This window comes from Rhopalosiphum padi, chromosome 1 (genome assembly GCF_020882245.1).
Source record: "Rhopalosiphum padi isolate XX-2018 chromosome 1, ASM2088224v1, whole genome shotgun sequence".
In the NCBI taxonomy this organism is placed as follows: Eukaryota; Metazoa; Arthropoda; class Insecta; order Hemiptera; family Aphididae; genus Rhopalosiphum; species Rhopalosiphum padi.
The window spans coordinates 27,938,620-28,082,798 of NC_083597.1; the positions used below are offsets into that span (position 1 = coordinate 27,938,620).

General features: G+C 31.7%; 2 protein-coding genes and 1 long non-coding RNA gene across 7 annotated transcripts; 1 reads left to right on the top strand and 2 right to left on the bottom strand.

Annotated features, from left to right (window-relative positions):
- Positions 1-265: 265 nt before the first annotated feature.
- Positions 266-33,941, bottom strand: LOC132921627 (uncharacterized). The gene is made up of 3 exons (XR_009660920.1): positions 33,554-33,941; positions 8,447-8,549; positions 266-619 (listed from the first exon to the last, which is right to left on the bottom strand). It is a non-coding gene; the product is annotated as an uncharacterized LOC132921627 (long non-coding RNA).
- On the top strand, positions 19,321-33,417 carry LOC132921614 (soluble guanylate cyclase 88E-like). Of its 2 annotated transcripts, none has more exons than XM_060984741.1 (14): positions 19,321-19,648; positions 22,912-23,086; positions 23,185-23,311; positions 25,214-25,392; positions 25,461-25,642; positions 25,834-25,957; positions 26,049-26,184; positions 26,329-26,455; positions 26,606-26,810; positions 26,869-27,015; positions 27,110-27,242; positions 27,430-27,657; positions 27,724-27,978; positions 30,679-33,417. In XM_060984741.1, exons 2-14 carry the CDS (start codon positions 22,919-22,921, stop codon positions 31,548-31,550), a joined length of 2,883 nt encoding a protein of 960 aa, XP_060840724.1. In that variant the 5' UTR covers positions 19,321-19,648; positions 22,912-22,918; the 3' UTR covers positions 31,551-33,417. The 2 variants fall into 2 exon arrangements, with proteins under 2 accessions (XP_060840724.1, XP_060840731.1); XM_060984748.1 differs by having other exon boundaries at positions 27,430-27,633.
- Positions 33,942-35,472: 1,531 nt separating the features above from the next.
- Positions 35,473-104,288, bottom strand: LOC132921594 (teneurin-m). 4 transcript variants are annotated; one of them, XM_060984702.1, is made up of 32 exons: positions 103,962-104,288; positions 70,073-70,348; positions 54,346-54,567; positions 53,834-53,918; positions 52,451-52,653; positions 51,319-52,245; positions 50,012-50,289; positions 48,926-49,142; positions 48,341-48,535; positions 48,055-48,264; positions 47,562-47,897; positions 47,057-47,264; positions 46,364-46,390; positions 45,297-45,513; positions 45,042-45,218; positions 44,259-44,920; positions 43,949-44,184; positions 43,428-43,871; positions 41,874-42,054; positions 41,203-41,786; positions 40,877-41,122; positions 40,615-40,783; positions 40,355-40,532; positions 40,011-40,293; positions 39,777-39,948; positions 39,433-39,690; positions 39,128-39,356; positions 38,684-39,003; positions 38,278-38,621; positions 38,031-38,191; positions 37,682-37,957; positions 35,473-37,586 (listed from the first exon to the last, which is right to left on the bottom strand). In XM_060984702.1, the coding sequence occupies exons 1-32, from the start codon at positions 103,993-103,995 to the stop codon at positions 37,131-37,133; spliced, it is 8,811 nt and encodes a 2,936-aa protein (XP_060840685.1). In that variant the 5' UTR covers positions 103,996-104,288; the 3' UTR covers positions 35,473-37,130. The 4 variants fall into 4 exon arrangements, with proteins under 4 accessions (XP_060840685.1, XP_060840694.1, XP_060840705.1 ...); XM_060984711.1 differs by having other exon boundaries at positions 52,111-52,245; positions 103,962-104,285; XM_060984722.1 differs by lacking the exon at positions 46,364-46,390 and having other exon boundaries at positions 52,111-52,245; positions 103,962-104,285.
- Positions 104,289-144,179: the final 39,891 nt, after the last annotated feature.

The following is a 144,179-nucleotide window of genomic DNA, read 5'->3' on the forward strand; positions in this document are numbered from 1 at the left end:
AATACCCATAATTTATTTAATTACCTTTCTTTAATAAAAACTCTGATCCACTTTCGGTGTTACTGAGATTTTACTATCCAACATGATATTGCGTATACAGTTACTAATAAATTTGGTGATATTTCTCACTGCACACGATTGCACGTCTACGAAAAGAAACGACATTTTATACATCGATCCATGAATACGATATATTGCTCACTTCGCATATAACGATTTTCATTTACTTCTTTCGATTACAGAAATACAGAACGATTAACGATTATAATATTTTATTAATCATACTACAGGTTACAATCTGGGTCGGCCTGAGTACCTGAGGGCCCAGGCAGGAATTATTTTCTGGGGTCCAAAAATTTTATACTGTATTTTGGGGTAACACAGACTCGTCCGTCTGCAGTCTTCATGAGTGCCGAAAAGCACGCGTGTTCGACGATCAGCGTTCACGTCATTATTCTCAGTAGTAGTTAATTCGTGCGCACTGTGCAGTATCATGTGCACATTATGACGTGTAGTATAGATAATCATCATATTTCGGTGCACTGCGACAATAGTGCTTTAAAATTGATGTCCGACTTAATCCGACGCAGGTAAAAGGGCGTGTTACAGTGGTATTAACCTATACAAATGAATAATAATATTATTTTTATATATGCGCATATTATTTACTACGAATATATCGAAACTACGTTATCCGAATACATTTTCATGTAAAAATTATTACCTATTATGATAAAGGAACAAATATTATTACATTTGCTATTTGCGTTGTATTACTTAATGCTGCATTTGACTAAACTTATATATATAATAACAATTTGAAATAAACCAAATAGTATAAAAAATGTACATCAGCCGACAGACACCTATTTTTAATTAATGTATCTTAAAATTCAAACAATGTTTTAATAATGACACAATGGATATTATGTACGATAAAGCTGTAGACTTTTGAAATATAATTTTATACATTTTGTTAATATTTTAATTCTACACATTTTAGTATTATAAGTATGTTATTAAACTATACCTAATTTTATTATTTTATTACTTTATTTTTTATATTATTATTGTTATAATTATTACATAGCATTGTTAATTATTGAAGTTATATTATAATCCCTATATGTATTATTTACTACGCTTTATTGTTGGAAATGAAAATGTCTTAAAAGGCCAGCGGATTTAAATGATTAATAATATAATTTTACATTTTACATTTTAAATAATTTAAAATTTTAATTAGATGGCAAAGATTATCCTCAGAGAGAATACCCCATCCTATTCATTTTTAATCAAATTAAAAAAAAAAACATAAGATCAACTTTTGATAAATGCACATATTAATATAATATGTCTATTTTCGTTATATTCATTTTATCTTAGTGATTCTTGTGGAAGGAAAAATATGAATTTCGTTAAAACTATAACAACTTTTAATTTAAATATTAATTATTGAAAAACAAGTGTTGATTTATTATTCTGCCAGATTTAACACTATTTATCTTCTATGATACAAAAACAAAAGTATTGTAAGCTTCGAACTGAGATATGATTAAGCTGATATCCTGACCACTTAAAAAACCATTACTACGAAAAATACTATAAGTCGAGAAAATTCATTTTTTTTTTTAAATATCCTGTATGACTGTTTTCACGCAGAGTTTGTATATCGCCTATATTGAGCAAAAAACAATGTGTGTTAAAAAAAAAATATACATATCAAAAAAGATACAGGAATATAATACAGGTGCGTTATGCGTTCTTCAAGTCGGAGTTGCAGGATAGTGGTATTGTAATACATTTGAAAGTTATTTGTTACAAACGACTCTGAATGGTTGAATGGTATGCGGTTTACTATACCATTAAATGACCAAAATCGATTATGGTTAAAACCGGTATGTCGTAAAATTTTCTATTTGTTTCAATGTGTACCTAGGTAATATTTACATGCACTCAAGAAAAACTATTTCAAAATTTAAAAACTACCCATTTTTACTTTATGTACTATAACGAGATAAAATTTCCAATCTAAAAAGTTGCTACATGAAGCACTTCTGGAATATTTCTACTATCGTAAGCACCGATCTTTAGTAGGTAGGTACAGAGTATAAATAATTTTCAAATATTAATTTCTTTTGTCATTTTAAAACTGTAAGCTATAACATATTTGTTAAATACCTATATCCATATATTACCACTAATAACAGTTTTACCTAATACCTAACCAAGAAAGAAGTATAAATAAATCATGTTTTTAAATTTAAAGTTATAATTTCATAATATAAAATATGGTTATGTGCACACATAAAATTAAATGTAGGCATACGCCTCGAAAACTTCCCTGTGTTAAACACATGTGATACTACAAACTATATTTTATTAAATACTGGATTAAAATAATCATTATCAATTTGCCCATTCAACTACATTCTGCCCTTGACGATCTATGAAATAATAATAGTATTAATATTATGTATATATTTAATGATAATAAATAACTGCAATTTCTATTAAAACATGTAACTATTATTTTATTTTGTCTAGATACTGTAATTTTGTATTACGTGTGTACCCTAATATGTTACCCTAACCACGTTAATTATTGGTCATATTGAGAAATTATTTTCTTAAAAATTGGTGAATAAATTAAAAACCATTACTCGAAATCCTATACTTCGATATTATGTTATTTATACAATATTATATTTTGTAAATTTTTATTACTATTTTATATATATTTATGGAAATACCACCTAGATAAAATTTCATGGGAAACATTTTAAACTACTCTGGTAAATCTACTACCAGAATAATAATAAATAAAAATAATTTGCTATATTATTTTAGATAGATATATATATATAAAATACTCATACATAATAAAGGTGTATACATTATCATGTCAAAACAGTTAAAGAAAATCTCCTAAGTACAATTGTATTGATACATATAAATATTAGTTCCTAGATTTCGATAAAATTGTTAAAAAATTAATTATAGTTTTACAAATAGATTGCGCTACGAGTTTCTTTCATAAATATCATATTCATATTAATGTCCTCTACCAAATACATACATTGAACTTGAAGTGTCTTATTTTAAGTAGTGAAACAGACATCGGTGCCAATAGAATATTTATCAAAGGAAAAATATTTTTTTTTTAAATACACGTCCGTTCGATAAGTTATACATTATGTGAATGGAATTGTTTTTACTTGACATCATATTATTTTATTTAACACCATTTCACATTTTTTTCAAATGTATAAATTTCCTTTTTTCTTGTGATTATTTTTTCGTAACAATTAAATTGAATCATGTTATTATATTAGTATTTTAAATATTTAAAAAATTTAATGTAAAAATAAACATTATAATATAATAATATAATATTGGAAAATAATAATTATTTTTTTCATTTTTTACAAATCGATATGAATATTTAATATAACTATAACTATAATATACCTAATAAACGTATTTTTTTAACAATTTCATTGTTTTGAAATATTATAATATACACATAATTTATTACATTTACGAAAATAATCAGTCTACATCGAATATACTGAACATGGATAACGTTAACAACAGCTTAGTCTGCTTTAGCACGTTATTGTACTTAACCCACGCTGTTGAACTATTCAACCGATTTTGAATGTCATTAGTAATGCATGCGTTAAATTTGGTCAAACTAGCAAAGGCTTTCCGGAGTAACAGTGTTTATGAATGATACCATGAACTGCAAGCGTAGGTAATAACGTTATTAGTCTGCGTAAGGCAACGTAACAGTCTATATCCACTTACAAATACCTAAGAAGAATCCATATGTTATGAATATGAGTTCTCTGATGCACATAATCATAATGTGTGATAGAGTATAAAAAAAAAAAGGTATAGAATATGTAATGTATTATTATACGGCGTATATTATTATTATTATTATTGCGTTAATATTATTGATATGTGATAATTAATTGTCCGTTCATAAAATACGATTCTGAACACAAAAATCAACACTATATCTACTTCTAAACCGTCATTAGTATTTTTTCTAGCAATTATAATAAATATCCAAAAATAAAATTATTTATTTTTTTTTAAGTATTTGTTTATCTAACTTAGTGTAAAGCGTTAATATCAATTACAGACAATTGTAGCGTTAAAATCGAGCATATTAATAATTTATATTATTCAAATATTATTATTTTAATTTAATGATACAACAATATACTATGTTACACATTTCTGAAGTTACCAGTAGCTACTTGTCAAACAAATATTATCTAAATAATATTATTATGCACATGAAAACTTTTAAATTTTGGGGTAATTCGATTTTATAAACAGGAGAAAAAATTTACCTAGTTAAAAAAAAATTCGTTGTATGAAAATTATAATTTATGTAACTTTCAAAAATGTCATGTCCTTTTACGGTTAATCATTTCAGAATTACAGAAAAATTACTACAATCGTTATATATATAATGATATAATCGTAATAAATTGTTATTTTACATTTAATATCCATTTTCATCAATATTTATTTTAAATACTCATACCTACATAAATGCTAATGAGGTACTGTTACAAACTTATTTTTTTTAATTCTTGTAATTCCTGTGTTTACAAGAAACATTGAATTAATTGTTCAAGTATTGGAAATTAAAATTAAAAAATGTATGATGAAAAATGATGTACCTATGTAATTTATATATTGTTTTAATTTTTGTAAGAGCAACATTGAATAACATTGTAATATATTTTTAAGTTAATCTTTTACAAAAAAAATACAAAATATATTTTGTTAAAAACTAATGTCTGTTTAAATATTCTCGTTTTTCATTGTTTTATTATTTTTCTTTGATTATTATGATAAGTATTAGAAATTTTCTACTTTTGACTTCTTAAAGTACTAACTTGATGCGATTTACCACTAGAAATTCTCGAATTTAAAAATTGTTTACTGCTTAAAAATGTTATAATAGACAAAAAAAAACACCCATGATTCTAAAACCAATTCATTCATCGCTCCGTTCAGATATATATTCAATAGCTTTTTATATGCTAATTTAATAACTGATTTATTCGTAGAAAATTCTAAATAATAAAAAAATGTCTTTTATAGAAATGCCCTATGGTGAGTTAAATAATATTAAACCTAAGATAATTTAAAAAAGAACGGAAAATATATTTTACTATTTATTATTGCCTTGTTACAAATAATTTTTATTTTGATACAATGTCATTTGCTGACAATAAAATAAATAAAGTGAACAACCAATAAATTATTATCAAATTTAATAAGCAATACCACAGATGTATTGTTAAACTGTTACACAACATCTTATAATTTACTTTAGCATGAAACCAAGATTTTTGTATTTTAATATTTGATTTCATCAGTGTAATAAAATGTGAATACATTTTATCAAGAAGACATCACACAATGATTTATTATTTTCCTGTGCCACACATGTGACATATCAAAACAACGTATGTTGTTTATGTAGATCGTTCATGAATATAAAATGATTTTAGATCAAAAACATCAAGTATGGGAGTAGTAATAAAATAATGGTTTAATACATTTTATAACCTTTTTTTTCAATATATGTCTGTAAGAAAACCATTAAATATCAGATTCTCAAAATTTAATTTAATGTGTAATATTATTTTCTACGGAAAACATATTATATTGTTTTCTATAATTTTTGTTATACGTGTTGTTATTCCTAAAACTACAATCGTATTTTGTAAGGACATGCATGTGAGAGACAAATATAGCAAAACAGTAAGTACCGTGACCCCATAGAATGTTCGTTTGAGAAATACGGAATCAGAAAATAAAAGGCCACGGAGATTAAATATCTCAAACTTTTGTTTTTGTACAGATTAACGCTAAGCACTTTAATGAAAACTCAAAACTTCATATACTATTCCAAATCAATGCCTTGTCTTATAACAAAAAATAAAAGAAAAAAATTAACATGCTTTGAGATTAGTAAGTTGAACAAGTCTTACTGGAATGACTGTACAAAAAGAGTGATAACCCGTTCCAGTTTATGTATTGTTAAAAAAAAAACAGTTACGTTTTCGGAAAACGTTTTTAATGATTATCCATCATGTTATTTTGAAATGTAATAACTTTTAAACGTCTATTTAATTTAATATAATTTTTAAGACATGTAATTTTATAGTACTAATTGTTAATTGACATTTATTACACCAAACATTTAAAAATTAAAACTTAAGTAAAGTAGTAGATGCCTCACGCTAAACCCCGTTCAACAATATTATCCAATAAAACTTACTGTTATAATCTATCTTGAACAAAATAATTTACAAAAACGTCCATCAATTCAATTTATCATTTATTTCTCAGTAGGATAACAGATTTGTTATTATTATTTATTTATTATTATTATTAATTATTATTTTTTTTTTTTTTTTGATATAAAATAATTAATGGTACATTAGTACACAATTATTTTTAAAGTGTTAATTAGTTTCATTGTGTTGATATATATATATTAAATGTTGAACATTTAATTATCAAACGAAAGCCAATATTAACTAGAAGTCTAGAAATATAATTTCATTTTTATTTGAGGCAATGCGTAAATACTATAATAATTATATTTTTAACGCTTCTCAAATAAAATGATTTGTGAGTGCATATTTTTATTTCAATCTTTAATTTATAAGATGTTTACAATATTATTTAGTTATTAATGTATTATTATGTATTATGAGTCCATCAATCCATCAACTTTTATCAATAATTATAGGACCAGGATTAAAATAAAAAATGATTTTTTTTTTTTTAGAACTTATAATATAACAATGCGCTCCATGCATAATTTAGTTTACTTAACAAATATTTCATAAGTGAAACTGTTGTTTTTCAATATTATTTTTTTAATTTTTCATTGTCTTAGGTATTCTTTTAAGGAACTTATTTCGGTCATAGAGCATATATTTCGTTTTATTTTTTTGTTAAGAATATTTTTCGATACTTTTTAGATAATATAAATTCGGGACCTAGCTATTAATAAATATTCATATAAAGTTACCGAACATATGAGTATTATATTATAAATACACAAATAAATATTATCAAATTTTTGATAATATAATAACTGTTTAATAGGTGTACTTATATCTTGTCAAATTTTGTTTTTTTAATGAGCAATTTTTTTTTGTATAAACCAAAATTAGATAATATAAATCTAGTTTTTAACATAATTTTTAATTCGATTTTTAAGTTAGTATAAATTAAGTAATAAGGAGTAATTGAAAAACTTAAACGTGAATATATATTATCGTTGCTTGTTATACATAAAGGTATACTAACTGGATCTTAAGACTTTCCTAAACTTTACCTTTTAATATGCATATGATCAAAATAATGTTTTATTATCTAGCCCAAGTCACTTAATACAATATTTTACGATAATTAATTCGTGTAGTTCACCAAGTTTTAATTGATTTAATTTATGATTATATTGAAACACATACTTGGATTGTACACTGGTTTTGACATACTTATGTAAAATAACTATGCAATTATACCAATTATTATTTTTTGAATGCACATTATAATAAAAAAGAATTTAACTCGCTTTTGAATTCAAGAATACCAAAAAATAGTCAATATTATTTAATTTTTTTGAATAAAACACATGCAAGAGATTATATAAGGTTAGAATAGTTAAAATACTCTAAGACCTACACCTATGTAGTATGTCTATTCAATCGGAAATTGAACATAAATTGAATTTCTGGTAACATTTCAAAGTCGCAAAAAACTGCAAAAACAGTTTAACTCCAAATAGTTTTCAGAATAATATAATGACTTTCAAATATAATGTAGTAACATACCTACAATACAACCATCTAAGGATTAAATTAATGTTAATAAATTCCTCACAACTTATGAACAGTAGTTAAAATATTATAACATATTTAAGTTTCAGCTATTATAATGCTGATTTTACATTATATGTTGTATGTTTTTTTGTTTTTATGGGGGTGGTTTTAGATATGAAATTAGATCTAGTTTGTACTTGAGATCAAACTTAAACATTCCCAGTAATTAATTTCATAATTCGGAAAAAACAAAAAAAACATTAGAGAAATATGAGAATTTTTAGGCAAATCCAATTTTGTTTTTATTTTACGTTACTCATAAACAAATAACCATAAATACTTGAAATTATCACCAAATATTTATATTATCGTTTTCTATTTATAATAACATTTTTAATTAATATTTTTTTTTAATGCCAATTTTAAACTATTCACGTGGTAAAATTTTTTGAAAATTTAACACAAAGCTACTTATAAGTTAGCAATTTTTAAATTAAAAAAAAGCTAAAGCCACAATTTTTATTTTAAATGTTTAAAGTTAGATTATGATTAAATTGCAAAAAATTACAAACCTTTTTGTAGTTAAAAATGTATAAAATCTTTTCTTTTTGTATGTAAGTTTTGAAAATTGAATACAAAATTCCTCATAGGTGTTTCATATTGGAACCATGAAATCTAAAAAATATATAACGACAATTGTTTTGTATTTTATATTTATATTTTAAGTCCCAATTTGAACGAAATTACTTATTTAAATAATAAATAACGATATATTAATTATTTTGCCATCATTTAAAAAACATTATTCTTGAGAACTTTAATTTTTATGTACTTTATATTATTATGAATTTTACTATACGAAATAAAATGTTTGATTTATTTTAAAATATTATTTATTTATAGGTACTATAAATCTATTTTTACTGTTTTACGTTATTTACAGAACGATTTTATTAAATGTTGTGTTATATAAGTTTATATAATATGGTATATATAGATTATAGGTACATTAATATAATAATTAAATGCTAATAATATTATAATAAATGTAATACTTTTGAAAAAAAATTATAGTGACAAAGGCTGATAGACCGGTTCCGCTCAGAATCGTTTTTCGTATACAATAATATATCATTTAATTCAAATTTAACAGACCTATAACTCACTATAAGTCACTTACCTACAAGGGCGCCCATTTGTCAAAACCTAGGGGGTGAAAATCATAAAATAAAAAAAAACTTTTTTCATAGCACATAAATATGTTTATTTATATAGTATATAATATGTGTGTGTGTGTGTGTGTGTGTGTGTGTAGCTGATTGATCGACATAATATTACGACATACGACCGTAATCGATTAACAAAATACAAATATGAATATGTACATCATGTATGGTATTATCTTTAGAGAAATTAATTTATTATTCATAGCAATAATAATAACAATAATTTTTCTAGGTGGGTGATATGTCCGGCCTCCTTGTACCCCCTAACGGGCGCCCTTAATTATTTACTTTTTTTATTTATATTGTTATTACATTATAATTTAAAATAATAGTAAATCCAAAACAATGTTTGTTATAGATTCTAGTTGTATGTGTTTTGTGTACCTATTTGTTTTATGATGAATTTCTGCTCAGCAAATAATATATTTTTTACTACCACAATAATTATAAATTATAATTGTACCTACCTAGTTTTATAATTATATTCTGACCTTTTAGTAGCATACATAAAAATAATAGATAAATAATAGGATGTTTTTCTTTTAAAAATATACTGTTTACTTTAAATGTATATTTATTTACATTTATACCCGATTGAAATACTGGATAAAGATAATTTTTTGTTACTTTGGTTTGCTAAATTATAACATCGTTACCTAAACCACCAGAATAAAAAAGTATATTTCAAAAGATAAAAGGTGTTCACTTAAAAAGGTACTTTACAAAAGTTATCCAATTCTTTGAGTTTCTGAGAATAATGTTTTTTTACACCTGAACAATCTATATATTTTTTTTATATTATACTTAACACACTTGTTATGTTATTTATAAAGTTATTTAAAATCTTACTCTTGGGATATTCAAGCTGAGTTATAATGTTCTGAAGTCGATAGTGGTAACGAGAAGTATACATATTATATTTATTTTTAAAATGAAAATAACACAAAAGCTGTAACTTAAATGTTTTCAAACGACATCTACAGAAGTGCGAATAATAGAATAGAGTTTAACGGAAAAAATCAACAAGTATGACCATTTATTACGATTCAACGTGAAAACTATATAGACCATTTTTATCACGTAAAAGGTATCTATAGTTATAAAATATTGCAGTTGACGTTGGAAAGGAATTGTACGGCTGTAAAATCGAAATAAATATGATTGGAAATACTCGTTTTAACACTAATTGCGTTCTTTAAGTCTAAAAAAGTATAAAAAATAATATAAGTAATGGATTTACAGGAAAACGAATCATAGAAAAAAAAAAGTAATGGAAACAAAAATCGTATACTAGCGAGATTCCTAAATGTTAAAGTTAGTTATTATTATTTTTATTTTTTTAATAATAATTAACGCAAAGCAAAATTAATTTTTTTAAAACGTGTTAACTTTTAAGTTTAAATTTTGACGAAATTCGATATTTAAACGAATTCTCTCAAATTATGTTTATTACAATTCAATATTTATAAATTATTCATTGTATTGTTCAGTTATTTGATAATATATTTTTTTTTCTTTACAGTTTTTAAGTTAGAAAATAAAAGCACTATTACATTATTCTATATTAAGCTATTACATTTTTTTTTATTATGGAATACTTATAATAGTCATACAATGTATCATAATACAATTAATATTTTAATAATTAAAAATGTGTTTTGAAACATAAATATTATGATAAATGAGGTTTTATATAAATGAATTATTCTTAAATATAATATTAGTACGTATCATATTTAATTTATTTTTTAAATTTATTTTACACACAAAATTTGCGCGTACAGGTATAAATAAGTTGAAGTGCTAATTTAAATGATTGTACATACACGATTGCTTAGCTAAAGAAACCTCTCGATGATGGCACGTGTTATTTATTTATTTACTAGTCTAAAAATTAATGTCATATTAAATTACGATTTTAACTATTATTTTCTATACTAAATTAAAAAAAAAGTTTATTATTCTTTTTATTTTTTTTAATATTTATTGATTTATATTACTTAATTATAACATATATATTTCTGTATTGTCTTTATAGATACACCAATCACGGATAATCATATAAGATTACGAGTTACTCATTTAAATAATCTTCATATATTCTAAAGTTATAATGCGTATCATTTTTAAATTGTTTATACTTATTTTTATATAGGTAATGCAAAAACATTATCATGATTAAATATTTGAAAGCATTTAACTAAAATGTGTATTAATTACATAAGTGATTTACTGATAATTGTGTAATACAAAGACAATAAGACAAGAGTTTAAATCTTATAACAGATCAATTTAAAAGTTTGTATTCTTGGGTCCTAAATATTTTAAATATGAAATAAAGTTTTAAAAGTACCGAAGTATAGTAATTTACAAAGAAAAAAATTAAATTAAAATTTCAAATAAAAAACCTTTTTTACAATAAATAAGTTAGTACTACTCTTTATAGTGGTATTCATACGAATAATAACTTGATTATAAAAATTATATTTTTTTCTCAAACTATTAATTTGTATAGATTACACAGTTAATTATATTGAGTGGTTTTTTTTTTCATACAATTTAAATGGTGAGTAACAAAACAGAATTTTTAATAGTAGTTTTATAAATAAATATTTTTGTTTTATTACTTATCAATAAGGTAATAACTCCATTAGGCACGTATATGCAATTACAATTATATAAGTCGATTCTATAAAATGTTTTCAATTTTAGAGTTAAAAGAATTATTAGACTCAAGAAAAGGAATTTTTTGTTGAAATATAAATTTAATGAGAAAGTGCTTTTACATTCATAATAAATAATAATATCATACTTTTTACATTAAACTCAACACTGACATTATTTAAAAAATTTTTTTGATATACCAGCTACGTCCTACATATTATATATTTCTCATAAACGTAACGAATTAACTCAATATTGTATTCTATACATATTTAATATTTATGTAGTGCGTTAGGGTCCTCGGCTAATATATTATTATGTGATACATGAACTACCGAGGCCGATCATTCGCTAAACGCTGTAAAGGACGTTTAACGTCGATCAACCCCCGGTTGCAATATGTTACAACGTGTGCACATTTGTTTAATCAAATATGAATTATTTCAAATCGATCATTCGCGCTAACCAAAAACAAATGATTTGGTTACGGTACATAGCTTTTTATGCGAGTAACAAGGCTGGTGGTTTTACGAATAAAAAAATGGACGTGTCGTTTAAAACGTGGTGTAACTATATTATCAATAAAAAAAGTACTATCTTTATTTGACGAACCAATCACAGACGATGCCAATGGTGTCAAGCGTAGTATATATATATATGTAGATGGCTCGGAGTAGTGTTTGCTTGCCGATATCGACGAAATAATCAAGACGTATACAAGTATTATAATATACAAGTACTTATAAGCGGACCAAAATTGATAATTTAATCATTTTTAGAAAAATAAATTCTATTCTAATTGTTACCATTTAAAAAAAAATAATTGATTTCGCTGTTGGTAAGATTGCATGGTGATTTTTTTTTTAAATTCCATAAAATCGAACCAGAACCATTAAAAAAACCACCCGAATGACTGCAATATGAGATACACTCGGTATATTAATCTATACAATTAGATTAAACGTAAAAATAAATACATAATATACCTATATCAATTATTATGTATGCACTTTTTCATAATAATGTCTTTAAATAACAATAAAATAAAAAAATCATTATAGTAATTTCCTGATTTTTAACTGGCGATAATGCAGTTTGAGTGTTTGACTGGTTTGAGGTTACTGCGGTATGCGTATTCGACATTGTATGCGCAGTGAGTATTGTCTAGGGATGCCATGCTTGCCGGTTTAGAAATCGTTTTTGAATTTAGCGTTACGGTATACTGATAAAGTGTTTTGCACGGCTAATTGTTACAAAATTAAAATTCAATAATTGGTGTTAACATTATGTTTTTCACTAAACATTTCAAGTAGAATAACAAAATATTGTTAAAATGAGTAATAAAATAATCAAGTTGATTACATGACTGATTGACGAAACATATACTTAAAAATGCTTTTCATAGCTTGGTGACGACATTTATTGACGGTATTCGTTCATTGTTTTCTCGTTCAGTCACGGACATTTTTGATATCATTTATTCTAATAGTCTATAGTTCATACTTCATATCGTTTATTGAGAATTATGTCGGTTATTCATTACGGTTTTTAAAATTGAATTATTTTATACATCATGAACGCGATACGTCGTAAAGTACAACTTTATTGCGTGTGGTATAACAGTTACGAAAAAATAAGATCAGGATTAGCAGAATAATTGTAATAAGTGTAATAAGTATATAAGTGTATCATTTGAAAACACTTAAAAGTGTATTGGCAAGTGTTGTTTAGCAACACCGAAAATATTTAAGTTTGAAAGTTTGTTAGATTCTGAGCGAAGCAATGAATGTATTGATTTTAGAATGATGTGTTTTTTTTTTGTGTCAAAAAAATTGTTTACCAGGAATCCAAATTAATTTTTTATGAGCATTTCAAGTTCAAATTTTTACGACATTTGATATTTACCCGTAAAATAAGTAATAACTTATATTTCTTCACAAACAATTATTGATATTTTGTTGTATATCAAAAAAAAGAATAAATAACAGCAAATACTTGAAATTTTCACCAAATGTTAATTCTATAATGTTTATAACAAGGTACTGCAGAGTGCAGGGTCCAAATTCTTGAAAATGTAATACGATATTCCATCACACAAGCTGTTCTTGTATCAGTATAAATATATTAAAAATACACAAGTACAATTTTGTTCATATACATTTTAAGTTTATATTCATATAGTTATATTCGTTATGATGATTTTGATATATTTTATGATATTATTTACATTACTATATACACCTATTTTCACTGTTTTATGGTTTTTACAGAAAAATATGTTATTACATTTTGAGTTGATATAATACGGTTAAAATATATATTAGGTAGGCACTTATAATAATACTAATAATATAATGAATGCAATATTTTCGGAAAATATTATATCAACATAGGCAGATATTTGATTGAATTTGTAGGGGGCTATAATAATCCAATGTAAGTGACCCGCACACCCTTTTTATACAAAAATATAACATATTACCTTCGATTTTTGGGGGTTTATCTATTGAAATACTTGGGTAGCTAAGCTCCTCTAAGTCTCCCAAACTAAAATATACAATTTTTATAGCTAAGATTTAAAAATTGAATACAACATTTCTCATAACTAATTCATAATATACTATAACCTAATAATATACTATATATATATATTTTTTTTAATGATATTTTAAATTTAAAATTGGACAAAACTAGATATTTAAACAAAGAATAATGAATTTAGTTTTATTTTGTTTTAATTTAAAAATATTATCCATGGCAATTTTAACCTCTTAACTTGTATTATGACATTTTATTTATACATTACAAAATGACACAATAAAGTGCAATGTTATTGGAAAAAAATAATTCAGCCTACTGTATTATAAATGATAAAATAAATTATTTTGATAGCATTATAAATACATCACAACATATAATTATTAGTATTTAGTAATATAGGCTGACAAACCATTATCACTCAGAATTGTTTTCATAATATATGCAATGATACATCTTTGAATTTAAATTTAACGTGTGCGTTAAAGTGACTTACTCTTCAATGACGTGGTTCACTCTACACCATCTGTACAGCAGAAGTGCAAAGCGGATTACCTACTTACGTTTTGCATTTAATAATTTATTTACTGCAATCTATACTCTATCCGTGTATAATAAGAACATTTTGATCTAATACCAAATTCGGTTTATTAAATTTTTCCTCTAAAGATTTTGGTTATTTTGTTATATTTGATACCTTTGGACACTTTTTTCCTTCGCGGAAATTCAATTAATCAATGTGTATACCTACTATATAGTGTATTAGTGTATATGTTAGATAAACACTGGTGTGGAAACGCAATGATGGTGTTTACTTTTAGTGGATGATGATGGATTTACTGAGTTGAGTCATAAAGTTTCGGAAGCCTATCGTTTACTTTGGATGGTTCAAAGAGATTTTTGAATGAAAACAAAGTTAAAAAATACACGTGGCATCGACGAATTCCATTGGGCGATTGCCAAAATATAATTTTTATAATTATTTTTTCTTATATTTCGTCTTCGATGTAACGCTATGCAATTAGGTATTTTTCTTAGGTATCTAAGGCAGCAGTAGTGTAATAATATGAATTCTTTAACACGTGTATAATTGTGGTACCTATACAGTGCCGCCGTCACCGTTCTGCGCGAATTACGTCCACCGAACGCGTTCAATGTTTCCGGTTGACAAACTTTGGTTATGACCACCATAGATTTCGGTAACGAACAAAGTTTTGCTATACGATTCACCAACGACTGCACTGCAGTAAACTTGGTCGATACTTGACTAAGCGAATTAAAAAAAAAAAACATTACTTCCACCAGACAATTTTTGACAGAAACAGTGATTAAAAAGAAACGAATCTATTTTTTTTATTCAATACACGAGATGCAAAAATTAAAAAAGTTAATTTAATTTAACATTAAATAAAATGTTTTAATTTTATATTTTTAGAGTTACCTGTGGATTATATATAAAATAAACCATTGACTAGTGAGTTATTAAAAAAAAATTAAATTATTCATATATGATTTTAATTTTAGTTTAACGATTATTATAATATTATTCATATATATTAATATTATTTAAAATTTAAATTATTCTATCTTACCAAAAAATTAGATTAACTTGAATCATAAATTATGTTCGACTAAATAAATAGGTTTTTTTTTAGTTGTATTTTGTTCTTTCTTGTAATGTATATAGTTTTAATTTCTTTGGTTACTATTGAACTTTTATTTTTAAACAAAAAAAAAAAAATTAATAAACTCGATAATCAAATCAACGGAAATTGAAATAATACATTATTATTAAACATTACAATTAAAAGATAAAATATAAATAACGGTATATGAATAATAGAAAAATATCAACTTTAATCAAAAGCAAAACACATCTATAATTTAATAATAATTTGCCTACTCTTTTATTAGTATAGTTACAACATGTAATTTTTTTTTCAATATTCTTCTAGTACATGGTATTATGGACACAATTGTTTTCACTTCGATGGTTATTTCATTTTTTTTTTTTAAACAAGAGTTCCCTCGAGTCTTTAATACAAGACAAACCACGATGTTATTAAAAAGAGTTATAACAAGAAGTCAATGATTTCATCTGAAATTATTGAAGTGTGAACAATAAATTCATTTTATAGGTACTTTTTCTCAAAAATGTCTACTTGTAGATCAAAGTGAAATAAAAATAGTAAAAAAATCAATGTAGAAATGTTTTGTCTCTTCGAAAGTTATGTTGGAGCATTGCACCCTTTGCACTACATTTAATCCAGATTATTTTCTCTCGAATGCTCGCTATACCACGAACCCTCTATTAATGTTTTCGTAGTCCGTTGACTCTCATCTTATAATTTAGCATGGGTCTTTATAATAGGTGACATAAAAACGATTTTATTTCTGGTACTGTATTCGCATCAAAATCGATTACATACATGCTAAACAAGTTTATTACTTTCGTGGGTCATCCCAAGCGGTCTGCATGCAATATTTCTGTTCGCGGTCCAGCGCGATTCTCCCGCCCCTATTTCTATACCCAACTTTTTTATTATGGCCACTTACGACTAACTCTAATGTATTTAAATGTATAGGTACGTTGTTTCGTATTTATATATTTATTTTATTAGATTAGCTTTAGAAATGTTTAACTTAAAGTTAAGCATATTATATATTAAACATGACTTCCATTTTAACTTGTATTTTCATACACCTATTTTAGTGGTATAATATTATTATACATTGATATAGTATATTTTTATATTGAACTTAAGTGGACGTCTAAAGTTAAATATTTAATATTTCGGTTAACATATAGTACATCTCATGTACTACTTGGTATGCAACTGTTTTATTTTTTGTTTGTAAATTGAATTCTTTTTTAAAAATATTTCAAATTCTCATTGTAAAAGTTGTGTTAAAATTCAAATATTTATGTTACGTAACACATTTTAATACGATTATGGTGATACATGTATTTAATAGTGTAATTCAAAGTGTTTAATGTGTACTATCTTTTTTTAAATATATGTATAAATATGAAAAAATGATAGGTAATGTAAAAGTTCTATAATATGTACACTGCTTACAGTCATAAAATCAATTAATTCACGTAAAAATGATGTTGGCCATCACGAATTTTGAAATTTAGGACATATGTATTTTATATTATTGGAAATATCCGATTTTATTTCGCAGCATAAAATCTACAGCTTTAGAACCAATTTATAGCTTTAGGACCAATCGCTGCTTAGGTTATGTCCATAAATATTCTATTGTTTATGTGTATCAGTAGTAGAATCCTCAAACATTTTCACCGCGATTTACCAGCTTTTGGATAAATCTGCGCTCGTTTACCGTATGCCCTCTATAGCCGAACACTGCGAATAGTTGTGCGTATAACACTATTTTTATGAGATTTAAGGATGTCACTCGGTATCTTTTCTTTTCTATAAATAAAAATGGTCGTTTTAGTGAACCATCGACGATACAAACCCGCTAGTACCCTATACCCCCGCGGACATAGATCTCGGTTGCCATTGTTTCTTTAAGTATTTTCTGCAGGTGCTACATGCTTACCACACGTTTTAGTGTTTTATCAGTAGTAACACGCGTACCGGAATAACGTGGTAAACGAATGTTTTGCATTGTTATTGTTTTTAAAATATCTTTTAATAAAAGTATGATATTATATTATATAACAATACGTATAGATAATATAATGACAATATTAATCATTTGAAAATTAACAGAGTGTACCTACGTGATGTTACTATATTATAAGTATAAGATTATTGAATTATGTGTATGTTAGGCATTACAATATTATATTATTTTCTATCAATATAATGAATTGAAAGCCTAACACGATAGGCCACACATCATGTTTTTTCATACCACGTTGATTTAAATACCGCAGTATTTGCATATAACTTTGAAATAAAAACCGTCATGAGTATATACTTGAGTCTTACGAATATCCGATTCGACAAATTGCGTACCTAGTTATACGATAAAATAAATATTTAACGTTCAACCCATTCTGTCCGAAAACGAATGCGATGACGATCTGAAACAAATGTACAGTTCGTCCTTGTTTCAGATATTGTAGTCACGCGTTCGAGAATAGTAATAATAATAATTGAACGTCTCAAAATTTGGTTTGCAATTTCTTAAAGTAACATAACAAAAAACACACACACACACGCACTAGAAAAACATTCTATGATGGCTTTTAAAACGTTCGAAACGTAACTGTGGGTGGCACGTTTTGACATGGTTCGCCGAATGGGTTGTTTTTCGCACACGCCTTGACAGGCACACACACACAGACACACACACACACAGACACACACACACACACACACACACACACACACACACACACACACACACACACACACACACACACTGCAGAGCAATGCCGATAAACCGCCGTCCGCCAATACCACCGGGACCGAGCGCCCCATCGAACTGGTCTTGTCATAAAACGTATCGCGAAACGATTTCGTACGCCGCGCAAAATTAATTCAACCGCCGCCGCCGCCGCCGTCGTTACATTACCATATTATTAATACGGCGACGTAGCCATATTATACTCATACCCATATTGTCGTTATTGTTATTATTGTCATTATTTCATCGACGCATAACAATAATATCGTAATATTAATATATTATCATTATTATTTATTATATCTCTTCATTATGCGCCGGCCGCGACGTTCCGTGCACAGGGACAATCGAAAACCAGAAACGCGTAACGCACGTTAATTCGCCGTCGAGTGTTTGGCGCTCGCGGTGCTGCAGTGCCGCCGCAGTGGTAGGACGGCGGCGCGTGGCAGGGCCATCGGGAGACGACGAGAGAGCTGAGAATAATAATAATATCATAACGATAAAATAATAATGGAAAAAAACGGCATCGGAGAGGGCGAGGGCCGAGGACACGTCGTCGTTTGGGGCCTATCTGGCCGCCGCCGCCGCCCCCTGCCGCCGCCGACGTTGCCGACTCCCGAGTGCCAGCCGTCGTCGTCGGCCAGCTATATCGCCGCACGCACTGGTTGATTCACACATTTCGACGACGGTCTGCCCGTGCCGCACTATGATTCTGGTGGAGATTTCACGTGCCGTCCGCTGAGGAGCCGCCGCGACGTTTTATTCTTTTTTTCACGAAAAACCGACGACCACAAACGGCTTTGTATATAATCGATACTAATCAGTAATAAAACGACGATCCGCCCAACACGCGATACTATTACACTGATATAATATAATATACGCACATATAATATCGTTGTTGTTATTATTATTATTGTTATCATTATAATATTATAATCGCGGTGCGCAACAAAACACGTGAGTACAGAGAATTCGATATTAATGATATTCTCGTATTATTGTCATTATTAATATTATTAGGGTGTGTGTGTGTGTGTGTGTGTGTGTACCTACTTACTTTTGCGCGTGCGACATTATTATATCGTTTCGAGTTTCGACGTCGCGGTATTTATTTATTTTTACTGCGCCCTCGCATACCCGAGGTGCCATCAATTTCCCCAAAAATAAACTATTGTTTTTACGAGGTTTTTCATTTTTTACAGCTTTCTGTTTTTATTTTTTTTTAAGCTCAAAACTTTTTTTTTACGACCGCGCAAAAGACAATAATTTCGAAACCGTATGCAGGTCGACCGTCGACCGACAACGTTCCCGCGCAAACGGTTGCACATCAAAATCATTCTTTTCGAGATCCATTAGTGCGCGAATCCACTGGGTGTACTTAATTACAGTCTTGTTCGTAACTTTTAATAATTTAATATTTTATTTGCGATTTTATAGCTCAAATGCTGTTTGAACAATTTAAGATATCATTATAATGTCACCGTTCGTTTTTCAAATTACTTTCTGTACAATAGTTGTATTCTTCCGAGTAATGAATTGTATAAAATACTACAGCTTCAGAGCTTAAAAAATGTTTTTTTTTTTATTTGGCGCAAAAACGCTTTTTACGCCGAATACGTTTTACACTTAGGTATATATTGTCAGATTTTTCAATTACGCGTACTTATATGAATAAGGTGTAATAGGTTCCTATAAATTCATTGCAAAACGTCATTGAGTATACTAGTAAACTGTCGCGTCGGTTCTGTGGGCCTGTAGAAGGTCATACAGAGACGAATTGTGAACAGCAAACATGACGTGATCGGAATGGATCACGGCACATTCGAATACCTACTTGCTGTTGTGATGTTTGCTTACCCACACACGATTCCATCTAAAAATTATATATACACAACTCATAATTTCATGGTTCAAAATGGCATGATATATTATTATTAAATTGAAATGCGATTCAAATAAACATAATGTGAACCAATCGACGTTAAATTAAGCTTACAATTTTTTTTTAAATTTAGTGATTTTTAAACCATAGGATAAATATTGTAAATTTGTAACAAATATCGCAATTTCCGTCTAACCAATAAAATATATTGCGTATTGTATAAGATGAAATTAAATGGAAACTTGATTTAATATTTATTTCTTGAGAATATAATAAAAACAAACAAATAATAATACATTATTGATAAATTATTAAAATATTTTCGAGAATCTAAAAAAATTGAAAATTAAAATGATCATTATCGTCAATAAGTACCTAAATCCTTTATCAATAAAAAATAAAATAAAGATACTTATTAATTATTATATTTTATTTAAATATAACTATTCATAAATAATTTTAAACTTGACAATTTATTATGTTTATACACTTAAAACAATTTTAATATTACGTTTATGAAAAAAAAAAAAAAATTCATTGCATTAAAAATAAAATACACACATAAAAATAAAATAAATTTATTCTATCATTTGAAAATTTACAGCTGTAAAGTACGAACAATAATTCTAAGCTTTGAAATTAAAGTTGGGACTATAGAAATCATTTTTTCATGCTAATAACTTTTTTTATTGTCTGAGTATAATGTTTTATTCAGAATGTAGCATAGCATGAATTTTTTATAACGAAATAAAAATCTATAGATTTTTTTATTTTTGTTTGCTATTTTATATTTTTAAAAGTGCACTCACAATTATGTGTCTACATATATACTAGTCAAAGATCAAAACGTTTAAAAGATTAATAATTGGCAAAGTTATTTTAAAACGTAGTTTCTATATATTCTTATGTTATAAATTATAATCAAATTTAAATAAGGATTATATTAGTTGTAAGCAAACAATCCAATTTTTCTCTTTCAAAGTATTTTCATCTAATTTGACAAAATAATAGCATCTCGTTAGAATTAATAGTTAGATTAAATGTCTCAATTTTAATTAATTATTTTCTTAAATTATTTTAAGATTTGGTTTCATCAAAAGTTTATAAATTTGTATATTATTTTATAATGTGACATAAAAAAATATATGATGTCTGAAAATGACATTCCGTAACCGTACTCTTATAGTTGAAAGGAAATTTACGACATCTTGGATATTGGACTTGTGAGCTTATGCAATGACCAGATGTTTCTATGGCGACGACATTTAGAGTAATTTATAGCTCGAAATCATTGCACCTGTGTGAAAAGTACGTTAAAAAGAAACACCCTATCCTACTGCGTAATTGGCACACCAATAGTGTCCCGTTTACATCGAGCCAAACGTTTCAAATTAATAAATACTTGTCACTAACAAAACACAGGTATAAAATTAAACGTCTAATGGGATGTTAGTAATTTCAGAACTCACTCGCAACGGTACCGCTAAATATTTGTTAGTATCAAACACGGGCATAGAATTAAATGGCAAACGGTTAAAATTGTGATTTCAGAACATGCGATTGTGTCGTTGAATATATTGGAATTGAATTAAGCATGAGTATTTTTCAAGGAATAAAAACGCAATGGCTGTGTCACGTATTTTTTTACTCAATAATTTAAAATGGGATAATAAAGAATGCTAAACAGATCTATATATATTATAAAAGAAATATAATATAACCCATATTATAACCATACTATATAACAAAATAAATGACAAAAGGAAAATCGTGATTGAAATATGATCAGATTCGATGGTTTTTTTTTTACTTAGCTTTGAAAAATTTGTCGTGCATGGATTAATAATTAACACAAAAGTCTTTTATGCTTAAAGTTATCAATACACTGGTAGGGTTTTGCTTATAAATCGTATCAAAAAAGATTTTAGAATTGATGGTAATGTGTGATTTGTGATTCGTAACTCATCGGGGAAACTAAAAAAATAAAAATAAAAGCTGCAAGCTGCGTGTCACTGATAAACAAGAATTGAGTACAGTAAATAATATATTATCAAACGAGGGGGACCTTTTTTTTATACAATTTACGTTTGATATCATATTACTACTTTGTGTTTGGTAAATTAATTGATATATATATATAAAAATTATTATTTCTTAAGTTCTTTTTAGATTTTTTTATTATCTAAGAACACATTTTACGGTAGGGGCCATTGGTTTGAAACGTTTTATCTAGTCTTTTTTAAACCAATTTCACAGACAGTTTGGTCCAATATCTCCAACACGAGACTCCGGTCAAAACACGTCGATATCAATTCATAAAGCGACTATTCTATTTCAGATCAAAAATGTACGGGCTTTTATTGGAAAACCTCTCGGAGTATATAAAAAAAATGTACGGCGAAGACAGATGGGAAGAGATTCGGCGAATGGCCAATGTGGACCAACCTAGTTTTAGTGTACACCAAGTGTATTGTGAAACGCTTATTCCACGACTAGCGAAAAAATCCCAACAAGTATTATGCACATTTAACCACATTCATAAAAATTATTCACACAAGTGTATTTATAACAACATTAATTCGTTTAAACTCGTGTTTGATATGTTTTTAAGGTGCTTGGAATTACGGAAAAAGAATTTTTTGAACAAATGGGAGTTCATTTCGTCAGTTTTGTCGGCCAATATGGTTATGATAGGGTACTATCGGTATTGGGACGACACATGAGAGACTTTCTAAACGGTATGCGATCAATTAAAATCACAAATTTAATTATTGTTTAATCTATTTTAAAATGACTTTGATAGGTACATAGAAGTTTCGCTTTTTAATCTAACGTTGAAATCAATAACTCTCTGTAATTATTTTATAGCATGAATGTATAATCCAAATTTCACGATAACGGTTATTTATAGAACAAGTAGTAACGATTCACAAGTTTCATTCATGCGCTTATTCGTGACTTGAATCAATAATGCACGTTTGACCTTAAAATATATGCGTTCGTATTATGTACACATGTATGAAACCCTACCTTCTCCATTACAATATGCACTTCAAATTAAACTATCATTGTGCATAGAATAATATTGATTATTAATGAAAAAAAAAAAAATAAGGTTTCGTACCAATCATTTGATAATCTGTGCACAACGATATTATTATACGGACGGTATTATATTATCGTAATAAAGATAGTTCACAAACTCAACTGATATAAATACCTAGAATATTAGCGACGTACAGGCATTAATTTGGTAAAATAAATGTTTCAAAATATTAATTATAATATTATGTTAGTACCTATACTCTTGTTTTATTTAACAATAATGAAATGGACATTGGCTCCTGAATTTTTATATATTTTATAGAAATCATATTATATATTGCTCATATAAATTTATAATTTTTATATAATATGTATATAGTATATAATTCGCCAATCGTTATTCACTACCTTTCCACTTAAATGTTATGAATACGTCATACTAGTACAGTAGTACTTACTACCTAACTATTTGTTATTTTTTATAATATTTAAGTATCATTTTTATAAAAAAAAAAGTTGTTCCGACTAATATCTTTATACTTGAATTTCTAAAAATTTAACTGTATTATTTTTTTATTTTTTCTACGTTTTTTCTTATTTATTATGCGTATGCGTATTTTTTCATTTTCTTTTTCTTCTAGTCTTAACTTATTTATTTTTCATATTTTTATCTGATTCTATTTCTCTAAATTATCTTAATACTATAAGCTAGGTGCATTTATATATTTATAATATATTTGTATATTAAAACAGCGGGTGCTTTTCTTCCGGTAATGCTTACAAAGAACCAATAGTGTCGCATACTACCCATTAATGTTCGTAATTGTTACACAGTTATGAAACAACAAAATGAGCAAACACAAATAAAAACACGAGATGATAATATTATGAACATACATTAAAACAATGTCTTATATTTTCTTACAGTTTTAACCTATAAAATATTATAACTCTTATGAAAGTATTTAATTTAATTCGTTTAATTAACATTGTTATTATTTCTTATTATACTTGGATACTATATAATTATATTATAAATAATGTATTTTGTTAAATTGTATTATAAACCTAAATGTTTAATATAATAAAAGTATGTTAATTTAATTTAAAAACATTGTTATGTTTATTTTTAGTAAATTTTAAATAAGAAATTTTATTCAATTTAATATTTGTTATGTTTCATATAATTAAGAACATGGGTTGTTACACTTTTTTATTTCTCTGTTATTTATTAAAGTTTTTAATCAATACAGATAAAAATGGCAGGGGCACTAGATTAATTGTTTTTTTTATTGTTATATATTAGTAGTAAATTGATTGGATTGGTTATAACAACTAATAAAACATGTTGTAGCATGTTGTGAAAAAATGATCCATTGGCATTTAGCAGTGTTATACAGTATATATATTGTATATACATATATTACAGTTAAAAAAATTGTGGGAATACATTTTTTGTTGTTTTCTAAAATATTATATATTTTAAATAATTAGTTCTAAAATGTATTTAAATTTGGTTTTACTAATATCCATACCCAATACCAATTATAAAAGCACTTGACAATATTTTAGAGATTGTATAAATTGGATTATAGGTTTGGACAATTTACATGAATATCTTAAGTTTTCATACCCAAGAATGCAGGCGCCTTCGTTCATTTGTGAAAACGAATCTAGACAAGGATTGACATTGCATTACCGTAGTAAACGCCGCGGTTTCGTGTACTATACTATGGGCCAAATAAAGGAAGTGGCTAGGCATTTTTATCACAAGGTCGATAACACGAACCAATAGTAAAGTTCCGAGTCAACCTTTTTTCAACGAGTGTGTAATAATTTTAGGAAATGCGCATTGAACTAGTTCGTGAAGAGATTTTAATGGATACAGTGCACGTGACGTTTCAATTGAAATTTGATAATAGAGCGTTCACATTAGCATCGATGACAATGACAAGGGAGGAAAAACATCTTCCAATAAGTGCATCGGTGCTGTTCGAAATATTTCCGTTTTGCATTGTGTTCAGGTCGATGACAAAAAACAGACGTAAAATTAATATTATTTCGCTTCATTAATTATTTTTTTTAGCTATTTTTTTATTATTTTTTTTTTTTTTTTATAAAGATTTTTTATACACGTAATTAATTTTAAATCTGCAGAGGAAATAATAGCTGTACACAAAATACATGTATTGAACTGATATTATTTCTCATACAGCTCCAATATGATTGTTCAAAGCATTGGCAACTCATTGATGGTCATTTTACCAGATCTAGTTGGAAAACGGATTACTAATTGGTTTGACCTTGTTAGACCTTTGATAGCTTTTAAATTTCAAACGGTAAATATTTATATATATATATATATATATATATATATCTTAAATAAACAATTTAAACATTTCAAAAAATAACTAAACGTTTGTGAAATAGATTTTGAATCGAACGAACAATATTTTTGAGCTAGTTACTGTTCAACCAGTGCTTTCTAATCGACCAACAGACAGACACGTCATTCTAAGCGATGAATCTTATTTTTCCCCAGAAGAAAACAAACTTCGATTAAAAGGTATAAAAAAAATGTATTAATAAGGTATAAATCTATAAATCGTATACTAAAAATTAAATTCTGAATCGTTTTGTTGTATACCCAAAACATTTTATTTGAATTACAAAACTATTACTAAATAAAGACAATCCTCGATTAATTTAGGACAAATGATTTATATGGACAATTGGCAAATGATGATGTACTTGGGTACGCCCGTGATGCCTGATCTCAATGCATTAGTTACTACCGGCCTATACATAAATGATCTCTCCATGCACGACTTCAGCAGGTTGGTAGTCAGTGAAATAATTCATTGGAAATACTTCGTTTATCTGTTTAATTGTTGTCAATAAAACTGTACACGATGGTTGATTACTGAAATACACGTGTATAACTATACAAATTGATGGGTGCTCGTTTTGTTTCTGTTATACCCCAGGGACCTAATGTTGGCAGGGACACAACAGTCGGTTGAATTAAAGCTGGCACTAGACCAAGAGCAGTTAAAGTCAAAAAAACTGGAAGAGTCGATGCGGAAACTAGATGAAGAAATGAAGCGTACTGATGAGCTGCTATATCAGATGATACCCAAACAAGTGGCCGATCGACTGAGGTCGGGCGAAAACCCCATTGACACATGCCAAGTAATAAGACGTATTAAAATGTGAATTGATTATTAATAGTACATAAATCATTTTTCAGATGTTTGACAGCGTGTCCATATTGTTTTCGGACATTGTCACGTTTACCGAAATATGTAGCAGAATCACCCCGATGGAAGTGGTTTCAATGCTTAACGCCATGTATTCTATATTCGACACACTAACTGAACGGAACAAAGTCTATAAGGTTACACATCTGTTAACGGATACATCATATAATTTATGTCGTGACAATATATTGCTAATTACAATAATTACACGAATTAAAAATACAATTTCAGGTGGAAACTATTGGTGATGCATATATGGTTGTTTCGGGTGCACCGATGACTGAAGACAATCACGCAGAGAAGGTGTGTGATATGGCATTGGATATGGTTGACGCCATTACAGATCTAAAAGATCCGTCGACGGGTAATTTTTTTAATTTATAATTTTTCAGATACATTCATGACGTATAAAGTTTCCGTTGATGTCTCTGCGATTTATTTTGAAAATTGAAAACAAATTTAATTATAAATCACATATTCACATTTTATCCGCATAACGAATTCGCTTGTATATTATACGCACATATTATTATATTTTATTTTGGCCATAGGGTCTCATTTGCAAATCCGCGTCGGCGTACATTCCGGAGCAGTGGTAGCTGGTATTGTCGGCTTAAAAATGCCGAGATACTGTTTGTTCGGTGACTCGGTCAACACCGCATCTCGAATGGAATCTACGAGCGAAGCAATGAAAATTCATATATCACAAACCACCAGAGATCTGATTTCAGCATCGTACATGGTCAAAGAGCGTGGTGAGATTTATGTGAAAGGAAAAGGTAAGGGCCGCCGCCATTGCTGTGGTCCTGGCGTGGTCTGTTTTGATTCCAAAATTTGTTTTTCAGGCGCCATGAAAACGTATTGGTTGGAACACCGGGAAAGCCGACCACCATTAAGCCGGGTGCTGCCGCTGGCCAATTCCGATTTACCAGAATTGGAGTGGGAGCGTAGTGCCGATACGGTATTTGACATTGTGGAACGCAACACTGACATGACCATGCAGTTGGCCGAAGACAGGATCAGGACATACTCGCCGGTAACATTTCAAGAAGTGGCAAGACACTCGATATCGCGTTCACCAGTTAGAGAATATTATCGAGGTTTGTACACAGCACCGAAACATAAACTAATATAATATATATATGCGATGTCTTAACAATACTATTGTGTAATATATGATAAATATTGTATGTTTAATACTAAAATCGTTCATTATACAGATTTATGCACCCTCAAAATATATTTTATTGTAGATTTCTTCAACAGTAAACAGTGAGCAATGAGTGGTCTATTAATCTATTATAATTTAAAAAGTTCTAAAATCTATCTTATTTGTGTGCAATCCAAAATGCTTAAATAATATAATACATTATGCGTATATTATATAAATAAAATCGGAATATTTAAATAAAAAGTTCAACATTGTATGGTTAAATACAATATATTTTTAAGAACATATTATTCAAATATAAATAAATCTCAAAATGGTATGTATATTATTTTCTCAAATTAAATGTCATTTTTTTCCCTTTTTTCGTCAAATTTTCTTATTATATTATTATATAGTATAGATATATAAATGAAATGTAATTTCTAACGTTAAAAGTGATAAATTTCACCATAATATATATTAAATACGTGAAATATTTATTGTTATTATTTTCCGACTATTCATCTATTAAGGTTTCAATTTTTAAAAAAAAACCATATTCTATATAAAAAAATACAAGTAGTTCTTAAACAAAAGATAGAAATGAATAAACTGATTCTAATTAGATAAGAATAAATGAAAATCATAAAAGGAAAACTAAATCAGATAATAAAAATATTTTCGAATAAAACAATGGTAGATGAAAAACCCTTTAATGCGCATTATTTAATGCAATATATTAAAGAAAATAATAATCTAATAATCTTAAATTCTGAAGTATAAAAAAAAAAAATGTCTAATTTTTACAATTTCCAAAACAACGCTGTAATTTCTCTGTAATTAAAATAACAAAATTGAATACTTTTTATGATAGCAATGAAGATTGAAAAATAAAATGTAAAAGATAATATTATAATCCTTTTTTTCTTTACGATCGTAAAGGTTTAGCGGCTAAGGTCACAAACTTACGAGCATTTGAATGTTATAGTTTACGATGGTATAATCTTTACTGTTCTTTGATCACTCGTAAATCATTAGAATGTTTTAAAGTTTTTTGTGTCTTATTCATATAGATTGAATTACTTTTATTATTGCAATAAAAATATTTCAAAAATAAAACGAGATTTCATTGACAACAATTAGGATCCATTTTTATATTTTTTTTTTATTCAATAGTTACATTATAGTTGTAAGGACTATTATTCTTTCGAATAGTGTACGTATTATCAATGTTTTACTTTTTGATTTTAATAGAATATTAATAATACTTACTATAATACAAATGTATTGTCTATTAGCTTATGAGGTTTACATGTATTATCTAAACTATCTGAAGCACTAATCTAACAGTTATTAAATTGAATTATTTTGAAGATATTATATATATCGTACCCCCTTTTTAGCAATACCAAATCATCTTTTAATATCAATAATGTATGACTCGAATCACGTGATAAAATATAGAATTCATTGCAAAAACATAATACTGGTACGATATATATGTATAATGTATTGTTTTACATATTATTGAGATTATTTTAAGCACCTACTTTATTTTATTTAATGCACCTATGCTGTACTTTAGAAGAAGAATAATAAAAATAAAACATGATTTAAAGTTCGTGTTTTATATTATCATAAAAATAACATAAAATATGTTTGCACACGACTTGAAAAATGAAAATGTACCATAAGCTTTTTAAACGAACTCTTAAATAATATTATTATGATAGTGCTTGCATTAAGTAATTTATTTTAAGAAAAACACAACGTTAAATATTATGCTACTTGTCTCTTATAAAATTAAATCTATTATACGACGCATTACGACTAAGTAATATATTGTCAATCATTATAATAGTTCTAAATAACAATTTAATTATTATGGTAAATTGGTAGCTATTATAAATTAGATCATGTTTTGATATACAATTTGTTAGTTTCAAGAATAATACACACAAATATTAACTTAGTATAGTTACTTAAATATAATTTATATTTTATAACGAACAATAAATTCATTAATAAAAATATATTTTATTATAACTAATAACTAATATTCAGGGCACATATTTTCATAAAAATAATTAAAAGTATTATTATACTAACTAACAAATTTTAGTTGCCTAATTATTATAATTAAAGATTTTATTTAGTCAACAAGTAAGTCGAAACCTATTATACTTTAGATGTGTTATTTGAATTTTGTATACATATTTTAAATATCTTTACAAATCCTGAAATCCATAAAACCGTAAAAATTAACTAAGACAATAATTTGCTGAATAAACGTGTGTTATTAAAAACAATCTTTATAGAATGTGCATAGAACATTATTAACGAATGGCACAGTGTAAATATAAATATCAATAATTTAAGCAATATTCGTCGTTGTTTTTGTTTATTTGTATGCGTTTAGAGTTTCTACTAAAACTAAAAACGTAATTTCTGCAATACTCTCCCTTTTCAGATCTATTCCATTAAATAAATTATGTACAATTCTACAACAACAACAACAACAACGATATAATAAAAACAGTTAATATTTAACTTGTTTTTCCTTTGAAATGAGAATAATGAGATAGCCGATTTATGTAACTGCCCGAGTGACGTAGAGAAAATAATAAATTGCGCGTCGTGAATGTTACAGAGTCCCGATCGAATTCAATAAGTTGCACGCCCATCGTGTCGCAGAAAGAGCTGCAACGGTTGACGTGTCTGAACAGGAGCTCGTCACCGCTGTCGCGGTTTGCGAGGAAAATCGAACAGCTACCGAAGCCGCCGGACTGCACTTCCACTGCAGCTGTCGCGGTCGCCGTCCAGAGACACAGATACGTGAGAAACGCGGTGGGCGGCCGTGGCGGCACGCAGACGGCTCCGTCGTCGCCGGAGACGCACAAGGAAGAGGACGTCACGGCCGATTCGTCACCGCTACTTCCGGTAGCGTTTCCGGAACCACCCGCGGAGTCGGCGGCGATTTCGCAGTCGCCACCGCCGCCGCCGCCGCCACCACCACCACCGCCACCGCCGCCACCGCCGCCGACCATCAAGTCCAATCCCGTACTGGTGCACGTGGCCGATTACGTCTCGTCCGATTGCGTGGACAGCGTCGATTCAGACGATCAGCGGTCGCTGCAGACCCGAGACGCGGACGACCTGGGTGGATCGGACGTCGGAGCGGAGGACCACCCGCACCCTTTCCCCGAGTCATCCGACGACGATCTACCGCCGGACAACGACGACGACGACGATTTGGACCTGTCTTCGGCCGGTCCCACCACTCCGCCGCCCAGATCGTCGCCTTCGTCAGCGTCGCCGACCGACGCCGCCCGAGCTGTAGTGACCACGTCCAAGTCGGACGGGCAGATATACGGCCGGCGGCGGCGGTGTGCAGACGACGAACCCGACGACGACGCGAGCACGTCCAGTCTTAACCGGCAGACTCAGTGCTGCATGAGATTCAAAACGCACCCGAAGTCGTCCAGAAAGCGATCGCAGTCCCACTCCTGCAAATTGATCTAATATGTCGTCGTGCATCGCATCACCCCAAAAATTCGCTCGTGTATATATAATATATATTATATTCCGCTTTTATCACGCGCTGTTGTCCGCGAGTCGTAAAGTTATACTATATAGGTACTATATATGTATTCTGTATATATGTGTGTGTGTGTGTGTAAATTGTTTTTATTAAAAATGTAGACTATAGACTTGTCGTGGTAACCGACATGCGGATCGATTGAAATAAAATCATCATAGTATGTAATAGATTCATTACCATATGCGAACACTGCCCAATGTAGTCGAAATCATATCGCATTCAATATTCATACAATCATAATTAAATTATATGCGCTTAAATCGATGGTAACGATGTTTTGGGTTGTTTATAAAAACCCGTTAAAGTTTATTACCACCAATACCTAGTCCAAACAATTGAATCGATATAAAAAAAAAATTCGACAAAGTTTAAAATTTCATTGTACAAATATCATACCACAAATCAGCCCCCTCTCCCGGTTAGGTTAAAAAGTGTGCAACAACCGTGTATATGTTTAAATTTCTCCAAAATTATCAATAAATTCATCCTCCTTTAAATTTAGTAAAATAAACTGCAGAAAAGTATGTGGCATGAGTTTTTGAGAGTTTCTGCATATTTAAAGCTTCCGGTTTATTTTTCTGAAGCCTCATACTAAACTGTTGTCATTTTAGATAGCATATCATAATCACATGTATACCTATAGATAATAAAGTGGTGGATTTTGTGTGTGTGTGTGTGTGTGTGTGTGTGTGTGTGTGAGTGATACGAGTAAAATGTTTACAATCAAAATATCAAATTAAAGATATTAGTACATTTTATTTACATGAGAATAGTATAATATTTCAATAACCTATTTTAAATATAAAACACAAGTATGAAAGACCAAAAAATAAAAAAAAATATAGGTATTCATGTATTGAATTGTAATTTTTTTTTTTACTAATATTCGTTCTTGACCGATTATGTATATGTTTTGCATATTATCTTCTTATTATATTATACAACAATAGGTTTAGTTCCTAATTATTACTTGAATTTCTTTAATATTAATAATATTATGTATAGTAATTTTTTCAATATTAAGTTAGATAATTTTAAATCTATACCTTATAAGATTTACGTTTTCCGTGAAAAATTGACAGGCCTCTAACATTTTTTTAACGATCCCACATGGGACGAATACATAGCTGAAATGAGAAACATTCCAGGAATAATATAATCAGAACTGAGTTTATTTTCAATCTCTCCCAATAGACTATCTTTTTTTTAAATTAATTTTATCATACGCAGTGGTTTAGGTATCATATAAAATATGTATTCATAACTATTTATTTTCTAAGGATTTATAAATAATTCAATAAATATGTTATTCTGATATCATTTATTAAATTAAATAGATTTTTGCAACGACTTATTTAGATAAGTATTATCTAATCAATTAATTTAAGTTTCCCATTTCAAAAATAAAATGTCCCGTTAAAACATTTGTGTAATATTGTAATAAACCTCAGATTTTCAGATTTTATAAATTATATATTATTATGTTTTGTACTCTTGGTTTCAATAATTATTTTAACTAGATTTAGATGAATAGATAAATCACAAAGTTGGCATGTTCGATTGAATCGGCCAAAATAATTTAGCTGGTAATTTTCGAACTTTTAATTTGTACATTAATTTACTTATCTTTGATACTTTTAACTATGAGTGGTTTGAATTTGTTTTAAAATTATATACATTGTTTAAGTTCTCTTACAATTGAATAATTTACTTTTGTATACATTATAAGTCATATAAATACTATACTTTGTTTTATATTATAATATATCGCCATTTATATTATCCACATTACTTCGAATGAAATTTGTATTTATTTATATAATTTGTTTTTACTTCAACATTATACAATTCAAATAGACATAGGTACTTACTTAAAATATTTAAAGGCTTAAACGTTTCTATAACGTACTTAGTATATACTTACCTATATATTTCAATTAAGCTTTGACAAGAACTTTTGACTGCATTGTATAACTACACATGTTGGGAATCTTCATATTTCACGTGAATAGTATGACGTGCATACTTAACTGTATTATGTACAATTTTGTATTTACCGTACATAGTTTATGAACACGTATTGACATAATATTATCATAGGAACTATTAAAATGAAAAATTCTTCGTTGTTTATTTTTCTGTCCATGTGGAAATTGAAAACCGTTCAACATCACTTGTCACAGTTATTGTATTTTGAATGAATTATGACCAAGCGTGTGAACCATTAATGTTATTATGATTTCAAACTACACGTCGTGCTAACAGCGGCGTGCTAATTGATCGTTAATAATTATTTTGTAAATGTTATACAAACAAATTTACACCGACAAAAGAATTACAAATGCAATTATGTTTTACCAATAATAACAACAACTGTATTTATATATTATTTTCCCATATTTTCATAAAAATATTTTATGAACCGTAACGAATAGAACACAGGTAGGTACATGATACGACGGAACAAAGATAAATGTTATTATTATTATCTAATTATCATAAATATTATCCGAAGTTTCAATTAACTCTTTTTATAAATCATAAAAACGTAGTCTAACCTAAAAGTCAGCAATCTAAGTCTGGAAACTTTATAATTGAATAATTACAAACTTCATAAACTTTATATTTAATGACCACGTAAGTAACTTTAAATTTTATTATTAAATAGGTAGGTCGTAGGTACCTATGTATCTTAGTGTTATTAATTGATCATACGGGCATATAAAATAATTATCCTATTTTATATTTAGGTATTCAATTTAACATGCGTCTAAACTATAAACTAGTCATTTTCAGACTACATACGTATAGATAAATTTAAGACCCATAGAGAATTTAGGTAATCACTTTTCAAAACACATTTAGAAAATTAATCAAACTACTTTTAACTTCTTAATTTATCTTATTTAATAGTTATATTATTTAAATTGCATTATTAGATTTATAAGTATCATGTTTATATTAAGTATAATAATTTAATATTATAAGATTAGAAAAAATTAGTCTAACATTTTAACAGTCAAATTTAATAATAGATTATTGAAGGAAATAGCTCTTAAAAAATAACAAGTAAAAAAATAAAGATTTTTTTTCTCAATATATGAAAAAAATAACTTGCACATACAATATTACCTGTGATTTGAAATTAATCTCAAATAAAATTTATTCAAAGTAGTATATTATAACACATTTTGTTATAATATTTTAACATGGTAGACCATGAGTACATGGACCAACATGATTACATGATGAATATAATGTTAATTTTGAATAAAGATAAAAATTAATAAAATGTAGGTAATACTTTAAGTAGGTAGTCTAGAAAAAAAATAATTTTCTATTGTATAATTCCAATATTTATAACCATTATAATTTGTAGAATAAAGACATTCAAATGCATTATATGTAAAAAAATGATTTTAGAAAATGTATTTATTAAATTTTAGAGTATATACATAGTAAGGTATTGTTATTTTTATATTTGTTGAATTTAATATAAATCATATTATACATTAAAATTTCATTAAAGAATGCAGAGTACCCATAGATAATTTCCTTATTATTATATACCTATATGTATACAGACTAACTTAATATTAATGTATTTTTTGTTACCTAAATATTTCAACAAGTTTTATATTATGTAATGCATACTTACCTGTTTAAATAATTTATATTTTAATACCAACGTAACTTTAATATATTATGCAATACATTTATACAAATTCATTAATAAATTATTTTTTATTATCATTCTTTTTTTCTCTAATAGTAAATGCATTAAAAATTTAATAATATTTCTTTGTTTCAATTTCAATTGGTGTGGAAATAAAAAATCCATAATATAACTAATTCAATTTTTATTTCAATAATAAATATCATGTATTACTCCAAACTAATTCATGTATCGTCTTAAAGTATACATATTTATAAATATATATATATAATTTATGTACATAATAAGTCTGCATGAAAAAAAAAGTATATTTACAAGTCATCTATAGGCTAAGGCTAAGAAAGAACATGAAACATTTCCATGTTTAATCAAAGTCAGTTCTGTATAAAACACATAACTATTTCTACATGTATTTTGTATATATTACATGTTTTTCAGTTAATTAATATAAGGCCCTATAGTACTGTATAGTTATTAGTGTGATCATATTTTTTTTTTTTAATTGTAAAGCAAATTACACAAATTAAAAAAAAAAATATATTTATATAAATATAATATACCTATCTTAATAGTATTTTTTTCAGTTACTAAATTTAATCATTTGTTATATGCTGTTATTATAGAGTTAACCATGTAGGTTGCTATATATTATTATAATAAAGCCTAACGCACCATATACGAATAACTGTATAAACTACTTCTTTTTTTTTTAATTGTCATGCAAGCAATTAATTAACATAGTCTAATAATCATAATAGACATATGTTATTGATTATGGTAACATTACATTATCATTAAGTTATATAAATATCATTTAATTGTAATGTAATACGTAAAAATAATAAGAAAAACAAAAATAATAAACAATTGCACAAAAAAAAAAAAAAAAATTAACAATCTATATTTACAATTCAGTTGATTTTTATTTACAAAAAAGTTTCTGTTTGAATGGATATACAAATCATCTGTTTCAATGACGTGTGTAAATATAATTACATACACTTGTGAAAAAGAAAAGTTTTAACAAGATCACAATAGAACAAACTATTCCTGAATAACACAAATTATATTTCGTATTACATAATATTACGAAGGGTCAAAAAAAAAAAATAATAAAATAATGATTAATATGGATATTTATTCTCAGGTGAAATATGGTACCAATTTTTGGTTCCCTGAGTGTACCAATACAAAAATATATGTATTTTTCGTTATATATATTTTTTTAAATATATAAATCAAGACGTAAGAAGAACTATGAGTATTTAAAATTAAATTATTGTGTTATTTACTCGCTCAGATGACTAGATACTATTGATTATTATTATTTTTTTTTTTCAATTAAAAACTAATCACGGCCTGGAAGGTGTATATGATCAGACGTGTATCGAATGGACGGAAATTGAGCATTTGATAAAAATTAAAATACGTGAAAATGGATTAAAATCTTAAATTTTTTGACAAGGACGACGAATGGAATAATGATTTAAAAACAATACGCAAAATGTCTAAAATCGAAACGTCGTTGGCCTGGTAGGTAATTTACGAGACAGAGTGGTTATGGTCATGGAGTAGGGCGGAACGGATATTGAACATATTATTGATCGTAGACCGGTGAATAAGTTAAGCGAGTAATAAATAAATAAATTAATAATAATAATAGTAGATAATAATAGTAATAATAATAATAATAATAATAATAACATGTTGAAGTATATATTATAAATATAATAATAATAATAATAATAATAATAATGATAATCGTAAATAAATAATAAGTAAACGTTGGCACTATACATCCGATTGGGCCCTAGTTAAGTACCGTTCATTCGTCCTTGGTGGTCTTTTTATAATGCGTTCGTCTGTTTCTTTTCTTCCGGTTTGGCGTTTTCTGGAACCTTATGTTTCCGGGGTCGTCGGCTAGCTGCGGTCTGTGGCCACTGACGTCGTGTATGACCTGTCCCTCGTAACCGTCCACTCGGCCGCGATTCACCAGCTCCTCTCGCTCTTCGGTATTCCACTCTGCCCTGGCACCCCTCGACCCGGCTGCCACCAGCGAACGCTCAGACTCCCATGCGCGCTCCACCGCTCGCTTGTGCGCATGCTTCAGCAACCGGTGACGCTCCTGTTGCGGGTCTGTACCGTACCGAATCGATATCAGTGCCTCGGCACTCAGGAGCCTCAGCTCCTTACCGTCTGCTGTCTCGTGGGTGGTCACGTTGAACATGCCACCCAGTCGTTTCAACTCTTCCATGTCATCGCTCTGCTTCAACGCGTTGTCCTGTAAAAATACACATTTTCCATTATCGTCTCGGGTCTAACTGTTTTCGTTGATGTTATCATATGATACTACTTTGAACGATCGAAAAACTGTACCTTGACAAAATAGAATAGATCCTTGTCGTGTTGTTCAAAATGCAAGTCCAAGAAATACGACCCGTTGAACACGGACATGACAACATCTTGTACGACGCTGTTATCACCGTCCACCACGGATATCAACGCAAGACCTTCATTGCTACGCGATACCAGCACACCTTCACCGAATATGGATCTCTGGAATGCCACTCTCGGCAACAGGTTTCTCGTCTGTGTTTCCATCTTCAATAGTGGCTCAGGAATGAATCCAAATTCACCAAATAATGACATTTCCTTCAGGAGAAGAAAATAATAGAAACGTTAGTTACCATCGTGTTTATAACATTCATAGCTATTTTTCAAATACCTTTTCTACAATACACTGAAGTCCAGACACGACATTAAATTGAGGCGTAAGTTGCGGGGAAGACACCTTTGCGCTTGGCTGATGTAGTTGAGTTCTCGTGTAAGACGATCCGATCATGTTTCCAATATCATAACCGTAAAGTTTCAACCAACTATTCAAGTCTATAAAACACAGTAAATTAATAATATAATACAGCACGTATTTATTGCTGTTTCATAAAATATTTGTAAATAGTTTTATTTCGTACCTGTCATGTAATTAATATTTTGTGCTCTACTCGAACTGATTGGGTCATTATTTTGGAATCTATAGATAAATATGTCCGTGGGATAGCTAAGTCTTGACGATAATCGTTCCCAGTCAGGAGTGATCCATTGACCAATAGAAGGTTCATACCACTTTTTATCAAGATAAATAAGTCTAGTATGCGGATCCAAAATTCCGCCGTGGAAGTCGATTGGAATGTATAAGTCTGGATTGCTATCTTTTCTTAACGCACCAAATGGAGTTCTTGTAATTTCTTTAATTATGTTTCCAGCAACATCGAAAACAGCCAATGGTGATCCGTTTTGATCAGTAGCAACAAAGAACCTAACATAAACACAAATAAATTAATTACAATATGCAATATTATTTTATTTTATGTAACTTACCTTTGTTCAGGTGAATCAATTGCAATCAAAGTGTTACGATCATCGTACAGGTAATGGAAAGTTCTTCCTGTACTTGGGTAGTGTATAGCCATTACTAAATTAGGCCGCTGAGGATCAGTATAAAGGAATTGAGTTACGTTTTCACCTGCGTTTCTGATACCTAACAAGCGATTTTTGTGATCATAATAATAAGAAACACTAAAACGGTCACTTTCGGTAGCATCACTGAGTAATCCCATATCGTTATAGTTAAAGTGTGTTTCTCCTCGTTTAGATACAAAACCTCGTGTATCATAACTTAATAGTTGAACGTCAGCTACCTACAAATTAACGTTTTTTTTTTTTTTTAGTTAATAAGTATATTACATATTTTTATCGTTCTAATACATATATCTATGAATTTTAAATAATAGTAATAAATTAGAAATCTAGACCCTTTCTCACCTGAACCACTCTATCACCGACATCGTAACCATATGTCAATTTTTGACCATAATCCATGACGCCAATAACGTTGCCATTTTCATCGTAGATATACTTCCAGTCGCTACTACCAGCCACTTCAAACAAATGACCATCGGCACTATAAGTCATTGTATTTTGGATTTTTGTTCTGCCCAGAGTTATCTTTTGAGATGAAATTTTATTTCTGACATCATATTCTAATTCCATTCTATATATAAAAAAAAAAAATCAACAATTAATTATTTACATTGAATGCTCACCAAAATATTTACACAAAATCTTACCTATACACATCCATAGACTTTATGTTAGTCATTATAGATTTCAGACGACCGTGATTGTCATACTCAGATATAGAGAAAAATTGTTTAGCAGTATCATGTATGACAGTCTTATTAAAAGTATTTTTGTAAATTCTTAAGTCACTTATGCTTTCTAGTGTCCCAATATTTTGATTATATTTCAGTTTTAATTGTGAGAGTTCTTTGTTACCGATAGTGACATCAATGGAAGTTACTCGTGCATTACCATCTACTTGGTATCTAAAAAATAATAATTATAAAATTAAATAATGAGGAAAATAGTAATTGTGTAGTTATACATATTAGGCATCATGTATTTAACTTACTTCAAATGCGTATTATGTAATCCACATTTTGCACTGAACAAATAACGTTCGTCTTTAATCATGCCCAGATGATAACGAATTTCGTGTTTTAACTCAAAACCAGGTTCAACAACATTTATATTTTTTACCAAATTTGTATTAGCTTGATAAGTATAATGTATAGATAACATACCTTAAAAAATATATTATTATTAAAATGTGTGATTAACTCAAAAAATTAATAGTTATACGTACCAGCTAATATTATTTCAATGTTTCCATGTTGGTCATATAAGTAAGATACACGGCCAGATTGATGTGGATAAATTTTGGCCAAAATATTTGTGTTGTCATCGTATCTTAATTCATATGGATGTGGGCTTACTGGTGAATGATATTGATACTTATAGAAACCTAATGAGGTTTGTATTGAAAACGCGTGTATGTGTCCTCTGGGAGTTGTTAGTGACTGAAGAGCACCAGATTCGTCGTATTGTAATAGGTAATCACTACCTCTTGGGGTAGTCACTTTCAATGGCTGTAAAATAAATGTTTATTAAATATTTTTAACGTAAGTTTATTAAAATTTACAAACTTACCAAGCTACTAAACATATCTTTGAAAACGTAAAGCGTAGATTTGCCATCTGCATAACGAATTTCAGCTAATCGACCAGCCCTATCATAGCCGTACATTTCTTTAAGGTCACCCCAACGCCATACACTAAGTCGACTAAAACGATCATATGTCAACTCCACTTCTGAATATATTTTGTTCCTATTAAAAAAGTAAATAGATACAGTTTAATGAAGTTAAATAATATATGAATAATACATAAAATAATTTGATATTAATTTACCTAGGTCCCCATCTAAACGGTCTTCCAGCGATATCGTAGGTTATATTTAATAATTCAATGTGTTCGTCAATAAATGCTGCCACGGTCCCGCTATCTCTGTCAAACTCGAAAGATACGATGTTTTCACCGTTTATTCGTAATTTTTTACCAACTTGGGCAACAGATTTAGCTGTAAATTAAATGTTTTAATTTTAAAATTATATTATATATAATATATTGATATATATAATAATATTATTTATTCTTATATAGATATTATTACCTTCACCAGGTTTCAATTTGCCTCCCGATTGTCCTCTTAGATAGTATCTCCATTCAAACCTATTTGCCAATTCAGATCCTATTTCGGTTTTTAATTTTCCCGGTACGGGGTAACTTTCTACTAATACTGAGTTAGCTTCCATCAGTACTGCATAAGGAACTGACTCAATTGTCACTCGGTTTCCCCAAGATGTTTCCGATACAATATCACCTTCACTGGTTATTGAAGTATGTTCCTCTGAACCACCTAATAAGAAAACCAATAGTATAAGTATTTACATAATTTATTTAAATTATAATAGATCAAATTTAAAATGAAAAATATACCTAATTTTGTTTCTACAGACGTTCCCTTGATTAACATTGTTGTTGGTTGACTATCATCGTTATATACCATTACAGTTGCTCCTTTTACGCTCAAGTCAAATGCCAATCTAATGAGTTTTCCAGTAGGCGTAACAGCGCCAATTAATCGTCCGAAATCATCGTAAGTGTACACATAACCTCTACCAGCTGAATCTAACTTTGATCGTAATAAGCCAGACGCCCCGTAATAATCAAAAGTTATATTATAATTATCTGGAGTGTTAACCTCCGTTAATAGTTTCATACGAGACATGCGTAATCTACATTTCTGACCCTTAGTATTTTCGATTGAATTGACTTGCTGTGCATGATCTCTTAATAAGAACACTTTATTTCCAGCTGCATCGGTAACAGAACTTAGTTTTCCACTACTGGTGAACTGATTGTAAGTGAATTGATAACTAGTCTCTCCAGTTAGAATATTACGAGTTGTGATATGTTGGCCAAAACGGTTGAAAACATAAAGTTCTTGAGTGGTCGGTGAGTAAACTTCATATTCACGTGTAGCTGTAGCTTCAGGGGACCTCGACATAATAGATCTTATTCTGAAATATTTATTAGATTTTATAAATAAATAATAAATAATAAAAATACAGCTAAAATGCTAAAATACATATATTTTTGAAACATACCTATAATTTGCTTGATCTGCGACATGAACTACACCATCGGGAGATATAGTGATTGACGAAATTGTATTAAACTTAGCCGTTGCTGCTAAATAATGATCTTCTTCATAACAGTCACACCCACGGTCCAAACAATTACATTTTGACTCTGTACCAGCAAAACGAGAAATCTTACCTTCAGTGCCTAAAATATAAAAATTATTAAAATTTAAGTCCAAGGTATTATTTAAGTTTGTTATTTAGGTAATATGATTTATGGTTAAATTCAAAATAAATGAATAAAAAAAATATTACATAAGCACTTCAAATTTTAAACTTTGAAAACTATAATAATATAATATTTCAAATAATTATAAGTAATAATATATATAGTAATATATTAAATTAGTCTAAATTATATTAAAAATAAATAAATATGAACATAAAATATGTGTAATATGCATTCATAGTTATATAACCCTCATTGTGTAATAGATTTAAAAAATAATTTTCTGAATTGAATCATGTTTAATGTACCTAAATCATGCACATCCTAAATAGATTAGAAAATGACCTTCTACTCTTTCGAAGGTATGTAACTATAATATTTAAACAAAATTAATAAATGATCTACGTTCTGTTTTAGATTCTGAGCAAGTCAATGAGTTGGTTTTAAAATAATGTAAATTTTTTTATGTATCTGAAAATACTTTTAGAGCAGAAAAAATGCTTCTATCTTTAAAATTGAAAATTTATGCAATTTCAATCAATACATTTTATGAAATGTTATTTTTTTTTTTAATCCATGTAGTTTTATAACAAACTATTTACCATATAAATTTGAAACATTTCACTATTACTCATAATTTTATAAATTATCATTTTTTATGCAATTTTCAATTTATAATATTAAATTATTTATATCATGTATTGATTTACACCGTTCTACGGTACGTTGGTAATGACTCATGAGTTCATAATTATAATAATAACAAAAAGTATTATTATGTAAAATAATAGAAATATAAAATTAAATTAAAAAAATATTTTGTGCTGCCCGCAGCATAGTATTCTATTAAATATTTTTGGCTCTATTGATTATTATTTTTGAAATGCCTGTATTACAGTGACTTACTGAAAAACGAAGTTAATAAGATACCTAGGTACTATAAAATAAAATTACTACTCAGAATTATCATTTAACGTCCTTTTGAAAGAAATAATTTTCACTATAATATATATCAGGGGCGGCCAATCGGTCGATCGCAAACAATTTTAAAGTCAATCATGTTAAAATTTATTTTAGTAATTAGTAATTAGATTAGAACACTTGTTGTATGTTTATATACATTTTATGCAGGTATCTTTCTTAATAATTATAGTTATTCAATAATAAGAAACATTTTTATGGAAGTCGATCCTCAAAGGTGAAATATATTTTTAGTAGATCACGACCAAAAAGTTTGGTCACCCCTGGTAATCGGTTTTATACGACTAAAGAAATAAAAATAAATCATTCGTTTTATAAATCAAAATACATGTATTAAACTAATATTTTTAACAAATACCGAAACTTACTTATAACTCTAATCCTATTTGTTCTCTGTGAATCCGATTCAGCGACATACATATTTCCATTAGGTGCAAATGCAATACTCTGAGGCATAACTAACGCAGTTTGTATAGCTAGTTCTTGGTCTGTATTTAAACCAATACGTCCAACGGGTGGACAGTGCATTGGACGGCCGGCAATAACTTTTAATCGGTTGTCTGTGGTCAATTTCAGTACCATATGGTCATCGATAATGTGTAAAGTGTTATCCAAGGGGTTGATACTAAGATCAGTTGGCCACCTTAGATGCACTTCGCCCGTATTTAAAGTCCCTTCACATGGTATAGGTTTCCAGTGTGATTTATGCATATGGTTACCAATCAAAGTAGATACTAAACCATCTTTGTCCACCATTCGAATGTTTGTTCCATCGGCAAAGTATAAAATATTATCTGAAGATATAGCAACACCTAAAATAAAAAAAAATTATATTTTTATACATTACTTTTATTTAATATTAAAACTATTGATTGGTATATATATATACCTTTAGGGTAGGCTAGTTTCGCATCTCTAGCTAATGCACCATCTCCACAATGTGCTTCATCTCCCGGTAGACAACGTTCACCCGAACCAACTGCTGGTTCCCAATTATGATCAGGGTCAGAAAAGTTATTTGGGTTTTTAACTTTTAGAATTTGATGACTCTCCGGATCAGAAATAAACAATGATCCATCTAAAGGACTAACAGCGATATGATACCGATATGACACCCTTGTAACACTATGAAATACAATAATATAAAATTAATATTTTGTTTTACTACAACTAAAATTAATAATAAATTGTATTCTCACTTTAATCTGACAACGGTTTTAACTGTACCGTCTGTCATGATACGTCGAATCAGATTAAAATCACCAACATATATCGAGCCATCAGGGGCAGAAGCTAATGCGACTGGAGCCAAAAGTCTCTGTTTTAATCCATTATCACCATCACAATCTACACAATCTAATGGTCTTTGATGTCCATCACCCATAGTAGTCAGTATAATTCTAGGCTTTTGTTTCAAATAAATATTCGACCCATCACCCTTTTGCAGTATCCCTTCATGAAAATTGTAGCGATGGTGAATATCTAGATTCCAAGAGCCTACTTCTGAAATACTCATATCATTTCCACTTAGTTTGGTTGTCTGAACATCCCACACAATATTACGGCAATCGGTATACTCATATCCGACCTTAACCAAGGCTGTTGTAACTCCATATACGTTTTGGCGATAAACATTAAGTCTATTCCAAGCGTATGTATATTTTATAACAGGATCAGCCTCGAATATTTTTTCAAAAAGTATTCCTTCAATGGTTATTCTTAAGTGAATCAATTTCAAAGTTGGCGGAATTGTCTCGGGTGTAAGTTGTAATTGTATTGTAGATAAATATCCAGCTGATCTAGAGCTATGATAAACCAAATTTAATCCTGTTCCTGGAATCTGGAAGGTTTCTTGGACAACCTAATTTAAATTATATATTTATATATTTTAGTTAAAATATTAATGTATATTATAGTACATTTAAATATAAAAGTTGAAAAATGCATACTATTAAATAAATAATACAAAATAAACTATTAACCTGTGATTCCGCTAAAACTGCACTTTTATCGGACCAAGATCCTTGAAAACCATGTTTCCAAGACGCTAATACGACGGGTTTCATAAGATCATAATCATGAGCTTTACAAGCTTGTCCGCTAAGTTGAATACCTTTATCATCAGTCAATGACATCACTATTGTCTCAATAATAACGATCTACCAATTTATAATTTAAACGCAAAAATTAGTTTAATTATATAATTTTAAATTTCCAATCGTCCAAATAAACATTACCTCATTCCAAGGTACGTTTACAATTTGAGTTTGTGCTTTAAATGGACTTCTACCAAACTGCAAAGTTACAGCTCCTCCTCCATTTACTAATAAATCAAACCAACCATCTTCACGAGTTAATGTGAATCCTTCGGGTGCAATGTTCGTGCTAACCCGAACACCCATTAATCCCATTCCAGTTGACGTAACAACTCGACCACGAATAACAGCTGATCGGCTAAATAAAATAAATATTTTGTTTAATTCTAATGTTTTCTTGAGTTTGAATTAAAAACCAAAAAAATCTAATTTACTGTATTTAACGTGCTATGCATAAAAATGTTAAACCAATAATAATAAAAAAAAAATAAAACAATATTCAACTAAGTAAAAGGAAATTATTTAGGGATGTTATTACGTCAATTTTTTATTTTTAAACTGTAAAACAATTTTAATTTAATTTATTTATTTTATATATTCTCCCCCAGCGAGTGTATGTATTTTTGAATTTGATTAGGTACACAAAATTACATTGTTAAAATACATTTCACTTGAATGATTATTTATAAACCATACGACAAAGCATCAAGTGATAGAATTTGTGTTACGTATCTAATTATTTCCAGTTAACGGAACCAAACACAAACGTCACAATTTATTAAAACAACACAAACATATACAACTACAAATGAAGAATAAAGCTTTGACGAGTACACAATACAAAGGGTTTTTTGGATAAAAGCGTATAGGTCATGCAAGCGAAAGCTCATTTTATTCCTAATCAAATGGTGAAATATATTTAATTAAACATATCGTATAGTAATGATGAAAGGTCTATCAATATTTTATTACTAATACGCATTGAAAGTTAATTCATTCGAAAATTAATGTGAATTTTATTTTATAATTTTTTTATTTTTTATTAAAATATAATTGTGTGAAAAATGCTAATTTTTGCTAAGCGAAATATATAGGAGAAGACGTAAGAGAATAAAAAACACCCGTAAAAAAATAAAAGGAGTTAAATTTCCCTTCAAAAATAATACAAAAACAAAATCCATTCTGGGCAAACTATGGCCATTTCTTACCTCGTGTTGAAGTGACTCCAGAAAATGCTGGAAACAAGATAATATTCGAAAGAAAGCGTTAGGCTTTAGTTAAGTAATAAAAAAAAAAGTATATAGATATTTTTATTTAATTGTTTTTTTTTACGCAATTGTTAATGAAAAATATGAATCCCTATTAGTACACATTAAGCATAGGTACACATTAAGCTGCTTGGTAGTTATTAATTGTAATGTTAAATGCAAGCACTACCTTTCAACATTTGCATATTATAAAAATTGAATGAAAAAAAAAAATGGGTAAATAGATAACATTTTTAAATTTATTTAATCTGATATTGTTTATATGCATATGTCAAGAAGTGATGCTAACGACATTTAATCAATGGAGATTGGAAAATTGAGGAAAGGATATTTTCACATGGGCACAACGCAGTTTCAATAGAAAGATTCAAGACAGAAAACATTGAAGGTAACACCATACACAATAAACACAGTCACTTAAGAATTTCAACTTATATAATACATCGATATGTGTTTATCATTTTCTGGCTTTCCGATGTTCTCTCAATAATGCAATATTATAACATTTTGGAGAACTACGGAATTTCTAGTCATTTACTAGTCCTATTCGTTCCCCGAGTACAACAAAGTATGAGTTATAGTCATTACAAAAAATAAAAAATAAAAAATAATAATAATACACTTAAAAATTACCTTTCATTGAATGTATCAGGTCTAACATAATTTTGTAGACTGCCTTCTTCGATTAAAAACTTTGTTCGTTCAAAAAATGATGCAGTTATTGCCGGAGGCTGTTTCCGCAACAGTATGTCAATGGGCTTTGGCGATGACACGCAGTGCTGACTACTACGACACAAATGGTTTAAACAACATTCTGGATCTTCGCAATCCATAAGACCATCTGCACAAACACAATATTATTATTAGTTATATATTTTACATAAAAATACAACATTTGGATACATTTTGACATTGTCCATAATAAAGTTGTCCCACTCCCTAATTAATATTTTACATGATCATGGGTTCAAAAATATAAGACATTTTTGGAGGTTTAAATTAATTTAAGTCCAATTGTTGTATGCCTATACCTATCTCGGTGGGATAATATTGTGAGGCTAATTACATATTTACACATTTTACGAGTATTTTATATGGATCCTTAAGGTTTTACTCTCTTACTGTTTTTTATAATCACCTTTGTCATTATCAATATTATCGTTACATTCCCGTTCTAATTGAGTATTGCAATCTAGGCCATCCCATCCATCGGTACATTTACACTGCCATACGTTATCACCGTTTACCCGACACTGCCCGTGTCCAGAACAACTGTTTGGACATCCTTCGAGCGTACAATGCTTTCCATTCCAACCAGTGACACACAAACAAGTGCCATTTTTGCACTGTCCGTGTTCATTGCATCGGCTATCGCATAGTTTTGAATTACAATATTGGCCAGACCAACCAGAGTGGCAGGCACAAGTGTCACCTACACAATGACCATGTGTGCCACAGTCCAAGTCACACAGTTCTAAAAAATAATATATTTTCCACATTAAAAATTAAAATAATCATCGGACGAAAAATGTATTAATAAAAAATCCATGATGCGTTTATAATTACTTAAACATTTTTTTTTTTTCATGCTTTATTTGCGTGAAACTTAGAATGAAGAAAATATATTTTACCTTTGGAACAATCTTCGCCAGACCACATGGGTTCACACTGACATGTCTGTGCTTCCAAATCAAATGTCCCGTGTCCCGAACAATCGGGTAAACATTGTAGGGCATCTTTATCCATTTCGTCACAGTTGACGCCTTTCCAACCTTTTTTGCAAATACAAGTTCCTTCAACGCATACCCCGTGGCCACTACAATTTGGATTTGGGCAGTCCACTATATACAGTTAAATGAAATAATTATAAATTACTATGCTTTGAATTTGTTGATAGTTGATTTTTCAAAACATTACCTTCAGAACAAAATTTCCCTTTGAAACCAAGTGCACAAATACATTTACCATTTGTGCAGTAACCATGGCCATTACAATCCGGTACTTCACATTCGTCGTGCCTTAGATTACACTCTTTGCCTTTCCATCCAGGGTTGCACTGACATTCGCCATTGATATACTCGCCTCTTTGGCTACATAATACTGGGCACACGCCTTTAATGGAAAAATAAAAATTACTATTTGAACATTCCATTGCGAACAGCTTGTTATAAAATTGTAGCAATACAAATGTTTACATGCTTTAAAAGCACACCTCAAATATTATGCGTTGAAATAAAAATATATTAGTAACATATGGTACTAGATATTATCATCATTCTTAACACGAAAATCGATTATTTTCAAACAATAATGTTATGCATAGTGAAAAAATAATAATGATAAAGCAATATAATATGAAACATATATGTTAAAAAATTGTTAGTAAACAATTTTAAATAAAACGTGAATGAATCTAAAAATGGCCGAAGTGTTTGAATTCAGAGATACGCCTGTAGAAAAAAAAAAATAATAAAAATCAGAGTATAGTGTTAGTCTACTTACTGTCACTGCAGTCGTCTCCGCTAAATCCAGGGTTACACTGACAATGGCCTACCATGCATTCCCCTTTACCACTACATCCATTAGGACAGCTCAAAGTCATATCTTGCGATACTGATGCCGAAAACGTCACCGTAGTTAAATCTCCATCGTCATTATACATCGATACAAACCAGTGGCCTGGCTCCAGATAATGTGTAACTTCCTTTTTAATAATTGACTGTAAAATCAATACCATTATTTATATTAATATATGTATTTAATCAATTAATATTGTACTAAAATATAATCAACAGACATTTTAATTGGTCCCTCAAAATAATATTTTAAACATTTGACCTTATTTCCAATAATATTATCAAAGTAAAATTAAATTATGCTATGGTATTTATCTAATTATGTAATTATTAATATGTACTCTACAAAGATAACTCGATTACCAACCAAATGCCAATAATTGTAATTTTTACATTGAATCGTCATGTTTATTTATAATGATGGAAATCACTAATCATTGTCAATTAATGATTTTACGTGACATTAAATTTGATACACAAGTATACTTGTTTTAAAAAAATAAATGATACTACAATAAATTAAAACAAAATACATTTTGTAATAAAATAAATATATATTTTATTTTAAAAGTTTATTTAAAAACTTATTACATTACGAGTATACCTATTAATTAATGTTATTTAAATCTTAACTAAAAAAATGCAAGGTGTTATTTTATTAAACATTATACTTTTACAATAATATTAATTACTAACATTATAATTTATTTCAACGAAATGTATACAAATATATTTTTTATTTATTTATTTTTTTTTTTTTTTGAGGTATTTTATATTTGTAAAAAGTTGCCAAATTGTTTTTGAATTTTTATTTTAAATTTATTATTGTATAAAGAGCAATGTATAATCCAATTGTTTTTATTATAGTTTTAATATTGAAAATTTTTATTCCAATTAACTTGTGTAATAAATAATAGTATTATTATACATACATATAGTATATTGTTACTAAGTTACTAAATTACTAAAACTGGCAAACGGAAAGACGTATTAAAATGTTAGAAAAACTTACGTGTGTAGACCGGGTCTGTCGTGATTGAAAGCCATTGAGCAACTCCAATATCTCGTATTGGGTGTGCGTGGGCAGTGCGTTCCTTCGCCCGTACACGGCAATGCTGGCGCCTCTCGGAAAGTCATAGTTAAACCGAACGTAGGCAGCCCGCGGATGATAAAACTGGACATTCCAGTAGCCGAACGCCGGTATTTCTCCATCAATTTTATCGCCTAGTGTTATCTGCGCAAAAGTAGTACCGTCGGGTGGTGCAGTCCTTACTGGGAATAGCTTTGACCCTATACGTCAAACGAAATAATAAGTAAAAATCCACTAATGGTTATTCACATTAAACATTGCAATATGCTACCAGGTCAATAATTTTATATGCAACTACAATTTATCAAACTATGAAAAAATAAATAGTTTTATTTTATTTTTTTTTATCAAATGAAAAACGTAATTAAATCCTACAGAATAAAATATAAGTTAATTATTATATTTTTTTTTCTTGTACCAGAGGATTTATGAATAAATTAATAAATAAATATGTGAAACGTTTTTTATAATATTGACCAATAAACGACCAAGTTAACAAAGTAATTTTGTAGCACATTGCAACATCAATAAATTGCCTACCAGTATAACTACGTGCGTTTAATTTTAATTGTATTTCCTTATGGAAATTATTTAAACCTACTTCATATTCAATTTACACAAATTATCAAATATTTATTAAAAATAAAATGTCATTATTCGTTTAAATTATTTGTTTATTGATAAATCGAATACATTTATTATAGTTAGTTTAAATTGTAAGTTAATATGTTTATGGAGTATACGAGTATAATGGGAACTATTAAAGTTTATCGTGCAAATTATACTCATGATATTATTAAACTCAGAAAAATATTTATACAACAGCAAATAATATGTAAACTACAGTTTTCGTATTTCTACGAAACACAATAATGATTATTGCTGTTGGTAAATACGTAAGACAACAATAACCAATTATATTAATACTATAAATAAAATCAACTAAACTACTAAAAAATTAAAGAAGTTGTAAGCACCACTACCAAAACCAACTACAGAATCCAATACAACGCAAATAAAATATTTAATATACTATATTTTCAATCACCGTGTACTAATCAAATTACTAAATTATTAAAAAATATATTTAAGAAAAAACCTGCAAATTCATTAGAGGTATTAAACTTCAAATTGTATGAAGTTACTTTTAGGTCCGGCTTAAGTTGTTGGTGGTCGTCGCCATTATTTTCGTCGCTTTATTATTTTTAAATGAGAGATTGGCGACTTACCTGTGTCACAAAACAGCAAAACGGGAGGAGGACACGAAACTGCGTCCACAGTTCGTTCGGGATATTCGGTCGTGGAAAACTCAGTCGTCCAAATCGTATCGGACGTCATGTTATCGAACTGCGATAATGTCGAAGGGTTTGTAGGTATGATATTAGTCGTGGTCATTCGATCGCCGTCGTCGTCGTCCTGATCGAGACACGGACAAAAACAATCGCACTCTGCGCCGGACGATTGCAACGGTGGCATAGAGTTCAGCGGATTTGCGACGGGAGCGACGGGAGCGACTCTTACGGGTTCAACAACCTGGTCGGCTCTTGGCAATGACAGGGACAAGGCGTACATCGGACTTCCAGCTGAACCGTCGTCAGACGCTATCGTCAAATTTACCCGGATACGGTGTTCGGGATCTAACGGCACGATGTCCACGTTCCCATTCATGATGTTATCGTCTTCGTCGTCATTGGAATCCTTCCGATACACAATCATGTCAGACGCCTGTCGTTTTCGATTTCTACGCGTCAATGGTGACTGTTTGGACGACGAAGACTTTACTTCCACCACGGCGTCGTACATTTGTCGGGGTAAAGCTCTGTTAGTACGTGCATAAAGCGTGCGAGAGAATAAACTATTTTTTACCGTGTTATCATGCTGCACTACCGTACCATCACCGTTAGCTCCAACGTCATTATCACCGCCGTCAAGCAAGTCCAATGGTCGGTGATTTTGACGTTGTCGTTCCAAACTACGTTTACTACGTGCTCGGGTTTCTGGGTCTCGGGGACGCCACCTACCTGTGTTTTCCGAAGTTGATTTCGAGTGGTTCAGCGATTTCGGCATGGCCAGTGAGTCGCCATTTCCACCGTTCTCGTCGACCAGCACCGAACACGATGCCGGACCTTGGTACGATAACCGCAAGAGATTGGATGCTGTAAATCAAATGAATAATTTTCATATTATTTATTTAGGTAATGCTATTATATTTTGATTGAAATTTAAAAAAATATTTTAATTAAATAAATAAAATGCATTTTTTCGTTTTTTTTTTTAAATAAATTATTATTAATGTATTTGTTGTTTTTTTAATTAATTAATATTTAATACGGTAAAAATAAACGTATTTTGTAAACTTACACGTGATATAAGTTAACGCAACAGCCATCAGTAAACACACAATTATTAATACAATTGACGAGCACTTCCATGAACACCGGGAAGCGAAACCTTTTTGGAACTGGAATCGAGACGCGGATGAAAAATGATGAGAAGACGTTGGTCGTCTCAGGTTGTTCCTGACTGGTAGTACCGGCATGCCTACACCGTAACCTAAAGAGCACCTGTAATCACACCATATTTTTAAATAAAATACTAGAATAATTCTTAATTGAGCAGAAAATAATACGATTTAAATTAAAAATATCTATTTATTTTATTAATATATTCGAAAGTACGTAAATATAAATTATACCTATATGTAATATATAAATATAAAATTTTAATAATATAATCAATATAATCAATATGTGATCTGCAGTGGGATGTAAAATATATTATTAAATTTCAAAAGCTCAGTTTGACATCACATTATGTAATTAATACGTGTTATAATAAAATGTAATAAAAAATGTTTTCAATTATTATTCATTTTTTATCACTTTTAATTGGTAAGTTTTTTTTTTATTATTATTGTTATAATATCTCATTATATTATCTAACATGTATTACTTTATTATTATTCATTTTTTTTAAGTCGAAGTATTGAATAATATGTATTATACTCGAAAAAAAATATAAAAAATAAAAAATACACCACTCGATGCATGGACATCACTCAACAAATTCCTATTCGAGCGCAGTAAAAAAATGTCTAATACTGATGCAATAAATACTGTCCTATACTATTATATTGATTATTATGTTGATGATGAAACGGAGCCTATAGTAAATACAAGTATTATAGTTCTTCTACCCGGTACTCAGTAGCTACTGGTATCCCAATTCAATGCTGAATTATTCACCAGAAATATCAATAAGTTATATATATATATATGTATATTGGAGAGATTTTTATCACAAAAATATCATTGTACAGATACGATGAGGGGTGAAATCGTGTGGTCAGCAGAACCCTCTTTGTTTTTAATAGCAATTTGCGGGCGTTTCCATTTGCTAGTTAGAATTCGTTTTTCAAAACAGTTCTCAGAACGAACCCCATTAAATAATTCCAACAATACCATACGTAATGGCTCCTTTCATTATGACTGATTTATGTTTTCGAACCCTCTCCAAAACAAAACAAAAAAGTATGACACTGGGACACCCGATTCTTGTTTCCGACACGTGTTTAGGTATAGGTAAAAACTGAACATATCAATCATGATCAAGATATCAAAATAAATGATTGTAAATAATAATAAATAATGAATATAGCCATAAGTCAATTTTTCCAGCTAAACTGATAACGTTAATAATATAATGTTTTGTGTAACCACCAGTTATTGAATATTTTAAGCATACCTTTCCGATGATTTGTGAATATCAGTCTTAGAAGGACTACTGCACGATGACGTATTCTTGTAGTCCAACACACTTTTCGTCATGTCTGTAAAAGCATAAAAATATAAATTATATTTATAATAAAAATATATTCTACGGTTTACTTAAAAAAAGACTAAAATTTAATATTGCACAATGTTTTTTTTTTCAAGGCGCTATATAATATTATAATCAGTTCAAAATATTGTCCCTCCCCCTCCACTTAAGAAAGTGTTAACTCAACTGTATGATTTTTAAAAGGAGAATTTCTAGATGCATTATTAACGGCTCGGCGTTCTCTCCGACGACAGTGTTCGGAATAATAATTGAGAGCCCTCCAACTTTTCTCGAAACCGTCTTTTATCGTTATTGTTTGCTAATGGCGTTTTTTTTTTTTTTTTTTTTTTATTTCAGAGGATATCGTTAAATATTTTCAGTTAAGTGGAACAGAAATAAAGATGAAGGAAAAATCTTATTATTACAATGATTCATACCCGGCTGTATGTAGACGGACCCGGAAGCAGTTCTTATGACACAATTGGATGGTTCAAAGTCTAAGTCCATCGGGTGTTGATGATCTCCTGCAAGATGTACCATCGTGCCGGCATTGGATCCCTGACCGGAACCCTTTAGCCGACCGTTCAATCTACTCATCGTGCCGGGATTCCTCGGTGGCACATCTGGTGGATTTCTCAAAGAATCGTTTAACAAACAACCTGGAAATAAAATACCAAAAATTAAAATCAGAATTAAATTTATTTTATTATAAAACTAGTTATGTTATCAAAAATAACAACGAAAAAAAATGTTTGTAAATCCAAATACGTTTTATAGACAATGGATATTACTAAAGTGTTAAACTGTAATTTATAATATATTATATATATATAACACAATATAGAACTGCAATTTCAACGACACTGTTATTTGACATGGGTAAATTAATATATTTATGTGTAACAAAGTATTTTTTTTATGAAAAATCATTATTTTTGTTAGTTTGAAAAACTTATAAAACTGAAAATAGAATAGTAACAAAATAATAAACGGTTTTTTTTTCATAAAAATTCGGAATTTCTGTAGATTAATAATGTATGCACAACGCACACCATTAATATTAAAACATTATAAATCATATTATACAATTCAACAAAACTGAGTTGGAACTATAGAAAAAAGAGAACAAGGGGAGCGAACGAAAACCTAGAGATATAACTTTTCATAAAGCAAAATAACAACGAGTAGTCGAATTCCGTTTGACACCTTCAACCACCACTCTTCTCCACCACAAAATGGCAATTGATTTTGAGCGTAATACTGCGAGCTCGCGGCAGGATTAAAACCGTGGGGACGAAGACGACAAGAGTGAAGTCTGTAATCGGAATAAGGGACATTATCCCAGGCAGTATTAAATAGTACGCTATAATATGTATTATATGAAGGGAGTGGCGGGCGTTGTGTCGTCTCGGCGTGTCGTATCAGATTAGGACCTTACTGGAATAATATACAAGATTACTATGTACATGAGGAAGGAACGTACGTGGTATTAAGTGATCCGTCAAATAGAAATCGAGAGAAAGAGAGGAGTTCGGTGACGTGTGAGTCACATGCACAGAGAAACACATTTAGATTATCGTTTCCAACAGGACGGGGAAGTTTTCCTACGATAATGTATACGATAAATGTGGGGTGGCTTAAACAATCGGATTTAAAAAAAAAATATATATAAATAAATTGAAGCTTGCTAATAAAATACGGTTTTTGTTTAACGCAGAAGGGTGATAAAAACCAAAAGAGAAACAATAACAATGCTCAGTACCGAATAGAAAGAAGAAAAAGGGACGACAATATTAGGTACTATACTATATTGTAAATATGACGCTGCTTTGATCAGTAATTATAGAACACCATCAATCGCTAAAATTCTGAAGTTCAGTATTAGTGCAACTTATTACGATTCATCCAAAGTTTTTGCGAAAGAAACTTTTTACGTTTTTTGAACCCACTAGAATATATTATTAAACTATAGTTATTAACGGGGTAAATTACAATTAACGAAAACAATATAAAACCGGTCGTTAAAAAGTTTTTCATAAAAAGCTCGACAAGACAGAATGAATTTTCTGATTTTCAATTTTCAGTTTTTCAATAAATCTGTTTCGTTATAAGCATTAATAATAAATAAGAGCATAATATAGACGCTCAAAATAGAAACACTTTATCGACTTTTAAATGAAATATACGTCTTTATATTTTTATAGTAAATTAACATATTTTTTAAAATCTAAATAGGTGCATGTAATTATTTGTAATACAACTTCCACTGTAAAATGTATAGGTACAATTTATTTCAGTAGGTATAAAATAAGATTATAAGTTTGTCATGTCCAATTTTTTGTCTCCAAATTTCAGTTGACGAATTTAAACGAATTAAAAAAGTTTTCAGCCTTCTTTTGTCATACTTTGTACACGATGGATAAAAGTTTTCCAATTTATTTCCGATTTAAACAATGTGCTGGACAAAGGACAAGAATACATAGTATGTATCGTTCAAGCCGGTTGAACTTAGGCTTTTCGGGGCCTCAACATTTGGTCGAAAACTTTATGGTTGGTTGTTTTTTAAGTTGCATTTATTCAATCTGGGTACGTCACGTTCCGCTTTCGTTTGTTAATCCCGTATAATGCACATCACGTCTCTATGATAACCCTCGAGCGTTAGGTGCTTAAGAAGAAAACGCCCGGTTACTTTCTCAAAGTATTTGCATATACACAATCTGGTTTTGTATTAAATGAAAAGAAAGCACAGGAAGATAAACTTTGTTTCGACCAGTGCATGAACACATGGTTCACTATAAAAATATTATGATTAAAATATATTACTCGATTTAGTAATTACTTTCATCTGTATTCTCCTAAATAGTAAATGACAAATATAATATGTAAGCAACGAAAACAGTTCATTTTTTATAACAAAACTATTCTAATTTATTATGAATTAAAGATATAATACTATTAATAATAATTATGCATAGTCGTATCTTTAAAAGTTACTTGTTGATAATTTTACCTCATTACGGAAATAATCTTATGTCCATTATTTTCATCGTTAAAATAATGATGAAATTTGTTAATACAGATTTTATAAAAGTTCAATAAAGAGCAGAAAAGAGAAGAAATATTTAAAAAAAGAAAAAAATTGCTTTGTTGTTGCATAATGAACCAACTGTCCAATGAGTCGTGTCGGTTTATTCTTTTTAATGTATACGTAGCTCACGCGCGCGCGCGCGTATGTGTATATGTATTCTTACAAAGGGAATTTCGTTCTTGTCGTCCAGTTGCCGGTTCGTTAGGCCAGCTGGTTATAAAAGGATATATAAAGGCGTACGGATAGAAAACAGGAAGTAGAAAAGGACGGTGTGGATAGGGGTGGAACTCAGTCACCGTCTTAACGACTTGACCGAAAACCGTTGACAACTCGATCACGTCCTAGCCACGGCCTTTGCTCTCTAATGACGCACCTTCTCTTAAACCCCTCCCCTTCCTCCTGCCGTTACGTACACTCACAAATGTCACCCTCTCAAAATGCCATCCGAGTTACTCGTGCTATGTTTGACCTTTCGGTATTTACCTATTCCGCACTGCCGTGGTTTGAAATTTTGACACCGGGCCAATAATAACGACCCACGGGGTCTGTCGTCAGCGTTTATTCTTCCCCCGCTGGTGACGTGTGTCGGATATTAAAAGCGCTTCTCACGACTTTCGTGTCGAAAAAAAATCACCACTCATTGACTACACCCATACATTTCCAAATAGTTTGCTCATAACGATGATAAAAATATGAAACAAAATCCAAAATGTTATCAACCTATCTCTTAATACTGATAAAAACAAACTTTTATTAGTAAAAATAGTTATATATGTACTTCGAAATTCGCGTACGGAAAGAGCGAGATGGGTAATAAATATTGAACTGATTATCGACAACGCCTAACACGAAAGAAGCAAACATAATGCAGTATAAATCAGTGCGTATACCATCGATAAACGTCGAAAGTTTATGGCTCAATTAGTTCTAATAACGAGAATTTGTAAAACCATTTTAAGATAAATAAAAGTTTAAAAATTCTTACAATGATACGTTATGTGGCAAGTCTTAAAATGTATTTTATTTTATGATATCTAGAAAAGTTTATTTTCATCGACTGCACAAGTACCGAAATGTTTTTATAGTCTCGTTTTGGCTGTTACAACTTACGAGACACTTTATATTGTCTTTAAAATTCGTGTGGTATTCGATATAATAATACCCTTGTTGTTTACGCGCGTAATGTATCACCGTGTGTACACGGAGGGATATACGTGCGTGATGATGATCTGCAGTTGTTGCGGGGTGGGATGATAGCGGCGAATACACGTCATGCAGTGCCAACGCAAACAGTGTGTTTTGGAGTGTCTAAATATCAGCAGATATGGAGGGAAAATTAAGAGCACTATATCCATTAACAAATTGCTGTGCGTATATATGCTACACGAGCTGATAGAGAGTTAGAGATACAGAGTGAGCAAATGTGTACACACGAATATATATATATATATATATATAAACACAAATTGTGGAAATATACATAGTAACAACCCTTTATAAAATTCACAAGGGGTTGCCGAACGGAGGACTCTTCTACACGCTCCGGTTTTGAATTTGTCTCGGTTGACGTATATTGTTAATCATCTGCAGACTGCGTAACCAAGACACATATACACACACACCCACACACACATGTACACACAAATATATATATATATATATATATATATATATATATGTATATATTTTATTATATATAGTCGAGAGCAGGAGGGAATAACGAAAAATAAAAAATAATAGCATTGGAAAATCGAACCACCATCCTCGTATACGCACATTATACCGCGTTAGAGCTTCGAATCGAAACCCTGGAGTATACGACCGGAATCGATTAGACGTTTCATAAATCACGGCGACCCTTCGAAGACACACATACCATATATATATATATATATATATATATACACACACACACATAAATGCGTGGGATAGGTTCCCGGTACACGCATGTACATGAGATATTCATACACTGCACGAAACGCTTTTTATGAACACGTTATACGGTAACGGCAGCGGTCCTTTGAGAGGGACTGGGGAGGACCACAGAGGGTTGGTTTTTTTCGTACAAATTAATTTTTTCCAGCTATTTTATTTAAATACAAGTGGGAATTCGGTCAACCTATATCGTAGATTTTTACACGAAATAATAATAGGTCAAACCACTGTTTTTACTATTTTATATTTGAAATTATGTTAATTATGTTTGATTTAAAAACAACAGATACAAACATAACGTTACACGCGTAATAATAAACTTAACTGACAATCCCTCGCTATTATTCCTGTCAATGCGATACATCATAATCAGTTAATAAACACTGTATTCTCTCGGTATTTGGCGAGTACCACACACACACACACAAACACACACACACACACACACATTAAAATACATACAACTAACGTTATAATGATTTTATCATTTTAATAGATACATATCGTTATTATATGTAATAGTATCAGATACGTATGGCACACTGGTCATGAATATGAACGCTCGCCGTTAATTCGCACGTCATTTGTTTATGTAGACAGGTATTCCGCCGGAGCAATTAACGCGGGGACACGCCACACAGATACGAAACGTACAATATATTATTATTATCGCGGGCGGTGAAACTCGGAAACGTGACAAAACAATTTCAAATGGACAGGAGCAGTGACGCGATACCGTCGCGACCGATGTTTTTGGGGTGACAGTAAAAAAAACAAAAAAACTCTGTACACTTCCGAGGCTTACGTTGATTGTGTCGGCGGAGGAAGTGGCGGCTGCCAACCGGAGATAACGACCAACCACCGACGAAACAACAACACACAAAGGCACCCCTGGTGGAATAGGGTACGATATCGGTTAAGGGGGGTGTGTTTGGGAGGAGTAGCTTAAAGAAGAAAAACACATCTCATCCCTCTGCACAAACTGCAGTGACTCGCAGTCCAGAGCATCGAATCATATTATTAGACGAATCTGACGGATGAGTAAACAAGACATTATTTTTAACGCCAGCGATAGAAGCTCCGCATCCCAAAACGAGGTCGTGTTCATAATATAGCAATAATAATATAACAGCCCCCTGAAATAATAATAATAATAATAAATATTAATATCATAATAGTATTACCCTCCTACAGATGTGTTTCCGCAGTTAAACGTCGATATATGGCGGATTAAAGTATTTTAATGCGCGGCGGCCAGGGCGTTACTGTTTACGACGCGGGGGACCGCCGGTCATGTGTACATAGAATTATAATTCCAAATAAATTTATAGTGATCAAAACACAAATTCAGTGAGCGTCCTAGGATTAGGTCTGGGAAAAACTACCGGAAGCGTACACCGGCCGTATTATATCTCATACGCCGCAGTACTGCGCGTGTATAACCGCGATGGCGAATTAACGTTATTTTATTTTTCCATAATATATAATATTATAATCCCGGAGACCTGTGGAAGCGATGTAAACGGGATAAAATATCGGCGCGAAAAAAAGCGTATATACCGCGAGATAGGCGGGCGGCGGGAAGAACGACGACGACGACGACGACGACGACGACGATTCGTATAACATAATATATAATATATCGTAATATAGGTGGTGCGCATGCAAGTACCTCTCCTATACATATATACACGCGTATCGTTAACGAAAAAAAAACAGTAAATTAGTACGTATATAATATATGGCGAGCGCGCGCGCGGGAACATAAAATATATAATAATACATACGTATATATATATACGCACACGCGTGTATAATAATACAGTGTACGTATTATTATATACACTCTGCGGTATACACGCGACGTATACGGTTTTAAACGTACATTATATCATTGCAAATTTACAGGCGCCCCCGTACAGTGTGAGTGCGCGTGCAATATAACGATGCGTATAAATAACGATCCCCGATTCACCGGACCGTGACACACACACACACACACACACACCGGTGCAGTGCTGAACTTGCACACTCCCACCGACTCGGGATCAGTGTCAGCATTTCCACTAGCGAGCGCCCGTGTGCGCGTGTGTGTGTGTGTCTGAGCGCGCGCATTTGTACATCGGTGCGGGGTGGAGAGTGATTAGGGCTTTTGAATAATCGGCTGACCGAGCTTTACGATATATATTTGAGCGTCCTATACACGGGTTCCGGGACGTATATATATATATATATAGTTAGGTAATACGTAATGATATAATATGTATATATATTATTTTGTAATAATATGTACTCGCACAGTGCACGAGAATATGCCAATTAAATGACAATCGGCCCGAGAGTGCATATATTGGCCGCCGTCGACCGAATTTCGAGTATTTTACATTATATAGAGCCGTGCGGCTAGACCGAAAGCGAACGTGTGCGAGACACGGGTAACATTTTTTATCTGATTTTTTAGTTGGTTTTTTCTCTCCCCTCCCCCCATCTGTCGTCTGCTGTTTTGAGCAGATCACCGGTTTGAGGACTCGTCTGTCTAATCCAATTTAGTGCTAATCGCCGCCGCTGCTGCATCGTCGACTGTGCTTTTTAAAACGATTAACTATATCCTATTCCTTTTAAACCAGTTGATCGAGTACCATAAATCTATACACGGCGGTGTAATTCAAAATTGTTATTGCACATGAGTCATCATAATATCATAATACAATAAAACACTATTTCGATAAACACGACGTCGTTAGAAAATTGTGAGTTTGCATTAACTGTTACAACTTTAATAGCAACTATTTGCATTGTTTTGTATCGAGAATTAAAACTACATTGAATAATATTATAAAATGTTTTAACTCTTCATAACGGCATGTGAATATCGACTAATAGATATTTATAATAAACATATATTACATATATATATACATGATCAATGTGCAGAAATACTACTTTTGGTATTATAATGTCAGCACAAAATTAAAAATGCATTGTTTATTTTTAATCAATTAGGTCAGTATAAAAGCTATACATATAAGTTACTAAAATCGTTACAGTAAATCGCGAATTTATATGCTTCTAAGGTGTTTAGTTGGTCTTTTTAATTATAATATTGTTAATATTGTGTGTTTTTTAATAGAATTTCAATTTAAAAATAATAATGTGAAATTTTAAGATAATCAATGGTATTTCAACAAAACCATATCGTCCACAGAAAACCCACTCCCCGGTGGTGTATATAATTAGTAACAACATTGTTTGAACCAAATGGCCTACCTGTCTTGCACCCTCTCCTCCACTCATATACACACGCACATACATACACACCATTTCAGGCGCCCTCTGTTATTAAGAGGCCAATAAGGTTTAGTGACCGGATTAATGAGCCACGGCGTTTAATTAGGGACCCTTGGGCTTTGAAAACCCCGAATCCTAAATATAAACACACATATTGTATGTATATTGCGTGAGTTAACGTTTTCTGACGTAAGGACTCGAGTGGGTTATAGAAGAAAAAGAAAATTAAAACTTTGGATAGCAACATCAAATATCTAGCAAATGCTTCTTCCATGTCAAGCCCGTGAGTAAGAACCATCTGCCAAAAACTTTTCATTTTTCCCACATGTAACTTTAAAGTCGTCAACATTTTACAGTTTTATTTTTTAACTTTTACGAAACAATGTGAATGTGAGTGTATATATATATATATGCGTATATAAAACATATAGATGAAATAAAAATGTAAATTATTGTAGACACTAAGACAGCATAAGACGTAAATTCGTTAAAGTCCAAAATAAAAACGCCCACTATTCACACCAGGATTCTATAAACAAATTATCTCTAATCAAAATTTATGTCACAAGTTATAACACTCATAACATATTAATTTTATTTACATTTTTTTTTTCTAAACAGTTCATATGAGTATGTCCCACATTTTTACGAACATGACCACATTATGGTTTCCATAAATTATTGTCATTCAACTATAGCGATATAATAAAGACGAGTACGTACCATACATTTGTACAATTATTATTCTACGAAATAATAAAAAAATATTTAATAAAAAAAATAACGATTTTGAACAAAAATGGGATGATTTACCATAAAATACTTCATAATTTTCAATGCACATCAAAATAGTAAAAATGTAAGTTAGACTTAGTTATTATATTTAACTCTTGTCTACAAAGCAAATCACTAAAAGTGGAACTATATTATTTATACCATACACTTATATATTCTATGTAATGGATACACGAGAATATCTAACGTTCATGGATGCAATATTTTTGCTTTGCTAATATACTTACGAAAGAGATGCACAGAAGCAATTTACTAAACTTTAAAAATATATTAACCCCAATATTGGTTGTGGTTTACGATTAAGCTCGTTTTTATGAATGATTTGGTGTATTGAGTAGCTATGTTTTAGGAGGTATTATAGGCTCCCCTTCTGGTCTAAACTCTAAAATGATAAACCCTCAACTATTCACTCGTGTGGTATAAATCCAAATAATTCATAAAAAATATAAAACCCCCTTTTTTCATATTTAACATAATACGTCACTATATATGTAATAGAATAAATGGAATATCCAACATTTTAAATGTTTAGCGAAATATATATGTGTGACCATACTATATATAAAAATATAAGTACTTACGTATTATTTTTAAAAATCACCTCGATATAAATAAAAACGGAAATATCGATTTACCAAGTACTTTAACATGCATAAACCACTAATTTGGCTTATATTTAGCACAAATAATAAACAATGACAACCCCAGAGAGCCATATCAAGGACTTAGATAACACAAAATACACCCCTCTATACCAGGTAAACTAGCAATTAAATTCCCCAGCACCCTTATTAACAGCTGGTCAAACTGAACTATGTTTGCACCAACCTCACCGGCAATGATCGTGACTTTTAAGAATTATGACGTTTAACGCACGTGACACGCAATACCAGTAGTCACGCACAAGTGTACAACAATAGTAACAAAGTCACTACAGCTACACCACGCATACCGGTCAAGTTAACGTAAGAACTTAGTTCGGTACGTGAGGATGATGTTACGGCTGTAAGCTCATACTATGCGGGAAAATGGACGCTATGAAAACCAGCTTGTATAATTTTGACAAAGTATTAATTGGTTTTCTAATTGTATTATATTTATATTACGAACTATAGAATATAATCATCGATAAAGGATTTTCATTAATCTAAGTCTTTGACGAAAGCTCTGCATTATCGTGTACCAAAATACGTTCACGACTGTCTGCGCTCGCCCGTTATGGTCTACTATGTTTACAGTGTTTATATAATTTAGACATGATAATATTATTAGGTGACAGACAACAATTATATTAGAAGTTATAGATAATTAATAATATTAGAAATTAGAAATAAATAATAATATTAGAAATTGGAAATAAATAATAATAAATATTATGAATCCTGTACTGTCACGATACGGATAGAGCTTTGTTAAGACGTGCGCTCGTCTTTAGAGAACATCAAGACATAATGTAAATGCGTATGTGTGTGAGTGTGTGCGGGCTTGTGTGAAATGAAATAAACTCGGCGCATTAATCCCAGCGATAAAATCTTCGAGTAATGAATCTTTTTGAAAGGATCGAGCAAGGGGTTGCGCACAATAATGGACGAGCCGCCGGTCCAATTAATAGGGGACGCGCTGTGAAATTGATAGGGCGAGAGAGTTCCGGAGCTTTGAACTCGCGAGATAAGCTCGTAGCTCAAAGTGACAGACGCCCACCGACTTCTATTCCCCCTCCCCAATCCCTCGCATGGTGTATAACGCAATAATCTACGTAAAAGCCCATATGAAGGGAATAATATCGAAGCCGGGCTAATAAAATAAATATTCACGGTTCAATGGCTCATTTGTCGGTGGTTGCGTGCATTCCAATTTTGAAATTGGATTTTAGTTTTAAATAGAAGATGATGTAAGACCTTATGATTTTTTTCTCCTAACGTAAATCCCAGAATATCGGCTGACAAAATATCATTATTTTTTTTAATTTCGCTAACTTTTTATCATCCTTTATATACCAATATGAAAAAAAAAATCAAGATTTATACCAAAATAGGCTAAAGCATTTTTCTTTAAAAACCTAAAGTAAATTATAAAATCAAGTAACAGGATCAGATTAAACTTAATGTTGTTTGACTTTTCATAAAAATTAAGTGGTATAAATTCAATCCAATACTTATCAAATATTAAATTCAGTTTTAATACAGTTATATTTTTTTCTAAATTAATTGAATAAATAAAAATGTTAGGTTGGAAAATGTAATGGTTTATTCCTATTATTCCTCAATTTTATTTCATCATACATATTTCAGAAATATTTAGGCTCATGTCAGTGTATCACTCGATTATCAACGTCCGCAATAGATTCACAGCCATTAAGCCGTATACTGTTTTTTTCCTCATAATATAACGTTTTGGATTTTTCCATATACATCACTTGTGCTTACCGCAAACCGTGTTCATGAAAAATAGTATTCCATTTTGTATATTTATTTATATTGTATGTGTATATAGACACTACTATCAGGAAAAACCTCTTTTACCCGTCGCTGTTTACAGAAAAGATAGACATAATGCTTGTGCGGGCTAAAACCGAGAAAAAGATTGATTACTATCTTCATGTGCATCAGTCCAAACACTTCGTGGTACTCTTTCGAAATTTTAGGTCGCGTGTCGGCCGTGCCATTAAAATTTGTGAAACACGAATGACTTTAAATACCGTAAAACAAACGTGTGTTAAATCCCCCGAATTGTCGTTTTTGAGCTGGTTGACTGAACCGGAAATGAACAAAATATTTATTGTTCCATTCCAGTTTACCCCTCTGATATTTACCATTTATTACAATATTATCATATGTCTCATTATATTGTATGCAAACAGTAATATCGAACAAAAGTGAGGATAATATTTCATAACGAAATGTAGACATTTAAATATTTGTTTTAGTATGTTTGATAATTTTATACTCCAACTTGACCCATTATATTTTGGAAATAAATATTATGAACTGTATTCCAGTTTACCTCTCCAAAAGTATACTTCATTTCTTTCCAACCTTATGGTAATATCGAAATGTCTATATTATGGGCATTCGTCCTGGCTGTTTTTATTAAATGTATAAATAAACAAATTGAATTGAAAAAAGTACATCGTGTATTACGTCTTAAAAAAAACGTTTGAATAATCATACATTTTATTATGACCAACAGTATCAACCTTTAATAATTGATTTTGAATTATATCTATATTATTTCCCTCGTTTTAACTTACTGTCCAATAACATAAAACTACTGGTGTAGCATAAAAGCTTTTGAATCAATTTTAACAGGGAACTCCTTTTAAGTAATTTGCTATACAATCTATATAATTTTAGCGGTTTTCAATTTACCTCTCAATTATTTGCGTTAATACAATATTATTATAAATGCAATTTATGACAATTTATATATATAGTAGGTATATATAAAATATATATTGTAATATATTCGTATAGGCGTTAATATTACATGGTTTTCAAACAAATGTGCCCTTGTCTTATATACCTAAAGTAAATTTAATTATATTTAATTACAAAACTATAAAACCTAATATACAGACTATATTAACTATTTTCTGCTTTTGTATTTAATTTGTATTCTGTTTACGTGTATATTAAATATTAATTATATACTCTACCCTTCAGAATGTAATTTCATCAATTAAAATAAGAAAAATACTTTTATTTTACTGCGCTGCCCATAGTCAACGATGTGACATTAAATTATTAGTACTGACTACTAAGCCGATTGAAGTAATTGAAATAATTGGTTATCAAATTTTTATTATCTTATTTTACATGGATTTATTTTATTATATAATAAATTTAGACACATCATATTTTTACATTTTAAACTATTACGCCATGTAGTCCGAATAATATTTTTTGGCGAGTTTAATTTAGAATTAAAGATGTTTAGTATTAAAAGTAAAGATAACTACTACGTTATATAAACAACAGCTAAACTTTTACAGAACTTTTCACACCGACCGAGTACTTGTAAAACTCCATTCAATTCGTATATATACCGTATTCAGTCAATATTATTATACATATCCTAATTGTCCAGCGTATTTCCTCATTATATTTCATTGAAAAATTATTATGATAAGGTGGAGGGAATTCAATGAGAAATAAAAACATACGACGAATGTTGTGTATATCGAATGAGTTTAAGCGGAAAACATTAAATTATAATGATATTTAATATCAACGGGAAGAATAACAGAATAGAAGAACAGGATTTACTCGCCTGTGAAAAAATTATCAAGAAAAGGGGATAAAACTTTCCCAAAGAAAAACAAACAACAAGAGATTACGCAATAAAAATGTCCGAATGGACAGCCGCTATTTGTTAGCCATGAACTTTAAAAGTTAATCATTATAATATCCATGTAAAAAAAATAAGCTTTACAAACAAATTTTCTAGTGAAAATCAAAATACTATGAATATGTATTGTATATGTGAGTGCCTACTGCCTATAGGTTTATTATATCTTTATTAGTGTACTAATATTACAATAAAACAAATTTATAAAAAATTGGATTTTACGTATTATATTAGGATTAATTAAATTAATATTAAACCTATTCGTGATAATTAATTTCTATGAATATTATTAAAGACTAATTTAAAACTTGATTTAGATTACCTACTCTATTTATTTTGAAAATTATATTATTAAAGATACATTAAAATTGTAATATTAAATTATTAGTATTTCTTAGTTATACCTATACAATTATATAGTACTTACATTTTACAATTTAGTATTTACGAAGAGAATAATTTAATTAAAAATTATAATATTTAGGTATAAATATTAAATATATGTTGAATAATAATAATAACAATATTAAAGTAACTTTTTAAACGATCATTAAAAGGAATAAAGGGGATTCATTAAGTAATTGTACGTTGAGTGAAATACAATGTTTTTATCTACACAATAATTTTATTTTCCTGTGAAAGTATAAAATGTAAAATTTTTATGGTTTATTATAAAATTAAATCTTTAATTAAAATGATAAACTGTGTTTTAAAGTGCTAGTAAGTTTCATGGTTTTATCATTTAATCTACTTATCGATGGAAGCGGAAAATGTCTTGTCAAAAATAAATTATGAAATAATATATTAAACCTCGCTATAAGCTTCAAACATATTATTACATTCTCGAGGAATAAATAATATAAGCGCTAGAATTGTATCATTTTCGACAATCAAGTACTTTTTATTAGGTTAAACTTTAAGCATTTTTAATTAACTTTTCAGATGCTGATGTACTGAGTGTACGCAGTACCGTTCCATATATATACATATTATTATTATTATTATTATTAAATCGTATACTCGTGTTTGCTGACTAGAGGCTTTTTAACGATATTATATTAATATTTCATACAACAATTTAATTTACCTGATTTACTACATTGGTTGGTCGACCGTTCTCTTTTTCCCACCCCCTACCGCTAGTCCTCACACCAACACACAATACCGATCGGCATCGGATATTTCCAGTTATCATATCTAATGTATTATACCATAGTGAATATGTACACGGTGCCCAGTGGAATAATACGGACGGCGCGAGCGCTTACATCAATTTCCCCTAATTGATGGACGCCGGTCAAACACAATATTCTACCCCGCCACCGCTGCTGGTAGCGGCATGTTGTATATTATTATATTATAATATAGTTGTATTTCGTATTAGCATTATGCATTTTCTTACCACCCCTTCCGCAAAGCATGTTATAATAATATCCCGGTCTGATCGTTAATCACGTTAAAAGCGTATTGGATATTTTACATCGAAGGCTCTGCGTATAAACGTTCTAAAAGCACCGCAGAATAATTATAATTACCTAATGAACAACACGCATACATACGCACACGTGTATAACGTGTATATTAATATAGAATATTGAATTGATTGATGGTTTACTTTGTCCACTTATTTCAATTTGCACTACATAGTAATATAGTTATTACTGTTATTAGATACAAAATGAACGGAACCATTTAAAAATTACTAATCAAAATAAAAATATTTGCACATCCGACGACATTGTATTATAATAATATAATATTATTTTATAACTTTAGTAATGGTAATAATAGCGTTCTCTGGACTATACTGCAATGACGAACAGGCACAACAGAACAAAAATTAACTGTGAGCGTATCGTAATAAATGTCGTATTATTCGTAGCCATAATGGAGGAACAATTTGTTTTGATAACAAGTGTGTTTGGATATTCTCGAGGTTGGGTTTTTTCTATGTTTCTTTTACCATTTCGGAGTAGTCCCAAGAGGGACACCCTCCGCTCGTCCACGGTTTTCGTCACGACTCTTAAACGCACATAAATCTTATTGGCTCGTTGTTTGGCGGGGACGACAGTAGTCGCTAATTTTGAAAAACGACCATTATTCGTTAGAAAAAAAATAAGAAAAATCCGACAACACGACGAAAATACTAGCTGTACACAGTACACATAGTATAGTTATAGAAACGAAAAAGTATGCAGTGTTCACTGGATATTATTCAAAATTATCTACGCGTCAGATTCGGTTTGAAAAATGTAGGCAGCAAAAAGTAAAAACAAAACAATTCACAAAATTTAAAACAGACGACGTACCTCCTATAGTTTCGTATAGCTCTTTATATATGTATATGTATATTTCACGGTAAGGAATCCTGAACGTTAAATATTTTTATGTCAAAAGCTCACAGTTTTACTAGTTTAATGTACATAAATTATGCATACTCTCGTCACATTATTTCATAGTAATATATTTATTCATATGAGTATTGGTATTAAACTTGAAATTGAAAATGGCATCGTATCCGAAACGTTGGAAAAACGCCATCGTTATTTTGATCGTAAATCATTTCGGGAGGGGGGGGTAGTTGCTTATTCCAAGACCAACCCGGGAAATGATTCGTACTGATCTGCGAACCGCTGGTCCACTGGGGCCGATTGAATGTTAGGTAACAACAACTTATGACTATGAAACGGAAACAAAAACGTCGCTCTTACCGCCGTCGTGCAGTTGCAAAGTCGCGTCCCTGGTGAACGCTAGTTCCGAATCTGTGAGCGTCGCGTCCGAACAGTTTCCTGACGTGCCACTTGTGTCGGTGTTGAGCAGAGCACCGGGCTGCTGGTATGTGTGGTTCGGCCTACGGTGCCGATGATACTGGTGCTGTAAACTGTGTTGATGACGGTTGGGCTGAAACTCGGCAGTGTCTTCGTCACATTCCCCGTCGCTGCTGTCACCGCGATGTTGGTACGGTTGGTACGCTCGGTTCGCTTTTCCTGCAAAGAAAACGTTGCATTTTAAATAAATAAAAAAAAATAATAGATAATAAGGCACTGGCGTCACAAAACTATTGTGTAAGGTCTAAGCTCGACCGTACTTTTCGAATAACAGAACAAAAATGTCACGTTCTCACTACTTGATTATACAATATGGCGCGTACTTTATTATTAATAGGCCCCGGCGAATATGTCATAATATAATATTCCCGATTAAAACACTTTATAAATGTTGAATCGATTCCATTCACAAATACAACCTACGTGCATTAAAATAAAATAAAAAAATATCTCTTTTGACCAACTCGAAACCGAAGGATCAATAACAATGTTTCTTTTAACCTGGAATAAAGTTAGGATAACAATGAAGAAACAATGTGTATCTAATCATCATATATTTTCCAAGAAGCTTTTCGCTTATCGTCAAACTTAGGAAGTGCCCAGATAATAGTATAGTTGATTTAGTTAATACGATCGTCGTACAGCATCCTTAAACGATGTACCTACTATATTACTATTATTACTGTTGTTGTTTTTGTTGTTATTGTGGCTGTGGTGATATATAATAGTGGTCGCGATCTAAAGGGGCTCCGCCCGTTTACCAGAGAACTCAATCACGATAATTGGCAAACGGGTTCGCGTGGCAAGTGATCAATGCAATACGAGACCGACCTGCTTCCTTTAATTACGAAATGGACGGTTGTGTGCAATACGGCGGAACCCGGCTGTCCGGCGTTTGTTTCATATATATTATTAATAATAAAAAAAAAAAACCCTTCAACGACGTTATGGGTACGCTCTACCGTGAACAATATGCCTTTCTTTTAATATAACTACAATATATATCCTTTGATTTTCATTTTTTAAAACTAACAACTTGCAAACAAATAATAATAAAATAAATCAACAAGACAGTTTTGTTTGGTTGTTTTAAAATTAAAGCTATAGATATCTCGAACGAGGAAAAATATTAACTTTTAACGTTATTTCCAGACAAATTGTTGATAGAATTTTTTCTTTTTAAATACGGCTACATAATTTTAGTTACTTAAATAATTTTCGTCGAACATTGCATTTCTTGTACGATCACTTTAAAAGAAATGGAGAACACTATAACCTTCACACCATAAACACAGTTGTTTATGTGTAGCTCTACAAAAGTGTTTACAGAAGTAAAGGGGCTGTAAAGTATCAACAGAAGCTTACTATTGTATGGTAAGCCTATGGTGTGAGAAAAATGTAGTTTTCTGGGTGAAAACAGTTTAATTTAAATGCATGGAAAATAATAAAAGGGATTTTCTTCCGTAGAATACGATGGAATTTTGCCTCACACTTTACTGTTTCTAATAACGTGTACAGCTGTTATTTATTTTCTGACTATTCCCAACCCTTTTCCTCTATCGTTGCCAATGAGAGAATAAATATATATATACATGTATTTGGTATAGAGGGGGTGAGTTATATAGTGAGGAAATGAACGGGGCATTGTCAGCGGTGCATTTCTCGTCTATTACTGAATAAAAGGCCCGGAACAAGAATTAGTGACCCGAGCAATATCTCATGTTTGTTGCCCCGAGAAAACGTTTAAACACAACGACGACTCGAGGCTTTTAACGCCGGGACCAATGTTGTTTACCCTTATAGTTACTTGAAAAACAAACATACGATGGAGGCACATTCTACGACCCCTCAGTCCATGTTAAGCTCTCTAACAGCCACTTGTCTGTTTTGCGTTCCCCATTATTACAAGTCTTCATTTTCTATTAAAAACGACAATCGAAAATTCGACGTTTTATATTATAACTATATATTGTTATTGTATTTTTGAGCACTCATAAGCCAAAAAGTGAGTGGTTTTTGTTTCTCAACTTTTCGGATAAATAGGATTTTAAAATAAAGAAAATTTGCGTTATTCATCAAAATGCAAATACGACTTCAACGCACCCTTTTTGATTTATGTTTAATTCATTCTTCGGTCAAACAAAGCAAATATTATTATTTATATTGTAACGGTAATTTATTAGCAATAATAATTGTTATTATGATTAGTAGAACCTAATAATACATTTCGAACGTCAAGTTATTCCACCGAAGTATGATTTTATTTTAATAAAGGCATGGTACGTTCACATGGTAATTAAAATAAGCCCATAATACCGTTAAGTGTTTACGAGTATAATTGGAATATACGTGTTTAGTTATTTTACTACTCAACCGATAGTCAATTATAAAATCCATTAGTCTGTTGTAAACTTAAATGATGTATCATATGAGTGCATCAGTAAACTAGCCAAGTAGTATAAGCGCAATACACTAATACCGGCACGTGATAACAGATGCAATCTATTAAATTGTTAATTTTTATATTATTTTAACATTTGAAAAGGCGACCTGGCAGTCAAATATAATTTAGCGATTATTATTTATTTAGATCATTTATTTAGTTTATTAGCTTACATGAATATATCAAATTGACATTGTTAGCTATTAATATTTAGGATACATAATGAGTGAGGGTGCATATTATACTATCGTGAACAATTTACATTTTCTACGATTTTGAAATTAATACGGAAGACAATATTGATATATAATACAAAAATAACAATCTCAGTGTGAAACTATTCTAATATAAAATTATCAATTAACTGGAGACTTAGTGTAAACTATGAGGTAAAATAGGAAAATATCTAGAATTATAAATTCTAATAAAATATTTTAAAATATTTATAAATAAAATTTTGCTTATTAATTTTAAACAATTTTATACAGATATAAAAACAACTTATTTAGAATTTTGTATTAATTTCTCAAAATTTTTGGCCATCAATTTTCTATAGACATTTATTTAAAAAAAAAAATTGAAAATTAGTTATATTTTATGAATTGCATAAAAATAATTGAAATATTTGAAAATATCATCGTAAATATAAAATAATGATATAAACATTTGGTAACAATTTAAAGTATCCACGATAATTCTCGTTTATGAGCTACATAAAAAAACAAAATTAATTTTGTTAAAAGTTAAATTTTTGTAAAAATTCACGTTTTTTCTAAATTTGTATTTTGTTTTTACTTTTAAAGTTTTGACTCTCCGAAGTACTAACTAAACCTACTTTGCTACCAGATACAACCCCCCTTTTTGAAAATTGAAGCATTTTTATTGCCCCGAAAGGAGATGATGGACATAAAAATACACACACATCGTTGTAAAATCAATACATTCATCGCTCCGCTCAGAATCTAAAATACAAAGATCAGCCGGGAGAACTTATTATAGTTCACACTGTCAATACGAGCAAAGCTACGTATTGACAATATGAACAATATTGTCTAAAGACAATATGAGCGGTGCATAGGAGGGTTTTGTAGACGAGAAACGGTGATGGAAAAAGAAACTTTTATTGTGAAAGCCTCTTGAAATCCTCAAATTCATATTGCATTTGCAATAACTCAGAGCTGATGGCGGAAAAAAAGAAGCAGTAAAAATAAAGGGGTACGCTCATTTTTCAAATCCGGGAGGACGCCGTCCTAGCAGTATTTTTTCTTTTGTAATAAACCGAGCTCGTAGTTTGGCGGTTATCATCCGTCTTTGTCAGAAAAATTTTTGAGCGTCATCGCACGACTACGCGAAATCGATTTCATAGCTTTCAGTGATCATAAAAAAAAATAAATATAAATAAATAATAATAGCTTATAAATACGTTTAACGGGGATAAATTTACTGAGCACAGAAAACGTCTCGTAAATAAAATGTTTATGCGCGAAGTCAGTGTACCTACGTTGTAAATTCGTGTGTCGCAGGATTTACGCTCGAACAACTAATCCTCGGAAAGTGGACTCCCGGGGGTTTGTTAATTTTGAATGGCTAAAAGACGAGCTGTAGTGCTGTGGACAGGGTGAATAGCGCTGTATAAGTGCGATAAACCACCTCCTGGTCAGGAAGCACTAATCAAAAAGGGTTGATTTCGGACGGTAACCCGTGAATGGCCGGAGGTATGTGTTTTGATTGCCTGTCAACCATCCCAAGGGTGACATTTACAAAGTCACTATAACTGCGCCCTTCTCCCAACGCATGTCGTCTTATATTTTATATACATATGTGTCAAATTAGCGCACATAATATTTTTTATTACAGTTGAAACGAAAAACCGTATTTCGGTCTATTTAATATTATGTTTCAATCAAAATTTAATATCAATAAAATATATTCTAAATTCCAAGGTAATATAATATCTAAAAATGTCATCTGAGATATACATTAAACATTTTATAAGCAGTAATTTATCATTTATTTTAAACATTAAATTTTGAAAAAATGTACTAATGACAATGAATGTGCAACAAATCAATTTTCTTGATTGAAATGAATCTTATAGAATTTCTTAAACATTAATGATTATCCATATAATATACAATGGTATTCAATTTCATTTTTTTCATTGAAACTCTGATCATCATGTATCTTATTGTATTATCATAGTTGAGAAAAAAAAATCAATCAAAATTCTAATTATTATTTTCTACCTCAGTTTCTTTATGATGTTCAACTGATATAATATTGATTGTGTAAATCTTGACAAATACATTTAAACTCTTGTTTAATTTAATAAAAATATGATAAAATATTGTATTAGAACATATATTATAGTCATCAGAATATGAATTCTTTAAATACAAAAAATAACAAATGTCTGTGTAATATTAAATATATTTTTTTTTTATAATATAATGACATGTAATTTTAGTTTTCCGAGCACACATACAAACGTCCCTTATAAGATTGATGTTCTTACGACTTCCAGTAATATTCCAGGGACCCCATCATTCATTGGGTCATTTCATTGTATATACATATGCTATGTTTCCTCTTTACAAATATAATTTAAAAAATGGAAAAATACGACTGTTGGGGATTCCGTTGTATTATCGAGTTGATTTAAACTCTTAAAAACCATTCTACCATAGAAGTCACCAGTTTACCACTATTGTTTATTCGTATCACTGTTGGTAAACTATAATTTAACTTTCGATTTTTTTCCTTTTAATTTTAAATCCAACACGGTAACGCCCGTCATAAAAATTATATCCTACTTCAAATTACTGTTATTCTATTTGCATTTTATTTCTAGTTATTTATTTAATATAGACATAATGATATTTTTGTTTGTCTGCTTAAAATATTTTTCTATTTTCTAGAATATCTATAACATATAAAAAAAAAACTCTACTTGACTAATATATATATTATTTAAAAAAAAAACATAAAACAAAAATAAAAATACTACCCACTGGTGACTGGTATACAGTCGGTATCGTTTTACCTAGTAATCTGATAGGTCAATCTCATAAAAGAGAAAGAAAACCAGGCAACAGAATAATACTATGCACCTTACATAATTTAAACTTTTTAATATAAATACATAATTAAATATTGTCGAGATACGATCTTTTTTAAATGTATAAAGATTACTGTACATCTCAAATTGATCATTTCTATATTAAGTATAACATCTTTATTTGGTATGTTATAGGTGTATTCGATTTTCATTCAATAATTTTTGTTTATATTAATTTAATCTAAATAAAAATAGATTGTTACAATGCAATAGCGTTCGATTTCATATAATCAAAATCAGTTTTTTTTCATTTTAGTGAAAAATAAGAAATTACATTTCCACAGAGTCCTTGAGCACGACCAGTATAGTCAGCGATGCGAGAGGATCTTCGCCGCGGTGTAATACAACTCCGTCAGATGAGACTGATTTAAACCGATTAGTCGACAAGCGAAAAAATATATTAGAGTGTTGAATTTCAGTGCCGACCTTGTCTTTTGTTTCAACCGGACTAAGCAGTTCTATACTCCCCTTCCGTATTTTGTTCATTAATAATATTTTTCATGAAAAAAAAAAAACACTTTACAATATTCAAACCTCCCGTGACAGATTTTAATGGTGTATACCGGGTGGATGATAATGATTTTATAATTAAACGTGAGGGACACGATGATAACAACTCCGCCGAATCGCTCTCATTCTCGTTCTATCTCCCTCCTTCTTCTCCTTTCGTAAGCGCAGCAGTAAATTCTATATTTAAGATTAAATAATCTTAAAAACCGTTCCCCGCTCGTTTGTCAAACAAATCGTTAAGACGACCTCGTAATATATATATTATATTTTTCCCCTTCCAACTATAGCGTCGAACAGACCTCCATAGTAGATGGCTTTCATGGATCACACTCTCGGCGAGTCCATTAGTTACGACAGCGAGGGACCGTCGTTTAATTGATGTAAAAATCGCCTGGCCCGTTTTCCCACAGTATCATTGGAGGGTTTTTGCCTGAAATAACACTCGTGAATCATAATTAAACTTGATCATAATAATTTTATGTTTTGCTAGTTTAAGGGAGAGTAAAATGCATCGAGGGTGCTAGGAAACCGCAAAATATTTGGGAAAACGTTAGTGTATAGACTTTCATAATGTAATTAGATACGGAGTTAAGTGCAATTACCACTACTTTTATTACTACTATACTCTACTAATAATAGTAAATAATATTGTATTAATAACTATACGGCGGCGGTGAAGTTTATTTTAAAAGAAACGAATTTTTAATAGTAGACCACCTCAAATAAAATGTTCCAGTTATAATTGAAATAAAAGATAAACAATATTTTTGGACACGATATAATAACACTATTCACTATAATGTGTAACGGAAATGTAAAAGAAGTACCGAAGAATGCAAATCACCCATGTATGACTACGACGCCATGATATTTTTTCAACGTCCATTTTTCATCCACGGTTGATAGTTTACGCGACGTAATGCTATGTATTTTCTTTATTATAGTAATTACTTATTAAACATAATATATTTTTAATCATAGTTGTTTATCAAATTACATTTTAGATACTTTTGAAACATACAATTATGGAATACACATCATTAACACCATTGAGAAGTGTTTTTCGTTAAAAAAAAAATTTATATCGAAACATTAATGACTGAGAAAAATTAAACGGGTAAAAATGTATTATTTGACAATATTGCGTACATTTTAATTACAATTCTAAAGTATTTTATTATTATTATTATTATCATCATCACCATCATTATCATCATCATTTTTGTTTACAGTGTCGTGAAACGTTTTTTTAAAGATTTCATTCATATTATTTATACCTTCATATAAATACGACATTATTCCAAATGTGATTAAATTATAATTGACAACATTTTAGAACATTTTTTAAACAAATATACCACATATAGATAGTTAAAAAACAGAATCATTAAATCATTAAATTGTATTTTTCACGGTTACGATGACGTTTAAAAAAATTGAACTAAAGAGTGACGGTTTTTTTTATTATTATTATTATTATTATTATTATCTTCGCCGCTCGCCTCTCCGACAGCTTAACAAAGTTAAAACGCCCGGTAATGAGAAAAGTTTGATTTTAATGAACCGAAAGCTCTGCACACGGCCGTTATTATGTCGGCTGAGTTTGTTAAAAACATCACGAGCCGACTTCAGGCGGGAAGCGTTCAAAATCGTTATTCCGTTTTAGTGGCATAGAGTAGAGAATGACATCCGAAATGTCTTAGGAGTTTATCTCTGAAAACTGATTTTTCTAAGAAAAATAAACAAAACAAAAAAACACGTAATATTCTACAGACAACTTTTCTTTTGATTTCCAATCAACGATCTGACATTCATTTTTGTATTTTTTTAAAAAGATTTTTAGGGGACTTTTATTTACTAAACATACACTATAATATGTATTTAAATAATACGACCTATACTTCAAGGAATTTTGTATTTATAAACTTCTTTGTAAGTATATTCATAATACAGTAAAACAACATCACTGAGATCATATAACATAAATTACATAAATTATAGATATGATTTATATTAAATTAATTTACTCCTTAATTTCGGTATTATATTATTAATTAACATTAGGAATATATTGAAACAAATAAATCCCAAAAATATTTAAATGGTATAAGCATTAAAATATTAAATAGGTAATTAATAAAAATTACTCTGTACCTATTAACTGTGACTAAAATCATCAATCATTATAGTATTCGTAGTAGATGAAGGAAAATAAATCAGCGATATTCAGATAATAATAATATATCTAAATTACAACTTTATAATGGAAAACTTTATAAAACCTTATAGAAAATAATTGCATAAGTCATAGTGAAAAGTTTGCCGAAAATGCGTTCAATACGCATGCAGTAAACCTGCCAACTGATGTATATTAAAGTAAACGGTACAAAAATAAAGAATACGTACGCTCAATCGAAGAAAGCAATTTGAATAATTATAATATTTAGCTAACAGTTTTCTCTCGACGAACAGAAAAAAAAACGAGTAAAGAATAAACTTACCATAGCACTAGGCACGCATTGTTTGGTCATAAACGAATGTCCTAGTTTTTTTTTTTTCATTTCTTTTTAATCCTTGTTGACCTAACCCGTCCTCCGGAATAGCAGGAAGTCGATGATGCACATCGGTTAGTGTGTTAGTGTATTATCCGTGTTCGAAAAATAATAATAATAATAATAATAATTGGAAGTACGCGTCATTGTACACCGGTGAGACGGTGTCAAGACGCCGCGGGCGATCATCCAGCCATAAAACAATAATGTTCATGTTACCGAGGTGTTCGCTGATGTCGATTTGACAATGGTCCTTTTGTTTGTGTGCTTTACCGGCTGCTGTGCGAATATATTTTTATTCTTTATTTTCCACCTCGAGATCATCACAGCTCGCAGAATCACAAAATATAATACCTGCTACCTACAAAACACCTTACCTTGTACGCTTGGCCGAGTGTTCATTAAAACAAAACACCATTTTACTCGCGTCATCTCAAAATATTTTTTCGATTGTAAAGCGAAAACAAAAGTGATCCGAGTGAATAATAAAAAGTACTCATCAACACCAATAGTAATATCGTTGGCCATATAGAGAGGTATATTATATATTATGTTCTCTTGAATTGTACAGTTTTTAATTAGACATTATGTATACCTACTGTACCTACCCATATAACCTACAAAGCCACCCATATGACAATAAAAAAAAATCGTATGGACATAAAAGACTAGAGGAAACAAAGACGAAAGGTTTTAGTTTTATACAACGATCGAGTCGAGTCACCTCGTACCTTACGATTAATAATAATTGTAATAATTATGGAAACTACGCGAACACAATATTTTCGAACAAACTGATTCACAACAACTGTATATAGTACACGAACACACTATTAACGCATTATAAATATATACATAATATATCGTCGCAGTGTTTATCGTACGAAATTTATTTCGTTGATTTCGGTCGTGCGTCACGACGGCGTTTAACGCGCGAGCGCGCATGAATATTTACGACCGAAATGCAATCCGAATGCGATTTTCATATAATACAGCTGCAGCAGTCTTCGGTGGCGTGCGTGTGGATAATATAATTTATTGTGTTATTTGGTACATAACATATATACGAGAAGTCGGTGAGGTCTGGTTCGTTGGTATCATTTTAAACGGGAACGGCGGCGGCGGCGGTCTGCCGATTGCGGATATATATATATGTGTGTGTGTGTGTGTGTACTATTATGCGAGGAAGTTTAATCGAAGTTTCGGCAGGGCGACGGCGGCGCGAGCAAAGTTCAGTGTTCGTTCTCCTCCGGTCGTCTTCGGGGAGAATTAATTTCCTTTTCATTGTTTTTCGTCTTGAATACACGGTAATTAAACGGCCAGATGGAATCCGCTCGCGGATGCCAGGAAATCAATCTTCATTATATATATATATATATATATATATTTACATTAATATATTATTTATTCATTATTTTCTCTTCATTATATTGTTTTCTTTCTTTGTTTTTTTTTTTTTTTTGCGAGACACATATTTTTATAGCCACCTTTTTATTCACCCTCCTTTCTCGGTTCTGTTTTATTTTTAATCAATATCTCACGATATTACTTATGTTTACGAATATTATTTCCTTTTCATTTCTTTTACGTCCGACCCGCCCCTCCAATGTATTTCGTTTGGCCATTCCGTGCAACTGTTCGGAAGATAAATCGCAACGACCGTGTTGTAGAAACGCAATATTCTGTTACTCAGAACGTTATGCACAAAATTTCATTGGCTATTCCGGAATAACTGTCGCTGGCAATTGGATTCGGAAAATGGCACATGACAAATTTGCCAACGTTAGCAGATGTCTCGACTTTGTGCACCGCGCATTTGCCGGAAAAGGCAGCTCTTCGTCATGGAAACGGCAGTAATGCGTAGTTCGTTTTAATTCTTCAAATCGCATGTAAACCCGACAGTAAAATAGAAACTATCTACCTAGGAAAATGTTATGTTCGTACAATATAAATAGTATTAAGATTTTTTTTCCCTTTGCCGTACAATCGCAGTAAACAATATTAATAGAATTTTAGATTTCAATTATTCCAAAGTACATTTCCCAAATGATTTAAAATTATTGTGCTGTACGTTGATAAAATTAATAAACTGTCGGAAAAATCGAAACAGTTTCCACTAGAACTAGTCGTCGCTCGCTAAGTAATTCCGTGGAGACTATATATGTTTTCATAGCCGACGGACATTATTGTTTCCCTCCGATCGGAAAACAGTATATTTTTATTTTGCTTAGCGTAAGGTAAACCAGAATTGTTAACGAAAACACAGAAACCGTGTCCGAGCAAATATTATCTTTAGTCTCTCGTCTTCCCGGTTCGAACACCGTGTGGGCCCGCCTATAATACGCATATATAATAGATATTCCGACGATATTGATCAAACGGTGTGGGTCTGCAGCAGGTGTGGAACGATAACTGAGAAGGGTATATGCATCAAAAATGTATAAAACGACATGACGGGCGTAAGTTTGTCTTGAGGTAGGTGAAACGTCAGTAAATCTTGCGTTATTTTAATTTCCTGTTTTATAAACGTCCAGTCCGTGATAATCATGTTGAGTGGCCAGAAAAGCACCGAATTGGTGTTAATATTTATATGTTCGGCCCACTTCTTCCACCCCAGAGTCGTATGAACTCGTAATCGACGGAATGAATATTTAAGCAAAAAAGTAATTATTATTCTGATGTAAAGAGGAAAATTTATATTTGAGTAGGTAACTCACCGTACTAATTTATGTAACTAAAATTATTCAACAGACTTGAATTTTGTCGATATTATAATTATGATAATATTATTATGTAACGTGATAACTAGTAAAACTAATAATATATGTTATTACTCATAATACTATTGAAATTTAATACTTGCACTGTGCAAAAATAAAAAAATAAAATATACAAAAATGTTTGATTCCAAATATTTATCGAGTTCTAATAATAATATAATATTATTATAAAGTACCCACCTACTATCGATTAAAAATATCAATAAACTCCGCTGCGCCATTATCATTTGTCAATCTCAAATCCAGTTTTATGAAATAAAAACCATTCGATACGTTTTCTCACAGGACCGTCCATTGTGTTGAACGAGTAACTGTTTTTATTTATTTATCGTGTTCATATATTATAATATATTATGTATTACACGCTTTATTAATATTACTATATTTTATGGTATTTACTAAATAACCTCAAGTGAATTATCTTGGATCTAGTGAGTTCGCCGCGACGTGCACGCACGCAACGCTCGTCGTGTGTCCAATGCACAGATTAACCGAACTGTACACTTCTGTGAAACGCAGCCACATGGGTACCACTTTATATAAATTATTGATGTCACTTAATGCGTTGTGACGGGCTATTACCCCGTTCCACTACCACCCTTTGAACAACCATTCATTTGCGGAGGAAAAAAACGCGGTCAGTAGTGCGTAGTACAATACGAGTAGGCGCGCACAAACCGATCGCTGTGGATTTTGCGTAAAAGGATTTAAAAAAAAAAAAAAAGAGAAACTTTTAATATTATGTACGATTTTCGAAAACGGTCTCGATGATGGTTTGGAAAAGTAAAAATATACACCCACTCGCACACACACATACACACACACACGCGCGCGCGCACACGCTCACACAAACGTACATAATATAGTAATGCATTCCGTCGGCAAAATCGCTGTTTAAAGACTCGTCCGACAGTCGACCACCGCCGCCGGTCGGGTACAACACCGGACGCCTGGCCGCCTCCTCCTGCAGTATCCCTCCTCTGCCGCCACCCGTCACGACGAGAATAACGCACAGCCACACACAGGGGTCATAATGAAGGCCCGGCGGAGATCATCTACCCCCGCCGGTGCGCATCGCCCGGTTTATTGATCTCGTGTTGCCCCTCCGTCGCCTCCCCGTGGACCCTTTATACGCCGACCGCCGAATGCGTATATGTACACACACGCATAAACTCGCACAATGTACGCACATGCATATACACGACGCCAAGGCTGAAAGTTCGGGTACGGTCGACGCGTGTCCAAAAGTTTTACCAACCCCCCCGCCGCCGCCGCTGTCAGCTGCCCCGGCACCGTGCGGACCCACGGGCAGAAGATACGAGCGAGGACAGCAGGTGTTAGCACGTGCGAACGTATTAATTACGCTAATTACACCGTATATACAGTTGTTTATTATAGTGGCAGCATCGCCGCAGCGCCCGGACCCGCGAAATAGCTGTCGTAATAATATATCGCGAGCTGTATATATATATTATATGAAGAGGCGCGTATAACAGCAGTGTAGGTATACTACGCGTATTGTGGAGTAGACACCTGTGTGTAAGCGGACCGGATAAACCGAAATAAAAAAAAAAAACAAAAAAACCAATACGTCATGTATATATGCTTATCCGTTCGGCACGTTCGCTTGGGCTTTACTTAAAAATCTGTACGGTCTCCGCCGCCGCCGGCCGCGACCAGTGCACTGGTGCGTGACCCGGTGGAAGCAGCGACTCCGATCTCGCTTGACAATAAATTAATAGGTTAGGTGTAGTGCGCGCATCACTGTACAGTAGATATCGTTATGTGCGACGCGGACATCGGCTTCCGGGCGAATCCGGTCGAATTAATAAATATTATTAGAAAAAAAATAGTAAAGACAACAAACTGGAAGATACGATGACGTGTAGGTATATATCGTCATAAGTGTGTGGCGATTGTCAAATAAAACCCTCATAAAACGACTGCCTCTATTGTTAGTATTGTTTATCATGTTTATATTGTTATTGTAAACACCGTAAAAATGCTCATAGGCACTATACTAAATTATCTTTCTCTCACTCACTCACTCTCTCTCTCTCTCTCTCTCTCTCTCTCGCCGTATTCCCGTGTAATATTGCCGTTGGTGCTAAACTGGATACCCACCTACATATTATAATAAAACGAAATAAACGAGCAATATTAGCGTTATTAGTGAATATAGTCCTGTATTAGTTGAGTATCACGATTTGCCTATATGAACCAAAATAATTGGCCTACAACGGGAATCGGTTTGCATATTTTAATTTTTTATCTTTCATAACGGTAAAGGTTTTACACTTTAAATATCGCACTGTAAAAATATAACAGCGATTTTTTTTTTTTTATGTCTGTAACAAAAGTTAACGAAGTGAAAACGATTTTTGTTTTTTTCAGCTAACAAATAATTTATTGTATCAGTGGAGAATTTTTTTTTTTTAGACAACTAAAACCAAGAATTCGTTCAGTTCAAAAAATATATACACAGGTAGGTATATATTATTTTAATAATTTCACGGCTGAATGATTTCAATTTAAAGAAAAAAAACAAATATGAATTATATTGATTTTACACAAATAAATTGAATACTCTTTGATTAATTATAAGATAAATACTCGAAAACATTAATTTGTTAAAATATGTGCGTTATTTTGGGGATTTTATTATAACAACATTATTTATATACAAGATTGAAAATCTTGGATTCGATCCAAATTTAACAAGTGTGAAACCGATTTTTAAGAAAATTTAATATAAATATAATATATATTTATATAAACATTAAACTTGCATATTAAACATTTATTAATTAAGATGATTTACTGCAATTTAAAAATGTACTTACTGAAATATGTTTAAAAAAAATTCTTTCAACTACAGTAATATTTTATTCTTAATTTAAAAACCAAATTATTCAAAATGCCACAGATATATTATATTTAATAAAATTACATTTTCTTTATGTACAATGAGACGAATTGGAAGTATGTTAAAAATTTCGATTAAAATGAATACCTAAATAAAATATGCAAATAAATTCATTGGTATTTGGACCCTATTCGTTCATTACGAAGTCGTAACATGATGTCCGATGGATAGTATTCGTCGGACGATACCTTATTTTTTTTTCCTCCCCGAAACGCAGAGGTGGTTCCGGAATGTTTAATATTTTATTATTCATTTGAACGTTTGACCATTGTCATGGACAATTAAATATAAATATGAAAGAAAAAACGAAAATTCGTAATCGATAAACGCAGACTGGCGTCGGCGCCTATCCTATATATTATAGAAAATAAATAACGAGAGGAGTGCTACACTAAAATATAGTCCCTTTTCACGAACAATAGAACCGACGAAGAGCAGCGGCGACACGAGTTTGTCCTTGCGGCGTCTGTGACCCGTGGAGAGGTACAGGTATAGGCTTGTAATTTTCTGAGTACAGATGACGTGCGATAAATGGAGCAGTGGCGCCCGACTAAGGTATGCCTATAACACTGTGGCGACAAAATATAAGAAGGATACAATTGTAAGATTCTTGGTCGAGTGTCTGTCGGAGGGATTATACCGTAGAAGAAGGCTACGCTTATATTATCACGATACAGTATTAGGAAAAAATTTTTTTTTTGTAATGTACGAATGTACCCACACATAAGGATTTTTTTTTTTGAAACAATTTACTAGATACCTTTTTTTTGATTTGAAGTTGCGTAATATAGTGAAATCAGGAGAAATAATAATAAAAAAAAATAATAATATTATATTTCATATATGGAAAAAAATTACTTTATTATAGGTAGCGGCGTTATGCGATGATGATCGGGTGGTAGATATTATATTCTTAGATATTTCTTTATAGAACCTATATTTAATTTGCCACAATTTTTTTCCCCGTCAATTAAAACCGTGTTTGTAACCCGATAATTATAGAACGCATATTAAAACAATATGCTGTAACACGAGCCAACAATAATTATTTATTCAGTCAGACGGTGTAGTTCAATATTAAAATACAGCGGTACAAAGAAAATTGAACGTATATACCTACAACAACGTCAAAACGAGCACACCACAAGACTACCCGGACACGTGATAGCGTGTTTCTTTGTGACTATAATATAAAACAGTATATATCGTTTGAACGCGATGCGCGTAAGACGAGTGTATTATTATTGTCAGGACGGAGAAATTATGGGATTTGCGTGTTTTTTTTCTACACTTGGCTTTTACACAAAGCTAACCAAGACGAACATTTTTATCACAATATCGTGTCCATAAAAGTATGATTTTTTGCATACCATTTCGATGATTTTTCCAATAAAAGTACACATTTTGACATTTTTTACACGTCTTGCATATTTCTGTAGACATTTGTAAATTTAACATTACCTCTATTATTATTGATATTTTTCACACTATAGGTAACTGTAATTTTGTTTTGATTTGACAAAATATGACAACATTTTTCATATCGGCAACATAGATATGGCCTTATCATAAGTATTAGAATATTTAAAAAAAAAACATAAAACAAAGTACTTGTAGAATATTTATAAAATTAAAAATAAACATCTTGTTATAGTTATCAATAGTTAGTTGTGTAAAATCTTTTGAAATCTGACGTCAATTTTCAACGCAATAATAATTATAATTATTGTAAACGGAATATTTACACACTATAATATATTTAAATTTAATTACTAGTTTCTTACACTCGTAAATGTTTATGTTTTAGTAAAACGAAAAATGTGTTGGATGAACATTGACGTTTAATTGTATTTCTGTGAAATGTGTGCACAAAAATGTAAATACTTATTTCTATAATTAAAGTTTACTCGATACTAAGAGAAAAATATAAAATAGTGTGAAAAAAAATTAAGGTAACATAATGTTGTTACTTGTTATTTATCTCGACAATTAGATAAATCAGTATTAACAATTTATAGATATTTTGAATTATTTTTCATGCTCATTTCATCAATAAGTAGAAACTTTTTGTTATTAATATTGTAATTGACATTTATAGGGTCGCTACCTATAATAATACTATTAAACACGATAAATTAAACACGACAGTATCTTAAAGTCCCAAACCTAAAACTGCACATCTCGGGTGGTCTCACTGCAGCTATCCCAGACCAATTCACACTGCCACAAGATTAATTCGGCGACATTCCGGACGCGGGCGCCTGACGATTTTCTCGGCCACAGGACCGTCTCGCCACGCAGGATTAATGCCGGATTAAACGGCTGCCGCCACCCCCTTGTCACACACACACACACACACACACACAGCTCAAATCACCTCGACCGCTACCCCCTGTAAGGGCAAAGTCAAATGACCGACGCGGGCGGAGAACAACACATTTGTTGGGATACGTCTGTGTGTGTGTGTACAATACACACACATACATACACACACACACACACACACATACATATATATATACTCTACATTATATATTATATAGTGAGAGAGAGAGAGAGAGTCTGTCTGACGGCCATTCCGTGCCGGACCTGTTAATTATGTCACTGCCACCACCGCCACAGCTGTATACGGCGTACCGAATTATGTGTAATAATAGTCGCCGTTGGACAAGGGGTATTAATCATTTCACCTCTGAAAACGTTTCACTCGTTTCCCGCAAAATACCTCTGCAGCAGTCCGGACCGCTAAAGGTTGCACCACGCACCATGGTGGAAATCGGATTAGGCGTGTACTTTTTAATCGAATTCCCTGTCACGCCGAAACAGTTCTACGATAGTAATTGTATTAATTTTAATTTAAAAACTGCGCCATCTACTGCGGACTGCGATCGTAGGACGACCATTTAACGTTTAATTTAAGCCTTTGCAATACTAGAAATTAGTCATGTAGTCCCGTGCATGAATGATTTTCCATCAATATAATATTATACAACTACTTTGTATACTAGCTAACGTTACTATACGATACTCCATCATACGATATTTCAATAATACAATTATACATACTTAAATATTAAACGTCTAATTCGAGTATCTATATATAATATATATATGCAATGTTTTACTATTAACTCAATACTGAAATTGCTTTAACCTAATTTTCGTTTCGTTCGAATGCGGCGCGCCGTCATCGTGGATAAAAACGGCAAATTGAAATAAATAAACACCTCGTTAGTTCGATAATACTCAATCCCCAGGTCGAATTACACGCTATCCGATCGTACCAGGTTCTCGGTTGTCGTGTTTGGAATTGTTTTTAAAAGTCCTTTATACTACTTCACCCTAGCCTGCCGTTTACCTACATATTATTATCATTATCATTACGATCTTCGGCAAACAATCGTTAATATTAACACGCTAACGCAATAAATACATTTTTTCGTTCGGAACTTGTTTAACACGTAATCGCGACAAGCAGTAGCTCTTCTTTGAGGAAAGGGGCAACTAACCTAGGGACGGTATATTATGTATTTATATTATATTATATACTGCTGTGCTCCGGCAGCGAGCACGCAATTAACGAAAACGGTTATTTCGTGTCGGTTAAACGAGCACCGAGGGGCACTGAGCATTTGAAGTAATTAAAAACCTCGCCGGCCATGGTAGGCCACAATCGTGTCAAATAATATACGGCCAACATTACCGCATATTATATACACACATACGCATATATATATATATATATATATATTATATGCAATAATATATTCATTATTCAACGCATACTGAATTCCAGCGAAAGACTCCCTATTCTGATCGCATTGAAATTAAAGTTGACATAACATTTTGAGTGAAAAACTTAATGAAATTATATTACGAAAATAGTGATCGTTATGCAAATAACTAAAAACTGTTTAACATAAATTTATTCAAAATTATAGCTGAAAATCTAAACTATAATGAATTAATGGACTGAGGAAAATTGAAAAATACAAATTTAAATTAAATAAAAAAAACTATAGTAAACCAATAATATATAATAGAATATTAAAATACACTTCGAATAAATATTGATAGTTAAATTGAAAAAAAAAACGAAAATAATACAATGGCATATTATATTAAAGGCAAATCACGTAAGTACATAACAGTATTTTTAGAATACGTGAATCAAGAACATTTTTAAAAAGATTTAGAGGATAGCTTTTGGTTTTGGTTTTGTTTTTGTTTGTTTTTTGGCAATTCCTGCGATATAATATTATATATAGCTCGATATAAACACACCACCTCACCCGTCGATTAATTCGTTTTCCTCTTTCTCGGGAACTAGAGACCCACGAGGGCTTTTGGACGACAGCCAGGCTGAATAGCATTTATGTCAAACTCAGATAATATTATGGCGGCTATTAAGGGATAGGAAACGAGTGCATGTGAGCGACATGGATGGTGAGAGAGACTGAGAAAGACTGATAGAGAGAGAGAGAGAGAGTCAGAGGACCTTTTATTAAACTACATATTAACCGTGGCGCGCTCCACAGCATAGCTGACGCCATTAAACTTCTACTCGTTCTTACCGTACTCTATACTCTCTCATATAATAATCGTTTACATGGGGAACGCTAACGAATTTTTCTCAATAGTATATCCTCAATGTTAGTGGCAGTTTTGTATAGTCTGATGTGGAGAGGGGACACATTTCCCAGTCAACGGGAAAAATGATCGGGGAACGTTATTAGCAGAATGTTATTATAATACTGCGCCACTGGTGTACACGGTGTTGATAAGAATCTTTGAACTGTAGTTAAAAATTTGCATTCATTGCTCGCTTCATAATATTATAACCATAGTATATTCAACCTTCGGGAAAAACACTATTTCGTGTAATTTCCGAGAAGAAAATTATCAAGAATAAAGTGGAAAAGTGTTCGCTCATATTATATATTCCATACTATATACGTTCTCCAGCAATTTATACGGGAAATCGTTTTACTCGGCATAGTTACGCCCGATGGAAGTAAATTGCATACTGAGTAAAATAAATACCTATTAAATTGATTTAGACTGATATAAGTCTTAAATTACATTCATCATATCATATTATAGGAATGGTATAAATAATACTAAATGTTAATTATGATGTGCTCATTGTAATATGATAAAAATGTAATTAAACGTAATATAGTAATCAAACTTCAAAATACCTCGTTAACTATTTATTTTAGTTCCTCCATTTGATACAAAATATATTTTGCATAGGTAGTGATTGAAGTATAAAATATTTCACGCATGTGCGTAATAGAGTGGTTAACCAGGGTATGCATATATATATATATATAGGTACACTAGTTATTAATATTATAACAATTTGTCATTATTCAGCCCAACGATACTATTATTTTACCGTAAAAATATGCCTTTAAAACGACATTGTTTACCATGTTGAAAGTAATAATAATAAAAAACAAAAAAAACAACAACATGCAGTTAATGCGCATTAACTATGGTGATTGGGCAATATGTTTTTTAAGCACTACAACTGCACGTCTCCATTATACGTGGGCGGGGGTTGTACTGAGTGAAATGACTCGCAGTAGGTAATACTGCCGACGCCTATAATAATAATTATATACAATAATACACCCGTGCGCGCCGATTGCACAAGTGCGTGAAGTGGTTAAATGGTCCTGGCGGAATGCTGAGTGTGGGCGGCCGATGCAGATTAGGACGGGAAACGTCCGTCCGTGTCCGGTTTTTCGGGCGGTCGGGAAGTGGTGTGAAATCATTTGGTGATGAATGGGCCCAATTATTGCCTCGCGCGAGTATTTGTACGACCTGTGTACATAGGTTTGGTGAAATATTATGGTCACGGTGGAGTGGCAAGGCGGAGTTGTATCGGATGTACACGATGACGTGCAGAGGGTGCTGCTACAGCGGGGTCTCTCCCAGGAACTTCGGCTAACTACAATTACAGGGCGAACAAAGTCGCATTGAATTTGCCACCCACCCCTACCCGCAACCTCGACCTGGCCATCGAAGCCTTTAATTACGACACGGTCTCCCTCTGGATTGTAATGTTACAGAACATCGCGGTCCGGGCGGTTCGTTAAGCCCCTCCCGACCCCCGTCTCTTCTATCGCTTGCTCAGCACACAATTAGGTCTGCGGGACATTCGATTCCGTGCATATATATATATTTATATATATACAGTCGGTGTAACCCCTGGGATGGACTTTTTACTTTTTCTCTTTTTTTTTTTCGTATTTATTTTATTTTGCTAGAATTTCATTAGTAACCGAATACGCCCTACGTCGGCTTGTCAGCTTAACGTTCGCTAAACGGATTTCGCAGCTTCTCGATAGCTTATATACTATACGCTATATAGTGTGTATCGGGTATATAGCAGTATTGCACGCAACGAACAACGTGTTCTCTGGAAGTTTTGTTCCCAGGACGCGGAAAAAGTTTGTTACTGTGACATTTATGAAACACGACTACGGTGGCGGGGATGTTAAAACGGGTGGCAAATCCGGCCTTACAAACTTATTCGTGCGTTAGTATGTTAAATTTAATACTCTGTACGAACAATATAATTATGCAGATTTTTTTTTCATAGTTTACCTATCTGTCTTTTCAATGTTCGGAAGTCGGTATTAACTTACGCAACATGCCAGCCAGATGTTTACTTCGACCATATTTCGAAAACTTCTGGGTCCCATTGAAATCAATTTGTTAAAATATAATCTTAGGCACACAGAAAAGTCAGATTCTTCTAGATTTATGGGTGAATGTGTCCCATGAGGGTCCAGGTTCGGAACAAATTGACACAAATCGGGAAGCTTTCGTATGTTTATTGGCTTGGTCAACAAAAGGGGATGTAATACAATTGAAGTAGTCCCAAAATACAAAACAAAGGAATACATTTATCTACGTACAGATCGAAAAATTCAAAACTGTTTAAAATCCTATCACGTGACACAACATAACTATAGTACCTTAATAGTTGTAAAACATACTTAATAATTGCTCATAATCTGACGTAAAACTATACTACATTTTAGTATTTTACGTTTAACCAAATAATAAAGATAAAAATAAATACTTGCATTAAATATAATAGGTAACAATAATGATTGTAATTAAAAAAAATGCAATAATCTAGAAAATTAATTAATCAATGTATAAATCATATTGATACAATAACTGTTTATACAATGTAAAGTGTATATTATAAACATAATTTGAAAATAAAAATGTAATTCATTGTTAAATTATATTTATTTAAATTGTAAATTATAACAAAAACTACTTAATAATAGATTTATGCATTCTTTTTCTTCGTAATATATTTCGCCGAATATAGATATCTATTGAATTACTAGACTATAATATTAAAATAAAATATAAAATCTTAAATAATATTATTTTCAATACTGAAACATTAACTCGTGAGAATACAGAAATAACGCGAATAAAAAAGAGTAAATATAACACATTGCTTACCAAGTGATGGAAGTATTGATATAGCCGATATAGATTACTATTTATACACGATTATTTTTGTAATGTTATACGTTTATAGCCAATGGCGGCGATATTCAAATTATAAGTATTGAATTTTTAAAACAAAATAACATAATATTATACGCAAACAGGCACCACATCGAACGCGTCAATGAACCAACTTAAATAATATTTCACAAGTGGCCTTGTGTTCAGGTATTTATAACGCCTCCGGATCGTTGTTGGAGCATAGTCAATTGGCCATTTTTATGACCGCCATCCGAATGGCGTTTAATGAAAACTCGTAATTCATATTTTAGCATCATCTTTATTTCAAGCGCACCGAAAAATGACCCCGCTCAACATGCCGCAGAGTCCCATTCCCCTGTACTCTACTTGCTGTAAGAAGTGATATTTATGTGCCGTTGCTCGGGCGTTTGACATTAACGGCTTTTCCAAATTACATTTTTGTGTATGCCCAACGACAATGGTTTTCCCCGGTTCTCCTCGCCAGCCCACCGGCACACGACGTTCCCGTCGCGCATGGCCGGCTTATTGCCCGAGCAGATACCGCGGGACGCCATAAATCTTACAACAACTCTGTGTGTCCGCCGAGACTATTCACGTCCCCGGGGGTGAACCAAAGGACGATGGATTTAATTAGGCGATTGTGTACGATTATTCAAAATATTCTTGATCTCATTTATCAACGTTCGATGTATATAGAAATGACACGTGCAGACAAATACTCTGATGTTTCCGAAAAAATATACCTAAGTACATTACAAAAACCAAAAAAATTAATGCGTTCGATGACTTGCGCGACAAAAAAATTAACAATAGGCGCTTTGAAGCTCACGGTATACGAGCACCAAACTTTAGCACTTTAGCACCACGACAGCAGCATTATTATAATATACGATAGGTGACAATAATAGCATTGCCATACAGTTTCCTTAAAGAATTAATGAGATGACGACGATGATAATATAATAAGTTATAATGATAAGACGTGGTCGTTTGAGAATTTAATTAGCCGTGAAATAATATGTTTAACGCCGATTGCAATCGGTGCGTGCCAGCACGGAAACTCGCGAAACCTACACCGCGACACGATCGAAAGTAAATACAATTCAATATTCATTAGAGCTCGGTTTGGTATCGCACAGCGGAGTAAATTATAATACGAGGCCCGTAGTAGAGAGCTCTTATACTTAATTCATCGGACCGGATGTTTCGCCAGTCTAAGCGTATTTCCGGTCGGATTCATAATATCCTCGGCGTCTGTGCTGATAAATCATTTCCAAAAGACCCCGCCAACAACATCGTACATACTACCCCCGCCTGCCGTCACACACTTTCTCCGCGCATACGGCTCAGCTGTATATAATATATGTACGTGTAAACTTGTACACATACACACGCGCATCCGCCTTAAAGGGTATAGTAGTAATTAGGTTGCAACTTTAATTGGTCGGAAAATCCCCGGGTCCGGATAAACTCAAAGGAGGCGGTGGTTTTCTGTCAACTCTGCGAACTCTCTTCGCCGGCATGGTGCACGGAAGGTGTATAACGTCGGCAGAACTTTTGCAGTGTCCTCGCCCGACCACCACACACTGAAGCGTGCCACCGGTGCGCCAAACTAATTGTGAGAGAAAACGCACACGTCACACACCGAATATAACTATATATATATGTATCCACCGTCAACGTGAAACTTTAATTGCAATTTTATTATAATATCGGACTATCATCTCCGGAGTTAGTGAAGGCTGGGTAGAAGGTAAGTCGGTTTAAAAAGACTTAAACGATTCGAATATCGTTCGGACGTAAAGCTATTTATCAAAAAGTTCACACGGCAACAAAATACATGGAATAAAGGACGGGGGGAGTGGGGGAACTCGCAAACTTTCTCACAGGCTTTTTGGTAATGATTAAACGAACTTGGAGCCTTGTTTCAGTTTCTTACCTGCCACCTTCATCCCCGAAAACTCCTAATTGTTCCCGGCACAGAAACGTCGCATTTGTCTGTTATAATTGAGATAATTAATTGCGCACACTCTTGATGCAAGCAGTAGAGACAACGTCCAATTAGTCGTGATACTTGCCAAAAACAACCAGGATATACATTTTTTTTTGTGTTATCGTGAACTCTTAAAAATATAAATGGAAATTGCAAATGTTTGATATTTAAATTGCACAACATCCGGCAATAAAAATTATAGATATCGAACTCTCTGCAGTGTTATTTTAAACTAAAAATAAATCGATAAAATTATTGCTTTTTAATACTTCATTATCAAATTTAAATAATTTCCGGGTTAGCCTTGATGTCTTATCAGTAGTTGACATTTCATAACATTAATTTCTTATCGGTATAAAATAGGACAAAATTCATTAACTACTTTACTACAGTTGATATAGTTATTTTTTTTCATAGTATCAGCTACAAAAGTGTTGACAACGAATTATCAGACAAAATTATTTTAAAAAATTATTTATACAGCACAAACATATTTATTTGCTCTTGCTATTAACAATGTCATTAAAAATTGTATATATTATTCTATGGAGGACCTATATTTTTTTGAACGTTAAATTTTTAAATCAATTTGAATACAAATAAAATTTATTATAAAATCAAAAAAAAAATGTAATGATTGATTTAAATTTTGAATACACAGAATAATTTATTGAATATTTAAGTTTATGCCTAAGGCATTTAAAAAGATTTCGTCAGTGAGACAAAGAAAGTAGAACTGTATTACTTTACAATGTGTAGGCGTATAGTGTAAAATTGTTATGATATATTTGTAACGTTTGACCAAACAGGTGTGCCGAAGGGGGACATCGATTAACAGTTCGGTATCGAGTGCCAGCTAAGTCTCGCCGTCATCTGTTGCCCGACGTAATATTGGTAAAGCATATGGGTGCGGATAAGAAAAAGTGTAAAAGGGGTTTTTAAAGATGAATTTCCAATCTGTTACATACACATACACGAGGGTTTTAATCTTGCCAGGTCGGAAAGGGTGTGGAACGAGTTAACGATCCTGGCGGACCACAGGTACCTGTGCATGCGGCGACATATGGTTACCGAGAAACAATATTACAAAACTACATTATTATATTATATACCTAACATGTTATTTTAAAAAACTCCTTTTGTTTAGTTGTTTTCTCTCGCCTAGTGCACGTACGTATTTTATTATACATTTTTTTTACCCACTCTTATAAACTAATGTGTTTTCATTTGTCAAGGAGCAGGTAAAAAAAAATACATTAGGGTAAGATATTGAACACGATGCAATTAACCGTTTACAGACTAAAAGAGTATATTATCAACAACTTTACAATACCAGAGTACGTCGTGTATTATTCGTGTCTATATAGCAGTACCTATAGATATTTTATATAATAATAACATACAATGTTATGTGCCGTATATTTTGTCGATCTCAGCTACTTTTAGATAAAAATGCCGTGTTCTCTACCCTGTTTTAAAATTATTTTTATGTTTTATATCAGGACATCTAATATAGTAATATGTATCATTGTTAGTGAAAATAATAACCCATTTATTCTGCAAAAACATAATTTACCTTTGTGGTTTGCATATAAAACTTTTTTCGCTTATGTTAACGTCGAGTTAAAACTATTTAATCTAGATTGCATATTATTATATTTTACATCACACAAGTACTTCAATGTATTATACTCCGATGAGTATACTTTCATGTATGAAGGTAAAATAAATAAGTACAACGCGCACTATGTATTTTTTATTGCAACACTGAAGACATTGTGATCATATTATTACGGACGATCTGAGTGGTTACGGGGTAGGCATTATTATTACTTTGACTGCGCCGAACCTTTGTAAGAGGAAATGAAAATAAGTTTTTGAAATAGAATATGACGGTTTTCCCTCGGTAGAGAAGTGTAAAGATACATCGCAGGATGTTGCGAAAGTCCACCGTCGCCCGCCGACCGGATAAACATCTGCTGTAAGCACTAAATGGGACAATTTATCGAAAACGTGCATCCATTAGTTTTGCTTAGGACATTTTTCACGCCAGCTCGGAAAGGGGAAAATAACAGAATAGGATCTTTCTCTATATATTGTGTATTTTGTTACAAAAAGCGTTTTCCCGGGATAGCTTATATTATTTTTGCAGCGTGAGTTAGGTACACTAGAAACGCATTTTGAATACAGCCGCGTACTTCCGCGTCGATACGTCGCACGTTATATTATCTGGGACCGTTTTCGACTGCCAAGTTTTTATCTTCCATCGATAGTGCGGGGTATTAATATACTATACGGCGCGTGTGTACAATATATATTATATATAACCCCGTTCATCCCTGAATAGAACGCGAGATGTTCCTACCCAAATAATATGCCAATCGTATACAATATATATTACTATAATATGGTCTTCTTAAAAAAATACGTCGCGTTCGTAACAATTTGTCTAAAAAGATTTTATTACACTGATAAACGGATACCTATACATATTTTTTACAATTACATTATTATATATAAGTACCTAAAAAACCCTTAGACGTCGGCATCCCTCTGAAATCCGATACATTCGTACGAGATGTATACATAACCGAGGCAGCTGATGTTATACTATACGACGCGCACAACATATATTATTAGCGTATTACAAGACGCATATAATGCCTGCATCGCGTTTGATTTTACTTTAAACTGGGATTAAACGTGTAAAGAGAGAAATGGGGGACAATACGGCGGGCCAGGTGCCGTACCCTTAGTTTTGAAATGGATATTCCGTTTATAGAACAGCGCAGTACATAATAATAATAATAATATATCGTAATAACGCGTAGGCGTTTAAACTCCGGCACTGTTATCACGCGTCGACCGGATGCTGCCAGTATCCGTTGTCAGCTGTGGTCCGTCAAACCGGAACGGATATTAGGTGTGTATATATATATACTATATAACCGCCCCAGGATCGATAGCAATTCGCACCACACGCATATATATATATATATATATGTGTGTGTGTGTGTGTCGTATTGGTTGTGTGAGCGGTACGACGCGACAGTGGTTGGAGGCGGAGGCGTTAAAATAACACACGGATAAAAACGAAAGGGACGGGAGGATATTATTATTATTATATTCCACACGAACGGATAAATATGTGTGCAGCTAAATCAACAAAAAAAAAAAAAAAATACGAGACGAAACGACTATAAGAACCTCTAAAGAGGCGGCTTTTAATCGCATCGACAATCGCACATTGTCCGCGCAAGATCACTCGACATCTTGAACAGCTGTTGCCGTCACGTTATCCCCTATATATGTGCTGTACGTACCGACGAGGGTTCTCAAAACTCGACCTGCGAGTCAAGTGCACACGAACAATGGCCGAGAGTTTAAAATAAAATTAATTACCCGGTCGGTATATACATACACGACACCTATTATGATAATAGGCAGTTATTATATTATATTATGTACCTGAACGGCCCATCTCCGCGAAAAATAACATATAATATACGTTCGAAACTGACTCCGCACACGCTCGTCCCGCGACCACCGCGTCCAGATAGCCTCCGCCCGAAGGTATTCTCATTCACGCACCCGCCTCGGTCTTTATGGCTAATTTTCCAGGTGTCTCATTACGATTCGTCTCGCTGGTCGCGAATAATCGATAAATTCGCTGTTGTGTACGAACACGGTGCAAAGAAACTAACGTCTCGCGTGTGTGCGTCGTATACCATAAAATAAATATGGTGAGGTCCTACAATGGGTCACGCCTCTCCGACGACCGTCCGAATCGCGTCTGAAGTGGCTGCTATATTCCGTTTTTCACGGTTTAACAGTAAACCGAAAATATTATTATGAATCGCAATCACGCGCAAGCCTTTTTAAAACCGCCACCGAGAAACCGTGTATAGTATATACAAATCGAATTCCTCAAACGCTCGTGCATAATACACGGTCCCTTAATATTTCATGTTATTAGCCGGCGCAAAGGCTTACAGATGGAGCCGGTTATATTGTTTTGTTGATGTTGCTGAATGTGGAACAACAATGGACACAATGCAGATTCGAAAGGGGAATTGGCCCGGGCGTCCCGTTGAGATAATTCTCGAATTACAAAACTGGAATAACAATAACGTATACGCGAGTAGCAAAAAAAAAATAAAAAAACAACACGGTGAAAAATTAATAATACCTTAGGTAACAATATGAAACATTTTTTTTTTTCAAATCTACATTGTTTGTTTAACCTTATAGAAGAAAAAAAGGGTGGTATGATATATATATATATATATATATTTATTTTCTATAACAAAAAAAAAATCATGTACCTATGCTATGCGAAACTAGCATGTATCGATGTCCGAGATACGACGATAAAGAATTTATTTAATAGACGGAAGAATCCGTACGAGCCAAGAGACCATATGGTCGTTTTGTATAAACCTGATTTATAAAGTATAATACACTTTTGAAAAATGCTATCGGTCTCTGTACTTTGATTGCAATAACATTGAGTGGCAAAAAATTAACACGAGAGCATTACTCACAATAATAGTTAAGTAGTATACCGGGTTACGGTCTAGGTTATAGGTATTACGTAGATTGAAGTTTAATTCGCTACACTTATTTTAATTCATTCATTCTTATAATATCGTGTGCGCGTTCTGTGACTGTAACACTATTCATTATGTTGTTAAAATAATATATACTGCGAACTTATCTGAAACGCGGAACGTATTATTTTGTGGATGGTTTCGTGAACTCTTAAAGATCGTGAGGGATTGTTGAGGAGGGGGAGGGCTGACGTGAAATGAGTCATTTACAACCTCTGTCACTAATGAATACATAGCAAAACGTTTTGGTACAGACTAACGAGTTTTTCAACCTCAGTAATGTTACTTCGCAGTGTAAAAAAATATTTACTTGAACACTATAATACGAATATAATCGTAGAGTATTATTATTAAATACGACGAAATAAACAATAAATTATCACGCGGATTAAATAAAACAAAAATCCAAAAAAGATTACTTTGCAGGTATTTATACAAAGATATATCTGACATGAGTTATTAATATTATTGTGTCATTTTACACGATTACGTAGTTATAGAACAAAATTAATTTTTAAAACTTGTACACATTAATATTAACCAAACGACCTAAGCATACAATAAGCCAACCGTGTTTGGGATAATATATTACACTGGCTGTCGACGAAAAGTTACTGGAACCAAGTGTAGGAAATACTTTTGTAGCGTGTTAAAACAACTCGCGTAATATTTAAATGTTTACCGTCTAAGGTCTGTTGTAAATAATACTTTCGTTGTTGATTATCAGTAAGCCGCGACCTTTCTACTATAATATTATTATGTTCTGTTCCTTACATTGTGTTTAATACAAATAAAACCATTTGTATGAATAAAATAATTAAAATATCATGTTTTCGGCCGAAGAGAAATGTTATTCACTATATCGGACGACCTTGGATCACAATCATCTCGATACAAATCGGTGGCTTTGATGATTTAAAATATTATACAATAACGGCTTAGTACAACAGGCATTATTGTTTTTACCACCGGTAAGAAGAAAAAAAAAACACACACACACAAACAGCCATGTGTTGGACACCGGTAGTCACCGTTTCGAATATCAATCAATCAACTATAATACATAACAGTACGCGTTCACGTGCGTCGTGGTATAAGAATATATTTCTCTCGTTTAATCGGAACTACAGCTGCACGACATTAAGTGCCATTAAATACAAGTCGTTTTTTCTCTCTGTTTCTCCCGGAGTACAGTGTAATAATATCCCCTCTCTTTCCACGCACGTACTCACTAATCCCGGTAATGTTTACCCCCGTACATTTAGTGCTATAAATAATAATAATAATAATTTTAATACACAACGCGCCGCTGAAGGGATTCCTAACGAATTAGCTTTGTTTCCGCGGCCAACCGTATCTAGATGTCTGGTTTCGAGCAGACAGCGTGTAATTACCGTGGACAGATAAAAATAAAAACACCATATACGCCATCGCGCATATTATACGTACCTACCTCCCCGAAGGTATAATTTGCCAAAACAAAACGAAACGGAAAAAAATCCGTATGCAGATGTAAACCCTTTTTGAAGGGTGGACAACAAGGCGGCGGGGGTTGCGGAAAGGGGGCGATACGGAAAAAATCAACCTATACGATACGCCGGTTTGCCCTCGAGCTGCATGTGCGGATGAGCAGCATTCCGAGGCAATTGAACTGAAACGATTGGCAGGCGACCGGGTGTTTAAAACGGAATACGACACTATAATATTATTATATAGTAAACGACCATAAATCGTGGTGGAACAGAACGGACACGTACGTAGGGAAAATATTATGTATTGTTTTTAATGTCGAGATCGTAAAAAATATCTATGGTATTCGTATTGTAGTATTGCACGAACGAGAGAAATGAAAACGAAAAATATTATGCACTAGGAAAAAGATATTTTAGCATGTACTTCATGCTATATGTAGGTAGGTATCATAATATTATTATGATGCCACTGAATACCGGCGATAAAAATATAAAATTGAGAAATCTTAGTTGCAATGTTAGTTAGTGTTTTCGTTTGTTGTACGAAACGTTATCGTTAATGTTGTCATAATATGAATAATGTTAATAAAAATCAACCGTTTTGTAGAAAATCTCGTGCATGAAGAGGTTATTAGGTTAACCTGAAGGTTTGCAATATTATATATTTATATTGAGTATTTACTATATTTCGAGAAAAATACTTGACGGCAATGTTTATTAGCTAAGTATTATATTTATAGACTATAGAGTATACCGTATTCCGAATGAAGTATAATTGCGTTATAAATAATACGAACATTATTGATAAATTGATAAAGTACAAAATTTGACTAATTGAATTATACGCTTGGTTTTGATATTTAGTATATCCCACGAGACCGTGTTACCTCCATAATTAATTTTGCCCATATTTCAACCATAACACGCAAAATGATAAAAATGACACAAAATAATATTATGTTTGAATAGCAATATTACATACATAGATATAATTTTATGATTCATCGGATTTGACAGAGTACACTGTACACAATGTAGTAGGAACCACCGGGACGAGCAATTCTATGGATATTTACAATTTATTAAGGTTTTTGAAGAAAAGATCAAACACGTACCTGCCCAGATTTTTTAAGAAATATTTTGAGTTTACGCTTACGCTCGGTCTTCGTCGTGTAAGAATAGTTTGAGTAGGATTATACAACCCTCATTCAAAGCATATTGGCCATAGCCATTTCTAATCGGATTTAAAATCTAATGATATTCGATCAACCGTTATCACTTTTTAAACGATTGTCCTTTGACTATAGGTACCTATATTACCATTCTCGGATGCACAAAATAATTGAAAATCATTGTAATTTTTTCGCTTGAATTACTACAAATGAAAATTTTAGTTTCGATACCTACAATACAAAAAGAATAAAGCAATATTATGTTATTCGTTTGCAGCCGTACTAAAATAGGTATCGGTAAGTTTTCAAACGAATCTTTAATTAATATTATTTTTATTTTTATTAGAATAACCCACGGCATCATGACCATTGGGATTTCACGTTTGTTATAATAGCCGCGCATTTATTAATGCGTTAATATTATTATAATGTTTTTCATTATTACATGTACAAATTAATATAATATATTTTATAAATGTATAATTAATAGTAAGTTTAGCTGCTAATTGCAATAATTTTAAAAGAAATGTAGTAACTTTATTATTTATTTTCAACGAACTAATTTGGAATGAAATAAAACTATTCAAAAATAAAACCGAATATTTTAGCAATAAAATTGTGTATATTTATATTTTAAATCTTACCTACGATAAACCGTACAATTTAGCGAGAAACGCACATTAAGCGAAATCTCACGATGTCTAAATACAAACCATATGGTTGTATAGCACAAAGTTCAAAACCGGATTGGCCATCGGCGCTTTACGAATATCTCTGAATATAGAATTCGACCTTGCACAGAAATTTAAATCCAACTACTACTAATTCTACACTACTATTCCTGCGACTACCTACTAACACTACTACTGTGCTTTGCGAGAAATTTCGTTGTTTTTTTTTTATTGACAGCCGGTCATTGTCCGCTCACAAATTTCCCACGGTACCCTCACGTCCCTGTTAGCAATGATACTGACAATAATAATAATTATTATTATTACTATTACTATTATCATCATTATTATTATGCACACGGTCCATTGTCTTCTATTAGTTTTCGCCCGGGAGTCGTCCGATCAGCTGTGACCATCGATGTCGTCTTTTACCGCGGTGACGGACGTAACAATGTTTGACGGCCTGACACTCGGTCGTCGACCAGTGTCGCCGGCCGTCTCATCTTATCGGTCGCCATTGTATTACGACGTGTTTGTATATTACATTATAGCACAGACAATGCGCTTGTTAATCTGAACACTTACCTGTAAAACAAAAGAATACAAAAATATCAGTATCATCCGAAGCTCCGGGGCACCCATTGTCAGGTCGAAATTATTATTAAATACTCCCCCGCCTGCACCCTGCCGAAAACCACATTCTTCGTATTGTACACATATCGTTTTTTATTTTTTACATACAGGGTGTTTCGATCATAAAAAAATAAACCAAAATAAATAACAAATCCTTTGATCGGAGCCGTCAATCTCCGGTAAAATCCTACTCTAGCACTGAGACGTGTGGCGATCGTAATCGTCGGCGATGGCTTTAGTTTGTATAAGTATTATCGTACCTATATACCCTAACTTCTGATTTAGAAAATAATAATATTACGATGTGTTGTTTTTTTTTCATTCTACTAAACGTAATGGTTTTTATTTTGTTTTTTATTGTTAGATGATTTACAGTCAACCATACAATGCGGTCAATTAATGGCTCTTCCCGTTTAGGTCTATATACCTCGAAACGCACGACTCCACATACACAGTACACACACATTCATTCAGTATTTATTCTTTGATTTAATTTTTTTTACACTATCTATGCTTATGTCAATATACTAGAATATTTCTCCCATCAAATAACGGAACTTGAACTAAAAACGATGATTATTAAGTTATTATATATTATTGTTATTATTTATTGTTTTAGATGTGTGTGCAGAGCACACGACGTATTGTTTCTAACTAATCAATAATGACTAAAATAATGTGACAAAGTCTAAACAAACAAAATAAATTCCTATTTAAAAAATAATTATTTTATCTTAAGTATTATAAATTAAAATAGGTCTGGAATAGCTATTTTTTAATATTTTACTAAACTTACGATATTATGATATATATGTTCAAATTGAGATTAGGAATATGACATAAAATATTTAAATTGCAATTTCAATTGAAATATTATATTACTTAGATTTTCCAACTTACGACTTTTTCTCCCCTTACTGATTTAATGAAGCTAGGGATTTAAATCCCTAGAGATCGATTTTGTCTATAACTCGATTTTACATCCCGTTGGGCAATCGTTGATAGAAATGCATGTATGCATGTATATATATAATATTGTACATACAAAATTGATTTAAATCTCGCACATCTATAAAACATGATATTTTATTCCACCGAGTTTCTTTCTTATTGATGTCATGTACCAAAAAAAGGTAACATATAAATATTGACCCTAGTTCTCAGCTTGCAAAACTCAATCCTATCGCTCATAAGAAGTATAGGTATCAGGCATTTTGATCTGACAAAAACACAATATTCACACGCCGTTCGATAAAAATAAAACGGATTTATAACAAACATTGTAAAAAATCGATAAAAAGAGAGAAGAAAATGATTTTTTTTTTAAACAAAAATAACAACTAAAAGCCTCGCATTGCTTACCATACGGTGGATATCCAAGTATCATGCTTTTCATAAATCACGGTGGTTTAGATCAATAATAATAGTGAACATAGCACGATTGGCACGGTTCGATATTTTAACAAGAATGAAACAAAAACGACGATTGTTCGGAAATATTGTAATAATTTATTTGGGAAAAACAAATGAAAAAAAAAAAATAACACGTAACCCGAAACGAAACGTAAACGATTTCGAACGCAAAACCCGCGTCGACGAGTAAGCACCACGAAACGGTCGGAAGATGCGCACGGCAGGGCGACGTCAAACTAACTGACTGGATACGCGCCGGGACGACGAACGGCGGTGGTGGCGGCGACGGCGGCGGCGGCACTGGTTTCGGCGGTGAGAACGTTAGTAATAATAATAATAATAATAATAATAATACGACGACGGTGCGGTGCGGCGAGAGTGCGCGCGGGTCCCTCTCTTGTTGCCACTCGTAAAAACCGTCTCCCGTTTTGTAGCAGAACAGCAGAAGGGTGAAGACAAGTGAAACGGTCAGGCAGGGCGGCCTGTTTCGGCGTAGTTCGGTACGGTGTGGGTGGTGGTGAGAGGGGAGGGGGCAGTGGCGACAATGGCCAATGCTGACAATGTTCAACCGCGGTAAGATGGAAAAATCAAAAATCAAATCCTAAGTGCGTGTCTGGGAAATGTACTTTGGTCCGGTGAATGAGAGAGTGGGGAAGTACACGGAAAACATTTGACCTCCGGCCATTAGAGGTATTCAAAAAAAAAGTAAAAAACATCGACGAATATTATTTGGAAAACGTTTGTAAAAGTACCTATACCCGGCAAAAAAAATAAAATACCTACATAATAATAAAAAAATAAAAACCAAAACGTACATTTATTACGTTAATTTATTATTATATTATTCGTTTTGCGCATTTCGAACAGATCTTATTGTAATATTGTTCTAATATATTACTATAACATTTGTATCCGATGAACAATACGAAAATAGACATTCCTCATAATTGTTAATATTGACTAATAATAATTGTTTGCTATACGATAAGATGATAATAAATAAGCTATTATTCAGTATTCATTTGGTGTTTCGATTCGTATAATTTATTATATATTAGTATGTATTATTATTGCTTTATTGTTCGACGATATATTATTATAATAATATATATATACTATAATAAATATATTATTAATGTTGGACACTTACAAACCCATATAAAACCGATTCAAATATTTTTTAATCCAATTGTCATTTAATGATATCCGTATAAATGTTAACAATGATTTAAATGTGTATAATGTATTTATATTAAATCGGAAAAAAGCCACGAGACTAAGAAAACATTAATAGTAGTAATTTAATTACAATAAAAATATATACATGAACGACGGCATTAAATCATAATAAATAAAATACAATTTAATGGCTAAACATCTATTACCATAGTCCACAAAGAATGCAAAATAAACAGATGAACAAACAAATGTATATTAAAACACAATATCGGTAATTGATTATTTTAAAATAATATTTCACAAACGAGCTTTTAACTATTCATTTTTAATCCATTAAAGTGCATATTTTTGTTATTGGTAAAATAAATAGTCTGTGTTCAATTCCCTCTCAAATCTACGAAATTGTAATGCTACACAGAAAAATCTATAAATTATAGGCGCCTATAATGTGTATTTTATGAATAGATTAAATATATATTATACCTATACGCTAATAATAGTATACTGACAAAATTCCAACATTACTCATGTCACATTTCAGCGATAAACATTCACAAATAATACCGATTTTTCAATTTTGTACTTAAATTCAATAAAATGTTTTTAGAGAAAACTGAGGAGTTTTACGGTCGCTCAAGAAGTGTGGAAAATGTTGCTGACGTGCATTATTGTGTGTTTCGAGTACATTTTCTGGCGACTAAAAACACCCTTAGGATCAGATTAGTCTTCGATAGCGATCCACGAGCGTTTATTATTACCTGAACTGTCAAGGGGAGGAGGACACAAGGATATCTTTGGCCGATCTAGAAAGGACACAGTCATGGGCCTCCTGTTGTAACGTAGAAACACGTATACTGTGAAAAAAAGGAAGACCGTATCTGTGTAAAAAAAAAAAGCAATATATATATATATATATATTATATTTTATACGTTTTCTTTATTATACACACACACATATATATATATATATATATATATATATATATAAATAAAGAGAAAAGTATAAGGCCTTTAATCCATGACGCCGGACAATGGGTCCGACACACGACCGATAATATAATGGAGACATCAATATTTTATCCTATATAACGGTCTGCAGTGTGCGTTGTATAAAATGCGATGCCACGCGATGATATCATCTGCAGTGCGCGAGCAATCGCGCTATACGTCTGAGCGTTTGCGAATCCGATATTTTCTGCACTTCGACATATGGACCGCTATCGTCTTTACATTTTTTATTTTATTTTTATCCGACATCTTTACCATAATAATAGGTCGTATGTCACAAAGATTGTGTGGCAGACGCATATACGCTTTTTATATTATTATTATTATTACGCGTTCACGGTAGAATTGAATAAAAAAAAAAAAGTTTCTGCATGTGTGGGATTCACAATACTCCAGAACATTATCGTTAAGAGAGTTGTGTATACCGACGTGTTTGTGTCGTACGTTAGGATTCGTCACTACTACGTTATTTTGTACGTACGTATTAGACCTTCCGCCTTATTACTAATGCTCATTACAATTTTACAAACTAAGCTCATATCAGTCTCATTTGCACATATACTTACTGCGGATACAGAAGAAACAGTTAGACAGTTACTTATACACTACCACTATCTTTACCACTTTTCACTCTAATACCATACTAATCCGTGTACGCATATAGTACGTTTTATGTTGTATAAATAAGTAAACAGCAATATTAATAACTAATAATATTACTATATATATATATATATATATTATATGCAAGTCAGTAGGTTATAAGGTTTGTCTGAATTCAGCTTTGAAATCTCTCTGGCAGAAGACCACTTTAATATTTAGACGGTCCGTCGGAAAGAAACAAAACCCGCCGGATACCTGGAGACCACTTAAAGGGTAAAACTGCAGGATGACAATAAAACGGATACTTGAGCAATTTTGCTGACTACTGAAAAAATAAAAGAAATACGAAACAAAAGGAAACAAAATGAAACTGTTTGACTACAGACAAACATCGGGGCTCAAAGGATATCTAACTAAATGAAATACCATTGCGTAGGTATACTATTTAAATTGTATATATTAGTTTTACTCTGTGCTTTGTCGTTTACTTTTATTAATTATTAAAGCTAAGCGAGGTGAGAACCCAGTGAAAAATTTAAACGTCAATAATTTTAATACATATTATAATTATTTCACTGGAACCACATAATAAAACTATAAAGAACAAAGAAATATTTATGCTGTAAAACGCATTATTATTTATACTTATGTTGTAACACGAGGGTTTTTACTTAAACCGACAATATAAAATGTATTCGATTAAAAATTAAAGTATAAATATAGCTTATTATAAATAAAATAAAATGAAACTCAAACTCTATGTATGGGAATTAAAAATATTTATATTAAAGTTAAAATTAAATAAATAACAATTAACAAACAAGGTGATTAAGATTGGCTATTAAGACAAAAGAAATAGGTACAATAATAATATATTTTTATTTTTAATAATAAATGTATAATAATATTTCTAATTATACTCGTATTTTTATTATGTTACCGGTTATGAATTAATGTATAAAATAAACAATATATAATTTTACTTATAGACATAATATATAGTACAGAAATAAAAGTTCAACTTTATGCAATGCTTTTTTTATGTTCAACCCATGCATATATATATATAATATATATATACAGTAAATAATATAGCCTTGGTAATGGCGTGCTGCAGCCTGCAGGACAGGTCCATCGATAAATTAGATTTCCAATCTCTATACGTAGATCCTGTGCGTATTATTTACGGATGTGACGGAATTTCTCGAAGCATCCTCCCTGCATCCCCCCTGAAGTCCCACCACTGTCACCACGACCGCGAAAAACGGTATTTTCGAACGGCAGGAATAAAATCGGGCTCACGTCATGGTCGGTAAGAATGAATGCGGGTAGGAGAGGTCGAATATTGTTGGACGGGTCATGAAATAAATGACCCGTAGAAAAGACCACCCCACCACCGCCAGCATCACTGAATTCAATCGGACGGGGCCACGAGAAAAATACCCTCTCCGCCGCTGGTCCGAATAATATCATCCATCGACCTGTGTGTATCCCATCGTGAAGGCAATATCTCGAAGAAAAGAAAAAACCCCGCGGAAAAGGAGATGAGGAGGAAAAAAATAAAAACGGTATATAATCTTAAATGGAAAACCGATGATGGATGTTTGTCGGGATATTAGCATCGGATGGCCGGCGAAGTGCAACCGGGAAAGAGCCTCTGTGCAGGTCGGAACGCGCGTGTGTGTGAGCTCACTCATCATCCGCATGTCATCGATCCATCATGTACCCCGGGGGTGACGACAAATCCGTAATCGCTGCGATATATACCCCTATCCGGGCAACCTTCCCACCACCCGCCAACCGATCACTTGTACACCAGGACTATACCGTTTTCATACATTATATATATATATTTGTGTGTTTGTGTGTGTGTGTGTACAAAATGTATGTGCCGTATGGGAGAACGACGCACCCTCGTCGAGGATCGAAAAAAAAAACATTTTTTCTCCCTTTTTTGAATATTATGCACATTGTACACGCGTATGTATGGCTGTGCCAACTCAGATGAAAACATATCGTTTGTAACCGATATTATTAGGGAGCCGCCGAAACCTGTATGGATATTATTATTATTATTATTGTATTATAGATCCGCAATTGTGTTTGAGTGTAATATATGCCTGCAGCAGCGACTACGAAATAAAAACGAGTATGAGCGCGAGTGTGTTGGAAACTGTGCGAGACCAAGTGTGTGTGTGTGTGTGTGAGAGAGAGAGAGTGAGCTACAGAGAGAAAGAAAGAGAATGGAGAATAATACAGTCGACCGGCTGCCGGAGAGTTTGGTATAATACTATTATGTACATTTGACCACAAAAATGCAAAATGAGACAATACGCAATGTTTATTCAATAGTATCCTCGCGGATTCGGCTTTAAACGCAAACATTTGAAAACATTTTAACCAGCGTGACAATATTATATACACTGCTGTTGTCGGAAAAATGCATGACCGAGTGCAAAATATACAACGTTATTATTACTGTATTTGTTCTGAAATGTTCGCGAGAAAATCGTTTTTACTTAAACAGAAAACGCTATTTTTACGAGACGTAACAAAATTCGATAAAAATACTCGTTCGTACAATGTTTAATGGTATAATTGTGTGTGTAATCGTAGTTGTTTTAATCACTGTGAACACGTACTACACGTATAATAATTACATAGTGTCCCTACGTTATTATCCGTCTTCACAGCACGCCGAACGTATAATATTATAATAACATATCGAGAAAATAATACAAACGCCAACAATAGCATAGACGGACAAAACAGTTTATAAACATCTTTTTATCGTTATTCTTCTTTTCTTATTTTTTTTTTTTATCTAATTTGTAACCACGTGCGGCCGTGTTATACTCGTCTTTACGGTTTAATGCATTTACAAAGAATCTGTTTATCTGTCATCTGTGGATATAAGATATAGAGGTATACGTCTTCCGATAAAAACTTACAAAATATATTTGAAGAAAAAACGAGTTGCTACAGTCGAGTATTGTTTTTTTTTCCTGATTACGTGAAATACATATAAAACTTGAATTTTACATGCCCTTGTAATACATGCGTTGGTGTAAAGAATAGTGTTTTGCATAGTACCTATAACGCCACATCGCTTATTACACGTATGCCATAATGGTTTGTGTAAAAATATTAATTTAAAATAAAAATATCTAATTATAATTTCCGTAGCTTCATTAAAAAAAATAAATACTAGTCTTTGAAATAGTAAAAGAGAAATATATTGTTTAAAAGACGTAAGTGTATATAATATATATATATAAACCTAATATCTACATACATTTATTATTACAGTTGTTTTTTAATTATCTCAGTAAATATTTTGAATACATCATCATTAAAGGTGTTTTTATTTTTATTATATTAGATAATTATATTTTAACTATCAAATGTTGATGTTTTTTTTATTAATTTATTTTAATTTATGGCAACTTATTACTCGGAAAATAAGAGTATTATAAAATTGAGATATAGTAAAGTTTAAAGTTTAATGATGTGCCATTCTACGTAAAGCCGTCGATTTTCGTTTGGAAAATATAATATCAAAGATAAATATATGTATGTGTGCTGCACAGGGATATTGGAATTTGCAAGTAGGTAGCATATGGAAATTGCTAACACGTGTACGTATATTATGCGTTATGCTTTTATAAAAATTAAAACAAGCGTGTTGTTAAGCCTTTAGAATGTTGTGCGCTTAATTTTCGAATTTTTATTACGGCTGACGTAAATTTGTAATAATATTATTATGTAAATGTTATATTTGTTTTAACAGCACACAGAAATAAACGTATACGCGAGTGTGTATACGTGTATGCCATTTGTTGTGTGTAGGCGCTTTTTGCCAAGTGCGATTGTTTAACTAGAAATTTGCATACATTAGAGGGCAGTTTGGAGAATCGTCAGAATGAAAATTAATTTAATTAAAAAGGTAGGCGCTGGTGGTGATAAAATATGAACACTTGCTATTTGATTTTCTACCTCCTAACCCGACGGTGATGAGCAATATGCACAGGGCACCGACCGGTGGCGTGATGTTTTATCTGCAAGGTAAATAAATAATAATAATAATGAAGAAAATCAAACAAATGACGGTTACCTATGTATGTTTTAATAATATTGTACGACGACATTGTTGCGTGCTCGTTCGTCGCTGCTAACCGAACGCACGTTTTTATTATCTTATTTTACTTTTTTTTTACTCGGATCGCAATAATTGGCAAGTATATTTCTTCAACCTCTCTCTCTCTCTCTCTCTCTCTCTGTCTTTCTTTCTATATGTGTGTTTGTTTATTTTTCTCACTTGGTCCGCGAGACGACGCATTACTCCTGGCCAAAACATGCGCACGACCGTGTCCCACCGAGTTTTGTGTACAACCAAACGCGATTACCATCATTACCTCTCGACATCTTTAGGGCCGATGAGCCTGTGGTATAGAGATGATGTCAGCGAAAGCGCCAGCATAATGCAAATCTCCTAGCACTGCAGTAGTCGTGGGTCACCGTCGTCCGTTTATTATTGTGTAGCGTTTACGAGGCCCCGAACGTTGGGTTGGCGCTGCTAAAGCGTCGACGTAACAATAATATTTTACATCCGGTCGGTTCCGAATCGGTTCTCCAGCCAGCAGAGCCAGGTCCACGGTAATCATTAGTCCGTCTGTCGCCCGCCACATGATGGCCGACTGCGTTGAAGACGGCGCAATGTGCATGGTATGCATATTATTATTATTATAAATATATACTTTAGGCGATTACAATATTATTCACTTGTATAATGTATATAATACATACACAATGGACGGCCATGAATCGACGATATTTTTAATGGCGGCATCACAAAGTCTCCATTCTTATATACAAAATGCGTTGACGTCGCTGCATATTGTAATTTGTCCCAACAGACGACCGCTAGGATATAGGATAAAAAAAATAATATCATTTGCATAGACAAGTACCTACGTATCGAATGATTGTCGTTACAAATGACACGCGAATAATGAAGTAAGCACTTGACAGTTGACAATTCGGTAGATACCTATATATATCATACATACAGGTACTAGCAAAGCAATAATAGTCATTACTGCAGCGTATGGGCAGTACCGAAGATTATTGTACCCAATATATTTGATCATAACAATATTTCAATTCGTAAACAAATCGTAAGTTGTAACTGATAAAAATAAATTATTGATTTAAATAATAAAAATACGTTTCCTAATAAAATATTTATGTATATTCCTATTGGTATATATTATGATTATTGTCTTTATCAAAACGTATCTATCTGCATCACGGATATTCTTAACGGTAATAATATATCGCATATTGTTTGCGACTTGCGCTAAACCACGAACGTGGAATGTTCACTTGTATCATTCGTTTTGCAGATGTATCTATATGATTTTAAATAATATGTTATAGCCTGCGGCCGGTGTACGCTCGAGTGTTAGTACACTATGACTATGGTACGTATAGCGGCCAACACACGCAACTAATTGCAGTCGTTTCAATCCGGACACGAATATTAGATTGTCGTAAGATATTCGTCAAGTTTTATGGACAACCATACATTCTGTCCTGCTGTACGTGTAATAAAATGATATCGTATATACACTGGGTGTATACCGATTTTCAATCGATAAACATTGAATACTATTATCGACTTCGAATGATTGTTGAAACAATATGAGCATATTTTATGCAGCCACAAAATTACAAACACGTGAAGACTGCAGCAGTAAACATATTATACATTATAAATTATAATCTTCTCTTATTCCCTTATACGTTTTGATGAAATAAATCGTGTGAAATACGACCGCTCGGCCTGAAGGTTCGAAACGTTTTATTTTAGAACTCGAATAACAGTCGAATCTAAGCTTCCGTGTACATATTCAAATAATTACGTTTATAATAAAGTGGCCGTCGTCATATCGCCTGCGAGGACTATCGGCACTGCGGGGAACGCTCACAGAACGACCGAAATGATTATGGAATGAAAACGACACGTTTTTAAAGGCCCCGCGGGACCGTATAGAAAAAATATAATATACATACCACACGTTTATACACACATATATATATATATATATATGTATTATATAACATAATAAAATATGAAAGGACGAAAAAAAGATGATAATAATAACGACTTAAAGGCGGTTCTGGCAGACGGCACTCTAAACACTGTGCACATATTATATATATAATATTGTATGTGTATAGGTGCACATACGCGTGTATATAATAACGCCAGGATTCGGGTTAAATCCACTTAAGTATTCAATAAACCGTCGTTGGCCGCCGAGATAATGACAACATGCGCGTACACACTATATATAAAAAATCTTATACATACATATATAAATTATATAATATGTAGTAGTATATATGAGTAGTGAGTGTGTGTGTGTGTGTGGGCGTGCGGATTCGGTACTGGAATGACCCACGGCTAACACCCATTATACGCTGCAGGAATATTATACTTATATATGTACGCGTGTACCGTGCGTTTGTTTCGTTTTTCTTCTGAATTGTTAGTGTATATAGTAGCTATCTAGCCGGGTCTCTTTAAAATTACCAGGTAATCGATACCGGTGCTCCAAAACGATAGGCGGGCACAAATGATAGTCTGAGGGCCACATCTGCAACAGCTATTTCGTCCGTTTTTATTTTTTTCTTCTTCTTTGTATCTTACACCCCTTTCTACCTGTATATTAGGTCTAAAGACAGGATAAACTCCTCCGCGGACCTACTACTACGGTTTTCGTATTAGTTACGTGGTACGTGTTTATAGTAATGATTGCCCACAACGGCCACGACGCGTAGGTATATATTTAATAACGGCAGCAGTAAATATTTTTCGGAGCCCGGTGCGGTGAAATTAGTGTTATTTGTTCTGAAAACGAAATTTTGGAGGAGGCAAATAAAACGTGAAATTAGATTATAATATTGTATTAAATACGCCGGCTGGTTCGGTGCGCGTGTGTGTGTATATTTAATGTGGTAATCGTTATTCGCTATCCACGCGCACTCGAAAAATATTGTATGTACGACTGGTCTTTATGATTTAAAAAAAAATATATATATATTTTTTAACCACTATACACTCTTGAGGTTATAGTATAACATTATTGTTTATAGATATAAAAATAACTCGATATTTATGTAACGTATTGGTGTTTTTATAAAATACTTGCACCCGGTACCGCGACGTGTATCATGTTTATCATAAACACTGTCCTCGATACGACTATTATGAAATACTATACACGGACAAATTACGGGTAAGTCATCACAATACTGTAATTAAATGATTCTAGTCAAAAGTTCCATCGTAATAATTTTCAATAACAGCTATTAATAGGATGCGCAGACATAAACTACACATGTTAAAAAGTTTCCACTCGACCGCGTATTATATATATATATATATTATTATTATTATTATTACGTACACGACCTGCGGCTGTAGTTGTATACCTGCCTTTATTAATATATATGTATACGCACGACAGCAACAATCAAAACTATTAAACGGATATCATGTATAATAATATATTATATAATGTATATGCACAACACATACGATATAAAACTTTAAAAAACCCATATTGCGCGCACACAAACCAATATGAAAACTTTTGTCATAAGATATAAAATATATATAATAATATATTATATATATAGTAATGTGATGTATTCAAACGTGATGGCAAAATAACGTATGGTACGGAATCTGTATAGTCTCGTCGATGAAATAGTACGTCGTATAAGTATTTTATTGGTATAAACATAAACGTAAAACCAAAACATAATAATAATAATAATTATAAAACAATTTATTCTTCCGTCGTTTTAACGGGTCGGTTTTACGATAATATTGTAACGATTAAAAGAGAAAAAAAATAACAATTGTATTATTATGCCTGTACGTCCTCCGATCGCTTTATAATGTCACAGGTATTTTACGGCTTATTCGTCGCTTTGATTAATCGCTTTTAATTAGCCATCGCAGACGCTACTGCGATCCCTCCCCTCCCCTCCCCCAAAAAACGTCTTTCTCTTCTATTCCACGCGGTGGCGGTCGCCTTATACGCGGGGTGTATGATGTAGTTGGCTGTTTTAAACCCTCCTCCCCCTCCCCATCGCGGTTCTGGCGATTTGTTTACGACCGAAGACTAATGTCATCGCGCACGCTGCAATAGTTGCGTGTAGTGCGAGTCGAGCGAGTCTGTATACGGTCCACACGGGTCGGACGAGGGCGAGGGTTATACGAGTTTTATTAGTTTTCGCATTTGCACATTTCGTTATAATACGACTATATAAAAATAATAATAATAATAATACACAACACTGTGCCATTATAAAAAGGCGTCGACTGCGGCTCCGGAACATTTGGCGACATTGGAAACGCGTTTCACCAAGTCCGTATTATTAGGCATAAATCAGACGGGCGGCGGCACGCAGTTACAGTGCGGTCCAAATAATAATATAATTCGAGCGCAAACGCAACGAGAATAACGGGGGGGAACTGCCGTGGCGGCGGCGGCGGCGGCGCGTAGGTGCTTCACAGAAGTAATCCGGACCCTCTGTCGCGCGTTTCCGGCGCGGTGAATCAGCCTGCGATGTATTAGATATAATATGTATATATGCACGAGGACGACTGCAGTAGGAAATTCATCTGTGACAATCAAATCTCCCCCACATGGTGTGCTTATAGTAATATCGCGCGAATTACTCAAGTCCGCATAATATCGACTGCTGTCATTGCTTTGAGAACGGTTTTTATTCGACCTTTTTAAGACATCGTAATTTATATTATATTTTTACGACTACCGCGTATACGACGAGTATCAATAACGATGTAACGACTATACGAGCGGATAAAGAGAGAGGGAGATTTGGGACTCACGATTTATTATGATGATGATGTGGTTTCTTTTTTTTACTCTTCATTTTTTGGCATGATGAAATGTTCATGAAATCATACCGTTTACCATTATAGGATTGCTCTATATATTTTAGTGTATTCTATGGGCTAAAGGTACTGATATTATATGTTACTGCAGCGCAGGTTAACTCGTTATACGAAGCCCTAAAAAGTTATGACAAATATCATAGTCTAAAGATACTGCTTAATTTATATGCGTCCGTTTTATTGCTTGTACACAAAAAATATAATATATACTTTGCCTATAGGGAGTGTATAGATAGAAACTTGTAATGGTAAATGAAATATTTAATATTATAAAGTTGAATTATCAATAAATAAATAATATGGTAGATTTAACAATTTATCATTTAAATTCTTCGGTAAAATTCTCCGGGGTACACTCTCTATATTAAAGGATTCGCCAACTATATTATTTATTTATATTATTCAAAACTTTGCCGAATACTTTCAACTGTTCGGTTGGAATTCTCCCGCAGAAAATCAAAAACAAAAACTTGGTAGTCGCGGTATCCGCGATGGCTGGTTATGTGTACGTACGCTGCGTTATAATTATATACGTGTTCCGATGTATGTAAATATTACCGCGGTCGGGGAGGCTGTAGCGCAAGAATTTCCGAATACAAGGAACGATCCACGTTAATATCCTTAAATTACCGAGTATTTGAGCTCCGTCAGGCCGAACTACAGATATAATATTATTTAATCTGAATATATGATGTTGCATATCCGATTCAAATACATTAGGTGTTGGTTATTTTTAATATTCATGTCGCGTTATTGTTGGGCTTACAGTTGTCAGGCCTTACCCTGCGTACCCACGTACCTGCGCTCGCATCTAACCCATCCAGTACCCACGCTTTTAGAATGATAATAATTTTGGGGCGTATAGAAACTGACGGGCCTGGTACTCTGGTAACGTTGTTATCATATTATTAGAACTTAATTCATACTTATAAGTTATAACATATACCTACACAAAATGGATTTCTATACAGCGCGTGTGACGTGTATTTTCAATAACGCATTATCTTACGCTGTTATAAATACTATATCTTATATATTATTATGTTATAAAACGCACTTACAAAATAATATGATAGGTATCTTATACAACAATTGATAGCTCTTCATAGATGTTTTAGAAAATAATTTTCTCGGGTCCTTGAATGAAAACTCGATTTGAAAGTTATAATATAAGTTATACAAAACATTGTACTCGTCTGTACTTATACTAAAAACTTTATATTTAATGCTGAATACTTTTTATTTTATTTCATACATTCTAGTTTACATATTATTTATGTTTATTATTTATGATGTTTACAATAAACTCAGGTCATTTCTAAGATATACACGTTATAAGTACGTATATATTATTCTTTATTCCTTTTCATTTCATAAAAACTTGTTGTCGCTCCTGCAAAAGTTCATGTGCAGAATTTTGAATAATTCAGTCAGATTTGTTTCCCTGTGCCCTATTTATTTTCGCCAACAACAAATGCACTATTAGCCATTAGGAGATTAAACGACACGGAACCAAAGGTTATTTTGAAAATGACGGTATGCGACTTTATAGCGAGATATATATATATATATATACACTATTACACTGTATAGTATATATAGGTCGCGGTGGATTTTCATTTTTCCTCGATGACGTTTTATATTATACATATAGGTAGGCTGTAGTGGTAAAATATTCCACGGGCTCGTGAGCACACCCAGACGGCCAGACGCCCTAATAACTGACTCGTGCGACATTCACTATTATTCGCTATTGTTCGTTGATTAGTGACGCTCAGAACGTTTCCGATTGTGTATATTTTAATATTATACAACGGCGTACTTATACGTACCTATAATAATATTATAATAATCGTTTCGAAGGAGTGTTTATTTCTTCTTCTTCTTCTTTTTTTTTTTTTAATAATACTAAAATAACAGTAAGAAAAATAAGATAAAAGGCTTGGGGAGGGGTGGGCTGGTACTATGCGTTGTCGTGAAATGGAACTACGCCCATAACCACTAAATCAATTCGGTCGGGAGAAGGTCCACCTCGACTAATAATAATTATTGTCGAGCCATGTGCACCGCAGCTATACCCATAGCACATAGGTATACTCGGAATGCATTATTTATCATGAGGACGTGCGCGCACACGCTTGTGTATGGTTGTAATTAATATCGGACAATTAACAATATCTGCCCATCTCCACACACACACTCACACACACGGCCGACCCGGTGACCCGGCGCTGTCGCGGTTCACGATGGGCCACGGACGGACTCGGGAGACGGTGCGTGGCGGAGGGCACCGTGTTGTTTGGCATTCCCGGGGAACGTGGATGATATGGTAGGTACCTACCTACCACGGTCGTGTCGTCGAGAGGAAAGGGAAGGAACAGAATTTCCATTACCCATCGCGATGAATACCACTGCACTGCGAATAGGTCGGGGCCGATTACACATGGGCGTGCCGATTGTAGTCGGATGCGTCTTGAACAAATATCACGTGGATAGGTATAATAATATAATAATATAACACAATATATATATATTATAATAGCATTGTTGTTGCGTCGGTGGCGTAGCGTGGTAAATTAATTGTATTTATCGCCCAGGATGTCGGAACATAATATTTTTTTTCAGACAATAACCAATCGGGTGGTTCTGAAAACACGAACTTCGTCTTTAATCGAATTTATATATAGCGATTGCCCGTCTATGCTATACCTATACAACACTATATGTATACCTTATATATATATATCATATAGCGTCTGCTCGGTCTTTCGAAAAGTTTGACTATGCGCGTATATAGTCGACATAATAATATATTATTATTATTATATATAAAAACTACAAAAATTCTTAATTAGATTTTTATCTATAATTAGATTTAATGACTTTATTACACACGCATATATATATATATATATGTGTGTATTCCTCGGGGTATTATAATAGTAAATTGTTTTAAAACTTTGGTCATTTTTTTGTTGAAAATTTTCATTTTTTTATTACACCTGTACATACACTTCAGTTCGGGTCACGGTTGGTAGAGTGTACGATAAATACCTTAAATGGCATATCCAAATGCATATAATGTGCACATCTTCAAAGTTTATTTGGGCAATATATTACAGTTATTCCTGCACGCAAAGCTTGTATAATAATAATATGTGTACGAGCAGCTGCAAGGAACCGAGAACGAAAATTAATACTAATACTAATAGCTAATGTACGTTTGGTAATTTAAATATAAATAGATGGTATAATAAAACTATAAACTTTAAATTAGTTGGTTAACGAGTAAATGCGTCGTGTATACGCGATGTACATATATACGTTGAAACGATTCGGCATAAATGAAATGTGTAACTATATTCCCTTGCTTATTCTCTTTTTTTATTATTATTATTATTATTAAAACGAGTTAATAAAACGTGATAATAGTTATGAGATTCATTGCGCGGGGTTAAAGACCTCTATTAAAATTTAATTTGTACAATTTAATAAAAACATTATGTACTTGCGATTGAAATAATAAAATCTTTTTTAACGTCATTTATCATAATATATGTATAGGTACGCATCGAATTGGATATAAATATGTTTCGATAGTCTACACGACATAACTCATAATAGATGAACATTTACAATATTATTATCATTTCAAACGCTATGACTTAAGATTCAAATTTTAGTGGATAAAAAGGCCTAGGTACAGAACTATTTTTACATGACATATTTTTAGAATTGCACGTATACGCACAATATCGGCGTATTTCGTTTAAGAAATCTATTTTCAGAAGCAACCTGCGATACGACGGTGTTTTGCAGGTGGTAGCAGAGGTATCTACGATATATTATATACCTATACAACATAATAGTCTCCCTAAACTCGATAATAATAATTATTACGGTAGGAAGTATCCCGGGCCGAAGGCGGTGGACGGGGTAGCACGTGAACTTTGTCTGCCGGCTTTTGTTCGGGACGATTCGCCCGGTGTTAACGCCCGTCCCTTCTTATTTATTATATATAGGTGTATATATAATAGATATACAGTATATACACGGTCGGACCCGGTGGGGCCAGGAAATGCGCTTTGAACCTCACCTCATCCGCGCCGCCACTATCGCCGCCCAAAAACCTCGTGTTTCCTCACTTGTCCCCGGGCCTACTCACGCTCTCGGTGTCCCAGCACCTCCCGTCCGTTCACCATATACATTATGCTCGAGACCCTCGTCCATCCGACCGCGACGGAGTCGTGTAATAATATAACGAAAGCCGATTGTAAACTACTACTACTACAATACTACTACTACTACTACTACCAGAGCCCGATAAGAAGCGGTAGGTAAAGTTCTATTATCACCAGTTCGTCGAAAAAGGTAAGTTGTAAATTGTATACCCACCTATAATAATAAATCTATACGCTATAACCACCTATATAATATACGTGCATTATGAATACACGAATATTTTGGTCGAACAACGTGATTTTAACACGATCGCGATTATTACTATTATTATTACTGCCGCCGCCGCCGCCGGAATTTGAACGACAGCGATATAATACGTTACGTTATATTTTTAAACGCGGACGGCGCATATATTGTATGTACGTTGTACATTATTATATCGGTTGAACATTTAGGAAATTTACTCGGACATAAAACCGTTCTCAAAGGTTAATACAGAAAAAGCCGGTCGAATAACAATTACTTTTAATTAACTGTAAATATACAACAACTTTACAGTAAAGCTCTATGTTACGGTCGAACACGCACACGGCATAAATGTAACGCGTTGACCGTTATTTTTTTTTTTCGTATTTATTTGCACAAGCTAATCACGAAACTATTAAATTGCTCGGTTTAGAGGGCAGTTAAAAATATATATATAATATTATATATATTATTATAACGACTTAACACAATATCGTAATCATAATAATAATAATAAAAAAAAAAATATTATACTGCAAACCGTAAAATAGTATAATTACTATGACTCATATCTCGATTCGTGCGACGTCTGCGTTATTATTATTGCGTATACGGAGTACGTATACTTTGGCGGTGCTCGATCCGATCAATGTACAATAATATATGAAAATAATGATATAATAGCAGCCCGACTGCTACTGAATTACATGCATGTCAAACCGTTCCGCCGGCATAGTTAGGGTGGTGCACCACGAGCAAGACGGCGTACGCGCATATTATTATTATTATTATTATTATCATTATATAATAATATAATATATGTTTGCACAGGATTAACGAATGAGTCTTGCTCGTTTTTCTTATGTTTTTTTTTCATACCGTCCGAGCATCGGTTTGCGCTCTACTACTACGCTCGCCGTCCCCGTCACACTGCACGCCGCACATAATATAATATTATATTATTATTATTATTGCGTACGCGCATTTTAATGATAAATAAAATAACCAGCGCATTATAATGCGAATAGTAAACATTCCAACGGAATCGTCGTCGTCGTCGTCGTCGTCTTCTTCTCGGTTGCGGTCATACTATATAATATAATAACAATATTATCGCCATTCGTCGCTGTATCGTTTTCCGCGGAAGGTGTATCGGGTGTTTAAAAAAGTAACAATACTCGTTACGCGCATTATACGACGTATTATAGGTAGGTCGTCTAGATGAGGTAGGTACTCGTGATATACAACCGAATACCGCAGTGAACCATACCGGTTCCGTCCGTCGCAGAGTATATTATTATAGTGTGCCTACTGAAGAACTGACATTATGATATTGTCTAACTAACTCCTCCGTGGCGTGCACGGAGTTCAGGATCAATGCCGACCGCAGTGTGTTATGATATGCAAAACTATATAGTGTTACATATTATTGTGATTACCGCAAACCGATTCTCGTTCTAATGAGATCGTCTCGCTGTAGTTGTGTTATAGTTTTGTGCTCACTGATGGTTAAAACGTTAAAATAAGAATTTATTTTTTACAAGACCGCATTATCTATATAGCATTACATTTATATATATAGTGCAGTATATTATTATACAACATACACGTGCCCGAATCAATAGAATGGTGAACGTTGTACGTCAGTTCCAGTTGAAAATTGTATGAATTTGTATTGTTGTATTTTAAAACAAGTTGCGATAACTATTGTTTATTAATTTATTATTACTATATAATACCGACGTGTAATTATTTATTCGTATAATAATTTTTCATGTGCAATTAAAGAATATTAAAATTTATATTTTATGATTATTTATATTGAATATTTATAAAAACAAGACGCCAACTTTTATATCCATGAATAGTCTAGTAAGAGTAAAAAGCAAAAGAAATTATATTAACGTTCAAAATAAAACGGTGTTATCTGTTGCAGTAGATTACCAAAAAGTCTATATACCTACCTTATTTAAAAGGAAAAGTATTTGCTCAAATTAATTTAATAAATAAAATAAGGTATAATACTGATGTGTTAAACAATTTGTAGCCTAATTAATTAAATCTAAATTTTAATAAAATAATTTACCTTGAGAAATTAATTAAATACTTATTTTGAAAGTAACCCATGATAAATAATAATAAACATAAATTAGTAATAATAATTCATTTTTCTTCCATATATATGTAATGATTAATGAAATTCGTTCACAAAATATCAATATTAATGATGATTATCACACAAATAATTTACATGAAATATGATAGTATGATACATTCAAACATTGAGTTGGCCACACTTATTAAACTATACGGACATTCGCCCAGAAAAAAAGATATGAAGTAGCAGCAGATGGAACAAAGTTATCTGTTTGCTGTTTATAACATGAGTGAACAAGGAAAAATATAGCAAATCCTACTAATACTTATAACTTATAAGCTAAATAATAGCCAATAATTAAATAACAATTGAAGTATTTAAAAAAAAATTGATCACATGATTAGAAATAGATAATAATAATAACTTTTGTAATTTATATTCTAAACAGAGAAATAAATAATAGATATTATATTGATTTTGCAATGTGTTTTTTGTTTGTTTCACGAAATATTTTTTCAATAGAAAAAAATAATCTAATCATCAACTTCTAGGGAGGTTTCTAGTGGGATATGGATCTAGTTTATATACTTTGATAGAGATAAAAGGAACAATTTCCTAGTACTTTAAAAAAATAGATCATTTTTACATTTTTATTCAGAAACAAATTTTATTGTATAGGTACAATTATTTATTATTGAATTAAAATTTAACACATTCATTGCAGTGATCTACTCAATTTTAAGGTATACACTCGACACCTACAATAAAGCAGTTATATACTTTCCTTTTTTAATTATAATATAATATAGTTAATTTATACTTGATTGTTTTTAGTTATATTTTTAAAAAGTATTTAGAATACCAGACTATTTTCTTACTTTAGTTTTCTATGCTTCAGACTTTTTATCTGAACTTTTTTCTTTGAACTTTTTTTTACCAAAGTCATTTTACCACGTTTCATTTGTTATAAGCCAATTAGAATAGCATAGATTGCTAGGAGAAAAAACGAAAAAAACAACAATGGAATACATAAATGTTCTTTCAGAATATAGTACTAAACTGATTAAAAAATACAAATTTAATAGTTTTCATGTAACGACGCAATAAAAATTAATGCAAAATTTTAAATGTATTGATTATATTAATTATTTCGGATAACTATCATAGTTCAACAAAAACTAGTTCAGTTTAAAATATAATAATATTATTAATGAATATAATAACCACGTAAAATTAGAAATACAGTATAATATATAGTATAAGACAGATAATAGCTAAGACAAAAAAGCTTTATTAGCAACGAATTTATCTCAAACATGTCTAATTATCGCTATGATAAATGCATAATATTTGACCTCAGTCCTCAATAGCTATATTCAAGCGAATATTGTGACATATATAATAATGATCTTATCAATAAAAATGTAGTGTGACCGGCGAGCAATGAACTTACGCACGTGGGCATGATGTTTCGTCTAACAAGTAACAACCCGTACATTACGTAGACAGTAATCAAACAAAACCTATTGACAAAAGCTGAATAATAATAACGAGTTACACGAATTTAAGGAATGTGAATATTATTTTACAAATGACACGACCATTAGGACGAGGTGATTTTTTTTTTTTCGTGGCATTCATTTGCGGTGGCAGAGACAACTCCATGATATTCGTCGCCCACAATAGGAATATTCATGTACCAGAGTTAGGCCCAACAAAAAAATAATAATAATAATAATAATAAATATTAAGAATAAAAATCACTCTGCTCAGCTCTATATTATATGCCGGAGTTTCGTTGTCGCGTCACTCACGTTTTCCTCGTCCGATTTAATAGTAATTTTTATTTTTCATCTCCTCACACAATGGCCCCGGGTAGATCTATAGGTATACGGTTATGATGATTGTAGGTGAGGAGAGGAGGAGCGGCTAGAGGCATCCGTGTGGCTTTTTAAATAATGAAATAGTAATAACAATAATAATAATAATAATAATAATAATAATAACACGGCGGTCAAATAGGCCGGTGCTGATGCTGTTCCAGCACGGTCTCTGCTAATGAGCTGTTAAGAGCGTTTAGGAGCGGTTTCGTCTGATGGCAATACATCAAATAAATGAGACAACCGGCAGGCTAGTGGGCCGGACAGCCACTGCCTTCGCCGCTGCCGCCATACACAAAGAGTGTGTGTAATGTGTGCATGTATATATAAATGTAATATAATATATAATACATTTATAATATAAAATTGCTGTATATAAGAGCAACTAAAAATTGGTAGTACGAATGCGATCTACGATAATGTTCTTGTCAGACGGTATATATTATATTATATATGTACAACAGTACATAACTAAAAGAAGTATCACGCGAGATAAACGCGCGGTAATATTCCAAACACAACGACGACGACGAAACGGCCGCACAGCGTAGGCGGTTGTCTGCTGGATTCGACGACGGCGATGGCGCACATAGTAATAGACCACTTACAAAAAAATAAAATAACACAGTAATATAATATCGCCTGGTTCGGACAATATTTTATATTTTAACATCTTCGAAAAAAAAAAAACTGGTTATTTATTTATTTTTAGCGTTTTGAATGATATGAACGCAACGATTTATATGCGAATTCAAAGGTGTCCGACAAGAGCGAACCTACATGTATATACGACATATATTGTTATGCCGGTCTCCGCTATAGTGGATCATTGAAAATGTAAATAAAAACACAATTGCCAATTGAAATTCATTTCGTCGAATTAACATAAATTTTCGAAAGAATAGGTAACAAATCAAGAACACTGTTATATCGTACGTATTATTGTTCGAATTTAAATAAACTTCATTCAATTATTTTTAAATAAATTTGAATGGAATTCAATTAAAAAAAAAAAAAACACACACACACACACACACAACTATTATAGATATATACCTACTCAAAATATTCGTGTCTCTTTGACATGTGTTTCAGATAATAACTATTTTCTTTACGTATATATATATGGGACATCATGTATAGTGTAAATATGTATTACGTATATGTATTATGTTGTTGCGTGCGTACGTGCGTGCGTGTGCAGTTCTACTGTAAACGCAGCTCTATCTCAAGACAAACTTTCCGACGGTTTTCTTTACTAAGAAAATAAAGTTGGTAATGATTTTATCAAGACGACTTGTTTTTATCACAAAAACACAAATGTATACACGAATTTGATCAACATTGAAATGCGTGTTAAAAAGTTTCAAGACAATTGTATCGCCTACAGTTGTATAGTACATATATTGTATTATTTATATAGTATTTCAAAATTTAAACTTATAACTACGAAGCATACCACAATAGGGTTGTAATTGAAATCGTCTAAATTGTCATATAAATTAAACGGTTATGCAATACAACCAACTCGTCGTGTACAAATAATATGTATGTATATAATATACCTACGCGTTGATCACGTTACAAAGCCACAATATAATAATATTCCAAAACGCGCGTGCAACGACCTTTGCGCATGAATTATGAAATCATTAATTTTATTATTCGAAAAATGTATTTCAGTTTTTTGTGCGTAATACTAGCTATTATTATATAATATATATTTTTAGGTATAGCTATGCAGTTCAGTAGTTATAGGTTGCGCACTTTCGATCGGAATAGAGTTCCTTTGAGATGGTTCGATACAATGCGGTGCATTACCAACTATATACCTATATATACATCACATAATACATATATAGGTAGATACCTACTATATATGTATAAACATTTCACCTTCACTATATTGGCGTTGATGCGGATGCGGTAGTGGCGGCGCTTGTTCTCGCATGAACTGCCGAAGTAAATTTTCTTAAATAATAATAATAAAAAAAAAAAAAAAACTGGAGAAAAAATACCGTCGCCTTTGTGTACGTGCATGAAAAGAACAGACCGCAAAACGCTCTCGAATAAATGACTCGGTAAAAAATGCTTGTGAGTATGAAAATGTTTCGAAGGAATATATAGCTAGCCACACACACAGCGGCGGCGCGCACGGAATAAAAACGATTAATACGTCGTAAGACCCGAGCACTTTGCTTGTGTAATAACGATCGTAAAAAAAAAAAAAAATGAAAAACATGTATACGAACGCGTTATGTAATATCAACATCATATATATATAGACTCATCCTGGGCCTTGTTTAATGGACCATAAAATCGCGAACGGTCGATTCCTGCCTTTTAGCACGAAATCCCGGGCGACCAATAACGGGAGCTCTTCGATAATAGAGAAATATGATAAAAAAAAACCTCAGGGCTCCCTAAGCTTTTTTATGCGATCAGTTGACTCGTTTCCTCAGATAACGATTGTCGTTTACAATATTATTATTTTTCGCGTTTTAAATCCAAATATATACGATGATGGCGATATCACTATATCTGTCGAAATCAATCGTTGCTGCGGCGTATAATAATATTATCATTATATATGATATTAATAATATGTTATTATAAACTAGTGATTTATGATGACGATGCGAGAGTGTCGTTTAGGTGTCCAAAAATATATTATTTTTGTTTTTTGTGACTATTATTATCATTATTAATAGCTGCTCCTGTGCGTTTAACCGGTCGTTGGTGTCAGCGGCCCCCGGAGCGAACGTGTTCGTTCTTAACGCGCCATAAAATATATGTGTACATTATTCATTTTTATGAAAAAAAAAATTCACTGGTGAGTTTGTTATTAATTATATAACACATATATATATGAACTGAAAGAAGGTATCGGTTAACTCGCTATCGTCTCATTTGGTCCTTGTCTTAATAGTTAGCAGTCTTTCGTTTCAGTGGTAAGGTATAAATTAAACGTTTCGAATAGATTTAAGCGGGCAGAATAAGTGTGATTGAGATCGATTCAAAAACGTGTACTTATACAATCGGATATTGAATATACCTACGTGGAATAAAGGGTGTGACGACTCTCACTGACGAGTGAGTGTGTCTTAAAAAAAAACAAAACAAAACACAATAACATTAGCAATTCATCAAACGTAAATACTGAATAATATTATTGTTTCGTATTAGAAATTCACCCATTATCCATTGAAACGTGTAACATATGACCAATTAATATTTAATATTATATTATTATACCTACTTTGAATATGTGTACGCTGATTTATTGGCTATCGCAGAATACGTCGACAAACTTAATGCGATGTTAATATATTATTATTATAATATGTCTTACTCGTTTTACGAGTAATTTTTAAAAGATAATCAAAATATACATTTAACAATGGAAATGTTTTTTTTTTTTTTTTAATTTAATAAAGATATTTTCATAAGATTATTGTTTAAACGATTTTTTCATTATTTTTCATTACGACGGTTCGAAGAAAGTACCTACCATAATATTATTTCATTCGACTCTCACAGTTGAAAAACGTCAATTATTATTGGTTCCAGTAATATTATACGCAAATCGGTTTGAAATCAATTAGGTTTGGACTACGGGTTCTCACTATAATATCAGTCGAGACCGTGCCAGACAGTCTGCATTTCTACTACACTTCTACGCCGCACGCAAATGCAATTCAATTATTGAGTAACATTAATAACCGAATTCTAAAATGTAATAATAATATGCTGAAGCAACCGACGTAATACTTTTTCCTTGCCTTACGACGACCGGAAATCATATTGTTACATACTTATTGGCCACGACGCGTTTATGGCGATGCACTTGTTTTGTATTTCAATTTGTAGACGTGCTCCCATATAATGATGATAATAATAATAATAATAATAATATATTGATGCTATCCCATGTACGCGTTGGTTAATTATTTTTTTTCCTCGTCATCAATCAAACAAGTCGTGGCCCGGTGGACGTCGAGGCGTTTAGTACTCATAAACGAATCATTAATCAGTCATCCCGTCAATTTGCCAGTGACTATGGATCAGCTACCCGAAACATAACCTAAACGACTGCGTATTAGACCGCATCTCAAGTTCAACGTCGAGGACGTATAATACTATCTCAAAGTACAACCATCAATATTACGTTTCATCGACGATACCACACATCGTCCGGCAACAAATTCGTTTTGTACGACGCAGACACGATTTACATACATTTCACAGCCATATATGTGTACAGTCAATATAATATGTGTATCTTGTCTGTAGTAATAAAATAATTACAAATCACAAAATAATGTATACACATCGTCGGGATATTTGCGAATGTTAATAAAACATGTATCGATACAAATAAAACGTGTTAGCAAACTCCCAATTGAATGTAATACCGTGGACGGTATGCATGTATGTATAAATAAATAATATACTTGTTATATGGTCCTCGGGCCAAAAAAAATAATACGACTGTACACTTATAATTCGTTTTATAACAAGAAATTTACATTAAAAGTTTGAGTGGCATGATTAAAACCAATTTATCGGTGTTGTAGTATTTTAACATGCATACCTATATGCTAAAAGAGGGAAAAAAATATCGTGAGAAAAGTACAGTTTACTAAATGTAAAACGTATATATACACATATACCTGCATAACCCATAAGTATACATTAATATTTTTTTATTCCGACGGATAACACGTAATCCATAAATAAAATATGACTACCTACTATGAAAACTCTAATGACAGAAAGGTACGAGATATTTTAGATTCTAAGCGGAGCAATGAATGTATTGATTTTACAATTATGTGTTTTTTTGTGCCTGTCACCACCTTTTGGAGCAGTAAATATGCTTTGATCTTTAATTTTGATGAGGGTTTTTGCTAGTGAATCAGATCCAGTCGGTACTTTGGTTGATCACGAGTAACTTTCTAAAAATAAATAATAGGTAACAGTAGGGTAAAAAATTAAGAAAAAACTCGGAGTTTTACGCCATATATTGATTAAAAAATCGATTTTGGTTTTTTGTTGTAATCCAAAAATGAATAACTGTATAGAGACTTTAATTATTCATCAAATATTAATTGTATTAGCACTTTGTATTTTCATTTTCGTGAACATACAATACAATTTTTGTTTATGAGTAAAACTGTTTGAATACTTAATACAATAAGGTTCCTCATAAGTTGTTTTTACAGAAATTAAAAATATCAAAAATATATTTTAAACCCAAAAATGTTGTTATACATATTTCAAGTGAATATTTTGCAAAAACGGATATTTCAACAAAAATAATTGATTTTAGTTATTATGTTGTAATTTAGAAAGTATTATTAGCTGAGATTTATATAAAAAATAATATTATAAAAATTGACTTTTTGTTTCTGAGGATTTTGTTTAGACATATTATATAATATTTAAATAATAATAACATTAAAATAGTTGTATTGTATCTCGGGTTACAATGATGAATATTTGAATAATAACGTTTTATAATCGAGTTTTGGGAAAACGATTACATTTATCACGTGTCATCTTGGTTTTTTTTATTTTATTCATACTCCGTCACAATGACAAAGTCATTTTTACACTACACATAAGCAACAACCCTTTAAACAATTGATAATATTTATGTCTTCATCAACCGCGGGTGACGGTTGTCGGGGTGTGCATGCGGTGTGTGTGTGTGTGTGTGTGTGTATATCACAATTATTATAATATTATGTCGGTGGTGACGACGAGTGCATTATGAAAAACATCTTTCTGTGGACATCCGGCAGCCAAGCAGACTACGCGGTTAAGTGTTTTATTTTTTCGATTATTTTTACACGAAAACACGTGGAATAAGCGAGCAGCGCGCGCGTAGGACAAGAGAATAATACAAAAAATAATAATAATACAAAAAAAAAAAAATTGTCGCATTTGAATACAATGTACGATTGATGTGTTTATAATAGAGTCGCGTGGTTGACGGACGCATTCGTATATTATAAGGATTACGTATTCAAGGCTCGTTGTCACTGATCGGCACACAGGCACTGTAAGGGGTTCCAGACTCGACAACCGCGGCGCATTGTTCTTGTATATATATATATATATATATACATATTTTTTTCTTCCTTCTTTCATCCTTTACGCGTCTATTCCTTACCCCCGTCGCCACTCCTTTATCGCAAACAGGGGTGCGGTGGCGCGGTCCCCGCGGGCCCGGAGCTCCGTGCAGCCTCCGCCTGCACCGCTGCAACCGCCATAGTCAAGAACAAGACTGTAGATTTTAAAATTGTTTGTTTTATTATTCCGACAACAGTGATAAATACAATTTGAGACAAACGCCGCGCTGCGCACACAATTCTCGAGCGTGGCAGAACTACGGGACACGCTCGGACAAAAGCGATATAATTATTATTGCGGAGCACAGACGACGTGATGCTGCGCGTTCCCTGCTATCGTATTGATACACAGAATGTGGTAATAATAAAATGCATAATGGCTGCGTGCGCGGTGAATGCGCGGCGAATCGGCTGTTTTCCGTCCACACGTTTATCGTGGACAAAATATACGTTTTTGAGGAAAACGACGTTTACGATGACGACGAGACGAACGCGTGTGGTGTGACAAACGCTGCAATATGACGTAGTATTCTATATCAGACGAGAAATCGCTCGGGGCACTAGCCGCACCGATCTCATAATCGCGGGGGGAATTCAAAAATAACATTATATTATACCGAAAGAGTAGCTTATGTGATGTACACCCAACGGAACTGAAGACAATAATTATTCGATGATTATCGTTTCCTATTGTATACGAATCTATTGATAACAATCTGAGTTCCGTCATCGTACAAAAACAATATTATTATAATATAGCACTCCTTTAAAGCTGACGAATAAAAAAATAATATTTTAATTTGAAGAGTTACATAAGAACCGCGATTGTTTGGTTTAGAGTTTAGGTGTATTATATTTATTTTTCTGCTGCGTGGAAAAATGTTTGCACGGTGTTCTTGAGGTTTCTTTTCTTTTTTTTTTTTTTGTGACAGAAAATGTTATTATGTAACATTATTTTCGTTTAACTGTATAAAATGTGTACAATAAAACCCAAGTAAGATTTAAAATACATTTGTTGAAATTGGGTACATAAAACCAGCATATTATATACCTCGTGTTGGAACGTATATGTCATACAATTTTTTTTTATAAGCATATTGCTCTAAAATAAAATTTCTACATTTGAACTCAACTCAAATGTGCATAGTAAATCGTCGACGAAATAACCAATTTTATTTATGTGACTTATATTACATTATTAATTTATTTGGTGGGTAAAACCAGAGTAAATAAGACGAGGGCGTGGAAGAAAAAGAAGATTATATCGTGACTTATGTACTTAACAAAAATGATTCAATCAATATCGTCGACATCTTTCAATATAATATACTATATACCACCAGTTTCGACAAAAGAAGATAACATTACAGTAATTTTCTCGTAAAACGTTTCTCGTAGCTATAACAACCTTCCAGCCTTGAAAAATATCAGTTTTCGTATTCGAATTGAAGAAAATACTTTCATTCTTACATTCTCAATCCCTTAAATTTATATTTTTATATCATATAATATCTATTTAAGTATTGAATATTTTTATCCAAGTCGTCTTTTATTATATTATGTCTACCAATAATATGGCTATTAAAGTCGACAGAACTAGATTAAATTTTGTATAAATTAATCTAAATAAAAGTGAAGAAGCATAAAAAAATAAAGAAATTTATAGAAACCAAAATGGGCAAAAATATTCAATAAATACGTCTATGAAAATACTATGCAAAATATAATATGTAAAGGGAAAATGAATGAATATGTTATACTATGTAGATTATTCCGTTTAATTGCAAAACGTCAGATAATATTTTATAATTAAGTGGTGAGTAATCACTCAATGGTAAACATATGAATTTAATGTAAATAAAAACTGCAATACAAACAGAAATCTTTAAACGTTTTTAAAATCATAATTGTTTCAGTATTTTTTAAGCACCGCCCCTATATAGCAATTTTATAAGATTTAATTGTTTTTAATTGAACATCTTAAAAAAAAGTAAAAGAAAATAGTTGTTACAATAATTGGTAAAACGTTGATTTATATTTTGTATAATTTGATCAACTGGTATGCCTACGGGATTTACATATTAATGGTTTTCTGTTCCGTGTCTACACGAAACAAACTTAACAAGGTAACCAAATAATTACAAAATAATTGAATACTTATAGGATAAAATACATACATTTTGATTTGTTTACTTGTACTTATATTCATAAATATATATTATTAATTTGTATTAAATCATGGTTTAGTTATTTTTACATTATAGTCTATTTATATATGTGACTATGACCAGTATATACATTATACTATATACCTAACCAATAGATTATTCTTGTAACATAAAAGTGTATTTAAAAAAAATTAAACATCTATAATAGATAAATTGCAGGGTTCTTACAAAATATATACTTTTATGAAATGTTTAAAAACGAACAAAAAACAAATAATATTATTTAAGGTTTAAATAAACATACCTATCGTTGACACGCTATTTTAAAAACTGTTTGGTTAGTTCATAATTATGTATAAATTATGTACATACAGCAGTTGATCTATTTCCCATGTAAATTATTTTTGATATCAATAAAATAACGAGACTTTCCACAGTAATTTCCGGTTTATTAATTGATTGCAAATATAATAAATACAACTACACACAGATATATTAGTATAATGTGATAAATAATTATAGTAACTATTTGATAACATTATAATAATGTAAATGGAAAAAAAATTGATTTGTAAAAGTATGTAAGCTGAGATAAAATGTGCAAAAAAACATAGATTAACAATATTATTATTTATTGCATTAAGTATTGAGGTAGACGCTCAATGCATGCACTTGTAGGTTTTAATTTAAAATAAACACGATTTTACGATTGGCTGGAAAAATAAATAAATTCCTATCCTACGCAATAATATAATAAAAGATTGCAACTTGAAATGTAAACGGGTAAATGGCAGATCAATTATTAACATATATTATTACATTACGTCTGTCTGTGTGACTATTATAATTATTATTTAATACTATTTTGAACATTTGCAGTTACAATTTATTATCGCGCATCTGAGTATTATGCGAAACTGACCACTACGCCAAAATGCGGTTTAATCGTAATAAACATTTTCCATACGACATAATATATTATTATTATTATTATTATTATTATTCATAGTAGAATAATTGATATTAATTTTATTGTCGCGCAATACGTACAATTTACAGTTTTGCACAACTATACGTGACACGTGAACTATACGTCTTTATAATATTACAGGTTTTTAAGCTACGTAGTTATTTATTCTTGTACATTTTAGTCATTGCACCGACTTAATTTTTAGTTGGTTTATAGTATAGCTAGTCAATCATTTTTCTCCAATTTGGTTAGTATAAATAAAGCCCCCGTGTTTTTACAACGTAATAATAACAATTTTTCTATTAAATATACTTAAAATAATGTCAGTATCACACGAACCGATTAACAAAGACCGATTTAATTTTTGATAACCCTGCAGCATTACTATTATTTGTATTACGATGATCTACAGAATAGTTGCAAAGTAAATTTTCAAAACCGTACGTTTTATTGGTATTGGTCGGAAAATCAATAGGTGATCTCTGATCTTCTGTGGCTGTTGCATTCTGCTGATAGTAAAAAATCAAAATTTTAAAAACATCATTTAAAATAATCCCTGGTAATTTAAAACCCCATCGACTTATATAACCTCAGGGTTCAGCTAGAACGTATCGAAATGGAATTCGGATTATCCGCGTGCCTTTCCGCAAAACATTAACATGTAAATCTTTTAGGAATGGGCGCATGAACCCGATATCCAATAAAATATTCGAATTCAATTCCATTGGCCTTTGCCGAATTTATGGCCGTCAAGTCATAGCTAACGTGCTAACATTATTTAAATTAAAACAATATTCTTACCTACGTGTTTTAAATAAAAATACTATTTCATTTAAATTACGTCTTATAATATATAAATGCGATTTCTAATTCCTGTCAGACGTTTAACTTGTATATTATAATAATAACATGCTACCTACTTATCAGTTGTATTTAATAATTAATTTGTTTCATGTAAACATTAATTTAATTATGACTAAATACTAATTAGAGCTATTTTTATTTAAATACAGATTAGTTATTGGAAACGCACAGTTTGGTATATCATTATTGATTTAAATTTATAATAAACAGTGCTAAACATTCGTATTATAGGTAAACAGTAGTATAAAGACTGAAAAAAGAATCAAGTGGGATAACTATACATATTTTTATGTATTGAGAGTTGTAACACGTATATTAAAGTATTATATTATAGAGGTATAACAAGGAATGTTTTTCTTTACCACAATGTTTTGTGCAAAATAGTATTTTAATAATACATTTATTTCGACTATATTTTATGATTCGCTTTTGTTCTATGTCTTCTTGCTCCTATTCGATGAAAAATATATTAAACAAAAACATATTAAATTACCATTAGCGGTCGGATCAGATTTTAAGTAAACTCTAAATCAGTTCTCGAATCGCGGTGTAGTATGGTCGCACCGTAGACGATGACTAAATTAACGATGGGTTTGTTTTAATCAACAATAATTACAATACTGCAGACTCATTCGGATTACGAAGTGAGTAATCGAATTCGTAATAGGTATATCCGATGCCATCACAATTATCCTAGTTTAGATGGCTGCCTAGTGGTTAAAATATTTTCAGTGAACTTAAAACTTTAATATATATTATATAACAATGACGTCGGATGAATGCAAAATGGGGTTGAGAAAAAACGGTTCGGCTACACACGAGATTTTGTACGACTTTACAACTTTTTCTGTTATAACTTGTAATAAACGCTCGATTTCGTTATTACTTTAAACCAGAGTTTCGAGTTTCTGCAGATAAGATAATCGCTTCGCAAAGTTGAGAGAAAATAATTTATTTTGTTTATATTATTATTTTGATAAACACGACGAGCCACAGCCTAACTCGACACGTGTGTAGGTACTGCGTGCGCCACTATTTATACGATTCTCCAGACCGCTCTCCGAATAATTAGTCCCCGAGGCATACTGGTTATTGTTCCCAGTAAATGTGTAGAGAATAGTTCCAGTCGACGTTTTTAAGTCGGCAGATTTATAAACAATATAATATTATTCCGCCCGTTCCTTTATCTATTTTAGTTTGTGCGGAACTATTACTTGTGACGGCTTATGAGCTATAATTTATTAAATAATCCAATAGCAAAACCCGTCGATATACCAATTATTACAATGTTATATTTCATGTCGTATTAGTTTTATGGCACACGATTAGTAAACAAAAATAACTTAACATTGACACAAAGTACAGTATGTTGTTGTATTTACTTTTATAGACAATTAATTTGATCACGTCATAGTTTTCTATTGTTTCTAATACGTTTGTTAGAGAATCAAATGTTTGATTTAATCATTCGAATATTTACATTTCTAAAAAATATGTATCGGTTCAATGGTTTTTGATAAATGGTTATGTGTTTATATATTAGCCAGATATATACAAACACGTTAAAAAGTAATAAAAAATGTTATTTTGTTTTATTAAACGCGTTTCAACGCAGTTGTTGGTCCACGACATCCTTACAATATTATATAATTTGAAATATAAATTTCGTTATCGATATACCACTGCAGTGTAGAAAATTATGTTAAGTCCTATACATAACGAGCTTATACCCTAATACGATAAGATATAAGAGGTATTTTCTAGAATTGGAGTTCTTATAGTTATGTTTGACTTTACAAATACTTTATTTTTTGCATTTACTATTACCCAAAACGTTATTTGAATACTGTGCTACAAAATAACTAAATATTTTTCCATTTCAAATAATGATATGTACTATAATACAAGTAGTCGTCGCTATGGCGGTCGTCGGTGGAAATGGGACGAAAGGGAGTGGGCACACGGGAAATTGGTTATGATTAAAAAAACAAGACTACTATAAAAATGTAAAACAGCTAGCTTCAGTCGTGTAAACGTTCACGTAAGTTGATACGTCCCCCAAGCAAAGTAGGTTATTAAAGGGGCTCCCAGAATCGAGTTAAGGGATTATTTAATTATATCGGCGACGTTATTATATCGTGTAGCCCGTGCGCAAGTAGATTGGATTCCGAGTACGGAAAAAAAAGGAAAAAAAAAGGAGAAAAATCAAGAGGTAGTGGAAAAAAATTTAATCCCAGAGACAAAGAGCCCTTGGGAACCATAACGGCGTTTCCTCTCTAATAATCCCGAGGGGTACACCCACTCCACTCCTGCCATTACAAACGGAACGGGTGGAGAGGGCCGGTTGGAGGGGGGGCTGCATTATTCATTTAATTTCGCCATAGGAATCGGGCCCGGGATAGTCATAAATTAATTTTGATCATATGTATATAGAGCAGTATACGTATACATATTATACGTATTATTATTATTATTATTATTTATTCTTTATATCGTGTCTTCGACTGTTTTCCCCCGCACGGTTGCGTCGACGTAATCCTTGACCTTGCGTATTGAGCACATTCGCCCGTGTTGACACAGATGTTGCACTTGCATTCGGAGGCGACAGCGTATTGCATTTCCTGCACCATCCCTCGGCCGGGTGTTTTCCGATGACTTCGGTACTGAAATGATTTAAAGACCTCATCGCCCTCACCCCTGCCCCAACACCGGCCCTAGAGAAGCAGCAGCAGTCGTAAACGTAAACGCGATTTTTAAATTGAACTCGCTCGCCTGAATTTGCAATATTATTATACGAGAAGGGGGTGCCGTCGAGTATAACTACATATATACGATATATATACCGCCATAATAATGGTATTCTTTTCTCTCTCATTTTACGTAACCCATTCTGTTATATATATTATTATTTTTTTTTTATATATTCGTAGGTTTTTTAGTGGCTGTGCGGATAGGCCCCGGATCGTTTGAAACAATATTTTTTCCCTCAGTTATTTCACCTCGCATACTTCAGTTAATGGATAATATTATTATTTTAAGGTTTCCTACGGCAACATTATGTCGTGAATTTATGTGCATTTTCTCTACTCGTGGATCTGGGTTTCAACCAAGATATTTATCGTGTGCTAAATTTAATCGACTTACTATGGCCATATAGTTATTGAGATCAGTAATCGTATACCGAAGACAAGTTCGTATTATACATACTGTTAAATCGATATTGATAATATCTTTCGTACATACGAATAATATGCGAAATGGATAAAGGTAGGACATAGGTATAAAGAACATATAGGTAGGCTGTTGTATGCTTTTGGAGAAAAAAAAACATTGCTGTAGTGGATTATGTTTTCTGAAAAAATTCAATTTAAATTTTAAACAATATTTATAGGTCATTCTTAAGTTACGTTGTAAGTTCATACAGTTACACAATTATTATTAGGTAGTGTTATATTATATTGTATTTTATTAGTTGTAGTAAATTTAATAACAGCCGATTTAGTGTTCTAAAAATACAATTATTTTCTAGCAGAAACAAATTTAAAATATTGTCTTCAGCTTCACGTTTTACATTTAATATTGCTAGTAAAATAAAAAAACATATATTTTATTTTATTTTTCTCGAAACTGATTCAAATTGAATTTATAAAAGCAGACTTGGACACAAGTGTATAGTACATTATAACACAGACAATGTAGTATACAGTGTACACTAAACGTGCACTGGGTCTAAGGAAATTAAATTGAATTGCATCAAAAGCTATACAAGTTAATTTCTGTGTATAACACCACTAAAGAATGTATTCGCATAATATATTTTATTTGTGTGAGTATGTTCAACATAGTTTCGATATGCAAACGTCAATCGAAAAATGGTGCGAACGACAGTTTTTATATTTATTTAATACTAATATAATGTAGGTATGTACAAAGAAAAATTGTTTATATCATTCACAATAAATTATACAGGAGTGGGGAGTATATTATTATCTATGTATAATGTATTATATTATATATATATTACATATGTACAACCGAACAGTATTGTTTAATTGAAATTCATTATACGAGAAGTATTTCATATGTAACAAGTGCGTTGGAGAGGGAAAAAATCGCGCATATAGGGGCACAGTCATATACCCTTTTATATATTTTTAAATTAAACCTTTTTTGGTGCATGAAAAGGATGCATGTGACGTTTCTAACTGAATTATTGTGCTCGTAATACAATTACGCTGAGTGATTTTTCCAATTTTATAGTTTAGCCAGAGCATAATTCAATATCGGTTCGCTTTACGGACGTCTAAAAATATAGTTGCGCGTGTACGTCATTATTCCATATTATTATAAATGTATAGATACGAAAAACGATACTATTGTCTTATAACAGTTATAACGTAGGTCGTAGAAAATTAAGCATGCTATGTTTTATCAGATTATATAGTATAATATAGGGTAATCGGTCAAAATATCCAACGATAAAATATCCGCGGAAAATATATCCGAATTTGTGAATAATAATATGTATACATGTATATATATATATATATTGCAGTCAGCAGCATCGTTTGGCAAAACCGACCTCATCGTAAAAAAATCCCTATGGAAAACGCTCGGCCGTGACACATTATTATTATCCAGCCATATTACATATTTATACGATATATATATATATATTAAAATAATGCGTTGTTTATATTATAGTAAAAAATTGTAATGTTATTTATTTTTGTTTGTGTGTAAATGAATTAATCCCACGCGTGTAACGGAGTAAAAATTCTCCGTGTAATTATATTATAATTACACTAATTGGACGAATTTATATATTTAATAATTTTTATAAAGAATGATTCATTACTATTTTCGTGAAACGAAAAATGCTACGAGGATTTATACCGAGTCAGATATATCACTATACGTATCTCTGTTCAAAAGACTGAATTAAACAAGTTTATATCGTACATCTCGTTTAATGAACTCGGTTCGTGATGGTTTCTGAATACATTTTTATAGGTCACTGAAGACAGACTGCTGAAACTAAACGGATTAAAAATATGAACTGATAATAGTGTTCATATTTATGTAGGCAACATTTTGTTTTATTTTTATTTATACCACTATATTTATATTTATATAAAAATAAAACTTAAATAACTTTATCGTTCAATTAGCCATCGCAAGTATTTAATTTACTCTCCGGGATTTTTTTTTAACAGCATACCGTCGAAGGCAAGAATATTCTAAACTAAAACACGACAATGGAATTTTTACGAATTCTACGTATCTTCCGTTTGGATACATTAACGTTTTAATGTATGTCTGATGATCAAAATTATATTTATAGAGGTTCACTCGGTGCGGAGGAATTTTTGCGGTGACCGACAATCCCAATATATGCCCGACTCACATTATGTAATGCTCTAAAGGATTACACGCGACGGAGGTCGTATAATATGCAGTATAATATATTATAGCGGTGAGTTGAAGAATTTCGAAATGAAATCATTCAGTTGCGATAAGAGTAATTGTCCCAGACGTATCCTTGGGGATATGGTTTAACGCCGAAAATTGACACCGTTAAAATATTATTATTTTATTATAATTTATAGTGGTTGTGACGTCACTACTGCGTCAAAATTTCATCCATTGATAATATTTTAATGTGAAAGACAAAGCATAATGTATAGAATTGTTATACGATATAATAATAATAATAATATGTTATATTATAGTACTTCTCGGGATAATCTATCGCGTTTGGTTAGGCTTAGAGGACTTACCGAAAAATGTAATATATATACTTAAATAAACATTTGTTGACTGTAATGTTTAAATTCTGTTCCATATTTATTTGTATTATTAATTTTATCTTTTCGTATAATTATAGGTATATATCGCATTTGACATTCCATATCAATATCATCCAATCATTTAAATATTAAAAACAAAATCAGTAATAGAAAATCTTTTTAAGTAACTATAGAAATAATTATTAACAAATTATTAACATTATTTTAATCATTATAATATAATATTATGTTTGTGTACTTAATTGTTTAATATCAGTAACCAAAAAATTCAGTGTTCTATCAATAATGCTTTTTATGTGTACTCACTTCACAGATACTTATGGTTTTCGATAACATGTTATTCGATAATTATTTTTTATCGTGTTCTTATGAACGGCGCACTATAGACTTTAGGTCAAACCAAATAGTTCACAGATTCACACTGGAATACTGGATCATATCTCATCTTATATAAATATGACCTTTTGGTCTTCAGTTCTTATCGCTGCAGCACCCAAAGATCCGTTTGGATTGCGGTCTACTACATACAAAATAGTCTTATAACATTTGAATAGATCGACAAATATATGTTGAAAAATAGTTTTTCGGAGTTTAAACCTATGAGAAAAAAATAGAATTTTCAAAAAAAAAAAAAAAATAAAATCTAGTCCGTACGGGCCAATATAATTTGTTACGCTCACTGCGGAGGCGAATACGCACTGTGCACACTGCAGTGGGTTTATTCTAATTGCCGTGTTGGACGTATTCTAATATTATTAAATTCTATTCTATACAGCGATGATGTCCGAATGATAAACCATTGTCGTGATCGTGGAAACTATAAACACCTACACGCGTGGCCGGTGCTCCGGTTATTCTTTCTCGTGCGCGTGCATACACGGAACACACCATACACGTACATAGGTAGTATTGTAATAATAATAATAATAATAATACGGAATACGTCTGTGGCTCGCACATTTCGTCGTTGTCGCCTCCGGACACGCGGCGTGTAATATGTTATTAGTGTAATACTATTATAACAACGACGCATATACGTATATTACCTATACGGTTTTATAATATATATAATACATATATAATACGCTCGACGGCCGTCCGTTTATATCGTCGTTGTTATTTTCGTTCACATGTTTTAATACATATAATATAGTACGATGCAATGCACATACGTACAGTACCTAACAAACTACGGATACTGCACTGCTGCAGACGAACCGACTGACTACGTTACGCTGCCGACATCGGAAAAAAATGTATCATCAATATTGTCGTCGGACCGGCATTTTATTGGTTTTGATTTATGTTAATTGGGTACGCGGCAATGGTCAATTATTATGAAACGCATGTAAATAATTATTACTGTTAGCGTTTATATACATATAGTAGTAATAACAATTAACGATAATAATAATAATAATAATAATAAAATAATTGTAGTGAGCGCGTATAGCGTGGGCCTGTGAACGGATGGACGTCTGCGTGAGGTCAAACAAGCATTTCGATAGAAGACAATAATATTTTTCATTGTCGACGATAAATTTTACCCTTGTTTTAATAATATATTTTATACAATAATATATTATATTATATTCGATCGTTCATCACCGCACGTCGTCGTCGTCGGACCGCAGTTTTTCTTCGTTCAAAACTTTCGATTTGATTTTAAATTATAAGTACACGTCATTTTTTTCTCGACTTTTTCACGTTTTTACAATTGGATTAAGATGTATTCGTAGATAGTGTAAGTTTTTCTAAAAAAAAAAAATATAGCTACGTGCCGGCAGTGTCCGTATATATTCTGTTTTGTTTTGAACAAACAAGATTAACCAGTTTAGGCGTTTTGATTTAATAACACTAGTTAACGCGGTCCATCCCTTTGTGACTTTGACCAAAGTAAATCTAAACCGTATTTTAATCTTAATAAATCAAAATAAACGAAACACTGTTGTTGCGTGCCTACGTTAACTTATTATTATAATTGTCCGGTTGAAGTTAAAACAATCTCTGGCCAAGACAACGAAAATACAATATTTTAAAATCATTACTTTTTAAAATTATAATAAACTGAAATAATATATAATATGTTATTATGCATTCCAATCAGGCTATTGAAGTAATAAATTTTAAATAAAAATAAGTGGTTTAGTTATTTAAACTAAATATGTAAGTACTAAAATATGATATTGGTGGTTTGATTAAAAACGAAAATTTAACGAAAATAATAATATGATAATTCATAGTTATTTTTTATGATAAGACAACACAATACGTAGTTATGTTTGAGTCAAACAATAATTATTAACAATCCGTCGGCAAACGCGAGTTCGATTCAGATGAAAACGCACGTGATTAAACCATCAACGACCGTCGATGAATCAGAATACGACCACGGCGTGATTGCTGAATTCAAAGTCGCGATCACCTAATGAAATTATCGTTAAATTATATTATTAAGCCGGTATCTGTAATATATACACTTAACACTTTTAAATGTATACAACACTCCTCCTTAAGCGTACTAATTTATAATGTTAATGCGTCCCACAGACGTGTCCGGCTTTTTTCCCGCTCGCGAATTTAATCATTTGTACAATCTCGGAGAAACTTACGTATAGAACCACAGCCGGCGCGTATCCCGTGTTATTAAACACTGTTATTACATAGCTGTGTATTCATTTTAGTTTTTTTTTCCGGTCTCTATTTAATAATAATATATCATAAGGTATAACCGTATAGGTACATACCTATCGTCATTAAACCGTAATTAGTCGTAACAAACGGTTGAGTGTATCAAAATGGTAACTACACGCTACGGCGATGTGTATGTACAGAAGTATAAATGTATAATAATATAATGTTGTGGACGATAAAAAATATAAATAAATATTAAACGGAAAAAAAAAATACTAATCTTATGGAACGATCGGCATATCCGTTTGCCGAGTAAGCCGCGGGCCTAGAGGGCACATTCATTTGTAACCGGCGATAATCGTATTTCCGACTGTTTTTCAAATTAGTCAGTTGTTCATAAATCAGAGCGTTTAGTCGGTTGAATTGAAACGTTTGATGTGATCTATCTCGGAGGAGAAAATGAAAAAAAAAAATGCTGATGATTATGTGTGTAAGTGCGTATCACAATAATAATTACCGCACGTTTATAACGAGTAATGACGACCATGTATGCGTTAAAACGTATGATACGAATGATGTCGCTGTAGTCATTATAATACATGTATATAATAACATTATAAAAATATCAATTCGATAACATTTAATTATGTAACGCACAAATTCAACTAAATAGTCTCGTGCTTACCTATATATATATATGGCTATCATCTACCAATGGAAATAACAAATCACAGAAACGTACTACGATAATGTTATAATATATACATATAATATGTATATTTAATAATCGACATGAGTAGCGACGTATAATAATATAATAGACATAATTACAAAACCTATTAACTGACAATGGAAAGCAACTGGGAATAAGTGATGTTCCTCAGTCGTAGCACAATGATAATATACAATCGCTTGTTTACTTTTATGTTTTGTTTCGGTTTTTTTTTTATTGTTGAATTTTTAATCAATATTTTCGCTGTATTAAAAAAATTATATTAAAGTTCCTTCACGATTTATCGCGTTCAGCGTATAATAACGTTATAATGCTTTCGGGGTGGCTCTGCAGCGTATATAGTAATATATTACTTCTTTATATTAGAATATTTGTTTAGGACGCCGAAAAAGCCGATGAAAACTTGAGAAACTTACTACAAAAGAGCGTTTAGTAGTGTAAGGATTTCGTAAAACATTTGAAAAACTTTAGGTGGTTGGTACTTAGATTTTTTTAATTATTATAATTTATTTATTTTTTGGACTTGAATACCGGTGGCGTTGACGGATCATCGAATCAGAAATATGGGACGGTGAATGGTTTTCTCTTCTTATTATTCATCTTCATACCCATCATCGACCGCATTCCTCGACCCACTCGAAAAGGTCCATTCGACGA

Excerpts from the sequence above, each read along its gene's own strand:
- LOC132921614 (XM_060984741.1), top strand. The coding sequence starts at position 22,919 with ATGTACGGGCTTTTATTGGAAAACCTCTCGGAGTATATAAAAAAAATG. Across the intron at positions 23,312-25,213 it reads CATGAGAGACTTTCTAAACG|GTTTGGACAATTTACATGAA; the intron begins GTATGCGATCAA and ends ATTGGATTATAG. Across the intron at positions 25,393-25,460 it reads CTAGGCATTTTTATCACAAG|GAAATGCGCATTGAACTAGT; the intron begins GTCGATAACACG and ends TAATAATTTTAG.
- LOC132921594 (XM_060984702.1), bottom strand. The coding sequence starts at position 103,995 with ATGAAAAGCATGATACTTGGATATCCACCGTATG. Across the intron at positions 50,290-51,318 it reads TTTGCTGTTTTGTGACACAG|GGTCAAAGCTATTCCCAGTA; the intron begins GTAAGTCGCCAA and ends TTTGACGTATAG. Across the intron at positions 41,787-41,873 it reads GCAGATCAAGCAAATTATAG|AATAAGATCTATTATGTCGA; the intron begins GTATGTTTCAAA and ends TAAATATTTCAG.